Raw genomic sequence first — 144179 nt, forward strand, 5'->3', positions numbered from 1 at the left:
CTTCCGTGGGGTTTCGTCCCGTACATCTGTTCCGCAAAAAGATAGGACATGTTTTATCTTTTTGCAGAACAGCCGGATCACGGACCCATTAAAGTGAATGGGTCCGCGATCCGTTGCGGCTGCCCCACGGACTGTGTTCTTGCATTGCATTCGTGTTCAAGAGACCTAAGCCAGTTCTACCTTACATCAGTTTGATAAATGACCCCAAAAGAGTATGTCCTAGCTGCATTTGGACCAGATTTAGAACAGAACAGGCTCGAGCGTGAAAATCCGAGTTAAAAAAATATAACTATGACCATTAGCAAAATGTTCAACCCATATTTCAACCTTACCTAATAAGAAAAACCACTCCAATACAATTTTAATATAGAGAAAATCTTGCTAAAATATACTAAATATAGAGGTAGCGCGTAATACTTAAAAATTTTTCCTTTTCAAATTCTACTTATTAGGTACAAAGTTCTTACAGCTGAAATCTAACATTTTTGCTATGAAAAAAAGGATATGGAAGAGGAAAATGATGTGAAACTTAACGGAGAACCAAGGATCACTACATGAAGTGGCAGTTTTCAGCACAAACTAGGCTATCTTTCGCATGCATGTCCATGCCAACAGTTGCATGGCAGCCATTATTTTTTTCCGAAAAACCTTGTGTAATGCAAAGTGTGGTTAACTATAGAAAACGTTCTTTTTCTACTGCAGTTTAAAAGAAGAAAAGCAAACCGGCTTGTACACACACCTCCCACAGTTTTTTTTATGAATGTCCGTGATAATGCAGGACAGAGCCCATGGGAAAATAAAAGCAGCAAACCCCTCATCTTTTAAGATTTTCCAAAAGGATAATGAAATGGACAGTACCACGGATCTACGGGGACGATGAGAAAGCGGCGTGCATACTCACAGCGCTTGTGTCCTCCTCTGCAGTACATTGCTCTACAATTGCTCCAGTCATACAGATCTTTATGGTCCGTAAGTGGTTATATTTTCAAAACTTTTAATTTAAAAAAAAATTCAGATAAAAGGCTTGTGACAAATCATCATGCTCAGTCGATTTACAGTAATGCGTTAGAACATTAACAGCCCAACCACCAGAACATTTCTGAAAACAGGGCACATAGCTCAACTATGCTTTTTTAAATTCAAGAGGTGGCAAGGATTTTTATTTTTTTTTAACTTTCTAATATATATTTTTACATATGAAAATCATTATAAAATATAAATGGGGGAAGCAGGCGGTGTTACTATTTTAATAGCAGCAAGGAACATGTATGGTTTTGTAGATTTATTAACTAAACATAAGGTGTAAATTATTTGCAGAGCCTGAAGCCTTAAACCTGCGTGACAAGTAAGGCCTAAAACAAGTCTAAGTGAATGCGATGAAATTTTCGCTCCTCCTCCTATGTTAGAGAGGATCTTCTACCCTCCGGACACGTCTGTTTTAGTAATTCATGCATTTCCCAGGCAATAAAGATTCTGGAGCATCTTTTTACTCTATTTAGTGCCATCCCTCAGTTATTCCTGCTAGAAGCTTATGCATGAATTGCCAACTAGGTGTTACCAACTGGAGAGGTGTCCCTGCATAGTGTGCCACTGGCAGAACTGGCTGGACAACGTCAAACTGTGCAGTGACGCCCCCAACTGGTAACACCTATTTGCCGACTCATTCATAAACGTCTACTGGGGATAAAAAGGAATGGCACAGCACCATTATAAGATTAGATGATTCAGGACTGTTATTACATGGGGGACGCAAGTAGTTACTAAAACAGACATGTCAGAAGAGATGACTGGTCCTCGGTAATGATTAATGTACACAGGTATGGTTGCTATTTTGACGAATTAATATGCCCTTAACACTGGAATCGGACGATCCCCATCACACTGTAACAGTTTATGCAGGTATTCCCAGTTTTCTTTAAAATGATCCCGGTCTAAAGAAAACTTAATGAATGACATATATTTACTAAAGTGGGATACGTAAAAATACAAAAATAGGAAAAAATGAGAAGGGTGGGGTGCTTTGCTCCTATCACAATAGTGCACAACGAAACCATAACAGATTTATGGTCTAAGGAAACCGACACAAATTGTGTCCGCTGTCTGATCTTTATTATTTGTGCCCTTGGGTTTTGGCACAATTATGTCCCAAGTAAGCATTCAGCCACGTCACCATAAAGAAATTTACCTGTAAGCTGGCCTCTCTGAATCAAGTGTGACATCTTTTTATGTGTTGCAGGCATTTTTTATGCCACACATTTATCAGAAGTGTGTACCAAGTCATGCCCATCAACCTATACCTGCGAGGAAACTGAATTACTGTAGACAAAGCAGAAGTAGAGGAACATAAACTACAGACAGGAATAAGGGTGATTTTATGCAGCCATCAGATATTTCTTTGTATGCACCAGACATAAGGTCTCAAAGCCAAGAGCAAACTATTGCTTGATTTAACGTCCTGTGTTCTCTGTATAGGCAAACTGTTCAGAAAAAATAAAAAACACAAACAATACACCGAGGATGGGAAAAATAAAACATGTTGAATGCATATTGACCATCTTCCAAATTTGGTACATTTAAGTTCTCTACGCGTGCTTGTCCGCTGCTTGCGGCCTCCTCTTCAGACGTTGTGAAGAAAGCAGTTTCCAGCACACACAAATTCACCAGATGTGACAAGAATTTTGTCCTCTTTGAGGTGCAATATTTTGCAGGGATTGGTTTTCAATTTTTAATTTTAAATATCTATGTATAGGATTCATTTCAGTTTGGCTGTAGTGGACTGGCCATGGTTAAATGGGACTATAGCAGTACATGGGTCAGGGACAGTCATTTTGGCTATGTACACATTCATAGTCGGTCCATGGCTTCCAACCAGTAGCGCTATTTTCGTAGGTCTAATACACAAACCTGTTAAAAACAATACAATTATATTAGTAAAGGAACAATATGCAAATAAACCGACATGTTAAACAGATTGGCCTGTATTAACAAAAAATAACTAAAAATAAAGCCTGCTTGTCTTAGGTATTCCAACTTGCTGCTGCCTCAGTCAGTGGTGAGGATGTTAGACAACCCATAAACAATTACACCATTTTTTTTAGGGGAAAAACAGCCTAAATCCACATAGCTTAAAAGGGTTCTCCAGGATTAGGGCTCGTTCACACGACAGTTTTTTGTGTTCCGTATACAGGCCGGATATGGAACCATCCATTTCAATGGTTCTGCAAAAAAAAAACTGAATGTACTCTGTATGCATTCTATTTCCATTTTTCGGTTCCGTTGAAAGATAGAACATGTCCTATTATTGCCCGCAAATCACGTTCCATGGCTCCATTCAAGTCAATGGGTCCGGCAAAAAAAAAAAAAAAAAGGAACACATACGGCATTGTACTCCGTATGTCTTCGTATCCCTTCCGTTCTTGCAGAACCATCTATTGAAAATGTTATGCCCATCCCAATTATTTCTATGTAATTACTGTATACTGTATATGCCATACGGAGGAGAGAAAAAAAAAAAAAAAAAAACGGCCCGCAAAACACTGAAAAAGACATACGGTCACGTGAACAAGCCCTTAGAGAAAGTTGGCTGCTTTCTGCAATGAACAGCACCACACCTGTCCACAGGTTCACAGGTTAGGTCTGGTACTACAGTTCAGTCCCACTCACTTCAAAGGAGCTGAGATGCAATACCAAGTCGGTGTGGGGCCATCTTTGAAATAATGCATCCATGTTTTTCTAATATTTGACCCCCCCCCCCCCCCATTAATAATAATAACATTTCTCAGTACAGAGCCTACCATACACCATATCATCCTATATTTACACATGTACTCAGTCGTTACATTTCTGCCAATTTCCTCCCACTCTATTGGAAGGCATCAGTATTTTGACAGATCCTGAGAATACAGTACCAAACAACTGGGACACCTGGATACTTACTGAACCATCTGATGCACTTGCCCCAACTTTGTCTCCTGCTGCATTCCAACATACTTCGAATATACCCCCTGTTCCCCGATAACTGTGAACTAATGCACCCGTCTATTAAAAAGGCAGGAAAAAGAGGAGAAAAAAAACATTTACAATTTTAAAAACATTTTAGATGTTTACTGACAGAACAAATAGATTTAACCTTCTGACAGTCCGACCTGTGTCTGCTGCAACATGTATTGTGTACTGCTTACTACTGGAACACTTAAAGGGGTTCTCCAGAAATGATTTCAAATGGCTGCCATCAACCTGTCCAATATGAGGACTGGTTGCCTCCACTTGCAGAGCTGGCTGGGGAGTGAAGGGACGGGGCCTCACTGCACACTAGGCTTCGGCACCTGCATACACTACATGTTGGTGAATTTTCATATCGTAAGCAGGATCACATCATTACCGTCTATTGTAGTGTGTGTAGTAGGGCCTGTCTGCTTCACCACCCTAGGCAGCTCTGCAAGTAAATGCAACCAGTCCTGCTCTCATTCTAGGCCTGGTTGCTGGCAGCCCTTTTGAGGGGTTCTCTGGGAATTAAGAAAAAAAAAAAAATACTTAAATATTACTTTATTATAAATATATTCCCTGATACCTTTCATTAGTCATAATGGCTCATTTCGTCTAGGAAGCAATCATCAGGGGCCATAATGAATTTCACCTCGGCGGAGCCCGTACATTTGAATACTGCACGGAGACTAATTTCCTTACAGCTTTCAAACAAAGTTTGGACCAAAGCGACTTCGCTCAACACTAATCATAATCCCTGACAAGCAGAGCAGAGAAAAGGATGAGGCAGCTCTTTACCTCAGTGTTGTGAAGTAACTTGTCCTCCTGTGTGGTTAGGACAGGTTTTGTGTGTACTAATAGGACGGCGGCCATCTTATTTCTGCTAATGATTGCTCCCCAGACAAAACAAGCCATTCTAACTAAATGAAAGGTATTTAGGAATATATTAATAATCAAGTAACAGTTCAGTATTTTCATTTTCTTAATTCCTGGAGAACCCCTTTAAGTGGACCACAGATATGTATGTGTAGATCAGTGGAAGATCCAGCTTATCTTAGCTGCTAGTATTAAAGGGTTTGTCTAAAGCAAAAAAAATAATTAATGCGCACTGGGAGAGTGAGGGCCCTCACCTATTGAAAGCCACTGCATTCCAGCAGCGCGGCTCCCCAGTGGACCAGAAGTGTAATACTCAGGCCATTTTTTATTTTTTTCATTACCCCACCACCACGACCAGTGAACAGAAAAATACTTACCTGCTCCCTGCTGTTTTGTGTGGGCTCTGTGGCTCATAGTTAATATGGTTGAAAAAAAAAGACATAAGTCCATCAAGTTCAACCAAGGGAAGGTCGGATGTGAATTTTAGAAAAGGGAGCAAGACCCAGACTTTTACACATTTTTAAAAGGGTTTTCTGAGACTTTATCCAGAGGATAGGTCATAAGTATTAGGGTTTACTGGTGCTCAGTGGTAGGGTAACTTTTGCTATCCGCTGGATAGGCCATCAGTATCTGATCTGTGGGGGTCTGACCCCCGGGAACCCTCGCTGATCAGCTGTTTGAGAAGGTACCGGCATGCAGCCTTCTCCAACGCCGTACATTGTATAGAGGTTGTGCTTGGAATCGCAGCTCAGCCCTATTCACCTCTAGGGAGCTGGGCTGTGCCTAGCCCATGTGACCAATGAATGTGTCATCACTCAACCTAGGGAAAGCAGCAAGAAGGTCGCCTTCTCAAACAGCTGATCGGTGGGGGTCCCGGCGGTCAAACCCCCACTGATCAGATACTGATGACCTATCACAAGGATAGGTCATCCAAGTCTTGGAAAACCCCTTTAATATTATTTAATTTTAAGCCTTAAAACTTTCCACTGTTCCTGCTGTGACCACATCTATGATCTACAAATACACCCAAATCCTTCTCTACAAATGCCTGAATTGGCCAATAGAGGGAGCTTACTCCATACTACATCATTATTGAGTACAATGCATTAACGGGATTTAGACCTCTATATGTGACTATCACTGTACTACATACATTGTATGTGGAAAAAAAAACTGACTACAGAAATCAAGACATTTTCTCAAAAGTAAAAAACCTTTGAGAGGTCAGTGGATGAGTCTTGTAGATCAGCAGTAGAAAACTACATATATTTTAAGTCCTACCTGTGTGTTCCAGATGTGTACACATTTGTCAAAGGAACCACTGGCCAGGTACCGGCCATCCGGACTAAAGGCTACACTGTACACAGGTTCCTGATGTTTAGTTAGGGTGTGAATGCAGATTCCTCTGTCTACATCCCACAACCTAACTGTAGAATCAAATGACGCACTGTAAAAAGGTAGAGAAAGACAGCGTGTTTATAGTGTAAAATATGTATGAAAATCTATAGACCCGCAGGAATAAAATTTTACCTTGCCAACATTAGATTAGCATTTGGGTTGTTTGTTCCGGGCCCAGTGGGGCTCCATTTGATGGTGTAAATCTCTTTGTTGTGTGCTTGTAAGTCATGAACACAGTTGTCTTGCTTCATACTCCAGATCTACAATTTAAAATGATGACAATATAGTTGAATAAAATTGAACGACGTACAGCTCGTCTGAATGAGAATATTCAAGTATACGCAGTCAAGGCTCACAGTCAATGCGAGCAATGAATACTTTCATACTCTGTGGCTGACATAATATATACACACACACACTGTCTGCAGACTTACCTTTAATGTCATGTCATCAGAACAAGATGCCAGAAGATTACCAGTGGGATCCCACTTTATTGCATTCACTTCATTCTAGAAAGTGAAGTCACAATGGAAATAATAAAAAACAATGAGCCAAGCATATTGTGCGCTTAGTAAGCTTTCAGTCTCTGGATGTACACAAGAATGTTCTTATTCACTGACCGCAAGAAGAGATCTTGAAAACATTAAGACGTTTACCCTACAGCAGTGCAGGATTACATACCGGCCATTCAAATCAGCTGAAATGATGGGTCTGCTACAACACACCTATTACTAATAGGCATGGGGGACACTGCTTTTTATTTCCAACTTAAAAGGCTTTATGCCATTTACAAACCTGCACCAGCGGGTTCCACTTTTGTCATATTTGAAGGGGGGAGGGGGGCAGTGCATACTACTGAAAACATACACTTTGGTGGAACTAAACGGACTCCATCATGCAGCGGATGTGTCTGCCATGCGATGGAGCCAGACGAGTTCTGCTATAATACACCCAGACATTTTGTGCCAAGATGGTGGCCATGGTGTAACACTTACTGTGTGTCCCTGGAATGTTTTTATCGGCCTGTCTTGTCCCAGTTTGCAGACATGGATACACATGTCTGTACTGCATGATGCAAATGTATTGTTACTTTGCCAGTCCACATCCAATGCTGGTGCTGTAACACAAAACAGGAGCACTTTCAGTGGTCACAATATCTGCAGAAAGTCATCGCCAACAATTCTAAAGATGACTTCATACACAAGTAGAGAAGTCCTGTCTCATGCACTAGAAGGATCCGCACCGTCAGGCTACAAAGAGCTACTTCTATGGACAGCAGGTAGTTGTACATTTCGTCTTCGTGACCCCCTCTCAAGGCTATAGGATCATCAGGTACTTACCGGAATGGAAAGGGAACTGCTGCTTTGCTTCCCCTGTGTGTGCATCCCAGATTATCGTCGTCTGTGAAGAAAAACACAGGAGCAGGTAAATAGTAACCCTATCATAGAATATTCTTATACTTCACCTTACCAGCAAATCATTTATTTCTCAAGATGCAACTCACACTATTGAACGGACAGAATTGTGACCTAGATAAGCTGAGCACCTTTCTAACCATGCTGAATCATTCATTTTGTGCTGGGCATCATTTCAGGCCAAAGCTGAATTCATAATTATGCCGGAAATTATTGGAGAATGGTTAAGATTTGCAACAAACATCTTAAAGGGTTTCTGTCATCAGAAAAATATGCAAAAGACTCCGTCCTCTCACCGTTTGGCACGCCCTTGTAAAGGGGATTGACATCCTCGGTCTCCTCTGTGCCCCGCAAATCGCGCGCCATCCATTTTAGTATTAGGTGCAGTGAGTGAAGGACGCTCGCCTGCTGCCGTCCTTCACTCACTGCGCCTGATACTAAAATGGACGGCGCAGGCGAGGGATTTGCGGGGCACGGAGGAGAACGAGGATGTCAATCCCCTTTACAAGGGCGTGCCAAACAGTGAGAGGACGGAGCCTCTAGGTGCTGCAGCAAGGCCCCACTAGCATATTACAGAAGTCATTTAGCACTAACGGCGGCAGGCAGGGAGATATGTCATACAGTTATGGTCTGCTGACATTAGCACATCGCTAATGTCAGCCAGATACATAACGATTTTTCTGATGACAGAAACCCTTTACCTGAGCTCCTGTAATGCGGTACGACAGTGAGCCTTCCATACGTCACATTACTGTGTGGTCACCAGGTTATGTTCTGTGCAGACAGCCAACCAGTGGGAATGCTGGCATATAGTGACTGCTATACAGGCTGTAAAATAGAATAATGCCAGACAAGTAATGGATTTACAGCATTACTAAGCTGTCTAATTCTATATGGAAACTGTGGCACGATGTGGTAAGAATCAATGGACTGACCTTACTAGTTCTAGCTTGGAACCGTGCCCTTCATTGCGGACCACTGCAAAGTGTAATGCATCGAGCCTACTGGTCTTTCACAGACTCTCACTCTCTCTTTGGGGCACATTTGCCTGCACTGCACATTAATTTCAATGCTTAAATGGGGTATCTCTGTGTTATGATATTGATGACCTATCCTCAGCATATAAGATAGGTGAGAGTAAACCCTGCCGATCAGCCGTTTGAAGGGGCTAATGTTTACCAGCATGCCATCTAGTGTGTAGCTGTGGTAATTACAGATTCCTCTCCCATTTAAGCTGTAATTACACTACACTGCCGCTACAATATAGACCGCGTGCAGGCAAACACTGAAGAGGATGTAGCCCCTTCAAACAGCTGATCAGCAGGGGTGCCGGGAGGCTGACCCTCGACAATCTGATACTGGATACCTACTTGAGGATAGGACATCAATATCATGAAACTAGAACACCGTTTAACCACTTCCAGACCAGGCCATTTGCCCCCTTCCTGCCCAGGCCAAATTAAGCAAATCCGACATTTGTCACTTTATGTGGTATTAACTTTGGAACGCTTTTATTTATCCAAGCAATTCTGAGATTGTCTTTTCGTGCCACATTGTACTTCATGACAGTCATAAATTTGAGTCAATATATTTCACTTTTATTTATGAAAAAATTTACAAAACATTTAGAAAAATTTGCAATTTTCAAAATTTTCTCTTTTAAAACAAAGTGAAACCTCATAAAATATTTATTACATAACATTCCCCATATGTCTACTTTATGTTGGCATCATTTTGGAAATGTCATTTTATTTTTTTAAGATGTTCGAAAGCTTAGAATTTTAGAAGCAATTCTTAAAAATTTTAAGAAAATTTCCAAAACCCACTTTTTAACCACTTAAGGACCACAGGTTTATACCCCCCTAAAGACCAGGCCCTTTTTTACAAATCGGCACTACACTACTTTCACCGTTTATTGCTCGGTCATGCAACTTACCACCCAAATGAATTTTACCTCCTTTTCTTCTCACTAATAGAGCTTTCATTTGGTGGTATTTCATTGCTGCTGACATTTTTACTTTTTTTGTTATTAATCGAAATTTAACGATTTTTTTTGCAAAAAAATGACATTTTTCACTTTCAGTTGTAAAATTTTGCAAAAAAAAACGAGATCCATATAGAAATTTTGCTCTAAATTTATAGTTCTACATGTCTTTGATAAAAAAAAAATGTTTGGGTAAAAAAAAAAAATGGTTTGGGTAAAAGTTATAGCGTTTACAAACTATGGTACAAAAATGTGAATTTCCGCTTTTTGAAGCAGCTCTGACTTTCTGAGCACCTGTCATGTTTCCTGAGGTTCTACAATGGCCAGACAGTACAAACACCCCACAAATGACCCCATTTCGGAAAGTACACACCCTAAGGTATTCGCTGATGGGCATAGTGAGTTCATAGAACTTTTTATTTTTTGTCACAAGTTAGCGGAAAATGATGATTTTTTTTTTTTTTTTTTTTTTCTTACAAAGTCTCATATTCCACTAACTTGTGACAAAAAATAAAAACTTCTATGAACTCACTATGCCCATCACGAAATACCTTGGGGTCTCTTCTTTCCAAAATGGGGTCACTTGTGGGGTAGTTATACTGCCCTGGCATTCTAGGGGCCCAAATGTGTGGTAAGGAGTTTGAAATCAAATTCTGTAAAAAATGACCTGTGAAATCCGAAAGGTGCTCTTTGGAATATGGGCCCCTTTGCCCACCTAGGCTGCAAAAAAGTGTCACACATCTGGTATCTCTGTATTCAGGAGAAGTTGAGGAATGTGTTTTGGGGTGTCTTTTTACATATACCCATGCTGGGTGGGATAAATATCTTGGTCAAATGCCAACTTTGTATAAAAAAATGGGAAAAGTTGTCTTTTGCCAAGATATTTCTCTCACCCAGCATGGGTATATGTAAAATGACACCCCAAAACACATTCCCCACCTTCTCCTGAGTACGGCAATACCAGATGTGTGACACTTTTTTGCAGCCTAGGTGGGCAAAGGGGCCCATATTCCAAAGAGCACCTTTCGGATTTCACAGGTCATTTGTTACAGAATTTGATTTCAAACTCCTTACCACACATTCGGGCCCCTAGAATGCCAGGGCAGTATAACTACCCCACAAGTGACCCCATTTTGGAAAGAAGACACCCCAAGGTATTCCGTGAGGGGCATGGCAAGTTCCTAGAATTTTTTATTTTTTGTCACAAGTTAGTGGAAAATGATGATTTTTTTTTTTTTTTTTTTTTTCATACAAAGTCTCATATTCCACTAACTTGTGACAAAAAATAAAAACTTCCATGAACTCACTATGCCCATCAGCGAATACCTTGGGGTCTCTTCTTTCCAAAATGGGGTCACTTGTGGGGTAGTTATACTGCCCTGGCATTCTAGGGGCCCGAATGTGTGGTAAGGAGTTTGAAATCAAATTCTGCAAAAAATGACCAGTGAAATCCGAAAGGTGCTCTTTGGAATATGGGCCCCTTTGCCCACCTAGGCTGCAAAAACGTGTCACACATCTGGTATCTCTGTATTCAGGAGAAGTTGAGGAATGTGTTTTGGGGTGTCTTTTTACATATACCCATGCTGGGTGAGATAAATATCTTGGTCAAATGCCAACTTTGTATAAAAAAAATGGGAAAAGTTGTCTTTTGCCAAGATATTTCTCTCACCCAGCATGGGTATATGTAAAATGACACCCCAAAACACATTCCCCACCTTCTCCTGAGTACGGGGATACCAGATGTGTGACACGTTTTTGCAGCCTAGGTGGGCAAAGGGGCCCATATTCCAAAGAGCACCTTTCGGATTTCACAGGTCATTTTTTACAGAATTTGATTTCAAACTCCTTACCACACATTTGGGCCCCTAGAATGCCAGGGCAGTATAACTACCCCACAAGTGACCCCATTTTGGAAAGAAGAGACCCCAAGGTATTCGCTGATGGGCATAGTGAGTTCATGGAAGTTTTTATTTTTTGTCACAAGTTAGTGGAATATGAGACTTTGTATGAAAAAAAAAAAAAAAAAAAAAATCATCATTTTCCACTAACTTGTGACAAAAAATAAAAAATTCTAGGAACTCGCCATGCCCCTCACGGAATACCTTGGGGTGTCTTCTTTCCAAAATGGGGTCACTTGTTGGGTAGTTATACTGCCCTGGCATTTTCCAGGGGCACTAATGTGTGGTAAGTAGGTAAATGACCTGTGAAATCCTAAAGGTGCTCTTTGGAATGTGGGCCCCTTTGCCCACCTAGGCTGCAAAAAAGTGTCACACATGTGGTATCGCCGTATTCAGGAGAAGTTGGGGAATGTGTTTTGGGGTGTCATTTTACATATACCCATGCTGGGTGAGAGAAATATCTTGGCAAAAGACAACTTTTCCCATTTTTTTATACAAAGTTGGCATTTGACCAAGATATTTCTCTCACCCAGCATGGGTATATGTAAAATGACACCCCAAAACACATTCCCCAACTTCTCCTGAGTACGGCGATACCAGATGTGTGACACTTTTTTGCAGCCTAGATGCGCAAAGGTGCCCAAATTCCTTTTAGGAGGGCATTTTTAGACATTTGGATACCAGACTTCTTCTCACGCTTTGGGGCCCCTAGAATGCCAGGGCAGTATAAATACCCCACATGTGACCCCATTTTGGAAAGAAGACACCCCAAGGTATTCAATGAGGGGCATGGCGAGTTCATAGAAATTTTTTTTTTTTGGCACAAGTTAGCGGAAATTGATATTTTTAATTTTTTTCTCACAAAGTCTCCCGTTCCGCTAACTTGGGACAAAAATTTCAATCTTTCATGGACTCAATATGCCCCTCACGGAATACCTGGGGGTGTCTTCTTTCCGAAATGGGGTCACATGTGGGGTATTTATACTGCCCTGGCATTCTAGGGGCCCTAAAGCGTGAGAAGAAGTCTGGAATATAAATGTCTAAAAAATTTTACGCATTTGGTTTCCGTGAGGGGTATGGTGAGTTCATGTGAGATTTTATTTTTTGACACAAGTTAGTGGAATATGAGACTTTGTAAGAAAAAAATAATAATAATTCCGCTAACTTGGGCCAAAAAAATGTCTGAATGGAGCCTTACAGGGGGGTGATCAATGACAGGGGGGTGATCAATGACAGGGGGGTGATCAATGACAGGGGGGTGATCAATGACAGGGGGGGTGATCAATGACAGGGGGGTGATCAGGGAGTCTATATGGGGTGATCACCACAGTCATTGATCACGCCCCTGTAAGGCTTCATTCAGACGTCCGGATGCGTTTTGCGGATCCGATCCATCTATCAGTGCATCCGTAAAAATCATGCGGACGTCTGAATGGAGCTTTACAGGGGGGTAATCAATGACAGGGGGGTAATCAATGACAGGGGGGGTGATCAGGGAGTCTATATGGGGTGATCACCACAGTCATTGATCACGCCCCTGTAAGGCTTCATTCAGACGTCCGGATGCGTTTTGCGGATCCGATCCATCTATCAGTGCATCCGTAAAAATCATGCGGACATCTGAATGGAGCTTTACAGGGGGGTAATCACCACAGTCATTGATCATGCCCCTGTAAGGCTTCATTCAGACGTCCGGATGCGTTTTGCGGATCCGATCCATCTATCAGTGCATCCGTAAAAATCATGCGGACATCTGAATGGAGCTTTACAGGGGGGTGATCAGGGAGTCTATATGGGGTGATCACCACAGTCATTGATCATGCCCCTGTAAGGCTTCATTCAGACGTCCGGATGCGTTTTGCGGATCGGATCCATCTATCAGTGCATCCGTAAAAATCATGCGGACATCTGAATGGAGCTTTACAGGGGGGTGATCAGGGAGTCTATATGGGGTGATCACCACAGTCATTGATCACGCCCCTGTAAGGCTTCATTCAGACGTCCGGATGCGTTTTGCGGATCCGATCCATCTATCAGTGCATCCGTAAAAATCATGCGGACGTCTGAATGGAGCTTTACAGGGGGGTAATCAATGACAGGGGGGTAATCAATGACAGGGGGGGTGATCAGGGAGTCTATATGGGGTGATCACCACAGTCATTGATCACGCCCCTGTAAGGCTTCATTCAGACGTCCGGATGCGTTTTGCGGATCCGATCCATCTATCAGTGCATCCGTAAAAATCATGCGGACATCTGAATGGAGCTTTACAGGGGGGTAATCACCACAGTCATTGATCATGCCCCTGTAAGGCTTCATTCAGACGTCCGGATGCGTTTTGCGGATCCGATCCATCTATCAGTGCATCCGTAAAAATCATGCGGACATCTGAATGGAGCTTTACAGGGGGGTGATCAGGGAGTCTATATGGGGTGATCACCACAGTCATTGATCATGCCCCTGTAAGGCTTCATTCAGACGTCCGGATGCGTTTTGCGGATCGGATCCATCTATCAGTGCATCCGTAAAAATCATGCGGACATCTGAATGGAGCTTTACAGGGGGGTGATCAGGGAGTCTATATGGGGTGATCACCACAGTCATTGATCATGCCCCTGTAAGGCTTCATTCAGACGTCCGGATGCGTTTTGCGGATCGGATCCATCTATCAGTGCATCCGTAAAAATCATGCGGACGTCTGAATGGAGCTTTACAGGGGGGTGATCAATGACAGGGGTGTAATCAATGACAGGGGGGTGATCAGGGAGTCTATATGGGGTGATCACCACAGTCATTGATCACGCCCCTGTAAGGCTTCATTCAGACGTCCGGATGCGTTTTGCGGATCCGATCCATCTATCAGTGGATCCGTAAAAATCATGCGGACGTCTGAATGGAGCTTTACAGGGGGGTAATCAATGACAGGGGGGTAATCAATGACAGGGGGGTAATCAGGGAGTCTATATGGGGTGATCAGGGGCTAATAAGGGGTTAATAAGTGACGGGGGGGGGGGGTGTAGTGTAGTGTAGTGGTGCTTGGTGCTACTTTACTGAGCTACCTGTGTCCTCTGGTGGTCGATCCAAACAAAGGGGACCACCAGAGGACCAGGTAGCAGGTATATTAGACGCTGTTATCAAAACAGCGTCTAATATACCTGTTAGGGGTTAAAAAAAACACATCTCCAGCCTGCCAGCGAACGATCGCCGCTGGCAGGCTGGAGATCAACTCTCTTACCTTCCGTTCCTGTGAGCGCGCGCGCCTGTGTGCGCGCGTTCACAGGAAATCTCGGCTCACGCGAGATGACGCCTATTGGCGTTAGTGTGACCTGGGAGCGCCGCAGAAATGACGCCTTTCGGCGTTAGCGTGGCGGGAAGTGGTTAAGGACCAGTTCAGGTCTGAAGTCACTTTGTGGGGCTTACATAGTGGATACCCCCCATAAATCACCCCGTTGTAGAAATTACACCCCGCAAGTTATTCAAAACTGATTTTGCTAACTTTTTTTTAACCCTTTAGGTGTTCCACAAGAATTAAAGGTAAATGGAGATGAAATTTCTAAATTTTACTTTTTTGGCATATTTTCCATTTGGCTACTTTCACACTCACATTTGGTGCGAATCTGTTATGGATCTGCACAGACAGATCCACACCGATAATACAACTACATGCATCCCTTCAGAACAGATCCATTTCTATTATCTTTAAAGGGGTTATCCCATCTTAGACAATGGGGGCATATCGCTAGGATATGCCCTCATTGTCTGATAGGTGCGGGTCCCACCGCTGGGACCCGCACCTACCAGGAGAACGGAGCGGAGAAAGTGGAGGAGGGCGCACTGCGCAGCCACCCTCCATTCATTTCTATGGAGCCGCCGAAAATAGCCGAGCGCTGGCTCGGCTATTTCCGTCGGCCCCATAGAAATGAATGGGAGCGGTGACCGCGCATGCGCTCCCATTCACTTCAATAGGAGAGGCGGGGAGCTGCGTCTGGTGGTGGACGGACCCCGGGAAACCCAGGGTCCTCCAGCCACAACTCTCCCCAGCTCCGTGCTCCTTGTAGGTGCAGGTCCCAGAGGTGGGACCCGCACCTAGCATATGCCCCCATTGTCTAAGATGGGATAACCCCTTTAACATTGCCAAAATGGATCCGTCTTGACAACCATTGAAAGTCAATTGGGGGTGGGGGGCGGATCCGTTTTGCAACGTGTCAGTGAAAGCAGCGTTTTGGTGTCCGCCTTTTTATGGACGAGGCAAACTGAGGCATTCTGAATGGATCCTTGTCCATTCAGAATGCATTAGGGAAAAACTGGTCCGTTTTGGACCGCTTGCGTGAGCCCTGAACGGATCTCACAAACTGAAACCAAGACGCCAGTGTGAAAGTAGCCCAAATCCATTTTTTTATTTAACACATCGAGGTTTAACAGCCAAACAAAACCTAATATTTATTACCCTGATTCTGCGGTTTACCTAAACACCCCACACGTGGTCGTAAACTGATGTAAGGGCACATGGCAGGGCGCAGAAGAAAAGGATGGTTTTTGGAAGGCAGATTTTGCTGAACTGGTTTTTAGATGCCATGTCCCATTTTTAGCCCCCCTGATGCACCCCTACAGTAGAAACTGCCAAAAGTTGACCCCATTTCGGAAACTAGGGGATAAGGTGCCAGTTTTGTTAGTACTATTTTGGGGGTACATATGATTTTTAAATTGCTCTATATTACATTTTTTGTGAGGCAAGGTAACCAAAAAATGGCTGTTTTGGCACAGTTTTTATTTTTTACAGAGCGGGTTGTTACGGACGCAATGATATCAAATATGTCTACTTTGTTTGTTTCAAAATGCATTTTTATTTATTTTTTATTATGTTTTTGTGTCTCCATTTTCTGAACGCTATATTTTTTTTACATTTTTCTGCCAATCGTCTTGTGCAGGGGATCATTTTTTGCAGGAAGAGTTGATGTTTTTATTGGTAGCATTTTTGGATCATTATTATACTTCATGCAGCAATGTGACCAAAAATTAGTTTTAGCACAGTTTTTATTTATTTATTTTTACAGTGTTCACCTGAGAGGTTAAGTCATGTGATATATTTATATAGCAGGTTGTTACGGACACGGCAATACCAAATATGTCCAATTTATTTATTTTTAGTTTTAAATTATAATTTTTTTATTACTTAATTGGGAAAAATATATATTTTTTTTTTTTACAGGGGAAATCTTTTTTTATTAAAACACGTTATTTTACACTTTGCGTCCCCCATAAGGTCATGCAAGACCTCTGGGGGACATTTAACTTCACTATTTTTTTCCCCACTATTGATTTCTCCTGTAACCAGTTACAGTGGAAATACACCCCCAGAGAGGCTGTACAGCACTATACTATGCTGTACAGCCTCAGTGCAGCCTCAGATCGAGGTCTGTGAAAGACCCAACGGCTCCTGCACTCTCCCGACCCCATCGGTCACATGACCACCGGGCCGGGACAGGAAGCGCTGAGCGCTGTGCATACAGTGATCTAGAAGGCAGGGAGACCTGGGAACTATCCCTGCCTTCTCTCTGGGTTGCCCTGCTCTCACTGATAGCGGGCCCCCCGCTCGGCAGCTTCACAATTAGCGTGCAGCTGCCATCTCTGAATGGACGTTTTAGAACACCCATTTAGAGAGAAACAACCATCCATAGGACGTTTATATCCTATGGGCAGTCAGGAAGTGGTTAAATACCCGTGGTGGCGCTTCTCCAAAGCAGAGAAGACCTGAACTTGAACACAGAACCATGTTTCCCAACACCATCAGGGCCCCCCAAAAAAAAACAGAAACCAAGAATGGCCCTCATGATGCAAGCCATTACTAACTTATGGAAATTGACTTGCCGACAAGTTTCTTTTTTGCATGTGATGTGTATTCCCTCTTAGCCCCATGAACACTGGTTTAATTATTTGATTCATGTCACTATAATACTTACCGCAATTTGTTCAATACATTTTTACTCTACAAAATCTGGTTGGTAAATTTAACACCAATTAGTGATATGGAAACTCTTACCTTGTCAACTCCTGCACTTAAAATAAAATTTCCTTTCTTGTTCCATTTCAATGCAAATATGGGTCCTTTATGTTGCCCCAGGGTGCTTGCGAGGTTTCCTACAAGTTAAAAGTGAATAATACTGGCAACGCCATGCTACAGACAATAGACATAGGGCAGCTCCATGTCTTAGAAAATACATGTTTGAAAACTACTAATCTTAACATTTCAGGATTTAGGCATGTTAACTAATTGAAGTAGACGTTAATGAACAGCTTACCGTCTTTTGTCCATATTCTGGCAAAGCCATCATAAGACCCAGTGGCTAGAAGTGTTCCTTCACTCTATAAGTGAAAACACACAAGTGAATACATAAAGAACTACAGCAAATATATATCCCCTAAAATCAGAGTAAAAAATTATCAATTATCTAGACAATCTGCCAACATGGCATTTGGCTTTGGTGCAGAAAGGCACAGAAATCTGTATGGCTCTTCCCCCACCCCCCTCTCCCGTGGTGCAGGTACCCTTAAAGGGGTTGTCTCACTGCGGCAAATGGTATTTATCATGTAGAGAAAGTTAATACAAGGAACTTACTAATGTATTATGATTATCCATATTGTCTCCTTTGCTGGCTTGATTTATTTTTCCATCACATTATACACTGCTCATATCCAGAGTTATGACTGCCGCTGCAGCAAAGATACGAGGTGGTCGGGATGCGGGTTGCTGTGCATGCGCTCGCTCCGACGGGATTAGCGAATCGACTTTAGATGCGCTCCGTACAGTATTAGAATGTATTGGCTCCGATGAGCCGAAGTTATAACTTCAGAAATTGATTTAGACCGTAAAAAAAAATAATAATAATAATTTCCCAAAATCGAATTTGGTTCCAAGTGGTATCTTGGAACCGAACCAGATTTCAGGAAATGTTTTTTACAGTCTAAATCAATTTCTGAAGTTATTATGCGAAGTCTCGCGAGACTTCGCGAAGTAATCATGTCGGCTCATCGGAGCAAATACATTCTAATACTGTACAGCGTGCTCGCTCTGTACAGTATTAAAATTAAGTTTTATGCGAATTGACTTTGGATGATTCACTCATCCCTAGTCCCTACCACCAGTGCTTTTTCCTATAGTGTGCAAGCACAGCCACTGCTGCTGGGATTGCAGGGTTGTTGTAACCATGGAAACGACCAGTGTGTAAAGTGATGGAAAAATTTATCAAGCCAGCAAAGGACCCGATATGGACAATAACGATACATTAGTAAGTGCCTTGTATTAACTTTCTCTACATGATAAATGTCATTTGCTGAATGATCCACCTCTGGTGTGAATTCTGGTAGGTTGTTCCAGCAGATAACAGCCTGCCGAAATTCCCCGGATCGGACACTGCCAGATGCAGATGGAATGCCGCCAGCCCCATTAAGCATAATTGAGTCAGGCGGAGATCTGGCCTCATTCCAGCAGACAATATGGAGAATCAAACAGACAAAATTGCTGCATGCTGTAGTTTGTGTCCAGCCGATTCCCGGCCTTGTCTGCCCGATCTCATATCGGAGGTATGAAACTAGCCTATGAGGTGATGTACGTTTTATTTTATTTATTTTTGTGGTGGTGGGGGATGAGTTATAGTTTTTATTGTTATTGATTTTTCTCTGGAGGTGAAAGGGGAAAAACAGCGTCACGCTGGCATGGTCTAATGAATATCAAGATGCTCATTTATGTAAAAGTGTCCTAACGAGCTCTGCATTTGGACATGCATGAATATTTAAATGTACAGAGGTGTTAAAATGGTACCACACGGCTACAAATTACCCAAGGCTGCCCAAAAGTGCGTATAACTTCCAAGCCAATTTTTAAAACTTCTGCTATTAAAAAGACTATACTTACATTCCAATCTAAAGAGGTAACATCCTTGTTGCTCGGAACATCTTGTCCCCCTTCTCGTATACAGTGTCTGAGGACCAGCTGTGTTGAACCACTAGAGCTGTTTTCACTAAGATTCCATATCCTAGCTGTTGAATCTCCGGACCTGTGAGGTAACATGGTAAAAAGAAAGATCATTGACTTTCATTCTGCTATTAAAACCATGAAAATGCAGCTCACGCCGACATGTGGGGCTGGTGTCGCACAACTCGAGTTTCACAATCCTGAAACTCACAGAATTGTGAAAATTGAGTCGGACAGGTCCAGCCATGTGTTGACTGTCATCGTAAGCTGCGTTAATATGGCTTTAAAGAGGGACCCCCCCCCCCCCCCCGATGCGGCTACCCTGCCTGATATTTTAAAATATCATTCCTCCTCCTCCCTGTACCGATGCTCAGTATTGGCATATTGAGTGCGAAAACTACGGGGGACATAGGAGCGATATTTTTTTTAAAAAATCAGGCAGGGTGGCAGCATCAGCGGGGGATACCCCGCAAATAAAAGGCATTTATCTCAATTAATAAAAATAAAAAAACATGAAAGATCATCTTTAATGCTTGTCATTTTGAGAGTAAGGTAAAACCCTTAAGTTGAGGATTTCGGCTACTTTCACACTTGTGGCAGAGTGATCCGGCAATCTGCATGCAAACGGACAGCATTTGTAGACTGATACGGATGTGGATCAGTCTTACAAATGAATGCGCATGCACAAACCGGAAGGAAAAATCCGGCATTGATGCCAGATCTGGCATTTCGGCAGCTAAACCGGAATTTGACGGATATAAATTTCCTCCGTCCAAAACGCCGTTCAGTGACTGAACTGAAAACATCCTGATGCATCCTGAACGGATTTCTCTCCATTCAGAATGCATGGGGATGAAACCGATCAGTTCTTTTCCGGTATTGAGCCCCTGGGATGGAACTCCGTGCTGGAAAAGAAAAACACTAGTGTGAAAGTACCCTTCTGCTGCAGCAGTTTCTCACACCTTTCCCCAATATTAAGAGTTTTACAAAAACGTTTAACATCCCTTTCCCTACACAATATTAAAAATAACCCAAACCAAAATGACACTTCTGTACAGAAACACATTTAGAAACATACCCTGAGGCAAGCAGATCACTAACTGGGTTCCAGGCACAAATAAACACTTCTGACTCATGACCCCGTAAAACCACTGCCTTGCTGGATGGGATTTCTACATCTCCATCAACTTCCATCATGTCAGTGTGGTTATCTGCAAGAAAAAGCAGGAAACTGCATTCAAACGCAAGGTGGTTAAGATGCTGCATAACTATCCCATGTCACAAACTTTTACAAGTATAGAAATGTAAAAGACAAAAGGTTGAAGCATCCACGGCTCGCCAATCAAAATGTTAAAAGGGTTGTCTCACTTCAGCAAAAGGCATGTATCATGTAGAGAAAGCTACTACAAGCCACTTACTAATGTATTATGATTCTCCCTATTGCCTCCTTTGCTGGCTCGCAATTTTTCCATCTCCTTACACACTGTTCGTTTCCATGGTTACGACCACCTTGCAATCCAGCTTGGTGGTCATGCTTGGACACTATAGGAAAAAGTGCCAGGCTATGCGCACTCCTGGCCACCAGAATGTGCAAGCACAGCCACCGCTGCTGGTTTACAGGTGATGGTAACCCCTGGATAGGAGCAGTGTATAATGTGATGGAAAATGAATCCAGCCAGCAAAGGAGGCAATATGGACATTCACAATACATTAGTAAATGGCTTGTAATAACTTACATGATAAATGTAATTTGCTGAAGTGAGACAACCCCTTTAATGTTTGTCAAATTTTACGGGAGGAAATCTCTTTAAAGCATGGCGCTAGATTGTGAACCTGGGTATAAGAGACACAAATCAATGAATAGGATTAAAGGGGTTAACCAATTTCAAGAAAACACTCCACATGTGCTGTTCCCCTCACCGGTAATATACAGATGAAAGCATCCAGTGTCAGGGGGAGCAGTCAATGGCAGGCGGGGACAAGCCTTAGCATTGCAGGTGACGCTAGGGAGGCTCGTTCCCGCCTGCCATTGGCTGCTGCCCCACCGACACCATATGTTTTCATCTGTGTACAGGGAGAATCAGCAGCGGCGATGAGGGGGACCAGGAGCGACACTGGGAGGGGAATAAGTATATTACCGGTGAGGGGCCTAGCACATGTGTGTGTGTGTGTGTGTGTGTGTGGGGGGGGGGGGGGGGGGGGTTCTTGAAATTGGATAACCCCTTTAAGATAAAGTTAATCTGCACTGCGTACCCAAAATTGCACAATACTGACATTTTACAGCATGTTAACCAGTAGATGTACAAGCAGAAAGCAGGAGAATGGTGGTGGAGAAAGCTCCATTATTTCATTGCAGTTGATGGAGCACACAAATGCGGCATTCTGCTGCTAGGTGGGCTACAGTCTTGCTTTCTCACCTAATGAAGGACTCAAAGTAACTATATATGCTCTTACACATCTGCTCCTGGGGCTTATGCAAAAAGAAAACAGAAATTCTTCCTTGGGTCTAACTTTTTGTATACTACTTACTTTGTAGTACAGACTGATAAATCACTTCATTATCTGGCCACTAGGTGGCACTGTGCTATCACTATGTCTGCAAGGTACCGATTCGTTTTGCAGACACACAAATGTCTTTCTAGCATCTCAATTGTAAGTGAGTAAACCTCTGCAATAACGCCCCCATAGAGGTGAATATGCCAACATCTTTTGACCACATCAGAATTTATATGAAACCACAGCTCTACCATTAACCCTCCATACCAGTAAAAATCTACTCTTCCACAAAACTCTAGTGGCACTCCTTACCAATACACACTATACATTGATCACGTAAGTGTCTGCTTTGCAGTCCTCAAAATACGGATACCGGCCACATGCATTCCGCCATTAAGGGCCTCGTTCTCATGATCAGTGGGGGACCCAACGGTAGGACCTCCACTAATCTAATAGTTATCCCTATGGGTGATAACTTCTAACATCAGACTACCCCTCCCGCCTAGAATGATAAAGGTAATGCTACAACAGATCTCTGATCTTGTCCCCTTAGCAATGATAAATATCTAGAAGCATCAAACTGGCTTGGCTACGCATCAGCCTGAAAGTTTTGCTTCCAATAGATTTATATGGCAAATGCTCCATTAGGCAGGCTAACTTTGAAGAGACTCGGATAGCTATATGTTTCTCCACAATATTCCTGAAATGCAACTTTCAACATGACGTGAGCGGTGGTCTCGGGGAGTGGAGAGGCACAAGTTGAGGACCAATCCTCAAAAGGATAACCACTACAGGAGTATAGGCGAATACATTAGAGAAACTAAGCACCTTCGAGGAGGTCAAGTACAATGAACATACCGGTGTACAGTCACCTTCACCACTTACCTGGACCACTCAGTCTTCCAATCCCGCATATATCCCAGTGTATCGGGAGGAGTCCCAAATGCGCCTAAAGCTTTCTGTACACCACACTATTACTGGGCGTAGGAACGACGAAAGAGAAGTGAATGACTTCTCTGGAATCCAGGATATGACTCAGGGAAAGGAAGCGGACTGCCTATACTGAATCTACTAAGAGCACTTCGGACACTACTACACAACGCCAGATCACTTACTTTTACTCCTATGTTGTGTAAGGCTGTCATAGAAGACACTACTGCCCATGACACAGATATACAGGTGAACCTCAAAAAATGAGAACATTGTGCAACAGTCCATTTATTTCAGTAATACAAATTAAAAGGAATGCAGCTTAAAATTTGAATTTTGTGAAAAGGTTCAATATTCTAGGCTCAAAGTATCACACTCTAGTCAGCTAATTAATCCATACCCCCTGAGCAAAGGGGACCTCAAAATTGTGACTTTGGGGTTTCATAAGCTGTAAGCCATAATTATCCAAATTATAACAAATAAAGGCTTGAAATATCTCGCTTTGCATGTAATGAGTCTCATATGTTCGTTTCAGATCAGAACGGACTGCGAGTACAATACAATAGACCCCTGAACAGATGGGAACTCACTGTATCAAAAATATTAGGATGCAGTCAGCTCGGGTCTAGGAGATGCGGCCGACACACGGACTACGTTTCCCAGACCGAGCACAGCTGTTAGGGGTAATGCATTCCTATATGTTTGCATAAAAATAAACCACATCATACTTTGAATGCATTTATTGTTCATTTGCTTCCTAAATGCAAAATGAAGAAACTTTCTAAATAGCCTTCATTAAAGATTTCCCGCCATTTTGCCCCCGTAGTGTGTGTAAGGCTACTTTCACACCAGCGTTTTTGCTGGATCAGTCATGAATCAGCAAAAACGCTTCTGTCATGATAATACACCCGTCTGCATCCGTCACGAACTCCATTGAAAGTCAATGGGGAACAGATCCGTTTTCTATTGTGTCAGAGAAAACGGATCCGCCACCATTGACTTGCACTGTGTTTAAGGACGGATCCGTCTTGGTCCGCACCACATCGTGGACAGAAAAACGCTGCTTGCATTGTTATTCTGTCCGTGATGGGGACGCAACCAAACTGAACAGAATGCTTTCTGGTGCATTCAGTTTCGTTCAGTTTTGTCCCCATTGACAATGAATGGGGACAAACCTGAAGCGTTTTCCCCACCTATTGAGACCTATTATGACGGATCTCAATAGCGGTAATGGAAAGCGTAGGCATGAAAGTAGCCTAAATTCATCACCTATTCTGTGAACCTGACAAATCAGCCATAGCACTGCTGCAGTTCTGAGGGCTCTCTCCCTCCTCCATTATCTTGTGCTATGGACAGCAGCAGGAGGTTGTGCATGGACAGCTGTGTGAGAAGAGGGAGGAGGAGATGAAGAGGCAGAATGCAGGGGAAGACCGCAGCATTCTGGACACACAGATCCAGCATGTATTACTGGGAGAGATTCATCTACAGTACATGAGAAAAGTCTGAAATAGATAAAGTGGCAATCAGAACATTAGGTGGTCTGAAAATGAACGACTGAACACAGATTGCAGACTGCAACCTAGTGTAACTGCTTTGTCTCTTTAAATGGGTTGTCTCATCTCAGACATTGGTGGCACATTGCTAGGATGTACCACCAATGTCAGATAGGTGCAGGACAGGATCCTATCTCCAGAATGGAAGGAGTGCGCACCGTGCAAGCACAGCATCCCTCCATTCACTAATACGGGAGTTCCAAAAAAATAAATAAAAAATAGACAAGTGCTGGCTTGGCAATTTCCAGCAGTCCCACAGAGGTGAATGTAAAGGCAGCAGAGGTGGGACTCCCACCTATCTGACATTGGTGGCATATCCTATGCCACCAATACCTGAGAGGACACAACCCTTTTAAAAGCATAGGAAAGTATTCAGTGGCCTGCTAAACAGTCAGTCTTAGGTCTCTAAGTCAGTCAGTCTTAGGTCAAACGTGCCGTGTTTTGTGGTCCGCAAAACACAGATGCCCTTGTGCCTTCCGCAACGGGCGGCCCTTTATAGAAATACTAATTCTTGTCCGCAAAACGGACAAGAATAGGACATGATCTATAGTTTTTGCAGGGCCACGAAAGGGAGCAACGGGGTGCTGTCCGCATCTTTTGCAGCCCCACTGAAGTGAATGGGTCCGCATCCGAGCCGCAAAAAATGCGGATCGGATGTGGAACCAAACCACGTTTGTGTGAATGCACCCTTATATGATAGCAGCTGTCCAGTCATACACAAGTTACAGCAAAATTGTAGTAGGCACAGGACTGCAAACAACTGAACTAAAGTATACACTTCACCAAGAAGCAGTGTAGAAAGCATTCATATAATAGATAATGACCCTTCTCAATTTTCCCCCTCAAAATACACTGTATCCTAGCCTCACATTTTCATGCCATGTCTCAGATTGCTTAGCCAGTTTTCCGCAGCTAACCAATGTTGTTCCTTTAAGACATGAAAGGGCATAATAAAAGACAATATGCATTTGTCGCATGCAGAGAATCAAGGCAGCCATAGCTGCATGACCCATTTTTGGAATACACCTACTTGCCAGTGCATGTCCTCCATTCTCCTCTCCATTCGCTGCATTTTCACCATTCTTCGTAGATGCTTGCTGGTTATTCGCTGTCGCAGCAGCCGCCGCAGCGGCCGCAGCAGCTGCCGCAGCTTGCTGTTGTGCAAGTTTGTCTCTATATGCTTGCTGCCTTGTCTGTACAACATCAGGCATAACCGCGTCAATCAGGGAGAGAGATTCAATTGGCCTGCCATCAAAGAGTGTGCCATCCTGAAGAAGAGAGGAACAGTTATAAGGAGTCGAAAAATATTACACACCGTTTAATTCAACCAAAATAAAATTTTAGTAAGATCCTCTTTTGGCCAGAACTCCGTGCTAGCTCGCATTAATAAGGCATAGCGTTTCTAAAAGGCTGGAAAGTAAAGTTTCTATTCAAAAATGCTGGTTTAGGCCTCCTGCACACAACAGTATGTATTTTGCGGTCCGCAAAAAATACGGATGACATCTGTGTGCATTCCGTATTTCGCAGAACAGAAAAAAAAAATATTTTTTTTTTAAAAAGCGACGGACACTGAAAGAAAATACGTTCGTGTGCAAGAGGCCTTATAAGCATTCAGTTCCTGTGCCTCTGGTATCTGATCAGATGGAGCCAGGAAATCCCAATTCCAAGAGATTTCCTGAATCACAGATTCCAGGAAGCGATCAATGACTCCCAAGTCAGATGATCACTGAAGCCCTGGCTGCCTCTTGATCCCAGCTGCAATGTGTCAGTTTATCTAGCTAAATCCATCTTGTAAAATTAATGGGGTTCTCCAGGACTTAAAGGGGTTGTGCAGCGATTTATATTGATGACCTTTCTTCAGGGTAGGTCATCAATATCAGATTGGCGGGGTATGGCACCCGTCACCCCTGCCGATAGGCAGTTTGAAGAAGAGGCACTCCATGTGCGCGCTACTTCCTCTTCATTACACTGCAGTTCACTTAAATGGATTACACTTGTAATCACACTGGGCCACCGCTTCACAGTCGACGACGCAAAGTGCAAAGACCAGGAAGCAGCGCTTGCAAGGAGCTCCACCTTCTCGCCAAAGAGCTGATAAGCGGGGGCCCCGGGTGAGAGCCCCCCACCGTCAGAGATTGATGAATTATCCTGAGGATAGGTCACCAATATAAATCTCTGCACAACCCCTTTAAACACGGATGACCATTCATTGTTCAGAAAGGCACAGTATTTCAAGGATAGGTATTATGAATAAAAGGGTTATGCAATGATTGATGTATACATGAAAATCTTTCCTAAGGCCTCAAGCACACGACTGACTTTATTGCAGTCCGCAAAACACAGATCTGCAAAATATGGACACCTTCCGTGTATCCACACTTTTCTCACTCCCATTACTATAATTGACTATTCTTGTCTGCAATACAGGTCCCAGTTGTGCACCAATTAAAAAAGGTATCGCTAAATACTCAAAAGTGAAAGGACACAAAAGCATCAACTGAAATTATATTAGATGAGGATTTAAAGAGGTTTTCCGGGATTTTCACACTTATGTGCTTTCCCCAGGTCATCAGTATCTGATTGATGGGGGTCTGACACCTGGGACCCCCACCAATCGGCTGTTTGAGAAAGCACGGGTGCTCCTGTGAGTGCCGTGACCTTCTCCGTGCTTAACAAACCCAGCACCGTACATTGTATAGCTGCTGTGCTTGGTTTTGCAGCTCAGCTTTAATGGGGCTGAGCACGATACCAATCACAGTCGCACAGACAGATCAGCGGGGATTCCAGGTGTCGGACCCTCACCGATCAGATACTGATGACCTATTCTGAGGATAGGTCATCAGTATCAAAATCCCAGAAAACCCCTTTAAAAAGGGGTTGTTCCACGAAAAATATTCTACAGCTTTCAAACCAGCACATGGATCTGAATAATTTTGTCATTACACGTAATTAAAAATTTAGCATAACCACCAAGTTCCTCAATAAAATGTATCTGTATAGCGTAAACTTTTTTTTCTTATTTCTTTGACCTGCTCACTGAGAAGGCCGCACATGCTCCGTTTCCTCCTGAGCTGTGATAGGGAGAGCTGAGACACGCCCCCTGGGCTGCAGCAGAAAAGACACTCCCCTTGAGCGCCATCTTAATATAAATCTAGCAGAGCAATGAATGGGGAGATCTCTGGATCCATGTGAGGTACAGGGTTTTGTTAGATAGAGGTTGTCCTGTACCATATGATGTCTGATTTTCATTTTTTACATTAGTGTTGGGACAACCCTTTTAAAGAAAGCTTACCTCATTAATGCTAACTTCTGCTTCCACATACTGCAATCCTTTCTGAATAATAGAGATTAAAGCAGCAGGTGGCACCAGGGCACCGTTGATATTGGACTGGCTGATATGGCTTTCTATACCAAATGTAAAAGCGGAATGGGAGAATCCTATAAACAATGTAGACAAATATATATTAGCAAAAACACACTATAGACATGAATCATTCCTTGGCTCATGATCCAACCTGCAATGACAGCAGTGGTTCTCACTTTATTTATACTTCAGGCATCATATAATTATGGCTCTGTTCACACTACAGACATGGCTTCTATCAACCTTGACTGATTCCACTGACAATAGGGTCTGTCGAATGGACAGCAATCAATCGATCCAGGATTGCGCCTACCCTCCTGCCACCAATGTGATCCCGCTGATAAAGGTCTAATTCAGACCGAAACGTCCGGGGAATACAATGTGGCTAATACATTTGGTCTACTCCTGGATATGAATAACACTGTATGGAATAATAAGTAATGTGAACACCACTTCCCTTTTGACCGGAGCGCTGTGGATGTTCCTACTCTCAAAATACTTATCTCTCACGAGCACCCCGACCACCACATTGGAGTGGAGATCACATTAGAGAATTGACAGCACTGCAGACTGTATTCAAATAGTCTAACTCAGGGCTCGACAAATCCCAGGCGCCAGGTCGCCATGGCGACCGGGAATTTAGTCCTGGCGCTTGGGTATTTGTCAGCCCGTTTTCAAAGGTGCCCGTGCGATGGGTGCGGAGCTGCCGTTCTGTCCGGAGGCAGCACAGTTTGAAAAACAGCTCCGTCACAGCACACAATAGCAGAGACGCTGGCAGCAGGGAGGGGAGGGACTCGGGAGGAGTGTAATCTGATCCTAGAGTGGAAGCTGCTTCTGCCAGCCCCTCCCCTCCCCGCCCACCAACCAATCAGAGCTGAGGCAAGGACTAGCAGCTCTGAGCCGTCTGAGTAGTGCAGGGAGTTAGAATAGAAATGAATCGAATGAGTCTCAGGTTAAGAATCTAAAGATGCGATTAGTTAGAGACTCATTCGATTATATGAGTTAAAAGAGCAGTCAGTCAGACTCTAGAACAGGTTACACTGAGGCTGTGGCTGATGATTTTGCAGCAGTGATAAGATTAAGGGACAGGAGCAGAGATGAGAGAAGTGACAGATGACACAGTTTAGATTACAGTTTGAATTAACCCTTTAGGATCAAATTGGCTTCTCAAGGAGATCTATATGTTAAAGGCATCCCTTCTTCTGTCTCATTCAGTAGCTATAGAAATAAGGGTACTTTCACACTTGCGGCAGGACGGATCAGGCAGGCTGTTCACCCTGTCGGATCCGTTCTTCCGCTGTTTCGCCGGACCACCGCTCCGTCCCCATTGACTATAATGGGGGCAGAGCTCTGGCGCAGCACGGCAGTGCATGGTGAAAGGCCGCCGGACTAAAAGTACTGCATGTCCAACTTTTTAGTCCGGCGGCCTCTCACCGCAAACTGCGCCGGAGCTCCACCCCCGTCCCCATTATAGTCAAAAGGGTCCGGGGATGGGGCTCTATGGAGAAGTGTGGGGGGGGGGGGCACCTACTAGGGGCTTTATGACGCGGCTCTGCCTGGCTCCTAACTTTTTTAGCTGGCTCCTAGATTTCAAGGAAATTTGTCAAGCCCTGGTCTAACTGCATATTAATATTTCCAAAGCGTGAGGCTTCTATTGGTACAGAAGTATTTCCGTAGTAACTGGACATACTTGTTATACGGAAGAACGGAAAACTAATCAAGAATGACAAGGTTTCACATCTGCAACATTTTTTCAGTTTTTCTTAGTTCTGTTCTGGGAAGACCAAAACAAGTGCAGCCATGCCATTGTTTTCGGTTTTGTAATGGAATCCGTGATGCAGATGTGAACCTAGCCTTACCAAGTTCCTGCAGTAATCCCAATTAGGGCTCATGCACACAAGCATACTGACTCAGTGCTCGCATAGTGGACTGTCCATTTACAGTCCGCAATATGGAAGCACTTCTGTGGGCTGTCGGGTCGGTGCCACCGCACCGCAAAAATACAGAACATGTTCTATCTTTGGCTGTAACTTGCAGACTCCAAACCTATTCAAGTCAAAGGGTCTGCATCCGAAAATAGAGTGCACACGGCCGAAGACATTGCATTGCGGACAGCTATTCGCAGTCCGCAGAATGGGGCCTGAGCCATCACGCTTGTGTGCATGAGCCTTTAGAAAGGGTTTTGGGGATTTTGATATTTATGGCTGATCCTCCGGATAAAATGCTGGTACAATGCAATGGCTCACTCTACCATATACCAAGGTAGGTGCTCTAGTCCAATTGAATCACCCTTCCAATGATAAGTAGTACAATAAAGGAATAATGGATGGATTGGCACTCAACCATAGGTGACTCACATGGATACACGTAGATTTATTATGGTAATAAAAACTATGTATAAAACAGCTGATTGGTGCAGCTAAAATATAACTAAAATATTACACACTAAAAACAAAAAGGATAGAACCATAAAAACACGCATGGATGTACCCGAATATAGAAAAGGTATGTGAACCACAAAGTCACTCCACATATGTTCCGTGTTTTCACAAAAGTCCCATGTATAGGTATTTCAGTAGATCCAGTTGTAGAAAGTTCATATGTAAACCAGGATATTATAGTGGGATCGGTTGTACACAGTTCATGTCAGGCAATTCTGCTATATGGGGCTCATATGTAGAACAAAGCTGTGGCTTAGGCTTTCAATTTGGATATTGATATTTACATATAACTTAAATGGATCACTACCCGCTTGAATGGTTACTTACAGTTCAGTCAGTCAGCCCGTTGTGGCGTCCCACTACTGTGGGCCCACCTGACCCTGTATGTCGCCTTTGCTGGGATCGATCTTGTCGAATTGGAAACTAAAGTTTAGTCTTACCGGTAAACGGTTTTCCAGAAGTCCGACATGACAGTACCCACTGGAGGATGTCCTATTGGATATCTGTAGGGACAGGAAGCGTGAAAAGGTTAAAAGGCCCCTCCCCTACCCTCCCACCAGTGTTCTTTCCAATTACTACACCAGATAGGATCCAAACCATTTATTGAACTTCCATGTTAATCTCACATTGGAAATGTAATTAGGGACCCTGGCAATAATCGAAAAGAAATATGGGGGGGGGGAATAACGGGTACTGTCATGTCGGACTTCTGGAAAACCGTTTACCGGTAAGACTAAACTTTAGTTTCCAGGACGTCCCTCCATGACAGTACCCACTGGAGAACTACCAGCTAAATAACTAGGGGGGGACCACAGCCTGAAGGACCTTACGACCGAACGCTAGGTCCTGGTTGGCCAGAGAATCAAGTCTATAATGCTTAACAAATGTAGAGAAACTGGACCAGGTAGCGGCCCTGCAAATCTACTCCACCGAAGCATCCGCTTTTTCTGCCCATGACGATGCCACTGCTCTGGTGGAGTGGGCTTTTATGGATAAAGGGCAAGTAAGACCTTTTTGTATGTAAACCTCTCGAATCAAGTCTCTGATCCAACGGGCTAGAGTCTGTTTCGAGGCCTTGCTGCCTCTGTTCCTTCCCCCAAACGAAACAAAGAGGCTCTGAGATTTTCTCCATGGCGCCGTCCTCTGAAGGCAAGCGGGAATGGATCTTCTTACGTCCAGGCAGTGGAATCTTTCCTCCTTCGTATTCTTGGGGGAGGCACAAAAGGAGGGAAGGATTATTTCCTGGTTCCTGTGAAATGGAGATACTACTTTTGGTAAAAAGGACTGATCTAATTTTAAAAATGACTGTCATCCAGAATTTTCAAGAATGGTTCCCTAATGGAGAGGGCTTGAATCTCCCCAATTCTACGAGCTGTGGTAATGGCTAGAAGAAAGACAGTTTTTAGGGAAAGTAATTTATCTGATAACTGGTCAATAGGCTCAAAGGGAGAACCACAAAGACCGTCTAAGACTATATTTAAGTCCCATGGGGGGACCGTCTGCCTAATAGTAGGTCTCAACCTGGAGATTGATTTAACAAATCTTCTAATCCACCTGTGGTCTGCCAGAGGGGTATCCAGGAAACTACTCAAAGCCGAAATTTGGACTTTAAGGGTACTGGGTTTCAGACCCAAATCGAACCCTGCCTGTAAGAAGTCCAGGATGCAGCCTATGGATGGGACCGAGATCCCTGGATGAGAATCTGAGAGCCATGATGTAAACCTCCTCCATATCTTTAAGTATATGGCTGAGGTTACAGGTTTGCGGCTCTGCTGCAAGGATGAAATTACCTTATCTGATAGGCCTTTACTTCTGAGGATTTGCCTTTCAGGATGCAGGCTGTTAGTTTCAGTTTCTCGAGGTTCGGGTGTTCCAGGGGCCCCTGTACGAGAAGGTCCTTCCTTCCTGGAAGGGTTATTGGATCGTCTATGAGTAAATCCTTTAGCAGCGGGAACCAGGCTCTCTTCGGCCAGGCCGGGGCTATCAGAATAAGGGTCGCTGAGCAAGCCTTTAGCTTCTTCAGGACCAAAGGAATCAAGGGAAAGGGAGGGAAGGCATATGCCAGGTTTATGTCCCAAACCTGGGATAAGGCGTCTACCCCTAGTGGATTGTCTCTGGGGTTCAGAGAGAAGAACTGATTTACTTGGGTGTTCCTCCTGGAAGCAAATAGGTCTATCTGTGGGAACCCCCACTGGTGGCAGATCTGAAGGAAGACCTCCCGGTTTAGGCACCATTCGCCTGCGTCGAGACAGTGTCTGCTTAGAAAGTCTGCTGCTGAGTTGTCTGCCCCCTTCAGGTGAACGGCCGTCACAGAGAGGATCTTCCTCTCTGCCCAGTGAAAAATCTTTTCTGACAGAACCTGAAGATGAGGGTTCCTGGTTCCCCCTTGCCTCTTCAGGTAACACACCGTAGTCATGTTGTCTGACAGGATTTTGATGTGGTGGTTGGAGAGAATGAAATCGACCGATTCTAGGGTCTTCCATACAGCCTTCAATTCCCTGTAATTTGAGGACCTGTGGCTGTCCAGGCTGGACCATCGACCCTGGAAGACATGACCCTTCAGATGGGCACCCCAGCCCCACTGGCTTGCATCCGTGGTGATGACAATGGAAGGAGACGGGTTCCAGGCTACCCCCTTCCTTAGATTTTCGGGGTTGATCCACCACGAAAGGGATTTTAGACACCGCTTTGTAAGCGCTATCCTTGTGTCTAGGGAATGATGATCCCTGTTCCATGATGACAGGATTGCGGCCTGTAGGATCCTGGAATGAAACGGAGCCCACGGGATTACTGATATACATGATGTCATCAGGCCCAGAATTTTCATAGCCTCTCTTAGAGTATGGACCCTCCTTTTTTGGAACGCCACTATCTTCCCCTTTATGATCTCCTGCTTGGACTCTGGAAGGAAGGAAAATTGATTTCTTGAGTCCAAGAGAACTCCCAGGAATTGTTTTCTGGTGCTTGGTCTTAGGTCGGATTTGGGGTAATTTATTATCCAGCCGAGATCCTTGAAAAGAGCTAGGGTCTGATGGATGCTGCTCTCGAGGTTCAGTTTGGTGTCTGCTATTAGGAGAAAATCGTCGAGGTATGGAACAATCTTTATCTGCTGTACTCTCAGATACGCCACTACCTCTGTGATGATCTTTGTAAAGATGCGAGGGGCCGACGAAATACCAAAGGGGAGACACTGGAATTGGTAATGAAGGAGAGTCCCCTCCTGGATGACTGCAAACCTGAGATATTTCTGGTGTAAAGGATGAATCGGGATGTGATAATACGCATCCTTCAGGTCCATGGTACATAGTAGATCTCCAACTGAAATTAACAGGATTGCTGATCTTATGGATTCCATCTTGAACTTGTGATAGGTTATTGACTTGTTCAAGAATTTCAGGTTGATAATTGTCCTGTAAGAACCATCCGGCTTTTTTATTAGAAAAAGGCTTGAATAGTGTCCCAAGTATTTTTGATCTTCCGGAACCTGGACTATAGCATTTAATCTTAGAAGCTTCTGCAAGTCCAGACCTAACTGATCTTGTTGCTCCCTTGAATGGAATTTGGTGATTAGGAATCTTTCCGGGGGAGGACCGCGAAATTCTAATTTTACCCCTTCTCGGATGGAATTGAGGATCCACTGATTTTGGGTAACCCGAGTCCAGGATTCCCAAAACAGGTGGAGCCTGCCCCCTACTGGCCTGATGTCATTGTTTGCTTGGGCCTGAGTTAGGATTGAAGAGGAACCCTCTACCTCTCCCTCCTTTAGGGTAGCTCCATCTACCCGTTTTACCTTTTCCTCTCTCTGAGGATGTGAAGTGCCTAGAGGTCTTACGAAAGGGCTGTACTGGTTTCTTTGCCTTTTCTTCTGGAAACCCCTTCTTTTTGTCCGCTGCACTTTCCAAGATGGAATCTAGGACCTTGCCAAAAAGGTATGCTCCAGTAAAGGGGATTGCACATAGTTTATTTTTTGATGCAATGTCTCCTGTCCAGGATTTGAGCCAGAGGGCCCGTCTTGCAGTATTTGTAAGGGCGTCATTCCTGGCTGAGAAACGAATCGACTCTGCCGAAGCGTCTGCCATGAAGGATGTTGCAATTTTTAGTAAAGGTAAGGACTCGAGTATTTCCTCCCTGGAAGTTTTCATTTTGAGATGTTCTTCCAGTTGCTCAAGCCATAGGCACATGGCGCGAGCAACCGAAGTTGCTGCAATATTAGCATTAATAGTAGCCGCTGAAGATTCCCAGGCTTTTTTCAGAAGAGCATCCATCTTCCGATCCATGGGGTCCTTTAACTGTGAGGAATCCTCGAATGGTATGGACGTCTTCTTCACCACTTTGGCGACCTGGATGTCGACTTTTGGAACTTCATCCCAAAGTTTTGTTTCCTCCGGGTTAAAAGCCATCCTGCTTTTAAACTCTCTGGGTATATAGAGCTTTTTATCGCCCTCTTCCCACTCATCTTTGATAAGGTCCTGTAAGTACGAATTTACCGGGAAAAGCTTTCTTTTCCTGGCCCTTAAACCGCCGAACATCTCGTCCTGTACAGAACGCTTCGGCTCCTCCTCCTCAACAGCCATGGTTTGCCTCACTGCTGTAAGGAGCGAGTCCAGATGTTCTGAGGAAAACAGATATCTCTTGGGTTCCTCTGACACGGAAGGGGGGATCTCCTCCTCCATTTCGTCCGAAGGATACCCGGTTTCCTCCTCCGACTCCGATACCACATGTACTCTGGCACGCTTGGACGGAGGGGAAGAGGGAACTGGAAGGGAAGGGGGCTGACTCATTCCTGCCGCCTGAACTTCCTCTCTGACAATGGATCTCAGCAATTCCAGAAAAGATGGTTGCTCCTCCTTCAGGATTTTTGCCAAGCAATCCGTGCAGAGGGCCTTCTTATACGACTCAAAGCTTTTTAGTGCACATAGCACATTTCCTAGCTTTTTTCCTGGAGTCTCCATGTGGTTTGTGTCCCGTCTCCTTTTCCACCTTAATAGGGGGAGAAGGAGATATAAAAACTGGTCTAAAGGATTTATTGACCTAACCAGCCGGATACTACTTACAGTAGTCTGGATGAGGGGGTCAGCTACCGCATCTAGCCTGCTCAACCCTTGGGCCTCCATGATGTACCTGCCTGGAGCACACATCACAGCGTTTTTTAAAGGATCTTACCTTACTGGCCCATCCCTCATCGCCGCCGGATCCGCCTCCTCTTCCGGGGGACTCATCCTAAGAGGAGTCGACCCCTCATGTGAAGCCTCCGGCTGAGGCTCCAGCCTGAATGCGCGCCGGTATCCTGGCCACGTCACTTCCGGGTCGCACAGGAAGTGACGTGGAACGCATCATCGGAGGAGGACTGAGCCGCTGCTGTGCGCAGAGCTCCATCGGAGAAGCCGCAACAGCGTCCTGGTACCGCGGCGTCAGAAAAAAAGGTACCCGGAAAGCTAGGGGACCCCTTCCCGGAGGGGTGCTGGCTTTAGGCCGCAAACGGAGGCTGAAGAGGAGAGGCATGAGCCCCCCGACCAGCCTGGCCTAGTACTGATCCCTACAAGTAGCAGAGATCCCTTCTCACAGCTCCTATCCCCGTAGGGACAGGAAGAACACTGGTGGGAGGGTAGGGGAGGGGCCTTTTAACCTTTTCACGCTTCCTGTCCCTACAGATATCCAATAGGACATCCTCCAGTGGGTACTGTCATGGAGGGACGTCCTGGAAAGTCGCGTTTTCAGCACGGAGTTACAGCCTATGGTGCAATGGTGTGCGATCTTGGCCTCTCACGCTATGTTTGTTGTTGGCGGTTCACGTGACTCTCCTCACAGCTCGCGGGAAAATTCAAATTCTCATCAATATTCAATTTTTATGTATCCGATTTTTCGCAATATGCTGAAGCGCTTCCGACTTTTTTTTGCATATATTCAGACATTGAATATAGTCTTCCAGTTCTCAGACGCATTTCGGGGAATACTTTCCCCTTCTTCAGCCACTGAAGGGGGACTGAGCGAATATATGCAAAAATAAGTCTGAAGAGCTTCAGCATATTGCAAAAAATCGGATACATAAAAATCGAATATTGACAAGAATTAGAATTTTCCCGCGAGTTGTGAGGAGAGTCACGTGAACCGCCAACAACAAACATAGCGTGAGACGCCGAGGCACAGCGTGAGAGGCCAAGATCGCACACCATTGCACCATAGGCTGTAACTCCATGCTGAAAACGCGACTTTGTGAAAACACGGAACATATGTGGAGTGACTGTGGTTCACATACCTCTCTATATTCGGGTACATCCATGCGTGTTTTTATGGTTCTATCCGTATGTTTTTAGGGTGTAATATTTTAGCTGCACCAATCAGCTGTTTTATACATAGTTTTTAATACCATAATAAATCTACGTGTATTCATGCGAGTCACCTATGGTTGAGTGCCAATCCATCCATTATTCATTTATTGATCCTCAGGATAGGTCATCAATATAAGCACCCTCACCCATCAGCTGTTTAAAAAGACTGTGGTCCTCTGTGAGCACTTCCTAGGTAAGTGACGCCACCATATATAGGTCATGTGGTCTAGACGCAAGCTCAGTCGCATTCAAGTGAATGGGTCTGAGCTGCGATACCAAGAACAACCACTATCCAATGAATGGCGCTGTGCTTGGTGAGCAGGTCACAGCACTCACCGAAGTTCCTGTGAGCACCGCAGCTTCATTAAACAGCCGATCGGCGGTGGTGCTGGGAATCAGATCCCCTCCTGAGGAGAGGCCATCAATATGAAAATCCCAGATAACCCTTTTAAGTGTGAAGGGTCAGCTTTTCTTTTTTTCTTTTTTAAACTGCAAAATGCAAGAGTTCACAAACTTGCATTCACTAAAACACCATTAGATATAGCCAATGCAGTAAAATAGGAGCTCAATGAGATTGTATGCAAAGGGTCAAATCCATATCAACTTTTATGGTGAACAGTTACTCACCCGATTCTTGCAAGTATCTGTATACCAGGAAATTGACCTCATCACTGCTTATACTCATCTTTATGCCCACTTAAACCATGAGGTCACAGCAAACTGCAGTTACTTCCTAAGAGCAGAAGAAAGGCAAATAGTATTTTCAGTACAAGTTTTACTTGGGACTGCACAGAATAAAATGAACAGAGGCAATGCTATAATCCAGGCATGCTCAACCTGCAGCCCTCCAGCTGTTGCAAAACTACAACTCCCAGCATGCCCGGACAGCCTACAGCGGGGCATTGTGGGAGTTGTAGTTTTACAACAGCTGGAGGGCCGTAGGTTGAGCATGCCTGACATAATCAAACAAACTAGGCTTTATCCTCACATGTGTTAGTGTATCTGTCGGGCTCCCTTTACGTTTTAAAGGGAATGGGTCATCAGAAATTGACCTATTTAAATCACGTTTTTATGTTAAAATTTTCAGCGATTCTTTTTAAGGTCAATATCTATATAACAAAATCCTAAAATCCTGCAATTTTTGTACTGGCCTAAGGTATCACTTCTTGGTCTGTTCAGTTCACTTTACTGTAGTTATCCGCTTATCTTTACCTTCTAATCCTGTCTGTAATAAGACAGGATCCACCATTCCCAATAGGTGAAGTCGCGGCGTATCTACTCTCTGACAGAGGTCACAGAGCATGCCTAGAAAACTCTACCATAGAAGTCAATGAAGTCCCCTCCAGATCACTGTAAAGTCATTCTCTAAACACTGTTACAAACGGCACAGACAAGATGGCAGCCCCTATAATCATGTTCAGGAAGCAAAAAAATAAAATAAAAATCTGTAATCAGAAAATAAAATCACTGGGAAAAAAAATATTGTGTGTTGCTATCTGGATCTGACTGGCAGAAAAAATAATCCTGTGACACATTCCCTTTAATGATCAGAATAGAAGGTTGGACAAAGTGAAAAAAAAATAAAAAAAATCTAGCAATTTAAGCTACTGCACAAACGCTTCCGTTCAGATAAAACAACCGCATGCATCCGTCCAGAACGGATCCGTTTGTATTATGTCTTCTATAGCCATGACGGATCCGTCTTGAACACCATTAAAAGTCAACGGAGGACGGATCAGTTTTCTATTGTGTCAGATTGTGTCATAGAAAACGGATCCGTCCCCATTGACTTACATTATGTGCCAGCACGGATCCGTGTGGCTCAGTTTCGTCAGACGGACACTAAAACGTTGCTAGCAGGTGTCCGCCTCCAAAGCGGAACGGAGCCAAACTGATGCATTCTGAGCGGATCCTTTTCCGTTCAGAATGCATTACGGCAAAACTGATCCGTTTTGGACCACATTTGAGAGCCCTGAACGGATCTCACAAACCGAAACCAAAACGCCAGTGTGAAAGTAGCCTAAAAAGTAATCTACCTGAACCTTCTGACAGATCACAACCATTATGAACCTTGGAGAAACACAGCTATGATTCGCATGTGACCAAAGCCTTACAGACAGTACCAACATCTTTTTTCTCCTTCCCATGAACGGGTGACCACTTCAGTAATGGTCTAATCTCACAAAGTCTGCAGCATGCCGCAAAAACATCCAATGAACTCAACCTGATCTCTGCATTTAGGTCTCATGCACACTGATATTTTTCAGAACACCTACCCAATCCTTTCTATGGGGTCATGCACACATCCATATATTTTGTGGATTTGTGTGACCTTTCCACAAATTAGAATACAAAATATCCTATTCTGGACAGGCTTTTCTATTGATGGGAGTCGGAAAAATAAGGGACCGCACCATTGGGGGGGCAATACCCCAACGATAGCCTCCCAGTGTGATGTTTACCATTATTTTCCATGTTACTGGCTATATTAAACATATCCCTGAAGTCTTCCCTCCATCCACTGGGTCTCATAATAGGCTGACATGTCCTTTTCGGTAGAGATCTCTTGCCAGCAGTCAGCTCATTATCACAGGCAGAATGACAATGACGGAACCAGAAATGTGAAGATAGCCTTAACTGTGAATAAAGATCCATCGACTCACCAGAGAAAACAGGTAATATCCCAATCCTCAATAACAATGGATGTAGAAAGTAAATGAGAGCTACCTGGAAAACACAAAGAAAAAGCTTTATACAACTTAAAAAGTTTCTAATATACAAAGTATATACTGCCATATGTCCCATAAAAGAATGGTCTCGCTAGTGCCAACTTTTGGAAGTGGCTCCCTACAAGTCAATGTCCAACCTTTTAACAATCCTTGTAACATGACAAGGAAGGTAATCAAACCAATTACCCAGTGTTGGAGTGTTTTCCCCTCATCAGTACGGAGCAGGACGCCATCTCGCAGAGTGGGACTCCTGGGATGAAGCTTAAGGCAAGTACTGGCTCTTCTTAAAGGGGTTATCCAACCCCTATAATGCCCCACAAAACTCCCAGGCGCGACATACAGGTTATACTTACCCTACGTCGCTTCTGATGCCTGCACGGCCGCCACTGTAGCTCCCCGTCAGGCAGATCAAAATATCCAGAGACAGGGGTGGGGTATGCAGCCAATAGCAGGCTGCAACGGGGGTTGAGCCTCGTTCCCATCACGGCCTGCTATTGGCTGCCCCCTCCCCTAGATGTTTTGATCCAAATGACTGGGATATGCAGTGGCGGCCATGCGGGGATCAGGAGCGATGTGGGTGTCGTGGAGCAGGGCAAGTATGCTCTAGAGGAGGGGCCTGGTTATTTTGGGGGACATTATAGGCGTTGGATAACACCTTTCAGGAAACCAGCTGTGTATGGAAACTTAGGGCCCACATACGCATTAGCCGAACCTGACCAGAACAGCGGGTTCAGCCGACAGTCTAAAGCAGGGGTCAGCAACCTTTGGAACTCCAGCTGCTGTGAAACTACAACTCCCAACATGATCACTTGCAAAGCTGTTCTTGTAAGTCCGACAGAAGTGAAAAGAGGATTCCGGGAGTTGTAGTTTCAGAACAGCTGGAGTGCCGGAGGTTGCTGACCCCTAGTGTAACGTGTATGCAGTGTTCCTGATTCTGGGGCAAGAAGGATCAGGCAAACTGCATATTACCACTTGATTTATTTGCTCTCACAGGACATAAGTCGCCACCAGATAGATATGTCCTGCAGTGGTTCTCTGTTCTCTCCCCATTACAACACATACATTCGCCTGAACTGGAGGTGTACGAGGAGTCAGGAGAGACAGCTCTCAACCAATCGTTTGGCCGACTACTACTGAATGGGTATGGGAAAAGGTATATCCCGGAAAAAGAAGCATCTCGCTGGTGACATCTTCTGTAAGTGGCTCCCTAGGAGTCAATGTACTCAGTATCATTGCAGAAATAGCTGTGGGGTCTTCCATGCGAGCCGTCCGGCAGTTGACGTTACAGCTCTGTCCAACCCATTCAATCAGTAAAGTGGCAGCATTTTACCAGCATACATACAGTAGTTTTATTTAAAGGGTTTCTGTCACCAGAATTAACCCTATTAAACTGGCTGACATTAGCGATGTGCTAATGTCAGCAGACCCTAACTCTTCTAATTTTAAGCTTATGCATGCCCCCGTTACTGCACAATTTTAACTTTGATATGCTAATTACCCTCTAGAAGTCAGGAGGGGGGCTCCTGCTCCTAGAGGCTCCGTTCGCCCTCCTCAAGTCACGCCCTTCCGTCCTTAATTGACAGGGCCAGTGTTAGTAGTCTCCTGCCAGCCCTGTGTGCTGGATAAATCTTGCGCCTGCGCAGTCCCAGCACACAGGGCCGGCAGGAGGAGACAAACGCTGCCTGGCCCTGTCAATCAAGGACGGCAGCGCATGACTTGAGGAGGGCGAATGGTGCCTCTAGGAGCAGGAGCAACGTGCCCCCCCCCCTCCCCCCCCAGAGGCTAATTAGCTTATCAAAGTTAAAATTGTGCAGTAACGGGGGCATGCATAAGCTTAAAATTAGGAGAGTTAGGGTCTGCTGACATTAGCACATCGCTAATGTCAGCCAGTTTAATAAGGTTAATTCTGGTGACAGAAACCCTTTAAGGTATAATCCCACCATTACAGGTAATTTTAATGATCAGAGCATATTAAGCATATTTGCCATTTACACAGTCGAGTCACATCATTATGACGGCTTCCTACTTTCCTCGTCAGCAGCACTTAGCTCATGAAGGAAGTCACGTGTCGCGGCTTGGTTGGTATATAAGGTATGTGATAGGCTATCTGCGAACATATCCTCATTACTGCCATGAAAAGAGGGGTTTATCAGATTTGCAAAAGGGATGATTATTGGCTTTCAGTATTTCCAAAACGGCTCGGTTTGTGTTCACTCGCCTCTGTGGTGAAAGACCTGTGAGTGGAGAGCTGCCACCATTGTGAATAACAGACATGGAAACTGTGGAGCACCATGTGCCATTGACGTAGGAGGTGGACATCAGCTATGAAGGTGCACACCGATGACGCTATAGTGCGGCAGCTCGCCAACAAAATGAAACAGGGGGCTACCAGACTTTCAGCAAACCCTACTATGTATGGGGCTCTGAAGCAAACGGATGGTCATTGCCCTTCTGCTAACAAGGTTGCATTGGCAGAAAACGCTTTAATTTTTGCAGCAGTATCAAAATTGGACCACCGCTGAGGCTTTTCTTCTGTGCCGAGTCACGTTTTCTGCCTCATCGAACAGATGGACGTTGGAATGTCAGGCAAGAAATATCAGAGAACATCCTGTGACCACTGCTGGAGGAACACAAGCTGGTGGCGGCAGGGTTATGGTCTGTGGCATTCTCTGGGCCCCACTCATCCATGTGGAAGGCACGCTCAACAGACTAGGATGAATCTATCCCTTGCACATCACATACACCCGTCTTCCAGCAAGACAATCTTACATGTCACATGGCTAGAAAAATTCAACATTGGTTTGAAGAACATGACCAAGACTTCCAAGTACTACCCTGGCCCCTAATTCCCCAGACTTGAACACCATTGAGCGTCTGTCTGACCACCTCGATCGCCGGGTTTGCTCTGTGGATCTTCACCTACGCACCCTCCAGCAGCTGTGAGAAGAACTGCAGTCAGCATGGTTTCAGATACCTGTGACACCCTACCAGGACCTTATTGAGTCACTCTCAGCTCGTCTTGCTGCTGTCCGTGCCGTACACGGCAGTTACTCTGGATATTAGCTGGTGATCATAATAATGTGACTCAACTATGCACATGCTGTTGGGAAGAGGGGGAGGGGGAAGCAAAATTGCACCACCTGGTGTTCAATGTGTATTTAGCAATCTACACCAAGCTCAGTCACTCCCGTGATCCCGTGTTCTGTACAGAGCAGCTAACGGACCTAGCTTTCTTCAGGGAAGAGGTCTATTCTCCTGTGTTCGCTACACTGCGGTGATACGAGGATCTCCAGTGATGACAGAATGCATGATGAGCAGCACTCCGGCTGATGGAAATGCAGACTGCAATACACTGAACACCATGTGGGGCCACAATGTGATGACAGACCCTGATGACTATAATAGGGGTCCCATCAGGCTTCTGTAAGTCTGCCACACTGTGCATGCGGTGGTAGATATTTCTTTCAGAATCCACAGTACAGATGCAAAACGGAGCCTCCAGAGCTGATGTCATCCTGTCAACTTTTACTGCCAGGTGCTGCTTCTGCAGTTGTCTGCTTCACAACCCCTCCCCCTCTGCTGTGAGTGACAGCCGTAACAGCCAACCAGAAGGCCACTGCAGCTGCCCTAGAGGGGAGGGGCTGTGAAGAACCACCTGCTGGAGCACAACCTAGCAGAATTACACTTCCTATTCACACTACTCCTGTGCCCCACCATGTACTCTCTCCAGCCCCACCTTGTGCCGTCAGCAGGTTTGCAAGGTCCAAATTCATGCACAGCAGAACAGCCTCGTCACACTAGGTTTCTGGTAGTGATTTTCAATACACAAAAATTGCCATTGATTTGGCTGAAAATTTTAACTATGTGACATTTTAGTCAGACGAGGCCTGTTGTGGATTTCTGGTACTTGTGCACCTGCTTGCCTCCATCCGCCCCATTCAGCACTTCAGGATGAACTCGCTAAGCTCACACGCTTTAAACATCTCAGCCGAGGAGGAAGATTTTCCAATACAGCCATCCTTACATTTAATTCATGGTGCCAATTTAGTCTGACTAGATTTAAATCATACGCTTGATGTGGATACAAATAGAGAAGGTATCTAAAAGGTCGTCTCCAAGTACTGAAGCAATTGCCATGACAACCGTGCAAGCCTCCAGTTCTGCATTCATGCTTCATACTACTCCAGAACCGAAGGAGATCATACAGGAACTGCAGCAACTTCTTGAAAGGAGTCAAACATTTACTAAAAACACAAAATCACACAGGAAACAGGCCCTGGACCGATGGCCACCTCCAACCTAGATACATACCTCCAGAGGAGACACTCTGAACAGAACCAGAATACTATCATGGTACCCAAGTGCTTTCCCACCACGACATTTATGGCGTATCAGTAGGATATGCCATCATCTGATAATTGCGGGTGCCCCCACTGGGACCCATTCCTATCTCAAGAACGAAGAGCAGGCAGCACATGCGCAGCTTTCTCCATTCACTCCAGTTTTCTGAAGTCCCACAGCAGTGAACAGAGAGGACACCACTCATGAACAGTATTGCTCTTCATTCATTGCGTCCCTGAAACAGGAATGGGTCCCAGGGGTAGCACCCACACTTATCAGACATTTATGGCATATCCTATTGATCTAACAAATATCCAGATGGGCCAATCCTTTAAATGGGTTTCACCAGGGTTATGCAAATGCAGCACTAACACTATAAGGGCTCATGCACATGACCATTGGATGTTTTGCGGCCAGCAAAGTGTGGATACGCAAAACATGGATACTGGCTGCGTGCGTTCATTCCGCAAGAACAGAACGGCCAGCCCCTATTAAAATAATTCCATCCTTGTCTATAACACGGACAATAGGACATTTTTTGCAGAACGGCCATGTGGACATACGGACATGGAAAACACACAGAGGTGTACATACATTGTGCACCTCCCACAGAAGAATTGAGAGCGGAAAATGCACAGCGTTTCAGAGGATGAGCATTTAACTAACCTCCTGTACACACAGCAGAAAAGGTCTACAACGAAACCCACACATAACCTGGCATGTGGTGCAGTATTAAAGCGGGAGCATGTCAAGTTATGTGCCATGAACCGCCATGTCCTCCCAACAGCTAAGTGTCTGCTGCCATTGTAAGGAACCTAGACAAGCTCATACGAGCTGACCCCATAGTTTGTTACAGTGTCTCAGTATAGATGAAAGGTTATCCAAGAGGGGAAAAAAAACAACTAAGGGATCACACATCCACGTGCTATGTATATAGGTATGGGTTCTGGGCATAATTCATTGTATAAGACGCAATAATCTATATACGAGCCAAATAGTATATGTTTTAATCAAAATGCATAAACCCACTTACCATGTCAAGTTGGCCTCTTTAGTGGGTACCTACTTCTAATTTGACACCGCACAACATGGCCAGCGCAACACATGACCCACCGGACGCATGACCCAGTAGTCCAACAGCACCCCTGCTGTCAAGCTAACCCCCTGTGGCACTGGGCTCCACCAACCAACAGGCACAGCCTTGCAAAAGCAGCCACGCAGTACTGCACCATGTGGAAGTGGATGTTATTCTCCATCTTGGGACAAACGATCTGGCTTGCAATGAGGTTTCAAAGGTGAAAGAAGCTTTTCATACACTTGGAAAGGATATACGGGAGGTTGCATCAACTGTTTCATTCTCTGCAGTTTTGCCTGTGCATAACCTTCAGCATGACAGGAAGATGCGCATTAAGGAATTCAATGTATGGCTTGGTGAATGGTGTCTGAACCAAGGGTTTGGCTTTGTGTCTCATGATAGCTCTTGTTGGAATGGAAAAGAACTGTACAAGAAAGATGGTTTGCATCTTTCTCTCAAGGGAACGAATGTCCTCGGTGAACAGTTCCAAGTATTTGCTAAGAAGCATTTAAACTAGGAAAGGGGGGGCAAAAGAGTGATAATCCAGCAGTCCGACTACCCCCCGGAACAATGCCAGAAGAGGCCAGTAGCACAAAGGTTAAGAAATGACAAGCTCAGAGTCTTGTCTACAAATGCTCGCAGTCTAGGGAATAAGATCAATGAGCTTGAGGCTATAATGGCATCTGAGAATATAGATGTAGTGGCTGTTACTGAGACGTGGTTCAAGGGGAGTAATGACTGGGATATATCAATACCAGAGTTCTCTCTATACAGGAAAGACAGAGAAGGCAAGAAGGGGGAGGGGTGGCCCTGTATGTGAAAGATAGCATAAAATCTAATTTGATACAAGTTAGCGAGAACAATTTAGAGTCAGTTTGGGTTACCTTGCAGCTTGATAATCATAAGGTAACTCGTGTAGGTGTTATATATAGACCACCTACCCAAGTCAAAGAATTAGATGATCTACTAGTTGAGGAAATAGCTAAAATGACATTGACGGGGGAAGTTATCATTATGGGAGACTTTAATCTTCCAGATGTAAACTGGAAAACCAAAATAGCTAGTTCTGCCAAGAGTACAGATATTCTAAATTCCCTACTGGGATTATCTCTACAGCAAGTAGTGGAGGAGCCAACCCGGAAGGAGGCCATTTTAGATTTAGTATTCACAAATGGGAATTTGGTATCTGATATTACTGTAGGGGAAAGCTTGGGATCTAGTGATCAGTCAGTGTGGTTTACTATAAGTACAGAGACTGAGTCACACCACACAAAAACAAAAGTTTTAGATTTTAGAAAAACTGACTTTTCTAAAATTAGATTAGTGGTATACGAGTCCCTATCAGACTTGAACAGTTTCATTGGAGTCCAGAAGAAATGGGACTACTTAAAAGGTGCATTATTGAAGGCAACAGAAGATTGCATTAGGCTTGTCAGTAAAAGCAAAAAAAGGAAGAAACCACTGTGGTACTCAGCAGAAGTGGCCAAAATCATTAAAAACAAAAAGATAGCATTTAGGAATTATAAAAAAAAAAAAAAAAAAGAGGATGACAGACAAATTTATAAGATTAGGCAGAGAGAGGCCAAACAAGTTATAAGAGCTTCTAAAGCACAGGCAGAAGAGAAATTAGCTCAGTCAGGGAAAAAAGGCGATAAGGCATTCTTCAGATACATAAATGAAAAAAGGAAACTAAACAAGGAATTACCAAATTAAAAACTAAAGGAAGGTATATGGAAGAAGATAAAGAACTAGCTGACTGCCTCAATGAATACTTCTGTTCAGTTTTTACAAAGAAAAATGAAGGAGAAGGACCTCAGTTGGGAAAGAACACTAATGAATCTTTTGACGCATGTGTCTTTACAGAGGAAGAGGTTCTAAGTCAACTGTCTAAAATTAATACAAATAAGTCACAGGGGCCTGATGGGATACACCCAAAGCTATTAAAAGAGCTCAGCGGTGAACTAGCAAAACCATTAACAGATTTATTTAACCAATCACTGGCAACAGGAGTCGTCCCAGAAGATTGGAAATTAGCAAATGTTGTGCCCATTCACAAGAAAGGTAGTAGGGAGGAATCGGGCAACTATAGGCCAGTAAGCCTGACCTCAATAATGGGGAAATTAATGATAACCATACTTAAGGAGAGGATTGTGGAACATCTAAAATCCCATGGATTGAAAGATGAAAAACAGCATGGGTTTACTTCAGGGAGATCATGTCAAACTAATCTTATTGATTTTTTTGATTGGGTGACTAAAATAATAGATGGAGGAGGTGCAGTAGACATCGCTTATCTAGACTTTAGTAAGGCTTTTGATACTGTCCCACATAGAAGGCTTATCAATAAAGTGCAGTCATTGGGCTTGGACTCCCATATTGTTGAATGGATTAGGCAGTGGCTGAGGGACAGGCAACAGAGGGTTGTAGTCAATGGAGTATATTCAGACCAAGGTCTTGTTACCAGTGGGGTACCTCAGGGATCTGTTCTGGGACCTATATTGTTTAATATCTTTGTCAGCGAAATTGCAGAAGGCCTCAATGGTAAGGTGTGTCTTTTTGCTGATGACACAAAGATTTGTAACAGGGTTGATGTTCCTGGAGGAATACACCAAATGGAAAAAGACTTAGGAAAACTAGAGGAATGGTAAAAAATCTGGCAACTAAAATTTAATGTTGATAAGTGCAAGATAATGCACCTGGGACGTAAAAACCCAAGAGCAGAATATAAAATCAGTGATACAGTCCTAACCTCAGTATCTGAGGAAAGGGATTTAGGGATCATTATTTCAGAAGACTTAAAAGGTAGGCAGACAATGTCACAGAGCACCAGGAAATGCTAGCAGAATGCTTGGGTGTATATGGAGAGGAATTACCAGTAGAAAGAGGGAGGTGCTCATGCCGCTCTACAGAGCACTAGTGAGATCTCATTTGGAGTATTGTGCTCAGTACTGGAGACCATATCTCCAGAAGGATATTGATACTTTGGAGAGAGTTCAGAGAAGAGCTACTAAACTGGTACATGGATTGCAGGATAAAACTTACCAGGAAAGATTAAAGGACCTTAACATGTATAGCTTGGAAGAAAGATGAGACAGAGGGGATATGATAGAAACTTTTAAATACATAAAGGGAATCAACAAGGTCAAAGAGGAAAGAATATTTAAAAGAAGAAAAACTGCTACAAGAGGACATAGTTTTAAATTGGAGGGTCAAAGGTTTAAAAGTAATATCAGGAAGTATTACTTTACTGAGAGAGTAGTGGATGCATGGAATAGCCTTCCTGCAGAAGTGGCAGCTGCAAATACAGTGGAGGAGTTTAAGCATGCATGGGATAGGCATAAGGCCATCCTTCATATAAGATAGGGCCAGGGGCTATCCATAGTATTTAGTATATTGGGCAGACTAGATGGGCCAAATGGTTCTTATCTGCCGACACATTCTATGTTTCTATGAACAGATGGTTCTGAGACCACGTGGAAACGACCTTATATCTGTTCTTTATACTTTCTCTCCTTTTACGATCCACTCTGGATTTTGGCTTCCAAAACTGCATGCACAAACCTGACCGTGTGGTTGTACCCAGACAGCAGTGCCAAATTATAAGTAGGGACTCTCTTCAGGGCGGGCTTGTAAATTTTGATCCAGGTGTATACAAGTGTCCTTGTATAAATATTCAATTAATTATTCTGGGAAGCAAAAGATCACTACATGTCAAGTGGAGGTGCAATCCATCTTTTCCTTTTGGAATTTCATAAGTAAAAAAGTATTTACTAGCATGATTTCCCCCCCCCCCCCCCCATTTCCTAGCCAATAGCAGGCCGCGATAGGAACTAGCCTCCCTAGCATCATCCGCAATGCCATGGAGGATCGTCCCTTTCGCGGCCCACATCGCCGTACGGGCATCAGAAGCAACATGGGTGCCGGGCACGTATAACCAGTATGAGGGGTCTAGGCATTTTAGGGGGTCGGATAACCTCGTTAAGGTCCTTTGACACGGGCAGATTAAGGGCTGTTTTACACGAGCGAGTCCATTGCGGGAATCACGCTCCGTGTGCGAGTGTGATCCTCCGCTCTGGACTTGCAGGAGCTCACGACATTATCATGATTTGTAATGCAATGTGTCTCTGCTTGGCCTTTTTCCCACACAATCCTAGTGACATAAAGCTGTCAGTATGATTCTGTAGAAATAAGGTCAAGCAGAGACACACAGCATTATAAATCATGATAATGCCGTGCGCTCCTGCAAGTCCAGAGCGGAGGATCACACTCACACAGGAAGCGTTATTCCCGCAATGGACTCGCTCGTGTGAAACGGGAGTGTTCCGGTTGTCATCCTTTATCCACAGGATAGGGGAATAACTACTAGATTAGTAGGGTCCAACCTCTGGGACCCTTACAGATCAGGAAAACAGGGGCCACATACCCCTCAGAGAACACTAAAATGAATGCAGCAGCGGGTCAGGCAAGCAAACTGATGCTCCATTCATCTTTATGGATGTTAGGGATATAGCAGAGTGCTGTACCTGGCTGTCGCAGGAACTCCCGTAGAGATGAAGGCTCATACTACCGCTCTGCTCCTCTTGGGGTATGCGGTACCTGTTTGCAGAGGCAGGACTCTCACAGATCTAAAAGGTATCCTCTATTCTGTGGATAAGGGATAACTCAACAACTAGAATAGCCCTGTAATTGCCTGCAAGGAGTGGGGATCAATGATATATGAAGTAGGGATCGACAGATTATCGGTTTTACCGATATTATCGGCCGATATTCAGGATTTTGAACGTTATTGGTATCGGCATCTATTTTGCAGATATACCGATAACGTATTGGGAACACAGAACGCGCTGCTGTCCGCGCTCTCTGTGTTCCCTCAGCAGCACAGGGGAGAAGGAAGCAGTGTCTCCCTCCCCCAGTGATGATGCTGCCGCCAATTAGAGGAGAGGGGACAAAAGAAGGGGAGGAGCTGTGGCCACCGCTCCACCAATGAAGATAAGTCTTTCATTAATTCATATACAGGAGGCGGGAGCTGGCTGCAGAATCACATAGCCGGCTCCCGACCTCTATGAGCGGTAGCTGCGATCTGCGGTAGTTAACCCCTTAGGTGCCGCGGATCGCAGCTACCGCTCATATAGGTCGGGAGCCGGCTATGTGATTCTGCAGCCAGCTCCCGCCTCCTGTATATGAATTAATGAAAGATTTATCTTCACTGGTGGCGCAGTGCGCCCCCCCAGTATTAATCATTGGTGGCAGTGGCCACAGGATCCCCTCTCCCCTGCTCCTCCGATCGGAGCCCCAGCAGTGTAAGCCTGGGGCTCCGATCGGTTACCATGGCAGCCAAAAAATAAAAATATATTAAGTATAAATGAAAAAGAAAGATTTACAAAAAAAATAAAAAATACACGTTAACAATAAACATTAATTTTCAGCAGATTTGTGTAGGGAATTTTTTTTTTTTTTTAAATGAAAATTCCCAGAATATTGGTATAAATTATCGGCTATCAGCCTGAAAGTTCACAAATTATCATCGGTATCGGCCCTAAAAAATCTATATCGGTCGATCCCTAATATGAAGTCAATCAGTGCTTATTACTACTATTTTCACTTGGCAATCATCGGGACGAGTCTAAGCGAAAGATCGCTCTTGCGTTTATCTAAACTCTGCCTCAGACAATGTTTTCCCGCCTCAATAAAAGATGTAGAGACAAACAGCGCAACTTTACACTGCGCAACAAGCGGTCTGTGTAAAAGGCCTTTACCCTGCAGATCGGTCCTTTCACATTGACAGGGGAGTACAAGGTGAAGAGAGGAGATTTCCATTGCCATTCGGCTCTGTGCACATTTGCGTCCGAGGCTTCTGTCACGCAAATTACACCAGATGCGATGCATCTCCATGAGTCACACCACGACGGAGGTCAACACACCCCATATTTAGAGTCCAATAAGCAGATCTGTCATTGCACCGGTTACAAATGGAAGCCACGGTGCAGAACTGAAAATATGAACAAAGGAGTGAGAAGAAACTACCAATAAACTACTATTTTAGACACACTGAGGGAAACACGCCCCAGTGGGGGACGGCTCAGAGATTATGGTCTCTCATATGGGGGGTTCTTGCATGATGCAAACATGGAGAGATTATAGGACTCCCATAGTCTACTGTACTTCTATCCTGTGCTGCGTTAGACGCTGTTAATTAACAGCCACGCACAGAACTGGGTTTGCTGGATGTACACTGCCTTCACAGAAAGGTTCCTGTGTTCCTAGAATCGGTTCACTGACCAGCTGGCATTCTCCCCGCAGCATGCAAATGTGTACACAAGGACTACGGCGGGGGAAGCTCATGCTGTACCACGATACAATCACCAACTCTGACTCAGGCTAAGTATAAAAAGATTTTATGTGCCAATATAGTAAAAACCAGAGCTACTGCAACAATAAAAAATAAATAAATTAAAGTCACTTATATTGTGAAGGAGAGATGCCAAGCTAAATGTGTGTGAAAATACCACAATAAAATAGGCAAGGTGGATAGTAAGCTTTAAAGGGAACCTGTCACCTGCAAAACGCATATTAAACCGACCACAGTACCTTACAGTATCCCCCAGTGTGTTGCTAATCATGTTTTTCTTTCCTCTGTGTTTCTTCATACTCGTTAAAAACGCTGTTTTAAAGGGAACCTGTCACTTGGAAAAGACAATTTACACTAATCACAGTACCTTAAAGTATCTCTCATAGTGTGCGCAAAGATGTATTCATATCTCCTTTCTGCGTTGTGCTGACTCATAAAATCGACTTATAAAACTGTGTTTGTCACCTTTTTGAAGTCGTGCTGGAGTCACGGGGGCAGCGGCCTCCTTCACTCAACCGTCGGATAAGCCCGCCCCTATGCCGCTCCTCCGCATATTGATGGATATTTTTCCCTGTAGCCGTGACCACGCTCTTCTCGCGCATTGTGTCTTGCCACAGCATGATCCCGGCTACGGCTCCCTCCCTCCCTGGCATCTTCTTGTTCACTGTACAGCGCGCTCATCACTTCTCCCCTGCGGCGAGAGCGCGATTCACTGTCTGCTTGCACTGCAGCGCAGTGAACATGCAGATGCCAGGGAGCCGTAGCCGGGATCATGCTCTGGCAGGACCCGTACGACGCATGAGCGAGAAGCGCGCGGTCACGGCTACAGGGAAAAATGTCCATCAATATGCAGAGGAGCGGCATAGGGGCGGGCTTATCCGACGGTTGAGTGAAGGAGGCCGCTGCCCCCGTGACTTCAGCACGACTTCAAAAAGGTGACACACACAGTTTTATAAGTCGATTTTATGAGACAGCACAACGCAGAAAGAAGATATGAATACATCTTTGGGCACACTATGAGAGATACTTTAAGATACTGTGATTAGTGTAAATTGTCTTTTCCAGGTGACCGGTTCCCTTTAATGTCGGTTGGCGCTGTCTCCGATTCAGGCTTGAAGTCAAGGGGGTAGCGGCCTCCTTGTTTCAAGTAAAGCTAAGCCCGCCTCATACCCCTCCTCTCTACAATTAGATGGACATGCTGCCGTGATCACGCTCTTCTAGCGCATGCACGGTACGCTGCCTGTTACAGCGTGACGGCCGGGCGTGCGATCGAACTGTCCGCCGCATCCGCAGTCAGCAAAATGCAGGTGGGTGAGTGAGAATCGCGCTGTAACAGGCAGCGTACCGCGCATGCGCTAGAAGAGCGCAATCCCGGCTTCACGGCAGCATGTCCATCTAATTGTAGAGAGGAGGGGTAAGGGGCGGGCTTAGCTTTACTTGAAGCAAGGAGGCCGCTGCCCCCTTGATTTTAAGCCTGGCTCGGAGACAGCGCCAACAGACATTAAAACATTGTTTTTAACAAGTATGAAGAAACACAAAGAGGAAAGAAAAACATGATTAGCAACACACTGGGGAATACTGTAAGGTAGTGTGGTCGGTTTAATATGCGTTTTGCAGGTGACAGGTTCCCTTTAAAGGGGTAATCCAACCCAGGGCCCTCACACAGGATGTACTTACCTTGATTCCTGGCACCCGTGTCACTTCTGACGCACGCACGGCCAACAGTGCATCTTCCCGTCGTAGGGATCAAAACATCCGGCCAAGGGAAGTTAGGGGGCAGCCAATAGCTGGCCGCGACAGGGATGTTGCCAGATGTTTTGATCCGCGCGACGGGGAGATGCAGGGTGCTGGGGAGAAAGGTAAGTACAACCTGTGTGAAGGGCCCAGGCATTAGAGAGGACATTATAGGGTTTGGATAACCCCTTTAAGTGGTAACAAACAATATGCTGTGGTATCTGGAGTCTCTTCGCTGGTCTTTTGCACAGTTATGTCCATTTTACTTTTGCTTAAACCTCTCCAGGGCCAGAAAGATTACAATGACTTACCGGTAATTGGTTTTTCCTCTAGCCTCCAAAGTGGCACGGATTCACAGGAGGATACCCCACCTCCCCTAGGGACAAGAAACAACGTGGAGATCTTTAAATAGCCCCCTCCCCTTACCTGCTCTAGTAAATAACTGAGAAACTCTGAAATGGATGAAGCATAAATGCTATTGATCTATTTTTCAATTAACAAACAAAACACCAGAATACGGCATCAAATTATTACATAAATGTGGGGGGGGGGGGGGGGGATTTCCCGTGCACTGTGAAGGCTAGAGGAAAAACCAATTACCGGTAAGTCATTGTAATTTTTTCAAACGCCTCCACGGCGGCACGGATTCATAGGAGGAATAACAGAAATTAAATATTTTGGGTGGGACCACTGTAGATAACACTCTGCGAGAAAACGATAAGTCCCTATTTTTTAAACACATCTAATTGATAATGTCGAAAAAAAAAGAAGGCGAAGACTAGGTGGCTGCCTGGCATATTTATCCAGAGAGACGTCCGCCTACTCTGCCCAGGAAGCTGCGACTGATCCAGTTGAATGAGCTTATAGTCCCTTTGGAGGAATGACATTTTTGAAGTTGTAGCAAAAAAGGATTGCCAATCTGATCCATCTTTCGATGGTTGTCTTGCTTGCCGCTTGTCCTCTATTTGGCCCAGCAAACTGAATAAAGAGTCTGTCTATCTTCCTGAAAGTGTCTGTTGCTTTAAGGTAAGCTAACACACATCTGCGAACGCCTCTCTTCCGGACAACCTGCTGGAGATCAGAATGATGGAAACAAAACTTCTTGCAGACAGTGAAACTTTGAGACAACAGCCTCCGAAAGACATTTTTTCCTTAACAATTCCCGCTCAGGTTCCAAGCTGCCAGACGTAGTTGTGCCAACGTGGGGTGTAAGACTGGACCCTGATAAAGAAGGTCTGGAAGAGGCGGCAGAATCCAATAATCCCCTGCTGACATGTTCAATAGTAGGGGAAACCAAGATCTTTTTGGCCAATATGGAGCGACTAGGATTAGTTTGGACTTATATTTGTAACACTTTTGACAGAATTTTAGGTATTAGGTCAAACAGGGGGAATGCGTACAGGATCTCGTTCGGCCAAGGAAGGGGGAGTGCGTCCACGAACAAAGGGCGATCTTTGTAGGATAGGGAACAAAATTTCTCCGTTTGTTTGATCTGCTGGGTCACAAACAGGTCTAGGGGTGGTATCGACCACTTCTTTTTATCTGAAGAAAATCCTGTCCATTTAAACTCTATTCTTCTTTCAAGTTATCTCTGCTTAGAAAATCTGTGATCCTGTTGTCTTTTCCCTTTAAATGGACTGCTGTAATACTGTATATTCCTTTCTGCCCACTGAAAGATTTTTCTTGATACCTTTGCTAAGGATGCACTTTTTGTTCAGGTAGGTGACCGTAGTTATGTTGTTTGATAGGATTTTTATATTCTTCCTTTTACTTTCAAATGAAGAGCTTTCAGAGCTTCCCACACTGCTGATAACTCCCTTAGATTTGAGGAGGATAGGCTTAGATTTTGACACCACGTCTCCTGTACTACAGACAGGTCTGAATGAGCCCCTCCAACCGGATCTGCTGGCATCTGTTATTGTTATAGGGTCTATTTGTCGACCTGATACTCCGCCGCATAGATTTCTTTTGTCTAGCCACCATATTAAGAAGTCTTACCTGCTGAGGGACTCTCACTTTCTTTTCTGACAAGAATATGCTTTTGTCCCAGTTTTTTTAACATGAACGGTTGTAGGACCCGAGAGTGTGCTTGTGCCCATCTTACTGCAGGGATTTAAGAGGACATAAGGCCCAGCACCTTCATCACTACCCGATTAGCCACTCTTCTCCTGCTCAGACACACAGAAAATTCCTGGTTGATTTTTGATAGCTTTTCTACTGGTAGGAAAGTCTTCATTAGGCTACTTTCACACTAGCGTTCGGAGCGGATCCGTCTGATGTTTCATCAGACGGATCCGCTCCGATAATGCAGACGTTCGCATCCGTTCAGAACGGATCCGTCTGCAATAAAACTTAGAAAATTTTCTAAGTGTGAAAGTAGCCTGAGCGGATCCGTTCAGACTTTACATTGAAAGTCAATGGGGAACGGATCCGCTTGAAGATTGAGCCACATTGTGTCATCTTCAAGCGGATCCGTCCCCATTGACTTACATTGTAAGTGTGGACGGATCCGCTCGCCTCCGCACGGCCAGGCGGACACCCGAACGCTGCAAGCAGCGTTCAGCTGTCCGCCTGGCCGTGCGGAGGCGAGCGGAGCGGAGGCTGAACGCCGCCAGACTGATGCAGTCTGAGCGGATCCGCATCCATTCAGACTGCATCAGGGCTGGACGGAAGCGTTCTGCTCCGCTCGTGAGCCCCTTCAAACGGAGCTCACGAGCAGACAGCAGAACGCTAGTGTGAAAGTAGCCTAAGATGTAAGTCCAACAACATGCCAAGAAAAACCTTCCTCTTTTCGTGATGAAGAGCTGATTTTTCTAGATTTACAATCCAGCCTAGGTCTTTTAGATCCTGCTGTACTATATTCAAGTGATTCTTCAATTTTTCTTTTCAATCTGCGGCAATGAGGAAATCGTCCAGATAAGGGATAGCAAGTATCCCTTTCTGATGTAGACTTGCTACTACCTCTGGGGGCTGACGTTAGGCCAAAGGGAAGGACCAGGAATTGAAAATAAGTTATGGAATACCTTTTTCCCCAACTGAACCACAAACCTTAGATATTTGTGATGACCGCTGCATATAGGGATATGATAATATGCATCGGTCAGATGCAAGGTTGCCATATAAACGTCTTTCCCCGAGAAGATTTATTGTAGATTTTATTGCTTCCATTTTGAAACGCTTGTACTGGACCTGACGATTTAGACCTTTTAAATTTATAATGGCTCTATGAGAGCCATTTGTTTTTCTCACTAGGAAAATTAGGGAATAAAAGCCCGTCTCTTCTTCTCCAGGTGGAATAGGAACGATTGCTTTTTTCTGAAGCAGAATCAGTTGATTTGAGTACTGACATCTTTTTTTTTAGCTCCTTGGTAATGCAAAAAATATCTTGAGGAGGGGAGGAAAAATCCATTTTTAGACCTGACAATAATCTAATACCCCGGGGATTTTGAGATTTTTTTTCCCAGGATGTAAAAAAAATTATTTAGCCTTCCTCCTACTGTACTAGTCATTGATTGCTAGGTTTTTGAGAGGAAATTGCTGGGTTAAAGATAAAACCTCTACTCCTACCTCTACTTGTCTGCCATCTTCCTAAAAAAAAATCTTTTTTTCCTGGTCCTACCTGCCCCTTGTGGAAGAGACGAAATTTCGTCTTTGCCGAAAATTTTTGGGTTCTGACCTTTTTTCCTATTTGCGGCTTTTTCAAGGATATCATTGAGTACGGACCCGAAGACTGTCTCCTTCACAGGGGATACCGCATAATCTGTTTTTAGAGGCTGAATCCCCTGATCATGACCTCAGCCACAGTGCTCTTCTAGTGGCATTAGAGAGGGCTGCAGATCTGGCCGCCAATTTTACAGCATCTACAAAGGCATCTGCCAGAAAATCTGCTGCCCGTTTAAACATGGGTAAGGAAGCAATAATATCTTCTCTTGGGGTACCTGCCACTAAATGCTCCTCCATCTGGTTAATCCAAATGGCCATGGACCTGGCAGTATAAGTGGCTGCTACACCATAGAAGCTTCCCAAGATCTTTTTAAAATAGCTTCACTTTTTATGTCCACAGGGTCTTTTAGAAGACCTACATCCTCCAAAAGAAGAGCAGATTTTTTTGTTATTTTTGCTACCGGAGCATCAACTTTAGGACATTTATCCCAAAGGGTAGTATCCTCTTCGGAAAACGGATACTTTCTTTTAAAAATCCTGGAGACCCCAGGCTTTTTCTCTGGGTCAGTCCATTCTTCATTAATATGTCTGATAATATTAGAATGCAGGGGGAAAACCCTTTCCCCCCCCCCCCCCCCCCCCAAGCCTCTAAACATAAGGTCCTGTACGAATTTTGGTTGTTTAGAGTCTTCCAGATTTAAAGAGGACCTTTCATCTGGCAAAAAATTGTGAACTAAGTATCATGATATATACAGCGGCGCCCAGGGATCTCACTGCACTTATTATCGCTGGATGCCGCTCCGTTCTCCCGCTATGTCCTCCGGTATGTTCGGTCACTTGGTTATAGTAGGTGGAGACTTAGGGAACTTGGTTATAGTAGGAGGAGACTGCCCTTGTTCTCCTGGGAGTCTCCTTCTCCTAGGCTGTAGCACTGGTCAATCGCAGCGCAGAGCTCACAGCCTGGGAGAAAAAACCTCCCAGGCTGTGAGCTCTGCGCTGCGATTGACCAGCGCTACAGCCTAGGAGAAGGAGACTCCCAGGAGAACAAGGGCAGTCTCCTACTATAACCAAGTTCCCTAAGTCTCCGCCTACTATAACCAAGTGACCGAACATACCGGAGGACATAGCGGGAGAACAGAGCGGCACCCAGGGATAATAGTAAGTACAGATCATGACACTTAGTTCAGAATTTTTTGCCAGATGAAAGGTCCTCTTTAAGGTCGCCCTTATGGTTTTCAAAAGAGAATCTGTCTCTTCAATGGAGCAAATGGGACGACCAGACTCGTCTTCCGAGAAATTAGAGTCAGATCCGGAAAGGAACTGCCTTTCTTCAAAATCTTCCTCCTGCAGATCTATTTCAGAAGGGGCAGACATTGCTGACATGGAAGGTTTTTGAGATGTGGATGCCAATTTACAGTCCACAGCACTGCTCACTTCCTCTTTGATAATGTTTCTAATATTATCCAGAAGGGAAGGAGATTCTTCTGATACAATTTTTTCCACACATTTTCCACAGAGGGGGTTTTTTATGACCGGAAGGCAGTCCCTTTTTGCAAATTGAAAATTTTTTGGTACGCTCAGAAGTTTCAGACGATTTTTGCGCATCCCTGACCTGGGGGAATATATAAAAAAATATTTAGAGAAGGAAGAAGGCTTTAGCCATAAAAGAAATATGTATATCCCCTCACCCGACTTTTAAAACAGAAATTTCCCAACCACTTCCAAGTGAAACACAGCTGAAAAATTCCTCCAGGGAGGAGAGCTTACCGGGCTGAGGGCTTTTGGTCGGGTCTGCAGACCTCCGGACGCTGTCTGAGTCACCTGGAGTAGACATCTTCCAAGTGCTTCTTTCTCTCCGGAAAGACGCTGGGAAATGTTTCTTCCCTCTCTTTTTTTAAAGCGCTCGTTGCCTAGGGAAAGTATGCCATTTACAGCTGCTCCTGAGATCTCGAGCCCACCGAGATCTCGTCTGCGATCACGTGACCCGCCCGTCCTATCGCAATGACGTGCACGGATGCTGCCTCCACCGGAGGACTTATGCCAGAGAAGCAGGAAGGGCCGCACCGCGGCCTGTTCTCCGACCAGCATATTAAGAAACGCTCCTTGGAAACTTCAGCTGGGTGTCTAAGAAAACTCCTGCCGGTGTGTGCCCTTTACAGGAGGATCTCCACACATCCCAGAGGGACAGGAAACAACTGGAGCAGGTAAGAGGGGGAAGGGGGGGGGGGCTATTTAAAGATCTCCACGTTTCCTGTCCCTAGGGGAGGCGGGGTATCCTCCTATGAATCTGTGCCGCTGTGGAGGCATTTGGAAAAATATACTTACACCTGTCATTTCAGTTCACTTTTCAGAATAAGTTGTGGGTGCATGAGGAAAGACACTACATCTAGCCAGAATGTGACTTGTATTCTACATTTACTCCTCTGCGGGCTCTCTCATTAGCAGTTTCCTGCAAGCTGGTGGCTGGAGACTAGCTGCTATGATGTCGCCCATACACAACACACAAATGAGGAGTTCCTGCTCCTCTATCTGTAGCATAACCTCAGAACCAGCAGCATGGAGGACATTACACAGTGAGCAGTGATAGCTGTAAATCCAGAACTGGGGTGAGATGAACAACCCCTGCAATAGCTTAAAATAAAAATTGATCTTATACTCCCCACTTTCTCCAGCACGGTTCTCTGCAGCACTGGTCCAATCCTCTTACTGCTGCGCTGGTATATGACACTTAACCTCTGCATAGCAAAAGAGCCCACTGAATTATATTAAAGGGAACCTGTCACCGGGACAGGACACATCTCAGGTTAATTTGCATCTGCATCAAATCAGTTTTTTTACACTATAAAAGCACAGAGAGCTATGGGGCTGGGTATTGCGGATGTGCTAGGGCAGTGCTCCAGACTAAAAAAAAATACCTAGTAGCCATTGGCTCCTGAACTGAAAAATTTAGGAGCCAAATAAAATTTTTAGTCGCCAAATCGAAGCCGAATCAAAATTTTGGTATCGTGACAAGTACGCTACGCCGATCAGATCGGCTTTTGATTCGCTTTCGTCGCCATTAAAAAAGTATTGCGATATTCAATACCACGCAAAAAAAAAAAAAAAAACACCAAAAAAAGCCGCGTGCATTTCGCATTTTATGAAACGTTCGGCCCATAATAGAACAGTCCTATCCTATTTTTTGGGGTGACAAGGTGACAAAAAAATGGCGAATCGCATGGTTTTTATTTATTTATTTCTGTTACGGCACTCACCGCATAGGAGATATTTGAACTGATCAGGCATATCCCCATGCATTCTGAATGGAGAGCAATCCGTTCAGGATGCATCAGGATGTCTTCAGTTCAGTCATTTTGATTGATCAGGCAAAGATAAAACCGTAGCATGCTATGGTTTTATCTCCGGCGAAAAAAAACTGAAGACTTGCCACTTTTCCCCATAGGAATGTATTAGTGCCAGATCCAGCATTCAAAATACCGGAATGCTGGATCCATATGCGCAGACTGGTAAAAATGTGTAAAAAGATACAAGACGGATCCGTCTGTCCGCATGACAAGCGGAGAGATGGATTCGTTCTTGCAATGCATTTGTGAGATTGATCCGCATCCGGATGCTTTCAGTCACATCCAGATCGGCGGATCCGGCAGGCAGTTCCGACGACAGAACTGCTTGCCGGATCACACTGCCGCAAGTGTGAAAGAAGCCTTAGGCCTTTCACACGAGCGTGTCCGGATAAGGTCCGGATGCGTTGCAGCAAACCCGTGCGAGTAGGTACGCAATTGCAGTCAGTTTTGATTGCGTTCAGTTGTTATCGCGCGGGTGCAATGCGTTTTGCACGCACTTGATAAAAAACTGAATGTGGTACCCAGACCCGAACTTCTTCACAGAAGTTCAGGTTTGGGTTCAAAGTTGTGTAGATTGTATTATTTTCCCTTATAACATGGTTATAAAGGGAAAATAATAGCATTCTGAATACAGAATGCTTAGTACAATAGGGTGATGGATCATGTGACGTCATCAAAGGTCCTATTCCACACAGATGAAGACAGAAGAGATGCCGGCTGTGCGAACAAGTGTATTAAGGGGAGTTAAATTATTATTTTATTTTATTTTTTTAACCCCTCCAGCCCTATTGTACTATGCATGCTGTATTCAGAATGCTATTATTTTCCCTTATAACCATGTTATAAGGGAAAATAATAAAGATCGGGTCCCCCATCCCGATCGTCTCCTAGCAACCGTGCGTGAAAATCGCACCGTATCCGCACTTGCTGTGATTTTCACGCAGACCCATTCACTTCTATGGGGCTTGCGTTGCGTGAAAAACGCACAAAATAGAGCTAGCTGCGATTTTCACGCAACGCACAAGTGATGCGTGAAAATCACCGCTCATGTGCACAGCCCCATAGAAATAAATGCGTTCAACTCACGCATTGCACCCGTGTGGAAAACGCGCCCGTGTGAAAGGGGCCTTAGTGTTTGTGTTTTGTTTCGCTTACTATTAGCCCCCTTAGGGGCTGGAACCCTTGTCCTATTCACCCTTAGGCGGCGGCAGCACAGGGGGGAGGGAGACTCCTTCTCCACTGCGCTGCTGAGAAGAACATCGGCGGCAGGGCAGAGAACTATCATCTCCTGTGCCCTGCTGCTGTATTCAACTGCAGAGCTGCGGCAGCGGGTCTAGTCGCAAATGGCGACAAGACTAAAAAGTCTTGTCGCCATTTGCAAATTCGAAGTCGCATTGGCGACCATTTTGGTCGCCATCTGGAGCCCTGTAGGGGCCATCTAGCAACCCATGTCCTCAGCTATACACAAAATCTCTTTTGCCATTTGGCCTGTGTGGGAAATATACACGCTTCTGAGACATATGTGGATTTCTGTTTAATATACTTGACTTCTGCAGCCATTGTCCTCAGTGTTAGACTGCTTATGGCAGTGATTGACTGCAGCAGTCATGTGCTACATACTAGTATAGCCCCATTCCAGTATGTGAACAAGCAGTGGACTGGACCAGCGACCCAAAGAAGGGAAAGGGCGGCACAGGACAGTGGTCACCTGCAATGTCCTTTGACTGCTTGTGTACTCCAATCATGGCAGGGTCTCACTCTCGCCTTCAAGTACAATGTTCAGTACCGGAGAGCAAGCAGTTACACAGACCATTAGTCTGTAGTCCGCACAGTGCAGGCAGTGCGCAGGACACCTCAGGCTCACAGCAAGGACGCGGGAAATTGGAAACTGCATCTCACAGCCAGTCTATTAGGCAGCCAGAGACACCAGCACAGTGTTCCTCCTCTATTGCTGCCCGTGCCCGAGATGAAGAGCAGAAAACATGCCCTGCCGCAGCCAGAGGAGTGCGGGGTCTGGTTAGACGCGTCTCAGCTTAAGAAGAAATGCCACCAGGTGACTAGTGCGTTCATATATGACAATGTGAATGGGATGTTGCTGTTCATGGCTGGTTAGGTCTGGTTGTAATGTACCAGCGGGGCCACTAGCTGGCATGTATGTGTAGTGAAGGAAGGTGGCACCATCCTGTGGAGGAGACCGGTGCTCAGGCTGATGCGTGGTGTCTGGACCTATGCGCTCTGCTTGCAAGTCACAGGCTGCTAGGCTGGTCTTCTAGAGATGACAAGCAAGATGGCGACCTGTGTGTATGACAAGTACAGCCTTGCATGTGGTACTCTTCACAACTAAAATTCCCCACTGGCATAGAACGCGCTGTCCTTAGTGCCCTATTGTTTCTGGTCAGTAGTTGTAGAGATGCCCAGTATTATGGTGTGCCCTGAGGGCAGCAGACTCTAGTGACCCTGCATCTCTGTTGGCAGCATATAAGGCCAGACAACCACCAGTGAGCGCGTGTCCATGACAGGTCCCGTGCTGACCTCCCCTCCTCTCACAGGATCGCACAGTATTAGGGTACAGTCACACCACTGGATTTATGGGTCCACTAACTGTGGAACAGGTGCGGACCCATTCATTTTAATGGGGCCGTGTGCTGTCCACATCCATAGTTCTGTTACATGGCCCTGACAGAAATATAGAGCATGTCCTATTCTTTTTCGAAATTGCGGACAAGAATAGGCATTTCTATCATAAGACTGACGTGTCCGTTCCGCACAATGCAGAACGGACACAGCCTATATCCCTGTTTGTTTGCGGACCAGTTGTGTTCTTGTGAATGTACCGGTATACTGATGGCACTGGGGGAAACTGATGCACTCGGGCTGATCGCACAGGGGGGAACGAAGGGTGTTGGGGACTGATGGCAGGGGGTCTGATGAGTTTTTAAAAATGAAAACAGTCAATTTTTTCTTATTAGAGTACTCGATTAATCGTAAAAATAATCGATAGAATACTCTATTTCTAAAATAATCGTTTACTGCAGCCCTAATTGGAGGGCTTGTGTAAGATTTTTTTTTATTTTTTTAATAGCCGACAACCATCTAAGGCTACTTTCACATTAGCGTTTTTTGCGGAACAGCATGCATCCATTATAAATGGATCCGGTTGTATTATGTCTTCTATAGCCATAACGGATCTGTCATGAACACCATTGAAAGTTAATCGGGGACGGATACGTTTCTATTGTGTCAGAGAAAACGGATCCGTCCCCATTGACTTACGTTGTGTGTCAGGACGGATCCATTTGGCTCCGCTAAGTCAGGCGGACCGCAAAACGCTGCAGGCAGGTGTCTGCCTCCAGAGCGGAATGGAGACTGATCGGAGGCTTACTGATGCATTCTAAGCGGATCATTTTCCATTCCGAATGCATTAGGGCAAAACTGATCCGTTTTGGACCACGTCTGAGAGCCCTGAACGGATCTCGCAAACGGAAAGCCAAAACGCTAGTGTGAAAGTAGCCCAAGACAGATTTTGGAAGAAAAACATAAGTGAATTATCAGTTAAGGAGGCAGGGGGAGAAGTGGCTCATGAATAAAGACATTTTTCGATAATTAGGTCGGGGTTTTTTTCCGCTTGCACTATTGATTTATGCAAAGTATGTTGAAAGTACAGTGCCTGCTTTATGATCGAGGACACATCTGCCAACTAGTGAGACAAAACGACCAAGAAAAATTAAAGGGAACTGAACTACTAAAATGTATGGACACCTGAAGTGAAACATATTCCAATGTCACTCTCTCTAAACTGCAGTAAGCCAGCAAACGAAATGAATAATCTACAGGGAGTGCAGAATTATTAGGCAAATGAGTATTTTGACCACATCATCCTCTTTATGCATGTTGTCTTACTCCAAGCTGTATAGGCTCGAAAGCCTACTACCAATTAAGCATATTAGGTGATGTGCATCTCTGTAATGAGAAGGGGTGTGGTCTAATGACATCAACACCCTATATTAGGTGTGCATAATTATTAGGCAACTTCCTTTCCTTTGGCAAAATGGGTCAAAAGAAGGACTTGACAGGCTCAGAAAAGTCAAAAATAGTGAGATATCTTGCAGAGGGATGCAGCACTCTTAAAATTGCAAAGCTTCTGAAGCGTGATCATCGAACAATCAAGCGTTTCATTCAAAATAGTCAACAGGGTCGCAAGAAGCGTGTGGAAAAACCAAGGCGCAAAATAACTGCCCATGAACTGAGAAAAGTCAAGCATGCAGCTGCCAAGATGCCACTTGCCACCAGTTTGGCCATATTTCAGAGCTGTAACATCACTGGAGTGCCCAAAAGCACAAGGTGTGCAATACTCAGAGACATGGCCAAGGTAAGAAAGGCTGAAAGACGACCACCACTGAACAAGACACACAAGCTGAAACGTCAAGACTGGGCCAAGAAATATCTCAAGACTGATTTTTCTAAGGTTTTATGGACTGATGAAATGAGAGTGAGTCTTGATGGGCCAGATGGATGGGCCCGTGGTTGGATTGGTAAAGGGCAGAGAGCTCCAGTCCGACTCAGACGCCAGCAAGGTGGAGGTGGAGTACTGGTTTGGGCTGGTATCATCAAAGATGAGCTTGTGGGGCCTTTTCGGGTTGAGGATGGAGTCAAGCTCAACTCCCAGTCCTACTGCCAGTTTCTGGAAGACACCTTCTTCAAGCAGTGGTACAGGAAGAAGTCTGCATCCTTCAAGAAAAACATGATTTTCATGCAGGACAATGCTCCATCACACGCGTCCAAGTACTCCACAGCGTGGCTGGCAAGAAAGGGTATAAAAGAAGAAAATCTAATGACATGGCCTCCTTGTTCACCTGATCTGAACCCCATTGAGAACCTGTGGTCCATCATCAAATGTGAGATTTACAAGGAGGGAAAACAGTACACCTCTCTGAACAGTGTCTGGGAGGCTGTGGTTGCTGCTGCTGCACGCAATGTTGATGGTGAACAGATCAAAACACTGACAGAATCCATGGATGGCAGGCTTTTGAGTGTCCTTGCAAAGAAAGGTGGCTATATTGGTCACTGATTTGTTTTTGTTTTGTTTTTGAATGTCAGAAATGTATATTTGTGAATGTTGAGATGTTATATTGGTTTCACTGGTAAAAATAAATAATTGAAATGGGTATATATTTGTTTTTTGTTAAGTTGCCTAATAATTATGCACAGTAATAGTCACCTGCACACACAGACATCCCCCTAAAATAGCTAAAACTAAAAACAAACTAAAAACTACTTCCAAAAATATTCAGCTTTGATATTAATGAGTTTTTTGGGTTCATTGAGAACATGGTTGTTGTTCAATAATAAAATTAATCCTCAAAAATACAACTTGCCTAATAATTCTGCACTCCCTGTAGAACACCGCCATACTGTTTTAAGAACTTTGGAGCCTTATGGATGCATTACAATACAGAGCATGGGTCGTCTGATGGTTTACTGGAGGGTGGTGGGGTTGTTCCCACAGTATAAAGTTGAAGAATTCTACAAACATCACATTTTGATTTCAGCAGTGTCCTAGCTTGCTCTTATGAATATGATCCCATGGAACATTTTGTAAGCAGTTTTCCCTCTGCTTGAGCCCCTCCCCCCCAAAGCAAATCATGGAAAATAACGAGCTAGTGGACTTAGGCTACATGCACATGACCGTATGTGTTTTGCGGTCTGCAGATTGAGAATCCGCAAAAAATAAATAAAAAATAAATAAATGACATCCGTATGCCATCCGTTTTTGTTTTTTTGCGGATCCATTGTAACAATGTCTAAAACAGACAAGAATAGGACATGTTCTATATTTTTTTTTGCGGTGTGAAATGAATGGGTCCGCATCCGGAACGGACACGGAAACAAAAAACCTTTGTGTGCATGTAGCCTTATGCCGGTTCTCGTATTTCCCGCACCACAAAAAATATTAATCACCAGCACCCATTCCAAATTAGACCTCAGATGAAACAAAATAAGGCTACTTTCACACCTGCTTTTAGGTCGGATCCGTCTGGTATCTGCACAGACGGATCCGCACCTATATGCAAACGCTTAGATACGTTCAGAACGGATCCGTTTGCATTACCATGAACAAAAAAAAAAAAAAAATATTATATATATATATATATATATATATATATATATATATATATATATAATATTTATATTTTTTATTTTTTTTTTGTTCATGGTAATGCAAACGGATCCGTTTTGACTTTGCATTGAAAGTCAATGGGGGACGGATCCGTTTGAAAATTGAGCCATATAGTGTCAAATTCAAACGGATCCGTCCCCATTGACTTACATTGTAAGTCTGGACGGATCCGTTTGCCTCCGGACGGCCAGGCGGACACCCAAACGCTGCAAGCTGCGTTCAGGTGTCCGCCTGCTGAGCGGAGCGGAGGACAAACGGAGCCAGACTGATGCATTCTGAGCGGATCCGCGTCCACTCAGAATGCATTAGGGCTGGATGGATCCGTTCGGGGCCGCTTGTGAGAGCCTTCAAACGGAGCTCACAAGCGGAGCCCCGAACGCTAGTGTGAAAGTAGCCTAACTAAATGAACTTTTAAGCCTCATTCACACGTCGGGAATCTTATGGTTCGGAAAATACAGCAATTTATTTGACAAGCTTCCCATCACAAAAAAAAACCTTGAACAAGTGTTCCCGATGTGTTCCCGAAAGTGAATATGCTGTATCCACCTCAGTAATGTGTAAGTCAGAGTCAAACCGCGAGTTACTCTGCATCTGAGAAGCCATAGCAGTTTCAGAAGTAGCCGGCTCACCACATCAGGGTTCCCTCCACATATCCAAAAGAGCAGACCGAAGCAGCTCTGAGGTGGACACAAATGCTGTCCAACAGAAACAGCAGATGGCGCTATACTAACATTATTCCTTACATCGTTGAGGATGAGGTCTGTATAGTAGATCGGATAAGGGACATCTGTGAAGCGAGGACAGGCAGGAGCACTGCACGTCACTGCGCTCCGCTGCTAGGTCTGGCTTAGCAGTACGAGGTCCGGCAATAGCTGTAGTACACAGAACCCATACACTGCATACCTTACTACGGTGTACAGATTCTGTATACACTGTATTGAGAAGCACTACAGAAAGGCCCCAACCATATGGGCAGGTTGCAATGCAATCTGCAGACAGCATGTGATAAAGCAGGAGGAGCTAAGCAGTTTCATATATAGCTGTGTGGGAAAAGGAGTCTGTAAAACATGTTACATACATTTATACCTCTGCTTTTTCTTAACTTCTCTGTGTACATCAGTGACTGACCGCTATCTCTGTACAATATACATACTGACAGTCAGTGTTCGGTCAGTTATTTCCATCAGTGATTTTGAGCCAAACCCAAGAGTGGGTCCATACACAGAACAGGTGCAGATGTTTCTCTTATACCTTATCTATGTGGGGGCCTCCAAACCTGGTTTTGGCTCACAATCACTGATGGAAATCACTGACCAAACACTGACATGTGAATAAAGCCTGTATTACACTGCCTGATTTTTCCGCAGATAAGCCGCCGATTACCCAATGAACGAGCAAACACTTGATCATCAGGCAACCCAAATCTTTGGACATGTTAAAAAGTTATAATTTGCAGATAGACACCACGATCTGCCGCCGGCAAACCACTATACAGCATGGGGGCGAGCGAGGGCATAACAATCGCTCCTCCCAATACTGCGGAGGAGATCGCTGCATGTAATAGCAGAAGTCTCCTCCACCAGCGAGTAGGCGATTGCAGGGAGGCAACGCTTCTATGACAACAATAGTCTGCCACATAGGGCTAAGTAATACAGCTTTAAGGCTTTACACAGGGAATGAATCACTGGCAACACTTCCTCCTGTACATCTGAGGTCAGAAGGAGCAGAAATATAAATTAATAAGTTACAAGCTTTATTGAATCTTTTCCCACAAAACTACATATCGATCGGCTCCGCCAGCTCTATAACATCATTGCCTCTGTATAGGGATGAACACGTCAAGGGGTCTTAAGGTCTGAACAGGGAAATAATGGCTAAAAACGTGTGTAGATACAGCCCTCAGCTGGCAGTACATCCAAGAAACAGCTGAACAACACAGCCATCCAACGTCGCCAACTCCAAACCCAGTTTAGCAGTGCATGCAAACTCCTTTCAAAAGTGAGAAGAGTGATGAGAGAGGCAGGCGCCTGGCAGTGGTTTATCTCCTGGGAACAAAAGCTCCGGCAAGTTCCAACATGTCCTCCCAGTTCCCTCCATAAACACATCAGATTATCTGCCAAGCCCATCTAAAGGAGACCTTTGTGGTATGTACATGGACAGCTTTAGCTGCACATTCTGAAGGACCTCGAACAAGACACAGGTTGGTACTAAAGGGAATCATTATGTCATTTTTAGGTCCAAAATTCCTTTTGGGGTTTTCAGGGAATATTGTGGTTTATACCATATCTGCACATGTACATCTTCTCCATGCCTTTTCTTTCTCAATTTGGACCCTCCTGACCCATTTTCACCATGTAAACCAATCACTCTGGATTGCTTACATCCTGTAGGTAGCCCTTCCTGTTGTATTCATCCAAACCCATGATGCACCTCTTTCTCTGCCACATCGGCAGCCCCGCCCCTAATGCCTAGCTAGCTTATAGCTCCTCCCATGAGCTAGTTATACAGACATTAACCTATCACTGCCCCGCCCATGGAAACACTACTACAGGAAATACAAAAAAGAGCTGCAAGGACACGGAAGATGTGAGCAAGAAGGGTAAAAGAAATACATCACAAAATGACATCTACCTTCATACAGGATTATGTTCAAGGATGTTGATGTAACCTGGAAAACCCATTTAAAGGGTCCCACCCCATCTCAACATTTGGCAACAAATTGCATTAGTGTGGGTCCTACCTCTAGCTCCTATCTCCAGAACGAGCCCCTAAAGTGAAGGACACCCCACTGCATACTGTTTCCAAAATAGCCTAGCAACTGTGCTCAGCTACTTCTCTGAAATCCCACAGCAGTGAATGGAGAGCAAGCGCGCTCGCCACAAGATTATTTTTATTTTTTATTGCACAGATAAAAACTGGACATTTTAAGTGCCTCCGAAATGCGCTTGTCAGCCATGTTATACACTTCTTAACACTGAACTTGCAACACCAGGAAGGAAAAGTCGCGGAATTATGGAAACAGCAGGATTAATAAACACGTTAATTATACACAAATTATAAAAAAAAAAAAATCTTGATTTTTTTTCCGTATAGAGTATGAACACCACACAGAAATGCGCAATTACACACCGTGGCATGCTCTCAATGAGGTTATTAATGCTTTTAAGAGGAATTTTCTGCCATGTTGAGTGCACTTGAACACACAAACCATCAAGAGCCACAGCTGGCAGCTCCCTTTACAATTGCTAACCAACGACATCCCAGATGCCCTCTACGGGAGACACTGTTGGCTATGGTAGCATGTTTAGGCCATGCAGGCTGATCACAGTAGCACAAGCAAAATCCTGCCTGGCGTTATCCTGGTTAAATAACTCTTCCTGGGCACTGGAGAAATAGCAGTACCACTGGCTCCACCACCAAATCAACGTAATACTGAGCCGTTAGTGTACTTGAAGACTAGGGGAGTCTGGCTACCATACATTATTCAACCCCACATCATAAACTCGGGAGTAGGATTGGTGTGACGTTCCTTTGCGAAGAGCGCTTCATGGCGTTGCCCACGTCGTATCCAGACCAATCTCCTGTTATCACTGCATCGGAGACAAAAGAGAAGATAAACCTCCATTCCAGCTTCCATTGCCTTCTTGCTTTGCACCATGATAGCTTCTGAGAGCGATGGCATCAGATCAGAGGACCATCAGTACCTGGATGTCTGGCTCGTAGCCCAACGTCATGCAGTGGTTAGTGTGGACACTGTTTGCTGCCCTAGGCTTGGGATGCGACGTCCAATTTTACTTGTAGCATAGAATGGGGTCATCACTGTTTTCCCAACCACTAGGACACACGATGATGAACAGTGCAGACAACTCGGCCTAGACATAGTGCTCTGCCGAAGTGATAAACCAAGGCCTGTCGGTTCTAGGATTCTGCTTCATGTGGCAAAAAAACCTTGCTTTCAGTCAGCCTTTTCTGCCCCTCCCACATGTCAGAGATTGGAGCTAGGTGCTTGAATATTTGATCATCTGCAGATCTTAGCAACACATACTACTTCCTTGATTTGCATAACCTTACAGGTAGTCCTTCCTGGTGCTGTAAGGTCAACATTGAGGACTGTATATGTGTTAGTGAAGAGCATGCAACCAAAAACCTCATTGCTAAACTGCAGCAATTTGCAGAAAAAGCTGTGAACACAACCCACAGGCTTTCCCACAAATGGAAAATCTTGAATCGACGCTACAGAACCAAAAGCCATTTCATCAGAAGAAAAAGCAAGACAATTTCCATATGACATACGCAATTTTGAAACTTTAATTGCTCATGAAAGGAGGGGGGGGGGGAGAATTTAAGTTTTTACCTCATGCAGCGGTCTATAGGAAGTGCCAGGATAAAACAGGAGCAGGCCACGAATCCTGTCAAAACACAACAGAAAGATCCACTTTTAGAAATGTCATTATACGAACACTATATGAATATTGAACAATCCTGACAGGGGAAAAACAAAAACCAAGGACCACAATGCTAAAAACAAACTCCCCTCCATCAACGCCATTCTGACAACGCTCCGCTGCTTCTATACTGGCCCGGTCCAGCACACCAAAACAGTCAGGAAAGTCTTGTTCAGCCAGTCACTGGCCTTAATGGGAACCTACCTCAGCTAGACAACAGCCAGGCAGCTCAACCTACGGCCCTCCAGCTGTTGCAAAACTACAACTCCCATCATTTCCAGACAGCCTACAGAAGGCATGCTGGGAGTTGTAGTTCTACAACAGCTGGAGAGCCGCAGGTTGAGCATCCCTGGTATAGCTTTACCCGAATGTCAAGCCAGGACCAAAAAAGCAGCGGGACCAGCAGTGTCAGAATGACAGCGAATTAATGGAGGCGTTACTCTCGACACTACCTGGCAAAATATTTTGTTTCCCAGCTACCCGTCCGTGGTCATGATGGCGGCAGGTGACAAGTGAGCATCTGTGGTCACGTGGTGCTCTGGGACAAGTCACCACTGAGGCCAGTGGATGGCTGCAGCAGTCACTTTTAGTCCTCCAGAGACTGGAACAAAAGGGAAGTGAAGAGCAGCATTCCACAGGTGGATTTTATTTTATTTTTTAAACAGTGTCCAGCCACTCAATGATTAATAAAAAAAAATTGGTGGGGGGGTGCAAAGATAATCCCTTTAAAATGTCAGTTTGACAGATTGCGTGATTTATATATATTGATGGTCTATCTTCCACACAGGCCATCAATCTGCAACTGGCGGGGAAGAGGACCCAACACCCCACTGAACAGCTGAAATGGCTTCAGTGACAGAACTACAAACCTCTGCCCATTGTGTAGTAGATGGAGCTGGATATGGCAGAGCTGAAATAATCAACCCCCCCGACCACCTAGCCTCAGGACAGGCCATCAATATTAAAGGGCTTTTCCAGGATTTTACTACTGATGTCCTATCCTTAGGACTGGTTATCAATATCAGATGGGCAAGGGTTCCCGCACCCGGCAGCACCCCCCCCCCCCAATCAGCTGGTAATTACATCTGCATGCATACAGCTAAGATACCAACAGTCTGCAGGTAAAGGCATCTTGCACACGACCAGTGCTCCAGACTAAAGCTCCATTCAAACGTCCATAATAATGGGTCCGCATCCATTACGCAAATTGAGGAACAGGTGTGGACCTATTCATTCTCTATGGGGACGGAATGGATGCGGACAGCACACAGTGTGCTGTCTGCATCTGCGTTTCCGGAGCGTGCCGCCGATCTTCCGGACCGTGGATCCAGAAAAAAAAATAGAACATGTCCTATTCTTGTACGCAATTGCGGACAAGAATAGGCATTTCTATGGGGTCAATCCGCAATACACTACGGACGTGTGAATGGACCCTAAAATAAATACCTAGGAGCCATTGGCTACTGAACTGAAAAATTTAGTCGCCAAATTTAAATATTATATATATATATATATATATATATATATATATATATATATATATATATTCCATGTAGCCTGCTGCAATACACCGTATACTCCACGTAGCCTGCTGCAATACACCGTATACTCCACGTAGCCTGCTGCAATACACCGTATACTCCACGTAGCATGCTGCAATACACCGTATACTCCACGTAGCCTGCTGCAATACACCGTATACTCCACGTAGGCTGCTGCAATACACCGTATACTCCACGTAGCCTGCTGCAATACACCGTATACTCCATGTAGGCTGCTGCAATACACCGTATACTCCACGTAGCCTGCTGCAATACACCGTATACTCCACGTAGCATGCTGCAATACACCGTATACTCCACGTAGCCTGCTGCAATACACCGTATACTCCATGTAGGCTGCTGCAATACACCGTATACTCCACGTAGCCTGCTGCAATACACCGTATACTCCACGTAGCCTGCTGCAATACACCGTATACTCCATGTAGGCTGCAATACACTGTAATATATATATATATATATATATATATAAATATATATATATATATATATATATATATATATATATATGCACACCGCAGCACATCCGTCTGGTGAAAAAGTGGTGGGATCCTTTATTCACCCAGGTAGCAACGTTTCGGTCCGCTTACTGGGACCATCCTGTAATACATTGTAGATTATATAGGGCACTATATATCTACAGCAGGGAGCTATGGAGCAATCAGATCTTAGGCACTGTACATGCACAGTGCAGCCTATACCGTCCCATTCTTGTGTACAGGGAGGAGCTTCTGTTCATCCTCGGCCTCTCCAGACCCAACCAGAGCCGTCACTACAGTGAACGCGCAGCGTACCCCCAGCACAACACCTACCCGCCCGTCCCACACACATCTACAGCAGCAGGACGCAGGTGATTCTGTCACACAGCCAACTAGGGGTTAACCACGGCCGGTCAAGGTCACATGACTAATACACGCCTCCTTTCACAGTAAGGGTCACGGCCTCTTAAAAGGGCCAGACTCAGCTCGTGCTGATGATACTGCGGCACATCTAAGGAGCCCCGCAACAGCGAACATTGCTGCAGAGCGGCTCCTGATGTGAATGATCCTGTCTCCCATGATTGAACTGCAGTTGCAGCGGTGGGTCTAGTAGTCGCAAATGGCGACCAGATTAAAAAGAGTTCTGTTGCCATTTGTAAATTCTAAGTCGCATTGGAGACCATTTTGGTCGCCATCTGGAGCACTGACGACGGTATGTATTTTGTGGTCTGCAAAAAACATGGATGACGTCCGTGTGCATTCCATACTTTGCGGAAAAGAACAGCTGGCCCCTAATAGAACAGTACTATCCTTGTCCGTAATGCGGACAATAAGAGGACATGTTCTATTTTCTTGCGGAACGGAAATACGGAAACGGAATGCACAAGGAGTAACTTCAGTTTTTTGCGGACCCATTGAAATAATAGTTCGGCATACAGTCTGCACAAAAAAAAAAAAAAAAGTACAGGCACGGAAAGAAAATACGTTTGTGTGCAAGAGGCCAAACAATGAAGAAAAGGCAGCACTTGCACAAGCGCAGCTGATCGGCGGGGTGCCGGACCGCCATCGATCAGATACTGCCGATAGGTCAATAGAAAAATGTCATAAAAACCCTTTAAAATACTGGACAACCTCTCTAAATAGCAAAATGTCAGCAACATACTTCCTTCTAAATTGGTCGGATGCAAAGACCAAGATAATCCAGAAATCCTCCTTCTGGACACACATCAATAGAAGAGATGACGACCGCGTCCACCTGCTTGTATTCATCAGCTACGTTTTGACCCAGGCAGGGGTCTGGCTCAAGCATGTGTTGGGGGTGCTATCGGCATGGACACTGACCGACACTATTAAAGGTCTTCCACACCGACATTCTTTTACCCTGCAGATCTGGCATCAGAAGCTATGTGTACTTTCACATTGGCGTTTTGGTTTCCATTTCTGAGATCCGTTCAGGGCTCTCACAAGCGGTCCAAAACAGATCAGTTTAGCCCCAATGCATTCTGAATGGAAAAGGATCCGCTCAGAATGCATCAGTTTGCCTCCGATCAGTCTCCATTCCGCTCTGGAGGCGGACACCTGCCTGCAGCGTTTTGCTGTCCGTCTGACGGAGCGGAGCCAAACGGATCCATCCTGACACACAACGTAAGTCAATGGGGACGGATCCGTTTTCTGTGAAACAATCTGGCACAATGGAAAACTTGGCTATAGAAGACATAATACAACTGGATCCGCTCATGACGGATGTATGCGGTTGTATTACGGTAACGGAAGTGTTTTTGCAAATCCATGACTGATCCGCAAAAAACGCTAATGTAAAAGTAGCCTTCTGTGCGATTTTGCTGCAGGGGACTTCCTCCTATCCACTGTGAAAATCCATACAGAACTCGTTCTTGTAAGGCCTCCTGTACACGACCGTATGGCTTTTTCAGTGTTTTGCGGCCCGTTTTAAACGGAGCCGTTTTTTTGGTTTCAGTAGTGTTTTTGTTCCATTTGGTTTCCGTTTTTTTGCGGATCGCAAATGGAAACTGAAGCATGGCATAATACAGTATACAGTAATTACATAGAAAAATTGGGCTGGGCATAAAATTTTCAATAGATGGTTCCACAAAAACGGAATGGATACGCATTCCGTATCCGTTCCGTTTATTTTACAGCACCAGTGATTGAATGGAGCCACAAAACGTGATTTGCGGGCAATAATAGGACATGTTCTATCTTTAAAAGGAAATGGAATGCATATGGACTACATTCCTTTTTTTGCGGACCTATTGAAATGAATAGTTCCGTATACGGAATGCAAAAAAACAGAACGTAACCAGTGTGCAGGAGGCCTAACTCCCACAGCAGTGCCAGGAGGATTCTGGGATTTGTAGTTTCAGAACAGCTGGAGTCTACTGATCCGCACTCTATTTCTCTTAGGGTAGGTTCACATTTTCAGTTACTAGATCTGGCAGGCTTTTACCCCGGAAAGCAGCCTGCCGAAATTCACCGATCTGACCTGGATGGGGGGGCGGGGGGGGAATACTACCGTTCACTGGCAGACCCCATTAACTATAACGGGGTACAGCCGCTTTCCGGCCGGACAAAATCTGTTGGGTTTGGTCCAGCCGAAAACTGTCTGTCTCTTATGACGAAAAGCAGACCCCCATTATAGTCAATGGGGTCTGGCAGTATCCAGCAACTTGGCCAGATCTGGAGAAGCTACCCTTAGAAGCTCATGAATACATTACCAAATGGGCGTCACCATTGCCCTTGATAAAGGAGTGTGTCCCAGCAGTCTACAAGCACCGATTAGACACTGTCAGACTGCAGTGACCCCCCCAAGTGGTATCGCCCAGTTGTCAATTTACTGATAAACTTCAAGATGTCCCAGAACAGCCTACAATCAGGAGCGGTGGCGGTTCCTCTCTACGGACGCCTTCACACACGGCAGATATTGTTGCAGACATTTCCGCCAATGAAAACCAGTTTCACTCATCTGAAGGCGGTTTGAAGAAATCCATGTGCCTGCTGTGAATAGACAATGTCTGGGGTGTGTGAGGGCACCTGATAGGCGCCTCTCCCCTACCTTACAAATCCTGTCATGAAAGCTGAGCTCCTCCACAATGAGCCGACATCTCACGTTACACCGCCTAATGGGCAGATCACATGGCTAAGCCTGTCCCTGCGGCTGAGGACGATCACATCACACCTGTAAACAATGACACCTGGACAGGAGGAAACGCCGCCACATCACAATGAACACCACGCTACAGGAGGCACGGCGGCGTCAGCCCCCTGGGAGAAGGAAGAAAGGCCACCCTCCGGGCCCCGGCACGTACTTGGCGCGGTGATGGAGGAACCACGTGGGCGCCACACTCCGGTCACATGCCCCTTTTCACTGCCCCCAAGACAGCAGCAGGCGGTGACCCTGTCATACGGACGCAAACCGGTGAGGAGAGGAAAAAAAAATCAAAGGGGGCTAGGGGGAGGGGTATTCCAACCCCCCCTTAAAGAGTTCAACAACAACCGCCTGTGGGACGCGTCGCACTTCCGGGTTAGGTGGTGTCGCTCCGCGAAGTGACGTCAAAGGGCACTTCCGTTACTTAAAAAAACTGTAACCTGGATCTCGAGGATACCGGAAATGAAGCGCTGACGTAAAGACGCAGCGTGAAGCGCGGGGCAGGGCTGTACGTGAGGGCGGTCGGCGCCTTGACGCATACACACACACACACAATAGTTCTTCCCACGTGACCCCGGCCGGGACAATAGCTCCCCAGTGTACAGCTGTGTGTGGAGGAGGCGGGCAGCAGCTCCACACAGTCATTACACAGTGCCCTCAATGAACCCGCTCAAACCAAGCGCCTGCGTTCTTACAGTGAGCACCTCTCTGAGGAGAGACCACCCCTCCCTCATCCACTAACTATTCTGGATACGGACCATCTTCTCTGAGAAGACCACCCTTTGCCACTATTCAATGCCATTTTTGGGTGGTCACCTCCAAAGAGGTTCACCTGTGGGTGACAGTGCTGGCTCAAAAGAAAAAAATAGATGAAAAACCGCAGCACTCCCAGTCTTGAATCCAATTTTGTGTTTATGAACACCGGAAAAAATAGCTAAAATAGCTTCTTTCTTTTTTTTTGGTGTTAATAAACACAAAATTGGATTCAAGACTGGGAGTGCTGCGGTTTTTCATCTATTTTTGGGGCTACCAAGGGGGCCCTCAGGTCGGGGCCTGGCACTGCGAGCACCACCGCCATTTTACACAGAAATGGACTAACAAGTGGTGCTGTCCTGTCTTCACTTTGACGATGACAATGCTGGCTCTGCGCAATCTCAGGGGCATAGTGTATGGCGATGGAGGAGCAGCCGTCATACTGGAGCAGACCCTCCCTCAAGGCGCTCTGAAAAATGATAACAGTTGATATAGGCAACGGCTTCTATACGTTATGTTTGATAGAAAAAAATATGATTTTCTCTCAATTCTTCTCTCCCCTGACATCTGTAGAGTGGAGAGCTTGCCATACACATTAACCCTTTCCCTTGTCAAGGGCGAATCTCATACGCCCTGGCAGGGTGGCAATTCAGTAGCAAAGGATGTACTTCCTACGTCCTTGCTACTACTGAAGGCTGGTCTCAAGCCAGGTCTTGTTTTAAAGAGAACAATCTCAGCTTTAAAACACGATCAAGGCTCTCACCGTGTGCCCTTAGAGACGGGTCTCATTGAAAGCTGCACATACTCGCACCTTTCATTTCCGACTTGATTTCTAAGTGCTCTAACTCGCGATTTATAATGGCTAGAGCCTTGATCTTGTTTTAAAACTTAAAAGGGGTTTTCGAGACTTTAATACTGATGAAATATCGTCTGGATAGGTCATCAGTAGGGTTGAGTGAATTGAGTTCGGATTGCTGTATCTGATCCGGATTCTTTTAAAAAGGAGGTAAAGAATACGGGCGCCGTCCTAATGTAAACGCATTACCTCCGCGGAGGTCTTTCCGAGGTTTCAGCAAATATCGCAATACTTACTTTGTCACTTCATTTGTTCGCATAAATTACTGCATCAAAATACGAAGCCGAACTCTGCTTTGTTAATGAGGCTCAAAGCAGAGTTCAGCTTAGCATTTTGATAAAGGAATTTCTGTGAATAAACAAATTGACGTGATAGAGGCGAAAAAGTAAGGCTACATGCACAAGACTGTATGTGTTTTGGAGTCTTCAAATTGCGGATCCGCAAAAAAAAAAAAAAGGATGACGTCTGTATGCCTTTTTTTAATTTTTTTGGCGGATCCATTGTATATGCCTATCCTTGTCTGCAAAACGGACAAGAATAGAACGTGCTCTTTTTTCTTTGCGAAATGGAACCACGAACAACGTATGCGGAAAACAAACAGTTGACTATCCACATTTTTTAACAGCTCCATAGAAATGTACGGGTCCGCATCCTATCCGCAAAAAAAACAAAAACGGAACGGACGTGGAAACAAAATACGTTCGTGTGCATGAGGCCTAAGTCTCGCGATACTTGCTGAAACTTCGGAAAGACCTCCGCAAAAGTAATGCATTTTACAGTAGGACGGAGCCCATAATCTTAACTTAGTTTTTAAAAGAATCAGGTTCGGATACAGAAATTTTAACCCAATTCGCTCAACCCTAGTCACCAGTATCTGATCAGTGGGGGTCTGGCACCCAGGACCCCTGCCAATCCGCTGTTTGAGAAGGCAGCAGTGCTCACAGTAGTGCCACAGCCTTCTCTCAGCTTTCCCTAGCCCAGTGATGACACATTCATTGGTCTCGTGGCCTTATAGAAGTGAATGGGGCTGAGCACGATACCAAGCGCTTTGATTGGTGAGCAGAGAGGTGCCTTCCAAAACAGCTGATGTGTCGGACCCCCACTGATCAGATACTGATGACCTATTTTGAGGATAGCAATCAAAACACGGTCACGGCAGCATCTCCGGTTCCACCTTTATCTCATGTACTTAAAAAGGAATGTGTACACAACAGCGGCAGCGTTTCGCCTACATAGTAGCCTTTTTCAAGCTAATCACAAGTGACTCTAACAATCTATATATAGTAAACATGGTCCCTCCCCTGATGGTAGGGAACCAATCCAGTGGGTGTCACAACCCCCAATTACGCCTGCTCATTAATCCCTCATATCAGTTCCCATAGTAGCAATCAAATACATTAAAAGACACCTGTGTCTACCTTAAGAGAAGGCAATGGCGTATCATGGTGTCCACATGGAGAGAGCCGGGCTGCAGACTGGCGTTCTTCTCTTCCAACTGCGCAAGTCTAACAGCTCATCACTGCGCACCGCTCCTCAGCCGCGCACCGTATACATCATGTTGCATCATCGCACAGCGATCACGTGAGGATCACATGATGGCCGAAACGTTGCTACTGCTGTTTTGTACACATTCCTTTTTAAGTACATGAAGTAAAGATGGAACCGGAGATGCTGCCGTGACCGTGTTTTGATTGCTGATCTGTGGACCGCTGAGGATCTGCGGTCGTGGTTGGGCTGGTGCATTCCGGTGTGGTCGCTGAGGTCCGTGGGTGCTGCTCTTCAACTTTTACCTATACTATTTTGAGGATAGGTCATCAGTATAAAACTCCAAGAAAACACCTTTAAAAAATTGGAGTGCTGACACACTATAAGGCTACATGCACACGAACGTTGTTTGTTTCCCTGTCCGTTCCGTTTTTTTTGCGGATAGGGTGCGGACCTATTTATTTCAATGGGTCCGCAAAAAATGCAGACAGCACACCGTGTGCTGTCCGCATCAGTATGTCCGTTGCGTTGCCCTGCAAAAAAAATTGTGCATGTCCTATTTTTTTCTAGTTTGCGGACAAGGATAGGCATTATTACAATGGATCCGCAAAAAAATACGGAACTTCATCCTTTTTTTGCGGACCGCAAAACACATACGGTTGTGTGCATGTAGCCTACTGGGGGACAGAGCTTTCTTTCTCCCTGTGTGACTGTAAATGTCCCCAGGGGAAGAATACCATGGACTTCTGTGAATGTTATCAACACCCCATTCCCCATCAATAAGGCCTCATGCACATGACCGTATGTATTTTGCGGTCCGCAAAAAAAACGGGTGACATCCGTGTGCATTCCATATTTTGCATAACGGAACAGCTGGCCCATAATAGAACAGTCTTATCCTTGTCCATAATGCGGACAAGAATAGGACATGTTCTATTTTTTTTTGCGGAACGAAAATACGGAAACGGAATGTACACGGAGTACCTTCCCTTTTTTTGCGGACCCATTGAAATGAATGATTCCGTATACAGTCCGCAAAAAAACGGAACAGACACGGAAAGAAAATAAGTTTGTGTGCATGAGGCCTAAGGGCTCATGCACATGACCGTGCCGTTTATTGCGGTCCCCAAATTGCGGATCTGCAAAAAACGGATGCCGCCCGTGTGCCTTTCGCAATTTGTGGAACGGAACAGGAGGCCCATTATAGAGATGCCTATTCTTGTCCGCAAAACTGATTTTTGCGGGGTCAAGGAACGGAGCAACGGATGCGCACAGCACACAGAGTGTTGTTCAGATGAGCGATGATTTTCACGCATCACTTGTGCGTTGCGTGAAAATCGCAGCATGTTCTATATTGTGCGTTTTCCAGGCAACGCAGGCCCCATAGAAGTGAATGGGGCTGCGTGAAAATCGCAAGCATCCGCAAGCAAGGGTGGATGCGGTGCGATTTTCACGCACGGTTGCTAAGGAGACGATCGGGATGGAGACCCGATCATTATTATTTTCCCTTATAACATGGTTATAAGGGAAAATAATAGCATTCTGAATACAGAATGCATAGTAAAATAGCGCTGGAGGGGTTAAAAATAAATAAATAATAATTTAACTCACTTTAATCCACTTGCTCGCGCAGCCCGGCATCTCCTTCTGTCTTCATCTGTGCTGTGAGCAAAAGGACCTTTGATGACGTCACTACGCTCATATGTGATGGACCATGTGATGAACGCAGTGACATCATCAAAGGTCCTATTGCTCACAGATGAAGACAGAAGATATGCGGGCTGCGCGAACAAGTGGATTAAGGTGAGTTTAACCCCTCCAGCCCTATTGTACTAAGCATGCTGTATTCAGAATGCTATTATTTTCCCTTATAACCATGCTATAAGGGGAAATAATACAATCTACAGCACACCTAACCCAAACCTGAACTTCTGTGAAGAAGTTCGGGTCTGGGTACCACAGTCGGTTTTTTATCACGCACGTGCAAAACACATTGCACCCGCGCGATAAAAACTGAACATCGGAACGCAATCGCAGTCAAAACTGACTGCAATTGCATTCCTACTCGTGCGGGTTTGCCGCAATGCACCGGGACGCATCCGGACACACTCGTGTTAAAGAGGCCTTAGGGTACTTTCACACTAGCGTTTTTCTTTTCCGGTATAGAGTTCCGTCCTAGGGCCTCAATACCGGAAAAGAACTGATCAGTTTTATCCTAATGCAGGTATGCTCAACCTGCGGCCCTCCAGCTGTTGCAAAACTACAACTCCCAGCATGCCCGAACAGCCTACAGCTATAAGCCTACAGCAGGGCATTGTGGGAGTTGTAGTTTTACAACAGCTTAAGGGCCGCAGGTTGAGCATGCCTGTCCTAATGCATTCTGAATGGAGAGCAAACCGTTTAGAATGCATCAGTTCAGTCACTGTACGGTCTTTGGACTGAGACAATACCACAGCATGCTGCGGTATTTTCTCCGTCCAAAATTCCGGAACACTTGCATTATTTTCTATTGAAATGCATTAATGCTGGATCCGGCCCCAAGTGTTCCAGAAAAACGGATCTGGTTGTGAAGTCTGCGCATGCACAGACCTTTAAAAATGGGAAAAAGATAAATACCGAATCCGTTTTTCCAGATGACATGGATCCGGTATTGCAATGCATTTGTGAGACGGACCAGTCTACAAATGGTGTCCGTTTGCATACAGATTGCCGGATCCGGCAGGCAGTTCCGGCGACGGAACTGCCTGCCGGAATACAACAAATCAAGTGTGAAAGTACCCTAAAGAAAAGTTTTTTGCAAAGGTTTTTATTCTTCTAAAAAGTAATAAAACAAAATAAAATCTATACAAGTTTGGTATCGCTGTAATCTTATGGAGCTAAAAAAGAAGGATGTCATGTAATTTTTAGGCCTTATTCACACGTCAGTGTTTTGCGTCCGTGACTGGCCATGTGCATTTTGCAGATCGGAACATCCTTCTCCATGATAGAAATGCCTATTCTTGTCCGCAATTACGCACATGGCCTGTATCTGTGTTTTTGCGGATCTGCAATTTTAGGACCACAAAAACGGATACGGTCGTGTGAGTGAGTCGTGGGAATATGAGGATAAGTATGTGATCGTTGGGGGTCCAACCCCAAGGGATGACGCGAACACTAATTACTCCATGTGAATAGAGGGGTGATGCAATGGGTTACCACTGCTCTTTGCTCGCTCTGTACTTGGCATGGACATGAATACAGCAGTGGTCATGCTCATGCAATTTGGTATCTCCATTCGCTAGGGGGTACCAGCGGTCGGAACCCTAGTGATCAGATACTTATTGCCTACCCTGTGGATAGAGGATAAATATATTTTTAATGGGATAACCCGCTTCTCTAAATATTAGAGGGCATCTGTCAGCAGTTTTGTACCTATAACACTGGCTGACCTGTTACATGAGTGCTTGGCAGCTGAAGACATCTGTGTTGGTCCCATGTTCATATGTGCCCGCATTGCTGAGAAAATGTTTTAATACATGTGAATGAGCCTGTAGGATCAATGGGGGCGTTGCCGTTATACCTAGAGGCTCTGCTCTCTTTGCAACTGCTGCGCCCTCTGTACTTTGATTGACAGAGCCAGGTGTGATGATATTTACACTGCCTGGTCCTGTCAAAGTGCAGCAGTTGCAGTGAGAGCAGAGACTCTAGGTGTAACAGCAACTCCCCCGTTGCTCCTAGAGCCTTCAGCTGCCAAGTGTACATGCAACAGGTCAGCCAGTTTCATAGGTACAAAACTGCTGACAGATGCCCTTTTAGTTAGAGACACGAGGAGGAACTTTCTGCTGCACTGCAAAGGGTGAAATCCACATTGTAGATCAACGTCTGCTGTGGATGTTCTGCAGTATTTAAATCTCGTGTGCCCTTTACTTTCAGTTCAGCAGCGTGAGGTTGAAATCTTGTGCTCAGCAGTGACCAGGACCTGAGGTGAACAAATCACTTCAGCGTTTTGTCGCCGGTCCATAGAATCCAATGGGAGGATCGTTTCACAATTGTGGTGAATAAATCTGCAAGGCATCCCAGTAGTCAGCTAAACGCAAATCAAGCCAAAGCGAATGGCGTTTACTTCCTACATGATATTATTTATCCGTCAGGTGGTAAGATTTTCCTGTGGATTATGCAGCCCAGCTAAAGGAGGAGGATACAGGGTTAAACCATGTCTCTGACTACATACACAGAGCCAGCGGCAGCCACACCACACTGAGGAGAAAGCCGTGTACGGCTAGTTGCACACTAGCGGCGATTGCACTCAGACATTGCCAGAAGTTTGTAAAGCTCCATCTGGCCCCATTCAGTATAATGGAGACCTGCAGAGATCTGGACGAATTCCAGCTGCCGGATCTCCGCCGGTCCCCATTACAGGGCCTTACCAGCCTCTGGCAACTCACAAGTGCGTAGCGATCCGGCAGGCTGTCAGGGGCTATTCACACATATTATCCGTCGATTTATCCGTATTAGGCTACATGCACACGAATGTTGTTTGTTTCCGTGTCCGTTCCGTTTTTTTTTTGCGGATAGGATGCGGACCCATTCATTTCAATGGGTCTGAAAAAAAATGTCCGTTCCGTAGCCCATCAAAAAAAAATATAGAACATGTCCTATTCTTGTCCGTTTTAGGCATTGTTACAATGGATCCAGGTCTACAATTCCGTTCCCGAAAAAAATAGAACATGTCCTATTCTTGTCCGCAATTGCAGACAAGATTAGGCATTTTCTATTAAGTGCCGGCGATGTGCGGTCCGCAAAATGCGGAACGCACATCGCCGATGTCCGTGTATTGCGGATCCGTGGATCCGCAAAACACACATGGACGTGTGAATGGACCCTTACTGTGTGTCACTGCCTGACTGTGGGTCTAACTGACCCAAACTAACAGCATCATAGGCTACGACCCACACAAGTAATACGGATGGATAATATGGCAAGAATACATGTGTATGAATAGGGTATGGCCACACGTGGCAGAGATGCTATGGATTTCCAGATTTATGTACGGAAAATCCACAATATTTTAAAGAGTCCACACACTCCAGAAAATGTCTGCAATGTATCCACTCAGAGGGGGAGATTTATCAAAACTGGTGCAAAGGAAAACTGGCGTGCTTGCCCACAGCAACCAATCAGATTCCTCCTTTCATATTTCATAGCACCTTTGGAAAATCGAAGGTTCAAGCTGATTGGTTGCTATGGGCAAATAAGCCTGTTTTCCTTTGCACCAGTCTTGATAAATCTCCCCCATTCACTTGACCTGTTGCGGATATTAAATCTGCAACATGTCAGTTTATGCTGATGATTTCCACTGCATTGCAATTGGTGAAATCTGTGGAAAAATCCAACTCCGCCTCCACACAACCTTTTTACAACCTTCTAAGGGCTCACGCACATGAACGTTTGGTTTTTACAGTCTGCAAAAGACGGATACTGGCCGTGTTTTCCGCATTTTGCGGAACGGAATGTCCTGCCCTCTATAGAACTGTCCTTTCCTTGTGCATAAAATGTACAAGAATAGGGCATGTTCTATTTTTTAGCGAATGGGTCCGCATCTGACCTGCAAAAAATGCGAATCGGATGCGGAGCAAAAATACATTTGTGTGCATGAGCCCTTAAAGAGGACCTTTCACTAGTTTAAAAACTAAAAACTAACTATATCAGTGGGCAGAGCGGCGCCCAGGGGTCCCCCTGCACTTACTAGTATGTCTGGGCGCCGCTCCGTTCGCCCGGTATAGGCTCCGGTGTCTGCGCTCCCTCTGTTGTACTGGGCGGAGTTTTTGTATTAAGGTTGTCCCTTGCTGCAGCGCAGGCCAATCGTAGCGCACAGCTCATAGCCTGGGAATGTCATCATCATGTATACTAGCGTTCTAATCCACATTAGTGGGGGGGGATCTGATTTAAAAGGGAAAAAAAGAAAAATAAATGGATAACCCCTTTAAGGGAACTTTCACACTAGCGGTTTTCTTTTCCGGTATTATGTCACAGGGGCTCAATACCGGAAAAAAACTGATCAGTTTTACCCTAATGCATTCTGAATAGAGAGCAACCCGCTCAGGATGCATCAGTTCAGTCCCCCTTACGTTTATTGGCCGGAGAAAATACCGCAGCATGCTGTATTTTTCTCTCCGGCCAAAAATCCTGAACACTTGCCGGAATGCCGGATCCGACATTAATTTCCATTGAAATGTATTAGTGCCGCATTGACGTATCCGTTCTTACAGTCCGCGCATGCGCAGACCTCTAAATCTGTGAAAAAAATTAATACTGGCTCCGTTTTTCCGGATGACACCGGAGAGACGGATCTGGTATTTCAATGCATTTGTCAGATGGATCCGCGTCCGGATCCGTCTGACAAATGCTATCCGTTTGCGTTTGGATGCGAAGGAACTGCCTGCCGGAATCCTCTGCCGCAAGTGTGAAAGTACCCTTAGCGATATATATATTTTTTTTTACATCAAAGCCACCCTGGTGATCCGTTGATTGCTGCAGGTAAAGCTTCAGAAACCACCCTGCAGCTAGCCATACAGGGAAAACTTAGTATTAGGGCCCATTCACACAACGTAGGGCCGTCGTGCCCATGTCACAGACAAGTCCTATCTTTTGCGGTGTGAGTGCACGGATCACAAGCTCACCGAAACACTCGGAAGTCCTTCCTTGGACTTTTGGGTTCATGCCTCCGCATCGCAAAAGATAGGACATGTCCTATCCTTTGCTGTACCTTGCAGGGAGTTCACGCGGCCAGTGCCCGTATAGTGTGGACCGTTATTTGCAGTCTGCAACACAGGCACGGCAGCCATACAATCGTCTGAATGAGCCCTTACAGCGAGCGAGATACACTCTTTGTTATCAATTCTCTTATCTGACCATTAATATATTGCCGTGGCAATAATACCCAAAATGTGGGAGCCTTCAGTCCTTGTCTGCTTATAAAGTCATTGCACTTTCATCCCCTCAACATGAAGCGTATGCTCGGATGGTAATGGAAAAATCAACCCAGCCGCAGTCGGTCCCATTTTTCCCTGAGATTAGCTGCCCCCGGCCTGTAGTGAAATTAAATTATTATATATATATATATATATATATACACGGTATATTGCAAACAAGCTTATTTTTAGTCCATTAAAAGCCAGGTCCGAACACAGCATTCCCAGTACCCAGCTCCGAAACATACTGGATCAAAGGGGAGGCTAATATCTAAGTAATAGGAAGACTCATATAGAAGGGTCATGATACTGCTAAACCCTTTAGTATTAGCCTTGACCTGGTTGGCAAGTGTCCTACACTGCTAATACTTACATAAGGAAGGCATCAGGCTCATAGCTACAGCCCCTGAGCTGTCCACATAGTACTCCACAGGAGTGACATGTCGCACAGTACTTATTAGGCTTATTGCACACGACAGTATATTTTCACGGTCCGCAAAACGGGGTCCCGTTTTTCCGTGATCCGTGACAGTTTTTTCGTCCGTGGGTCTTCCTTGATTTTTGGAGGATCCACGGACATGAAAAAAAAGTCGTTTTGGTGTCCGCCTGGCCGTGCGGAGCCAAACGGATCCGTCCTGAATTACAATGCAAGTCAATGGGGACGGATCAGTTTGACGATGACACAATATGGTGCCATTTCAAACGGATCCGTCCCTATTGACTTTCAATGTAAAGTCTGGAGTCCCTTTTATACCATCGGATCTGAGTTTTCTCCAATCCGATGGTATATTTTAACTTGAAGCGTCCCCATCACCATGGTGATGGGGACGCTTCAAGTTAGAATATACTACAAACTGTGTACATGACTGCCCCCTGCTGCCTAGCAGCATCCGATCTCTTACAGGGGGCTGTGATCAGCACAATTAACCCCTCAGGTGCCGCACCTGAAGGGGTTAATTGTACTATCATATCCCCCTGTAAGAGATCAGGGCTGCCAGGCAGCAGGGGGCAGACCCCCCCCTCCCTCCCCAGTTTGAATATCATTGGTGGCCAGTGCGGCCCCCCCCCCCCTTCCTCCCTCTATTGTAATAATTCGTTGGTGGCACAGTGTGCGCCCCCCCGCCCCCCCCCTTCCTCCCTCTATTGTAATAATTCGTTGGTGGCACAGTGTGCGCCCCCCCCCTTCCTCCCTCTATTGTAATAATTTGTTGGTGGCACAGTGTGCGCCCCCCCCCTTCCTCCCTCTATTGTAATAATTCGTTGGTGGCACAGTGTGTGCCCCCCATCGGCCCCCCCTCCCTCTATAGCATTAACAACATTGGTGGCCAGTGTGCGGCCTCCCATCTCCCCCCCCCCCCCCCCGATCATTGGTGGCAGCGGGTTACTAGCAATAGTACAATAGTAAAAGATTCATACTTACCTGGGAGCTGCGATGTCTGTGTCCGGCCGGGAGCTCCTCCTACTGGTAAGTGACAGTTCATTTAGCAATGCGCCGCACAGACCTGTCACTTACCAGTAGGTGGAGCTCCCGGCCGGACACGAACATCGCAGCAGCCACCAGCAGGTAAGTATGAATCTTCTACTATTGTACTATTGCTAAGTAACCATGGCAACCAGGACTGTAGTAGCGTCCTGGTTGCCATGGTTACCGATCGGAGCCCCAGCGATTAAACTGGGACTCCGATCGGAACTCCGCTGCCACCAATGATGGGAAGGGGGGGGGGGGGGGGAGATGGGAGGCCGCACACTGGCCACCAATGTTGTTAATGCTATAGAGGGACGGGGGGCCGATGGGGGGCGCACACTGTGCCACCAACGAATTATTACAATAGAGGGAGGGAGGAGGGGGGGCGCACACTGCCACCAACGAATAATTACAATAGAGGGAGGGGGGGGGCCGCACTGGCCACCAATGATATTCAAACTGGGGAGGGGGGGAGGGTCTGCCCCCTGCTGCCTGGCAGCCCTGATCTCTTACAGGGGGATATGATAGTACAATTAACCCCTTCAGGTGCCGCACCTGAAGGGGTTAATTGTGCTGATCACGGCCCCCTGTAAGAGATCGGGTGCTGCCAGGCAGCAAGGGGCAGTCTTGTACACAGTTTGTAGTGTATTCTAACTAGAAGCGTCCCCATCACCATGGGGACGCCTCTGTGTTAGAATATACTGTCGGTTCTGAGTTTTCACGAAGTGAAAACTCAGCTATGAAAAAGCTTTTATGCAGACGGATCTTCGGATCCGTCTGTATAAAAAGTAACCTACGGCCACGGATCACGGACACGGATGCCAATCTTGTGTGCATCCGTGTTCTTTCACGGACCCATTGACTTGAATGGGTCCGTGAACCGTTGGCCGTGAAAAAAATAGGACAGGTCATATTTTTTTCACGGCCAGGAAACACGGATCTCGGATGCAAAACGGTGCATTTTCCGTTTTTTCCACGGACCCATTGAAAGTCAATGGTTCCGCGAAAAAAAACTGAAAACGGCACTACGGCCACGGGTGCACACAACAGTCGTGTGAAAGAGGCCTTATATCACCATAGATGCCACAAAGCAGTCAGGGGGAGATCCATCATCTCCTATACACCGCAAAAGTGACGGTTAAAAAGTCGCAAACTATGTGTTTTGTGACTTTAAAAAAAAAATTGTCGCATCTCCCAGCGCCACCCTCGCTACTTTTCAGAAAGGGGGCATGGCCAGCAGCCGCAACAAATTAATCTTCATTCATGACAGTTTTCTGGTGCAAACTAAACAAGAAATCTATGGCAGCTCTGTTTAGGCACAAGGACTGTCAGAGGATACTCCTAATTTATGATGAGGCCTGTGCCTTAAGTCAGGCGCATCCTCCGGCAGTGCAGAGGATATCAAGAGCGGCTCACAAATCTCACACTTAGGGCTCATGCCTAAGACACTGTCTGTGTGCACTCCGCTTGAATGGGTCCGTGATCAACAACATACGGCCAAACACAGAACACGTTTTATCTTTTTGCGGTGTGGAGGCACGGATCAGAAGTCCACGGAAGCGCTTCATAGTGCTCCTGTGGGCTTCCGATCCATGCCTCTGCACTGCATAAAGATAGGTGAAGCCCTATCTTCTGTCGTACTTGGCGGATGCGGACCCATTCAAGTCAATGGGTCTGCATCTGTGATATGGAGTGCGCACGGCCAGTGCCCGTATATTGTGGACCCGGCATTTACCGTTCGCCATATGGGAACTGGGTAAGTACGCTCATGGGCATGACCCTTAACCTCTTAGGGACATTTGACGTATGACATATGACGTACGTCATGATGTCTGGGTACTTAAGAACACATGACGCACCGGTACGTCATGTGTATTTCTGATCACCGCCGCGCGGCGGGCAGTGATCGGAACTGGGTGCCTGCTGAAATCAATCAGCAGGCACCCTGGGACAATGCCGAGAGGGGTTCTGTCAATTCAGACCTGCGGTTTGCGGCGTTTCCGGGTGGTTCGGGGGGGGGGGGGGGGGGGTGAGTGCAGTGGCTATTGGGTCCCTGTGCTGCTGTGACGGGGACCTGATAGCAGGGAAGGCAGCACAATGCCTTCCTTAGGCATCGGGGCTGCCTTACGGTGAAGAGCTTGTGAGATTGTGAGATCCAGCCCCCTGGATCTCACAGGCAGGAAGCTGTATGAGTAATGCACACAGTATTACTCATACCGCCAATGCATTCCAACAGTATTGGAATGCATTGTAAAGGGGATCAGACCCCATAAAGTTGAAGTCCCAAAGTGGGACAAAAAATTAAGTGAAAAAATTAAGTTTTCCCCCCCAAAAAAATAAAAGTTTCAAGTAAAAAACAAAAACGTTATTTTCCCCAAATAAAGTAAAAAAAAAAAATTGGTGAAAAACAGGAAAAAAAAAAAGTTGACATATTAGGTATCGCTGCATCCGTATTGAACGGCTCTATAAACATATAACATGACCTAACCCCTCAGATGAACACCATAAAAAATTTAAACTGTGTTAAATAAACCATTTTTTTGGCACCTTACATCACTAAAAGTACAACAGCAAGCGATCAAAAAGGCGTTTGCCCACCAAAATAGTACCAATCTAACAGTTACCTCATCCCTCAAAAAATTAGCCCCTACCTGAGACAATCGCCAAAAAAAAAAAAAAAACTATGGCTCAGAATATGGAGACACTAAAACATCATTTTTTTTGTTTGAAAAAAGCTGTTATTGTGTAAAACTTAAAGGATAACTGTCGTATTTTTTTTTTGGGGGGGGGGGGGGGGGGGAGTATTGGATTGTGGTGATTAATATCTCCTTGGTGGCCCTATTTCAACTTTTCACTGTGTATTCAATTACCCCTTAATGCCACATTTTTGTTCCCTGTACTGCCTATTTTTACCTGTGCTTAAATTAGGGTTGCTAGGCATGGTCCGTCTATCTGTTGAAGGACGGAGCACGCAACGTGCAAGGTCACATTACTGACAGCCAGGGACTGTAAGTAAATGATTAAAGCCAGGTCCTCCCCAGCAGCTGATAACAGTGCCTGGGCTGTGTGCACTTCTCCCTGTCCCTGCGCTTGGCAGACGCTCCCTCACTCAGCAGAGCTGGAGAATGCAGAGTGGAAGCAGCGCACAACAGGGAAGGGAGATCTGCCATCTGCTCAGTGTATAAATGAAAGCAACATGTGGTAAGAGGAGCCCATTGTGCTGTAAGAGATTAACCCTTTAGGGGGGAGGGCTCTGGTTACTGACACTTTTGGGGGGCTATTGTTACTGGCTAGTGAGGGCAGGCGGGATTAGCCTCAGGGTGAGGGCAGTGGCGGCCATCTTAACTGAATAGTGAAATTGCAGTTTTATGCAGACTGGTTGCTAACGGCTGAATCTTCTTAAATATGGGGTAAGTCAGTCTAATAGTAACTGATTCTGGAATATCATGTTATTAGTAACTACATATATGAAAATTGAAATTAGGGTCTAAATGTGACAGTTATCCTTTAACCTCTTCAGGACACAGGGCGTACAGGTACGCCCTTATGTCCTGGTACTTAAGGACACAGGGTGTACCTGTACGCCCTGTGTATTTCTGATCACCGCCGCGCGGCGGGCGGTGATCGGAAGCCGGTGCCTGCTCAAATCATTGAGCAGGCACCTCGGCTAAATGCCCGGGGGGGTCCCGTGACCCCCCATGTCGGCGATCGCCGCAAACCGCAGGTCAATTCAGACCTGCGGTTTGCGGTTTTTACCTATTGCGGCGGCGGGCGGTGCCATCGGGTCCCCATGTGGCTGTAGGGGAGACCCGATGGCATGGAAGGCAGCGCGATGTCTAAGGAAGGTGAAGAGCCTGTGAGATCCAGCCCCTGGATCTCACAGGCCCCGGAAGCTGTATAAGTAATACACACAGTGCGGCCCCCCTCCCTCCCCAATATTATATTCATTGGTGGCCAGTGCGCCCCCTCCCTCCCCAGTATTATATTCATTGGTGGCCAGTGCGGCCCCCCTCCCTCCCTCCCCAGTATTATATTCATTGATGGCCAGTGCGGCCTCCCCTCTCCCTCCCCCCAATTAAAAACACCCCCCCATCATTGGTGGCAGCGGAGAGTTCCGATCGGAGTCCCAGTTTAAATCGCTGGGGCTCCGATCGGTTACCATGGCAGCCAAGACGCTACTGCAGTCCTGGCTGCCATGGTTACTTAGCAATTTTAGAAGCATTATACTTACCTGCGCTGTCTGTGTCCGGCCGGGCGCTCCTCCTACTGGTAAGTGAAAGGTCTGTGCGGCGCATTGCTTATAGCACAGACCTGTCAGCGATTAAACTGGGACTCCGATCGGAACTCTCCGCTGCCACCAATGATGGGGGAGGGAGTTTAATTAGGGGAGGGAGAGGGGAGGCCGCACTGGCCACCAATGAATATAATACTGGGGAGGGAGGGGGGCCGCACTGGCCACCAATGAATTTAAAACTGGGGAGGGAGGGGGGTCTGGCCCCTGCTACCTGGCAGCCCCTGATCTCTTACAGGGGGCTATGATACGCACAATTAACCCCATCAGGTGCGGCACCTGAGGGGTTAATTGTGCGGATCACAGCCCCCTGTAAGAGATATGGTGCTGCCAGGCAGCAGGGGGCAGTTATGTCCACAGTTCTTAGTATATTCTAACTTGAAGCGTCCCCATCACTATGGGAAAGCCTCTGTGTTAGAATATACTGTCGGATCTGAGTTTTCACGATGTGAAAACGCAGATCTGAAAAAGCTTTTATGCAGACGGATCTGCGGATCCGTCTGTGCGAAAGTAGTCTACAGACACAGATGACAATCTTGTGTGCCTCCGTGTTTTTTCACGGACCCATTGACTTGAATGGGTCCGCGAACCGCTGTCCGTCAATAAAATAAGACAGGTCATATTTTTTTGACGGACAGCGATCACGGACACGGATGATAAACGGTGCATTTTCCGAGTTTTCAACAGACCCATTGAAAGTCAATGGGTCCGCAGAAAATCACAGAAAATGGAAGAAACGGACGCACACAACGGTCGTGTGCATGAGGCCTAACTCATACAGCCAATGCATTCCAATACAGAAGTATTGGAATGCATTGTAAAGGATTAGACCCCCAAAAGTTCAAGTCCCAAAGTGGGCCAAAAAAATTAAGTGAAAAAAAAAAAAGTTTAAAAAAAATAAAGTTTTCCCTCCAAAAAATTAAAAGTTTCAAGTAAAAATAAACAAAAACGTCAAATAAAGTTAAAAAAATTGGTAAAAAATAGGGGGGGGGAAAAGGTATACGTATTAGGCATCGCCGCGTCCGTATTGACCAGCTCTATAAACATATCACATGACCTAACCCCTCAGATGAACACCGTAAAAAATAAAAAATAAAAAGTGTGCTAAATAAACCATTTTTTTGTCACCTTACATCACAAAAAGTACAACAGCAAGCGATCAAAAACGCGTTTGCCACCAAAATAGTGCCAATCAAACCGTCATCTCATCCCGCAAAACTGAAAAAAAAACTATGGCTCTCAGACTATGGAGACACTAAAACATGATTTTTATTTTTTCAAAAATGATATTATTGTGTAAAACTTACATAAATAAAAAAAAAGTATACATATTAGGTATCGCCGCGTCCGTATCGACCGGCTCTATAAAAATATCACATGACCTAACCCCTTCAGATGAACACCATAAAAGATTGAAAATAAAAACTGTGCTAAATAAACCATTTTTGGTCACCTTACATCACAAAAAGTGTAATAGCAAGCGATCAAAAATTCACACGCACCCCAAAATAGTGCCAATAAAACAGTCATCTCATCCCGCAAAAATCATACCCTACCCAAGGTAATCGCCCAAAAACTGAAAAAATTATGGCTCTCAGACTATGGAAACAGTAAAACATGATTATTTTTGCTTCAAAAATGAAATCATTGTGTAAAACTTACATAAATAAAAAAAAAGTATGCATATTAGGTATCGCCGCGTCTGTGACAACCTGGTCTATAAAAATACCACATGATCTAACCTGTCAGATAAATGTTGTAAATAACAAAATATAAAAACGCTGCCAAAACAGCTATTTCTTGTTATCTTGCCTCACAAAAAGTGTAATATAGAGCAACCAAAAATCATATGTACCCTAAACTAGTACCAACAAAACTTCCACCCTATCCCGTAGTTTCTAAAATGGGGTCACTTTTTTGGAGTTTCTACTCTAGGGGTGCATCAGGGGGGCTTCAAATGGGACATGGTGTCAAAAAAAAAAAACAGTCCAGCAAAATCTGCCTTCCAAAAACCATATGGCATTCCTTTCCTTCTGCGCCCTGCCGTGTGCCCGTACAGTAGTTTACGACCACATATGGGGTGTTTCTGTAAACTACAGAATCAGGGCCATAAATATTGAGTTTTCTTTGGGGTGGTTTCTATTATGTAAGCCTCGCAAAGTGACTTCAGACCTGAACTGGTCCCTAAAAATTGGGTTTTTGAAAATTTCAGAAAAATTTCATGTGAACAGCCCCATAGAAATGAATGGGTCGGTATTCAGTGCGGGTGCAATGCGTTCAACTCGCGCATCGCATCCGCGCGGAATACTCGCCCGTGTGAAAGGGGCCTAATAGCAAGCAGTGATGGTCAGTTCGCAGTGTTCGTCAGCGAACACATGCAGGCTGCCATCTTTAGTAAGGTAGACTCACCCGTCCGGCGATGCACAGGTAAGCCCTTACCTGTGCCTGGAGCCGGTCTGAAATCAAATGCAGTCACCGGGAGAAGGCAGTTCCGAGAACAGCCGCCGGGGGCCTTCATCGGACTGTTCTCAGAACTGTCTGCTCCTGGTGACTGCATTTGATTTCAGACCGGCACAGGCACAGGTAAGGGTTTACCTGTGCATCGCCGGATGGGTGAGTCTACCTTACTAAAGATGGCAGCCCACATGTGTTCGCTGGCGAACACTGCGAACTGACCATCACTGATAGCAAGTGATCAAAAAGTCATACGCACCCCAAAATAGTGCCGATCAAACGTCACCTCATCCCCAAAAAATGATACCCTACCTAAGACAATCTCTGAAAAAAAATATGGCTCTCAGAATATGGAGACACTAAAATATGATTTTTTTGTTTGTTTCAAAAAAGATAGTGTAAAACTTAAATAAAAAAAGTATACATATTAGGTATTTCCACATCCGTAACTGTCTGCGCTATAAAAATATCACGTGACCTAACCCCTCAGATGAACACTGTAAAAAAATAAAACGGTGTCAAAAAAGCCATTTTTTTGTCACCTTACATCACAAAAAGTGTAATACCAAGCGATCAAAAAGTCATAAGCACCCCAAAATTGTACCAATCGTTGTCATCTCATCCCGCAAAAAATGAGCCCCTACATAAGACAGTCGCCCAAAAAATAAAAACTATGGCTTTCAGAATATGGAGACACAAAATATATATATTTTTTTAAATGCTTTATTATGGAAAACTGAAATAAACAACCCAAAAAAAAGTCATATTTGGTATTGTCGCGTCTGTTACAACCTGCTCTATAAAAATAGCTCATGATCTAACCTATCAGATGAACGTTGTGAATAACAAAAAATAAAAACAGTGCCAAAACAACAATTTTTTTTGTTACCTTGCTTCACAAAAACTGTAAGGCTGAGTTCACACGGGCGAGATTTCCACGCGGGTGCAATGCGTGAGGTGAACGCATTGCACCCGCACTTAATCCGGACCCATTCATTTCTATGGGGCTGTGTACATGAACGGTGATTTTCACGTATCACTTATGCATTGCGTGAAAATCGCAGCATGCTCTATATTGTGCGTTTATCATGCAACGCAGGCCCCATAGAAGTGAATGGGGCTGAGTGAAAATCGCAAGCAAGTGCGGATGCGGTGCGATTTTCACGCATGGTTGCTAAGATGACAGTCTATTCACTGTATTATTTTCCCTTATAACATGGTTATAAGGGAAAATAATAGCATTCTTTAATACAGAATGCTTAGTAGAAGGTCAATTGAGGGTTAAAAAATAAAAAATAATTAATTCACTTTCTCCTCTTGATCGCGTAGTTGTCGATCTCCTTACTTCTTTAATCATGAGCTGCCGGCTAAAGGACCTGTGGTGACGTCACATCACATGGTCTATCACCACGGTGATGGACCATGTGATGTGACGTCACCACAGGTCCTTTAGCCGGCAGCTCATGATTAAAGAAGTAAGGAGATCGACAACTACGCGATCAAGAGGAGAAGGGGGATCAATTATTTTTTAACCCTCAATTGACCTTCTACTAAGCATTCTGTATTAAAGAATGCTATTATTTTCCCTTATAACCATGTTATAAGGGAAAATAATTACATCTACACAACCTTGAACCCAAACCTGAACTTCAGTGAAGAAGTTCGGGTCTGGGTACCACAGTCAGTTTTTTATCACGCGCGTGCAACACGTATTGCACCCGCGCGATAAAAACTGAACAGTTTTTAATACCTTGAGGGGTGTAGTTTCTAAAATGGGGTAATTTTTGGGTGGTTTCTATTATGTAAGCCTCACAAAGCGACTTCAGACCTGAACTGGTCCTTAAAAAGTGGGTTTTAGAAATTTTCTGAAATATTTCAAGATTTGCTTCTAAACTTCAAAGCCTTCTAACGTCTCCAAAAAATAAAATGGCATTCCCAAAATGATCCAAACATGAAGTAGACATATGGGAAATGTAAAGTAATAACTATTATATGAGGTATCACTATCTGTTTTACAGGGAAGCTGTCATCAAACTTTATGTTGACCTCACTGAGGGCAGCATAAAATAGTGACAAAAATGCTGATTTCAGAGGTGTGTCCCTCATGAGCTAACAGTCAGTGGTTGCTGAGAACCAGCATCTTCATCATTGCAGCCCAGGTCCTGAAAAGAGTCAAATCTACCTGAGAAGAGTCCTGGTTATTCATAATCTCCTTCACTCTCGCCCATCTGCTGATGATTGGCAGTTCTCTCCTAGAGACAAAGGGAGAAAACTAGGTAGAAGACTGTCAGTCATCAGCAGGTGGGCAGGAGAGCAGGAATTTATGAATAAGGCCTCATGCACACGACCGTTTTTTGAGGTTTGCAAATTGCGTATCCGCAAAACACGGTAGCTGCCCGTGTGCCTTCTGCAATTTGCAGAATGAAACAGGCGGCCTATTGTAGAAATACCTATTCTTGTCCGCAAAACGGACAAAAATAGGACATGTTATATTTTTTTTCGGGGCCACAGAACGGAGCAACGGATGCAGACAGCACTCAGTGTGCTGTCCGCATCTTTTGCGGCCCCATTGAAGTGAATGAGTCCGTACCCGAGCCGCAAAAACTGTGGCTCGGATGCGGACCAGAACAACGGTCGTGTGCATGAGGCCTAAACATGACACTTCTCAGGTGGCTGTGACTCTTTTCCAGGCCCAGTCTGCAATGATTGTGATGTTGGTTCTCGGCAACCACTTACTTTTAACTTTTAAATGCCAGACCGCTGGAAACAACTCACCTGTCTCTACTTTATTCTGCCATCAGTATGGGCAACATAAAGTTGATGACAGGTTCCCTTTAAAAGCAGAGAAATTGAAATTTGGAAAGTTGCTAATTTTTCTATTTTTTTTTTTATAAATTTCGTATTTTTTATAAATAAAAATGAAATATTTTTATTAAAATGTACCACTGTCATGAAGTACAATATGTGACGAGAAAACAATCTCAGAATGGCCTGGATAAGTAAAAGCATTTTAAAGTTATCACCACATAAAGTGACACTGGTCAGATTTGCACAAATCAGTCTGGTCCTTAAGGTGAAAAATGGCCTGGTCCTTAAAGGGAACCTGTCACCAGGATTTTGTGTATAGAGCTGAGGACATGGGTCGCTAGATGGCCGCTAGCACATCCACAATACCCAGTCCCCATAGCTCTGTGTGCTTTTATTGTGTAAAAAAAACGATTTGATACATATGCAAATTAACATAAGAGTCATATCTTACTTGTGTGACCGGAGAAGTCATATTTTCAAGCTCTGACTCATCTCAGGTTAATTTGCATATGTATCAAATCGGTTTTTTTACACAATAAAAGCACACAGAGCTATGGGGACTGGCTATTGCGGATGTGCTAGCGGCCATCTAACAACCCATGTCCTCAGCGCTATACCAAAAATCCTGGTGACAGGTTCCCTTTAAGGGGTTAAAAGCTACAACTCATCTGAGGTTGACCTCCTCAGCTTGCTTGTACATTTGGCTCTGGACTAACCTTCTCAGAAGCTTATTGGAGATTGACGCAGAACTTTTCAGAGTGTAATGAAAAATAACAAATCTGCAATATCGAGTAATATATTTCAGAAAATGCCCTTTTAAAAAGGAGCTATCCAGTCCTATTAAATCAATAGTGTGGAGCAAGACGGATCCGTCATGACACACAATGTAAGTCAATCCGTCCCGCATTGACTTACAATGGTTTTAGAGAAGGATCCGTCATGGCTATTTTAGAGATAATACAACCGGATCCGTTCATAACGGATGCAGACGGTTGTATTATCGTGACGGAAGCATTTTTTTGCTGATCCATGACGGATCCAGCAAAAACGCTGGTGTGAAAGTAGCCTTATATGCAAAAGCCAACACTGCAACTTAAGGGTCCATTCACACATCCGTGTGTTTTGCGGACCCCACATCGCTGGCACTTAATAGAAAATGCCTAATCTTGTTCACAATTGCAGACAAGAATAAGACATGTTCTATTTTTTTTCGGGAACGGAAATGCGTACCCGGAAGTGCGGGTCCGCATTTCCGGATCCGGGCAGCACATCGTGCGGCCCTATAGAAATGAATGGGTCCGCAATTCCGTTCCGCAAAATGCGGAACAGAATTGCAGACGTGTGAATGGACCCTAAAAGGGGTTGTGCGGGCAGTATGGATAGGTCATCAATATCGGATCTCCATGCGAGCACTGCTTCCTCTTCATTATACTACACATCATCTCGGAAATGCAGTGTGGTCTGCAGCACCACAGTCATGTGAATGGAGCCTAAGGGTCGATTCACACGTCCGTGGTGTATTGCGGATCCGCAATACACCCGGCCGGCACCACCATAGATCTGCCTATTCTTGTCCGCAATTGCACTTGCATTGACTTGAATGGAGCCACGGATTTTATTTGCGGGCAAGAATAGGACAAGTTCTATCTTTCAGCAGAACAGAAATACGGAAACGGAATACATTCATTTTTTTTTGCGGAACCATTGAAATGAATGGTTCCACATACGGACCGCAAACAGAATCCGCAAAAATGGAACGGAAAAAAAATGCACATGGAAGTATTTTCTTTCCGTGTCCGTTCCATTTTTTTTGCGGCCCGTATACAGGACCATTCATTTCAATTGGCCCGCAAAGAAAACAGAAGGTGCTCTGTGCTTTCCGTATGTCCGTTTTTCCGTTCTGCAAAAAAATAGAACATGTCCTAATATTGTCCGCATTACGGACAAGGATAGTACTGTTCTATTAGGGGCCAGCTGTTCCGTTCCGCAAAATATGGAATGCGGACCGCAAAATACATACGGTCGTGTGCATGAGGCCTCAGGGGTAGGTTTATCAGCACTGGTGTAAATTAAAACTGGCTTAGTTGCCCATAGCAACCAGTCAGATTCCACCTTTCATTTTTCAGGATCAAACTGATTGGTTGCACACGACCGTATGGCTTTTTCAGTATTTTGCGGTCCGTAAAAACCGGATCCGCAAAAAATACGGATGACGTCAGTGTGCATTCCGTTTTTTGCTGAACGGAACAGCTGGCCCCTGATAGAACAGTACTATCCTTGTCCGTTATGTGGACAATAGGACCTGTTCTATCTTCGAACGGAACAGAAAAACGGAAATACGGAAACGAAATGCATACGGAGTAGATTCAATTTTTTTTGCGGACCTACTGAAATGAATGGTTCCGTATACGGAATGCAAAAAACGGAACGTAAACAAAGGCCTAAGGATCTCTAAAGGTGCCCATTCACTGTCAGCAACTGACCGCCGTCTCACCTGACTCCACCAAACATGACCTCCATCACAGGGAAAGAGGAGAAAGTCGCTGCCAGAAACCTCAGGCACCTGCTGATCTTTGAGAGGAAATGCTGCAATGTACCCGATACTTGTCTCTCCCGATGTCAGGAGACAGTCCTCAGAGGTTAGAATGATGCCAGCAATACTAATATGTATGGACGCCTTAAAGGGGTTATCAGAGTTAAAAGCTAGCGCCACCTGCAAGGAGGCTGTGAAAATAATAATAACAAAAAGTTAAAATCACCTTCCTGAGTGTCCTAAGATCCAGCGCCCTTACCAAGGGAAAGCTTTAAATAAATAAATTACCCCTTTTAATTCCCACAGGTCCAGTGGTCTATGCCAGTCTCTGTAAACTTAATGGGGTTGCCTGAGTTTTTTTTATTTTACTAAAAGTGCCATAAGCCTGGCAAAATAATAAAAAAGTATCATTCCTTCCAACACCTGCTCCCATTCAGTGCTGCCGCTATATCATCTTCCCCCTACTGCAGCGGTGACATTTCATATTCCGGGATAACCAATCATTGGTGTACGGCGTGTGACAGCGGAGGCCAGTGATTGGCTGCAGCAGTGAATGGAATGTCACCACTGCAGCCTTAGAAGATGAAATAGCAGCGTCGGAGATCAGAGTGAGCGAAGGAAGGAAAGGTTTCTGCCAGGCTCACTCTTTCAATGCAGCTGATAGTAGGCTATTAAGACTGGACAGACTCTAGTGACCCCTGATGAATTAGTTAGGCTTCACTAGTGCACTGGAGCATGGCTTCGAGGAGGAAAATTGGTATTATTCACAATCGGTTGCCTGGTGGACAGACTTGTAACCTAGTAGCTGTAAGGCCTCTTTCACACAACCGTTCTTTTTTTTTCCGTTTGCGAGCCCGTTTTTTTCTTGCCGTATACGGAACCATTCATTTCAATGGTTCCGCAAAAAGAAACGGAATGTACTCCGTATGCATTCCGTTTCCGTATTTCCGTTTAGTTGAAAGATAGAACATGTCCTATTGTTGCCTCCTTTCATTCGATCCTCCCGCTTTAATAACTTGTCCCACATTTCAGCCATTGACCTCCCTTCGATGTGGTATCCCTTTCTCACTCTCCCTCTCCGGCATGGAACCCTGATTCCCCGTTACCCGTGATCACCATGGTAGGCGCATAAAAGAACATCGAAAGTTGATAGGGAAGATATCCAATTGGATCATGGACATCACGGGGACATGAGACATGGTGGAGCAGTATGTGTGCACACGCCTACATGTACTGACTGATGGGTCTGCCCCCTTCAACTTCTAGGTCTCCAAATTGGGCACATGGCCTGAGCTTGCCCTGTATGCCTTGGAGGTGCTGGCCTGCCCTGTGTATTGTTGAACGTTTGTTTAGCACGGCAGGAGGGTGTTATCACAGACAAGTACAGCCGCCTGTCCACAGCCAATGTGGACAAGCTCACGTTCATTAAAATGAACCAGGCATGGATCCCACAGGACTTGTCCGTACCTTGTGCAGAATAGACATGTATACCGGCCTCACCCAGCCATTGTTGTACTCCAGAGCACTTTCTCTTTGTTTTATTTTTTATATTTCCCAATGTTTTGGGGTCTACCCAAATTTGAACCAAAAAAATAAAAATAAAAAAGACAGAACCAAAAACCAGTGATGGCTACCTCCTCCACCGCCGCTTCCACCTACACCGCCACATCCACCGCCTCCTCGACCTCCCACTCCATATGGACCTCCTCCTCCTAGATCAAGATTATTATTTTATATTTTTACATATTTTATGTTATTTTAAGTCATTTCCATATCCACACTTGCCATGCTCTTAACCACATTTTGCTGCCGTTTGCAGCCCTCTAGACCTTTTCATGACTTTTTTAGAGCCATTTTAGTGCTTCAAAGTTCGGGTCCCCATTGACTTTAATGGGGTTCGGGGTCAAGTTCGGGTCCCGAACTCAAACTTTTTTGTGAAGTTCGGCCGAATCCGAACATCCAGGTGTCCGCTCAACTCTATTCAGGAACATAACCCCTGACAAGCAGAGCAGAGAGGAGGATGAGGCGGCTCTTTAGCTCAGTGCTCGGAAGAAACTTGGCCTGCTGTGTGATTAGGACAGGTTTTGTGTGTACTAATAGGACAGCGGACATTTTATTTCTCCTAATAATTGCTCCCCAGAAAAAATTAGGCATTATAACTAATGAAAGGTGTCAGGGAATATATTTATAATAAAGTAATATTTACGTATTTTCATTTTCTTAATTCCTGGAGAACCCCTTTAAGTGGACATTCCAAGGGCCGAGGTTTTGAAAGTCTCGATTATACCAACCTAAACGTTGGTAAGTATGGTATGACAGAACAGCATTACACTTAGTTTAATGTGTGATGCTCTGAGTGTCACTCATCCCCCTTCCCTTCTGGCCACAGTGAATGGTCTGAGAGAGTCAAATAAGGCTGTCCGCCATGCTAAAAGTCTACACAAAGGTGAGAGTTAAAGGGGCCGTCCAGCCATATATAGATGACCTATCGTCAGGATAGGTCATCAATATCTGATTGGTGGGAGTCCAACACCCGGCACCCCTGCCGATCAGTTGTTTGACGAGGAGGCGGAGCTCCATGCGAGTGCTGCTTCCTGTCATTACACTTTGCGTCTTCTCCTGTGGAGCGGTTGAATATTGTAATCCAAGTACTCATCATTACACTGGGCATCCGAGACGACTGGCAGTGAAATTAAGAGAAAGCATTGCTCACATGGAGCGCCACCTACTCTTCAAACTGCTGATCGGCAGAGGAGCCGGGTGTCGGACTCCCGCTGATCAGATATTGATGCCCTACCTGGGGATAGCAATCCAAAGAATAGCCGGCACTTGGACCCAGAGCGCACCTGCACAGGGAGGACACAAGACCACAACGTGAGTAAAGTAAATCCCAGCAAGTGCTTATAATGATCTTCAAGGCTTTATTGCTTCATATTATATCCAATTCATACATGGACGCGTTTTAGCACATCCAGCTTTCATCAGCATGCTGATGTATGATTTGGCACAACAGAGACATTACCAAGAAATGGATGTCCCTCCAAAATTGATGAAAACTGGTCTGGGAGGCTACCAAGAGGCCTACAGCAACATTAAAGGAGCTGCAGGAATATCTGGCAAGTACTGGCTGTGTGGTACATGTGACAACAATCTCCCGTATTCTTCATATGTCTGGGATATGGGGTAGAGTGGCAAGACGAAAGCCTTTTCTTACTGAGGAAAACATCCAAGCCAGGCTACATTTTGCAAAAACACATCTAAAGTCTCCCAAAAGCATGTGGGAAAAGGTGTTATGGTCTGATGAAACCAAGGTTGAACTTTTTGGCCATAATTCCAAAAGATATGTTTGGCGCAAAAACAACACGGCACATCACCAAAAGAACACCATACCCACAGTGAAGCTTGGTGGTGGCAGCATCATGCCAAGGGGCTGTTTTTCTTCAGATGGAACTGGGGCCTTAGTTAAGCTAGAGGGAATTATGAACAGTTCCAAATACCAGTCAATATTGGCACAAAACCTTCAGGCTTCTGCTAGAAAGCTGAACATGAAGAGGAACTTCATCTTTCAGCATGGCATATACCCAAAGCATACATCCAAATCAACAAAGGAATGGCTTCACCAGAAGAAGATTAAAGTTTTGGAATGGCCCAGCCAGAGCCCAGACCTGAATCGGAATGAAAATCTGTGGGGTGATCTAAAGAGGGCTGTGCACAGGAGATGCCCTCACAATCTGACAGATTTGGAGTGTTTTTGCAAAGAAGAGTGGGCAAATCTTGCCAAGTCAAAATGTGCCATGCTGATAGACTCATACCCAAAAAGACTGAGTGCTGTAATAAAATCAAAAGGTGCTTCAACAAAGTATAAGGCCTCTTTCACACGGGCGTTGCGGAAAAATGTGCGGGTGCGTTGCGGGAACACCCGCGATTTTTCCGCACGAGTGCAAAACATTGTAATGCGTTTTGCACTCGCGTGAGAAAAATTGTGCGTGTTTAGTACCCAAACCCGAACTTCTTCACAGAAGTTCGGGCTTGGGATCGGTGTTCTGTGGATTGTATTATTTTCCCTTATAACATGGTTATAAGGGAAAATAATAGCATTCTGAATACAGAATGCAAAGTAAAATAGCGCTGGAGGGGTTAAAAAAAAAAAAAAATGTAACTCACCTTAATCCACTTGCTCGCGTAGCCCGGCATCTCCTTGTGTCTCCTTTGTTGAAGGACCTGTGGTGAGCATTAATTATAGTTCAAGGACCTGACATCACTCCGGTCATCACATGGTACGTCACATGATCTTTTACCATGGTGAATCACCACAGGTCCTTCAACAAAGGAGACACAAGGAGATGCCGGGCCACGCGAGCAAGTGGATTAAGGTGAGTTAAAAATTTTTTTATTTTTTTTTAACCCCTCCAGTGCTATTTTACTTTGCATTCTGTATTCAGAGTGCTATTATTTTCCCTTATAACCATGTTATAAGGGAAAATAATAATGATCGGGTCTCCATCCCGATCGTCTCCTAGCAACCGTGCGTGAAAATCGCACCGCATCCGCACTTGCTTGCGGATGCTTGCAATTTTTCACGCAACCCCATTCACTTTTATGGGGCCTGCGTTGCGTGAAAAACGCAGAATATAGAACATGCTGCGATTTTCACGCAACGCATAAGTGATGCGTGAAAATCACCGCTCATGTGAACAGTCCCATAGAAATGAATGGGTCGGGATTCAGTGTGGGTGCAATGCGTTCACCTCCCGCATCGCATCCGCGCGGAATACACGCTCGTGTGAAAGGGGCCTTAGTTTAAGGGCTCGTTCACACAAACGTTTTTTGCGTTCCGTATACGGAACCATTCATTTCAATGGGTCCGCAATAAAACGGAATGTACTCGTGAGCATTCCGTTTCCGTGTGTCCGCATTTCGAGTCTTGTCCTATTATTGTCCGCAAATCCCGTTCCGTGGCTCCATTCAAGTCAATGGGTCCGCAAAAAAAACGGAACACATACGGAAATGCATCCGTATGTCTTCCGTATCCGTTCCGTTTTTGCGGAACCATCTATTGAAAATGTTATGCCCAGCCCAATTTTTTCTATGTAATTACTGTATACTGTATATGCCGTACGGAAAAACGGAACGGTGAAATGGAAACAAAAAACGGATCCGGAAAAAACGGCCCACAAAACACTGAAAAAGGCATATGGTCGTGTGAAAGAGGCCTAAGGGTGTGTACACTTGTGCAACCATATTATTTTTATTTTTTTTCTTCCCTCCACCTAAAAGATTTCAGTTTGTTTTTCAATTGAGTGGTACAGTTTATAGGTCACATTGCGTGCGGATTTTCCGCGCGGATTTGCGTGCGGAAAATCCGCACCGTAGGTCATGTCCATTGTATTCTATGAGAATTTCAAATTCTCAATGCACACGATGCAGATTTTTTCCGCGCGGATTTTGACCTGCGGTGTGGATTTTAAAATCCGCGACATGTCAATTAATTTTTTTTTTCCTGACCGGATTTTCTTCATTCACTTAGTGAAATCCGCATGCGGAAAATCCGCACCGAATCCGCACGCAAATCCGTATGCAAATCCGCACCAATTAATGCGGATTGACCGCACAGATTTGCCTGCGAACACCTGCGGATTTCAGTGCGGATTCTCCGCACATGAATCCTGGACGTGTGCATGTACCCTTAAGGTGGAAAAAGTTCTGAAATGATTTAGCTTTGTCTCATTTTAACAGGGGTGTGTAGACTTTTTATATCCACTGTATATGGGCATTACAATCCCTTTAAAGAACCAGGAGAGCAAGCAGGATACATGGAGTGACCTCAAAATATTATATCCAGAAAACCATCTACTAACCCGTTTTGTTTTTTTTAATAAAAATTACCGGTACATACAATATTCCCAAGAGTCCCTTTAAAGAAGTTTGTGCTTTTCTTTAGTTGATAGCAACCAGAAAGAAACACTGGACAGAATTCATTGTTTTAGTGACAAGCACACCCATCATTTCCAGTATGGGCACTGTGCACACGGCTTTGTAAATTTTCGTTTTCTCTTTGAGGCAGGAATGAGACAAACTTCTCAAGTATAGTAAAAAAGCTAAACAAATCTATTCCGACTAATCCCATGAATCCTTGTCTTAATCCTAGAAAAACAAGCACTCCGTTAAAGATTTTCAACTGGATAAAAAAAAAAGAAGTAATTCCTATGATCTGGACATGACAGTAATCTGGGTGCCGCTCCTGCAGCCATACATGTATACTGGATCTACATTTATAGTACTTCACATCTACACCACCTCTGAGCTCCGCTCTTATATATGCCCCATTGTGATAAACTATGGTAAATCAGTTGGGCAGCTGGAAGCCACACCCCCTAAGCTCCAAACTCCACCCACTTGTTAAAAGAGTGCCACGAGCGCTGTAAAAACCCAAAGTCCCCATTTAATTTTTTTTCCTGAGATTATGCTTGCAACTTTTCAAGCAGTGGCTTATGATAAATTCTACCCTTAAAGGGGTTGTGCCAAGTATGAAAGTTACCCCCTATTCCATTATGCATCAGGTGCCATTTGGATCTATAATATGGCTTCTAGGAGGCCGCAATGCAGATGTGAAAAGAGCTTTATCATGATGATACTTTTAGGCCTCATGCACACGACCGTTGTTTTGGTCCGCATCCGAGCCGCAGTTTTTGCGGCTCGGATGCAGACCCATTCACTTCAATCGGGCTGCAAAAGATGCGGACAGCACTCCGTGTGCTGTCCGCATCCGTTGCTCCGTTACGTAGCCCCGCAAAAAAAATAGAACATGTCCTATTCTTGTCCGTTTTGCCGACAAGAATAGGCATTTCTACAATGGGCCGCCCGTTCCGTAAATTGCGGAAGGCACACGGACTGCTTCCGTTTTTTGCGGATCCGCAGTTTGCGGACCGGAAAAAAATAAAACTGAAGGGTCGTGTGCATGAGGCCTTACAGAGATTTTAAACCTGAAACAAGAATGATACATTTCCAACAGAAGACATAAGAGTTATACCACACACCTGTGCGGGTTCTCACCAGCAAAAACATACAAGTAAGGCCTCATGCACACAAACGTTGTTCGTGGGTCCGCAAAAAAGGCGGACAGCACACGGTGTGCTGTCCACATCAGTATGTCCGTAGCTCCACCAAAAAAATTGTGCATGCCTAAGGCTACATGCACACGACCGTATGTGTTTTGCGGTCCACAAAAAAAAACGGATGACGTTCCGTATGGCATCCAGTTTTTTAGCGGATCCGTTTTTTTTTAGCGGATCCATTGTAATAATGCCTATCCTTGTCTGCAAAATAGAAAATTATAGGACATGCACTATTTTTTTTGCGGGGCAACGGAACGGACATACTGATGCGGAGTGCTGTCCGCGTTTTTTGCGGACCCATTGAAATGAATAAGTCCGCATCCTATCCGCAAAAAAAACTGAACAAACAAGGAAACAAACGTTTGTGTGCATGTAGCCTAATACAGTGATACAACTTTCTCTACAAGGGCGGAAAAAATACGGTGCCGCTTTTTACTAATTTCATTAAAGGGGTTCTCCGGGTTTTTAATATTGATAACCTATCCTCAGAATAGGTCATCAATATCAGATCAGAAGGGGTCCGACACCTGGCACCCCGCAGATCCTGAGGATAGGTCCTCAATATTAAAAGCCCAGAGAACCTCTTTAAGTAGAAACAATAATTTGAACTGAAGAAAATTCAGGGAAGTAGCTGTGACTTAATGGCCACCAGAGGAGAGGAATAAGTCTATCCAAGGAGGTTAGTGCGGGCTAGTTCTTGAGGACATCTGTAGCTGGCCTAGATTTTATGTACTGGAATCCGCTGCCGATATTAATGAATAGAGCTGAACACATGGGCCTATCATTTCCACCAGTATTTTAAATCCGCTGCATGTCCGAGTTTTGTGCGGATTTGTTTCCCAATACGCCCATTACAGTCTGTGGGACAGATCCTCTTCTGTGCATGCGCTGAATAAACATGTGCAATGCTAGTGCAAAAGAGGATCCGTCGTGGCCGCCAGCTCTCGCCTTACAGATGCAGCGGCCTAGGATCGTAGGTGTATTCATAGCACATGGATGGGGACCTGGGGGTCAGTTATGTGACATACAGTAAAACCACAGCTGTACTGAAACGGTCTTTGGATCCCGATGATCATGGCATGGGGGAAGGAAGGGGGGGGGGTTTAAAAAGTGGATTTCATGATCGTATAACCTGCATAACCATGGCCCCATGCTCGTGCTACGTCTCGCTCTACTGGGTGCCACTGGTGCAGAGGATGCAGCCCCCTCATCTACTGTCAAACAGGAGAGGACTGTCCAAGCTAAGGGGGGCTTGTGATCAGGAGAGATTCCATCTGAGAACATACTTCAGCCCGCCTAAACCACGTTTCTCCTCACAAAAATCGATTCAATGCCCTTCAAACTCCCTAATGCAGTCTCCTCAAACACTGGCTTTACAGTCACGTCTCATTTGGGTCTAGATTATGACTATTATGAGCTGTGCATATTAATACATAAGTGTCAACGTGTTACCGAAACTTGTCACCAGGATGTCACTGCATAGCCGAAACTAACCACCAGGGTCAGAACAAGAGGACTGAAATGACATCAGGCTGACATCCAGAATACTGTAGCTTCTGGGTCAGGTTCATATAGTTTCCTTTAGGGCTCATGCACACGACCGTATGTATTTTGCAGAACGGAACAGCTGGCCCTTCATAGAACAGTATTATCCTTCTCCGTAATACGGACAATACTAGGACATGTTCTATTTTTTTTGCGGAATGGAAATGCGGACATACGGAAACGGAATGCACACGGAGTAAATTCCGTTTTTTTTGCAGACCGTTTGAAATGAATGGTTCTGCATACGGTCCGCAAAAAACAAAAAACAGAACGGACACGGGAAGGAAATACGTTTGTGTGCATGAGCCCTTATTCTTATTAGGAACTACTGATACATGTTTAGATCTACAGCATGTGAAGGCACCCCCCTAAGGGTGAAGGATGGTGTGCAGATAGGGTCCAGTCACACGTCCGTGAATGTGTGCGGAACGGGTGCAGACCCATTTATTCTCTATATGGAATGGATGTGGACAGCACACAGTGTGCTGTCCGCATTTCCGGAGCACGCCCTCGATCTTCCGGTCCGCGGCTCCGGAAAAAAAAAAAAAAGAACATGTCCTATTCTTGTCCGCAATTGCGGACAAGAATAGGCAGTTCTATGGGGGTGCCGGCCGGGTGTATTGCGGATCCGCAATACACTACGGACGTGTGAATGGACCCTAAATGTCACACCATTTCCATGCAGAGGTCATTTCACCCTTTGTAATCGGAGAGCGAGATCTGTGGCCACATTGCCTCAAATCTGCAAGTAACACATTTCCGCAAGTCTGCAGGTCTACAAACTGAAAAGCCACACAAATTTCCATGTGGATTCCTGTGCGTTTCCGCACCTAAATCTGGATGTGCTACTTGTGGATTTCATCTCAGATTTGATGCAGTGTTGCTACAGATCTCACCCTTCCACAGCACTGGTACGGTATTACGCGGTGACCGTTCCACACAAGAATCCACAACGTGTGCAGGTAGCCTTATAGCGGTTCAAACTGGAGAAGAAGAATTCTTCAAATAAGACAAAAAGAAAAAAATATATATTCAGGAGCTCACATAAAATCTGGAGATCTAAGTCCACTTTGTTCATTTTATTCTAAGGCTAGGTTCACTTCTGGGTTCAGTAAATCCGGTAGTCCGTTCCAGCGATTACCGCAATCACCATATTCAGAGAGCTTCCGTCAGAAAGCCGGCATTCTTGCTGGGCACCCGACAGATCCCATTATAGCGGATAGGGATGAGGCAGGCCACACCTGTGTCCGGCTGCGCCAAATACGGTAATTCCAGTGGTAACAGACTACCAGATTTACCGAATGCAGGTGTGGACGTAGCCCAATGATGTCTGCCCAAATGTTTAGCAATAGATGCCCCCATTCCTGGACTGGTCTCGCTATGCTGCAAGTCCCCAGCACTGGGAGGGGTGTCATGTATAAAAGGAAGGATTGTATCGTATGGAGCATCATATCACAGAATATAAATGGATGGGGTTATGAGAACCTGATCCACAAGCATTCCAAACTGTCTGCACGTATATCAGAGCATTTTACGGAATCTCAAATCTGCAGCATGCTTGTGCGGTAACGCTGTGGATTTCACCCTTTCCTGTGCAGTTTGGGGAAACGAGTGGGGAATCCACAGCCAGATTTGAGACAAGATCTGCATGTAACACATACAGTTGTGTTCAAAATAATAGCAGTGTGTTTAAAAAAGTGAATAAAGCTCAAAATCCTTCTAATAGCTTTTAGTTCCATACACACAAATGCATTGGGAACACTGCACATTCTATTCCAAATCAAAACATGAAGACAAATATATCAAACTTGAGTTGTTCCTCTAAAGAAGACTGTTCAAAAAATAGCAGCGTTAGCATTCTTCTTTACAAACTCAAACATTCACTACACTGCGTGCAGAATTATTAGGCAAATGAGTATTTTGACCACATCATCCTCTTTATGCATGTTGTCTTACTCCAAGCTGTATAGGCTCGAAAGCCTACTACCAATTAAGCATATTAGGTGATGTGCATCTCTGTAATGAGAAGGGGTGTGGTCTAATGGGCCCGTGGTTGGATTGGTAAAGGGCAGAGAGCTCCAGTCCGACTCAGACGCCAGCAAGGTGGAGGTGGAGTACTGGTTTGGGCTGGTATCATCAAAGATGAGCTTGTGGGGCCTTTTCGGGTTGAGGATGGAGTCAAGCTCAACTCCCAGTCCTACTGCCAGTTTCTGGAAGACACCTTCTTCAAGCAGTGGTACAGGAAGAAGTCTGCATCCTTCAAGAAAAACATGATTTTCATGCAGGACAATGCTCCATCACACGCGTCCAAGTACTCCACAGCGTGGCTGGCAAGAAAGGGTATAAAAGAAGAAAATCTAATGACATGGCCTCCTTGTTCACCTGATCTGAACCCCATTGAGAACCTGTGGTCCATCATCAAATGTGAGATTTACAAGGAGGGAAAACAGTACACCTCTCTGAACAGTGTCTGGGAGGCTGTGGTTGCTGCTGCTGCACGCAATGTTGATGGTGAACAGATCAAAACACTGACAGAATCCATGGATGGCAGGCTTTTGAGTGTCCTTGCAAAGAAAGGTGGCTATATTGGTCACTGATTTGTTTTTGTTTTGTTTTTGAATGTCAGAAATGTATATTTGTGAATGTTGAGATGTTATATTGGTTTCACTGGTAAAAATAAATAATTGAAATGGGTATATATTTGTTTTTTGTTAAGTTGCCTAATAATTATGCACAGTAATAGTCACCTGCACACACAGATATCCCCCTAAAATAACTAAAACTAAAAACAAACTAAAAACTACTTCCAAAAATATTCAGCTTTGATATTAATGAGTTTTTTGGGTTCATTGAGAACATGGTTGTTGTTCAATAATAAAATTAATCCTCAAAAATACAACTTGCCTAATAATTCTGCACTCCCTGTATATAAACTGAAAAATGTTTGAAGATTTTGCTTTCCTTTGAATCATTTCACTATTATTTCGTTATATAACCTCTGTTTCTGAGAACTGCTGTACATCTGTGTTGCATGGAGTCAACCAACTTCTGGCCTCTGTGAACAGGTACTCCAGCCCAGGATGATTGGACTACATTCCACAGTTTTTCTCTATTTCTTGGTTTTGCCTCAGAAACTACATTTTTTAGGTCACCCCACAAGTTTTCTATTGGCTTAAGATCCGAGGATTGGGCTGGCCACTCCATAACGTCAATCTTGTTGGTCTGGAACCAAGATGTTGCACATTTACTTGTGTGTTTGGGGTCGTTGTCTTGTTGGAACACCCATTTCAAGGGCATTTCCTCTTCAGCATAAGACAGCATGACCTCTTCAAGTATTCTGATGTATTTAGGCTACATTCACACGTCAGTATTTTTCTATATCCTGATTTTCGGTCCGTTTTTTGCGGATCCGTTGTTCCTGAAAATGTTTCCGTATGTCATCCGTATGTCATCCGTTTTTTGCGGATCCGCAAAAAACGAAAACATGTATAAATTTCAATAAGCAAATAAAGTTGTTTGGATTTCTTTGGGAAAAAAATAAAAAATAAAAATGTAGTTTCCAGGAACGGAATCCGCATAAAACGGATGACATACGTAATGACATCCGAATGTCTTCCGTTTTTTGCGGATCCATTGACTTTGTATTGTACCAGGATCCGAATTTTGCGGAAAAGAATAGGACATGTTTTATATTTAAATGGACATGCGGAATGGAACAACGGAAACGGACAGCACACATTGTGCTGTCCGATTTTTTCCAGGACCCATTGAAAATGAATGGGTCCAGATCTGTTCCAGATCTGTTCCGCAAAAAATGGAACAGATCAGGAAAGAAAAAACGGACGTGTGAATGGACCCTTAAACTGATCCCTGGTATGCGATAAATAGGCCCAACACCGTAGTATGAGAAACATCCCCATATCATGATGCTTGTGCCACCATGCTTCACTGTCTTCACAGTGAACTGTGGCTAGAATTTAGTGTTCGGGGGTCGTCTGACAAACTGTCTCCGGCCACTAGACCCAAAAAGAACAATCTTACTTTTATCAGATTACAAAATGTCTCTTTAGGCCAGTCAATGTGCTCTTTGGCAAATTGTAACCTCCTCAGCACGTCTTATTTTCAACAGTGAGACTTTGCGGGGGCTTCTTGCAGATTGCTTGGCTTCACATAGGCGTCTTCTAATTGTAACAGTACTCACAGGTGACTTTAAACATTTCTTCCACGTCTTTCAGGTTTTGGTTTCCATTTTAAAGCATTTGCGATCATTTTAGCTGAGCAGCCTATCATTTTCTGCACTTCTTTATATGTTTTCCCCTCTCCAATCAACTTTTTAATCAAGGTACGCTGTTCTTCTGAAGAATGTCTGGAACGACCCCTTCTTCCTCAGAATTTCAGAGAGAAATGCACTGTAACCAGCATGTACAACATTTGTTGCCTTCCTTCCTTAAATAAGGGCAATAATTGCCACCTGTTTTTCAAAGAATGAATGACCTCACTCATTGAACTCCACACTGCTATTATTTTGACCATGCCCCTTTCAATTAGTGATTGAATTACACAGAATCATGCAGGTCATGACTGTTGGATTTCTATTACTCTACTACACCTGCTAGTAAATTATTTGCCATGTAGAAATATCATTTCTACCAAAAACAGTGATTGCTCAGGTAAGTGATGTCTAACTGCTATTATTTTTAACACAACTGTATTCATGGTCAAATCTGCCAAGGGAAATTATCTGCCATGTGAAAACGCAGTCTAATACGCTACAGATTTTAGCACCGCCAATCCACGACAACTTACAGTACAATACAAGTGGATGCAAATTTCAAAACCCTGCTAAAAAAAAAGATTCCAAAACAAAAATCAGAGCATGCTGCGGATTATAAAATGTGCGCCATGGAAAGGTTATAATTGGAGATGAACAAAGTTATCATGTTCTAGATTCTACGCAGCCCTGGCCCCATAGAAGTAAATGGGGCTTCAGTGAAAAACGCATCAAAACGCATTGCACCCGCGCGGAAAAAACTGAACAACATTGCAGACAAAACTGACTGAACTTGCTTGCAAAATGACGCGAGTTTCACTGAACGCATCCTGAACTAATCCGGACCTAATCCGTCACGCTCATGTGAAAGAGGCCTAAAGGTCCTTTTACACAGACCAATGATCAGACCAATTATTGGGGATGTACCGTATTTTCCAGCGTATAAGACGACCCCTCCAACGCTATTTACTTTGGCATCAAGTAATTGTTGTGCAATTTTCGTCTTTTGCCTCAGTACCATATTATGCCTTTCCAAGAATCGAGTACACCAGGATACAGTGGCCTTAAATCTGTTGCTGTGATCTGGGTTAGATTTGGCCACTGAAGTGCAAACAAACGTATTTTATTTTGTGTCACTACATAACTGTTTTCGCGATGCTCATTCACCATGTCTGCTACATGTTTTTCGAGTTCTGGCCAATGTGGGGTGCCTCTTAGTGCACACTTACCCCTTGGCATATTCTCTAATGCTTTTTCATTTGCTTTCCAGTCCCGAACCAGCTTTTCTGTTACTCCATATTGTCTTGCAGCAGCGCAGTTATTATGTTCCCTGGTATAGTTTACAACTTTAAGTTTGAAACTGGCTTCATATTTCTTTCTTCTTGCTGGTAGAGCCATGATGGGGTCTTGACTGTTAGCCATTTGTATACTGTACTGTATGTACTGGTGCTGTACTGTATGTAAAGATACTGGTGCTGTAATGTATGTAAAGATACTGGTGCTGTACTGTATGTAAAGATACTGGTGCTGTACTGTATGAACCGATACTGGTGCTGTACTGTATGAACCGATACTGGTGCTGTACTGTATGAACCGATACTGGTGCTGTACTGTATGAACCGATACTGGTGCTGTACTGTCTTCACCACCACATGTATATGCTCCCCAGATAGACTCTGTTTTTTCACCACAGATAAGATGCACACTAGGGCTGCACGATATGGGAATTTTGTGCGAATGCGATTAGGGCCCTAAAAATAACGATATGTGATGCGATATTTTAAGGGAATTGTGCTAGAGGTCTATTTGCTTGGATTTTCCCATATGAGCCGCTGACGTGGCTGGGTATGACGCCGTTACGTGGGGGATCTGTGGAGGACGCCGTTACGTGGGGGATCTGTGGAGGACGCTGTTACGTGGGGGATCTGTGGAGGACGCCGTTACGTGGGGGATCTGTGGAGGACGCCGTTACGTGGGGGATCTGTGGAGGACGCCGTTACGTGGGGGATCTGTGGAGGACGCCGTTACGTGGGGGATCTGTGGAGGACGCCGTTACGTGGGGGATCTGTGGAGGACGCCGTTACGTGGGGGATCTGTGGAGGACGCCGTTACGTGGGGGATCTGTGGAGGACGCCGTTACGTGGGATGTGTGCTATGACACATAGGGCCATGAGGGGGGCCAGCATAAGACACACATATAGCATCTTATGCTGGTCCCCCTCATGGCCCTATGTGTCCCCTCATGTGTCCTAAACTGTGCACATAACTCTCCTATTGATAAAATGGCCAGCCTCTGTACTCCCTTTCACTATGAATGCACGGTAGCGAGCGGGCCGGCCGGCGCGTGACTGACGTCACTGTCACGCTCCTCCCACTTAATTCAGAAAGCAGGAGCGTGACTAAGTGACGTCAGTCACGCGCCGGCCGGCCGGCTCGCTGCCGTGCATTCATAGTGAAAGTGAGTACAGAGGCTGGCCATTTTATTAATAGGGGCCCCTTCATATATAATCGCGGCATTTTCGGGTCGGCCGAATCGCCATATCGCATTTGCCGATTATTGCGATTCGATTATTTTTGCAATATATCGTGCAGCCCTAATGCACACCAAACTTCATTAGAGGTCTGCCGTTCCAACATTAGAATTGGCTGAAGTGCAGATGCTCCTGCTTCCCCCTGCCTTCCCTCAGAATCGCCAATCCAACCCAGTATACAACAACCAGACAATCACGGCAAGCGATGTACCGGTATTTTCTGTGCACACTGCATACAAAGCCTGCTTGGATTAGGTGGGTCAGCTCTCCCTGCCTGCCCAGCCCTTCCTATTTCCAAGACGATCGTACGCAATGTGATACTGCCGGCATGAGAAAACCACTGAGAGCAGGGAGAGGGGCTGATTCGGGAGAGGCTGGCCGGGATGTAGCGCCCGGTGGCTCTGCTAGAGGGCGCCTGTCCCTGAAGCTGGAAAAGGACAGCTTCTCCAGGCCGGCTAGGAAGTAAATTTCAGCACACTATATACACCGGTATATAAGACGACACCCAGCGTATAAGACGACCCCCGACTTTTGAGAAGATTTTCATGTGTTAAAAAGTCTTATACGCAGGAAAATACAGTACATTTGTAGAAATGCTGGTTAATGGCTGCGCAGCCACTACCAATGCAACGTTTTTTTGTCTGTCCGACAGACTGCATTTGTGCCGATCAGGCAGCCGGATCTCCTTGATGAAGATGTGAATGAGGCCTAAACGCAACTTTTTGTTTTAGAATCCACTCCTGCGTTTAGCTTCAAAAACTCCATTAAAAAACCTGAACGTGTGCCAGCGCGATCGCCAGATCTATGAGGAAACGCTCGTTCTTTCGGCCTGCCCTAAAATCAGTTTCCAGAAACTACGATTTTCTATGGGAACAAGAAATTGCTCGTCACCTAACAGCAGAGGTGATTGCTGCATGTAAATGTACCCTCATCTCTGCGGACTATCAGGCAATTATCGGAAATGTTTGGTTCCTTCCCGATAATCTCCTGAAACGCTGGTCTACATAAAAAGACATTAAGGTTAGGTTTACATGTGACGGAATAGCTGAGGATTTGCAACGTAAAGTGACCTGCGGATGTAGTTTTTGCAAACAGCACTGCCCACTTTTCCGCTACGTTTGGCACGTGCGGACGTACCCAGAGGAGGAGCCATTAAAACCACATCGGAAAAACTCAATTCTTCCGTTATAACCGCAACTCAACAGCTGCGTGTGAATATACTCTAGTGCAGTGGTGGTGAACCTATGGCACGGGTGGCACTCAGAGCCCTCTCGGTGGGTAAATTAGAGGGGCAAAGGTTTAAAAGTAATATAAGGAAGTATTACTTTACTGAGAGAGTAGTGGATGCATGGAATAGCCTTCCTGCAGAAGTGGCAGCTGCAAATACAGTGGAGGATTTTAAGCATGCATGGGATAGGGATAAGGCTATCCTTCATATAAGATAGGGCCAGCGGCTATCCATAGTATTCAGTATATTGGGCAGACTAGATGGGCCAAATGGTTCTTATCTGCCGACACATTCTATGTTTCTATGTTTCTATGTTACTCGCGCCCTGGAAAAAGTCTATGGTGTACCAACGTGGCTTAGACTGTTCCTGCCACTATGAATGGCACAGGCAGCGCATTGAATGTATGCAGGAAGATATACTATATTATAGGACTGTAGTATTCCAGTTACATTGCCATGTTGGCACCTTGCGATAAATAAGTGGGTTTTGGGTTGCAGTTTGGGCACTCAGTCTCTAGAAGGATCGCCATCACTGTTCTAGTGGTAAAAAAGAAATAAATGTGAATGTTAAAGGGGTTTCCCAGTAAACACTGACTGGTGGGGGGGTCCAACCACTGGGGTACACTATCCTCTCCACAGCTCCCATTCATTTCCCGATAGAGACAGGGTACGTATGGCCTGTTCGCCACAGACGGGGGTGGGAGGGGGTTAATGATGCCCTTTAACACGTCATAAAACCACTTTAATAAGGCTGGGGCTGCACGATGACAAGTCAGTGGCTGTTGTGACTGTGGCTGTCATGTGATCACAGAAAAACCGCAGGCAAGTCGCAGACGGACGCAACCTGTATTGTCTATGACAGCAGTCACATGCAAATTGTGACAAATAAATAAAAATACAACAGCTTTGAATTTTCTGCGATTGTCATGTCCCTGCAAAATACGCTGCCGCTATATAAAAATTATTAACCCCTTATTGGTATGAGCCTTACGTGTTGTCCAATCTGCAGAAGGGCCTGGCTGTTGCTGACTATCGATAGTATCGGCGGAACACCGATGCCGGCAGATTAAATGGGTTTTCTTTTAAGATTTTTGTTTTGCTGATGACCTATCCTGTAGATGCCATCAGTATCTGTGCTTGGTATCGCACTGAGCCCCCTCACCTCTATGGGGCTGAGCTGCTCCTGGGCCACGTGACATATGAGCGTATCGTCACTGGCCTTGGAAAAATAAAGAGAAGGCCCCTTTAACCTCTTAGATGACGTGCTCAATGCTGACCTCTCCATCTAAGGCTTCCTGAAACGACCATATCCATTTTGTGGTCCGCAAACCGCGGATCCGCAAAATACTGATGCTGTCTGTGTGTAATCTGCACTTTTCAATAGACCCACTGTCAAAAAGCTTATTCTTGTCTGCCAAACTGACAATTCTATCATTTGCGGCCCAGCTGCGGACTCATAGAAGTGAATGGGACATGTATGATCTGCAAAAAATGCAGATTAGACGCGGACCTAAAATACGGTCGTGTCCACGAGGCCTAAGGGGTTTATAGAGGAAGGGAGCTCCCTCCCTTTGCAGCCCAAGGCCTTACACAAGTCTCGGGGCCTGCCAGCTACAGAAGCCTATGAGGCTCAACCCCCAGGCTGGGTAAGTGCTCATGCACCGGCCGTGTGCACCCCACATCACGGATGCGGACCCACGAGATGCGGTGCAGAACGGAGGCACGGATCGGAAGCACAATAGAGTGCTTCCATGGGTTTTCTGTCCGTGCCTCCGCACCACAAAAAAGTAGTGTATGCACTACTTTTTTGCGGCCCGGACAGTCGGATGCGGATCGCAGACCTCATTCAAGTGAACAGGTCCGCGATCCACATGCGGCGGCCCCGCGGTCGGTGCCCATGCATAGGCCCGGCCGGCACACGGTCATTTGCATAAGCCCTAAAACTAATACTGAAGGATAAGCAGCACTCCAGATCCCAATGTGGGAAAAACGTACCAACAGTGAAGGTAATGGTGCCCGCGGATGGGGATCCTGGCTGAGGGTCCCGTCACGTATCAAAAATATATAGAAATGCGCAGCACTCTACAATTGGTGAATAATCGGCTTTTTATTAAACCAGCAGCATAACAAAGCGACGTTTCGACCAACTCTGGTCTTTATCAAAAGCATGTTTTCGTATTTTTTTTGCTAAATGCTTTTATTATGTAAAACTGAAAAAAAATAAATGTATACACCAGGGCTGTGGAGTCGGTAGATAAATGGTCCGACTCCTCAGTTTTTGGTAACTCCGACTCCTCTGTATTTAATATGCAAATGTATTTTATACACATTAGGTATTGCTGCGGCTGTATTAACCTGCTCTATAAAAAATATCACATGATCTATCCCATCAGGTGAATGCTGTAAAAAAAAAAAATTGGCGTTTCCATACAGAAGTTTACGGCCACTTATGGGGTGTTGTCGCATTTAATAGAAAATATGTAACAAATTGTGGGGTCCCTTTTCTCCTGTTACATTTCTAGAGGGTTACAGTTACCAAAATTGGGTCACTTTTTGTGGATTTCCACTGTAGGAGTACCTCAGGGTCTCTTCAAATGTGACATGGTTCCTGAAAACCATTCCAGCTTAATCTGACCTCTAAAAACTATATAGAACTCCTTTCCTTCTGTGCCCTGCCGAGTGCCCATACAGCAGTTTACAGGGGCTCATTTATGGGTTGTTTCTAGTATGTAAGCCCCGCAAAGTGACTTTTTAACTGAACTAGTCTTTAAAAAAGTGAGTTTTGGAAATGTTCTTGAAAATGTAAAAAATTTCTTATAAAATCTAAGTCTTCTAACGTCCTAAAAAATAAAATTACAAAACGATGACAACATAAAGTAGACATATGGTGACTGTTAACTATTTTATGACGCATCACTACCAGTCTTAGGCCTCATGTACGAAATCCTATCTGTTTTGGAGTCCACAAATCGCTGATCTGCAAAATACGGATATGGCCTGTGTGCCGTCCGTATTTTTTTGCGGCCCCATTGACTTCAGGGGGTCTGGGGTCTGCACTTTGTGGACATATTCTACTTTTTTTTACCGATGCAGAAAGCACACGGATGAAGTCAGTTGGTCTGCGGAAAAAACACAGATGCAGCATGGAGGGTCTCTGTATTTTGTGGACTGCAAAATACATATGGGTGTGTGCACGAGGCCTTAAAAGCAGAAAAGTTAGAAAGTAGGGAATTTTTCCAAATTTTCTGTAAATTTTGGATTTTTTTTAATAAAGGTCAAACATATCGCCTCAAACTTACCACTAACATTAAGTATGATGTGTACTCAGAATCGGTTGGCTAAGTAAAACATTTCAAAGTTATTGGGGACCATTTACTATAATGTTTGCGCCTGTTTTTAGTAAAAAAAAAAAAAAAAAAAAAAAAAAAAAAAGAAGTTTTTTTTTTTGTTGCATTTACTATTATAATTGCACCTGTTTTGGAGACTTTTGCACTTCCTTCAGCCATTTAAATTTTTTTGACTAATTCAGAAGTTTTCTAACTATTGCAACTTTTTCCCCGACCTATTTATGTAGAAGCCCCTTTTTGTGCCCGAATTTGTCACTAAAACAGTCCAATTTCTATTCAACTCTAGGGCTGGCGTACTTTTCTTCGTCTGCTTTCAAAATGCGATTTATTTATTTTTATTAAAAGTCACACTTTCCGGGACACATGTGACTTTTTTCATAAGCAAATAAATTAGACCAGTCTAAGCGAATATGAACCTGTCGTACTGAAAAACAACCACCAGAGGCCAGACTAACAATTCATCAACTGCTGTGCGACTTAATAAATACTCAAAAGACCGACAAATTAAATACGCCCGTCCAATTTTACGCCTAAAAGCAGGCGAGCTTGATAAATGTGCCTCATTCTCGCATAAAGTGCAAAATTTGGCTGTGTCAGGAAGGTGAAAAAATGGCTGTGCCTCGAAGGGATTAAAGGGGATCTCCGGGCATTATGAAAAATGCAAGCATTCCGCGGATCTTCAGAAGACAGACGGTTTCATTAATACCCGTCCGCGCTGCGCTCGCGTCCCAACCGGACGTGTGCACTTCTTTCCTCGCTTGGCTCGCATTTACGACTATGCAGAAAAGCGCACACCTCCGGTTGGGGCCCGAGCGTCAGATGGGTGTTAACAAAACCATCTTTCGTCAGAAGCTCAAAGGAAAGCTTGTATTTTTCCCAAAATCCGGAGGACCCCTTTAAGTCCACGATCTTAGATTTATGCCACCAAGTGGTCCACGGACCGCGACGACCTCGAGTCTCCGACACAGGAACGGTCAGGCGCAGTCGGGTCAGCAATCGCCATGTTATCCTCCAAGAAACCAGGAAAATGACAGAGTCAGAGCCTTGAAGTGAGCAGCTCCCCTCCCCCACACGTGTTTCCTGCTTGTGTAGGAGCACACACAATGTAACACACAGCACGGGGCCCTCACTGGGGGAAAGGGCACCGGACCGGTCACTGCGGGGAGTGGGGGAAGGGCGGCTCAGCACCAGCCTATCACGTGCCGTAAAGGCCCGAGGGGTGGGGGATGGGCGGCAGGACCTCTCCGGCAACGAAGCGGTTAAGGCGGATAAACAGAAACACCCCTCCCCCACTCCTCAGTCAGGGATTCCCCGCAGCTCCCCCACCCCGCCGGGGCCACGTACAGCACCAGGGACCCTGGCAGCGCCATGTCCTGACCGAGCTGTCACTGCCCATCCCCCCCTCCAGCTAGTCTGTGGAGCGACGTGCCCGGAGCACCCCGGCCCCTGGATACAAGACAAGGGCACTTACCTTGATAGTGTTGCAAAATAAGCGGCTCCCTCCCCAAGCAGATACAGCGCCAGGCAGCCCGGTAATATGCGGTTATTACCCTGGTGAGAGCAGGACGGGGGGAGGGGGTAAATCCAGCAGATACCGGGTGGGGGAGGGGGCAGTTACCAGTGATTAGGCTGGAGAGGAATTGAGGCAGAATGTAAAAAGCTGTTACTAAGAGAAAGAGCCAAACGTTTCAGTGCAGCCAACGGCTCATAGACACTCAACGCTCGGGAGGTGACCGGCCGGGCGAAAGTGGCGGCGCCCAGGCCTCCTCTCCCTGCAACTCCCAGCGACACAACACACACAGCAATGCCACACTGCCAGGGACACAACACACACAGCTCCACAACACTGCCAGGGACACAGCACTACCACACTGACAGGGACACAACACACACAGCACTACCACACTGACAGGGACACAACACACAGGGACACAGCTCCACAACACTGCCAGGGACACAACACACACAGCTCCACAACACTGCCAGGGACACAACACACACAGCTCCACAACACTGCCAGGGACACAGCACTACCACACTGACAGGGACACAACACACACAGCACTACCACACTGACAGGGACACAACACACAGGGACACAGCTCCACAACACTGCCAGGGACACAACACACACAGCTCCACAACACTGCCAGGGACACAACACACACAGCACTACCACACTGCCAGGGACACAACACACACAGCTCCACCACACTGCCAGGGACACAACACACACAGCACTACCACACTGCCAGGGACACAACACACACAGCTCCACAACACTGCCAGGGACACAACACACACAGCTCCACCACACTGCCAGGGACACAACACACACAGCTCCACCACACTGCCAGGGACACAGCACTACCACACTGACAGGGACACAACACACACAGCACTACCACACTGACAGGGACACAACACACAGGGACACAGCTCCACAACACTGCCAAGGACACAACACACACAGCTCCACCACACTGCCAGGGACACAACACACACAGCTCCACCACACTGCCAGGGACACAGCACTACCACACTGACAGGGACACAACACACACAGCACTACCACACTGACAGGGACACAACACACAGGGACACAGCTCCACAACACTGCCAGGGACACAACACACACAGCTCCACCACACTGCCAGGGACACAACACACACAGCTCCACCACACTGCCAGGGACACAACACACACAGCTCCACCACACTGCCAGGGACACAACACACACAGCTCCACAACACTGCCAGGGACACAACACACACAGCTCCACCACACTGCCAGGGACACAACACACACAGCTCCACCACACTGCCAGGGACACAGCACTACCACACTGACAGGGACACAACACACACAGCACTACCACACTGACAGGGACACAACACACAGGGACACAGCTCCACAACACTGCCAAGGACACAACACACACAGCTCCACCACACTGCCAGGGACACAACACACACAGCTCCACCACACTGCCAGGGACACAGCACTACCACACTGACAGGGACACAACACACACAGCACTACCACACTGACAGGGACACAACACACAGGGACACAGCTCCACAACACTGCCAGGGACACAACACACACAGCTCCACCACACTGCCAGGGACACAACACACACAGCTCCACCACACTGCCAGGGACACAACACACACAGCTCCACCACACTGCCAGGGACACAACACACACAGCTCCACCACACTGCCAGGGACACAACACACACAGCTCCACCACACTGACAGGGACACAACACACACAGCACTACCACACTGACAGGGACACAACACACACAGCACTACCACACTGACAGGGACACAACACACACAGCACTACCACACTGCCAAGGACACAGCACTACCACACTGACAGGGACACAACACCCACACTGCCAGAGACACAACACTCACAGCTCCACAGCACTGCCAGGGACACAACACACACAGCTCTACCACACTGACAGGGACGCAACACACACACAGCCCTACCACATGGAAGCAACACACACACAGCTCTACCGCACTGCCAGGAACACAATACACACAGCTCTACCGCACTGCCAGGAACACAATACACACACAGCTCTACCGCACTGCCAGGGACACACCACACACACAAGGGACGCAACACACACACAGCCCTACCACACTGACAGGGACGCAACACACACACAGCTCTACAGCACTGCCAGTCGCACACCACACATGAGCACCATTAGACACACACCACAAACGGCTGTACAACGCCTACAACAGCACAGCAGGGTTGCCAACTGTTCAGATAATTTTGGACAGTCCGTAAAAATAGGTGACTTTTTCGGTGTCCATGAAAAAAATAAAAAAAATCTGTCCATTATTTTTCTGAGGCTATTGGTACTTGAGTATAATTTTTTGGGTGGTAATTCTCATAATTTTACAGCTCACAGTAAATGCCGGTAATGAGTTATCAGCAGTGATGGCCAGTTCGCAGTGTTCGCCCGCCATCTTAACTCACAAGTCCGGCAATGCACAGGTAAGCCCTTACCTGTGCCTGTGCCACGAGCGGGTCTGAAACAAATGCGGTCACCGGGAGCAGGCAGTTCCGAGAACAGCCCGATGAAGGCCCCCGGCGGCTGTTCTCTGAACTGCCTGCTCCTGGTGACCGCATTTGTTTCAGACCGGCGCAGGCACAGGTAAGGGCTTACCTGTGCATCGCCAGACTTGTGAGTTAAGATGGCAGCCCGCATGTGTTTGCGGGCGAACTGGCCATCACTGCTTATCAGTATACTGAGCTATAGACCTGTATTTATCATTCATCGTAGTTTTTCAATTTGTCCTTAGAAAATGTTGTCTGTCTGCGATATTGGGATGAGTTGTCCAGAAAAAAGGAAAACGTTGGTATCCCTGCAGCACAGCTGTACAACATAGCTAGAGATACAACACACAGCTGCACCAGCACTGTCACACCTCCCACAAACAGCTGTACAGCACAGTACGCACAGTACGCACAGTACGCACAGTACGCACAGCTACACAAGTACAGCCATAGACACAGGACGCACAGCTACACAAGTACAGCCATAGACACAGGACACACAGCTACACAAGTACAGCCATAGACACAGGACGCACAGCTACACAGACAGCCAGAGACACAGGACACACAGCTACACAAGTACAGCCATAGACACAGGACACACAGCTACACAAGTACAGCCATAGACACAGGACGCACAGCTACACAGACAGCCAGAGACACAGGACACACAGCTACACAAGTACAGCCATAGACACAGGACACACAGCTACACAAGTACAGCCATAGACACAGGACACACAGCTACACAAGTACAGCCATAGACACAGGACGCACAGCTACACAGACAGCCATAGACACAGGACGCACAGCTACACAAGTACAGCCATAGACACAGGACACACAGCTACACAAGTACAGCCATAGACACAGGACACACAGCTACACAAGTACAGCCATAGACACAGGACACACAGCTACACAAGTACAGCCATAGACACAGGACGCACAGCTACACAAGTACAGCCATAGACACAGGACACACAGCTACACAAGTACAGCCATAGACACAGGACGCACAGCTACACAAGTACAGCCATAGACACAGGACGCACAGCTACACAAGTACAGCCATAGACACAGGACGCACAGCTACACAAGTACAGCCATAGACACAGGACACACAGCTACACAAGTACAGCCAGAGACACAGGACGCACGGCTACACAAGTACAGCCAGAGACACAGGACGCACAGCTACACAAATACAGCCATAGACACACGGCTACACAAGTACAGCCAGAGACACATGGCTACACAAGTACAGCCAGAGACACAGGACACACAGCTACACAAGTACACCCAGAGACACAGGACACACGGCTACACAAGTACAGCCAGAGACACAGGACGCACAGCTACACAAGTATAGACACAGGACACACAAGTACAGCCAGAGACACAGGACTCACAGCTACACAAGTATAGCCAGAGATACAGGACACATGGCTACACAAGTATAGCCAGAGATACAGGACACATGGCTACACAAGTAAAGACACAGGACACACAAGTACAGCCAGAGACACAGGACACACAAGTACAGCCAGAGACACAGGACACACATCTACACAAGTACAGCCAGAGACACAGGACGCACAGCTACACAAGTACAGCCATAGAAACAGGACACACGGCTACACAAGTACAGCCAGAGACACAGGACACACAAGTACAGCCAGAGACACAGGACGCACAGCTACACAGACAGCCAGAGACACAGGGCGCACAGCTACACAAGTACAGCCATAGACACAGGACCCACGGCTACACAAGTACAGCCAGAGACACAGGACGCACAGCTACACAGACAAGCCAGACACAGGGCGCACAGCTACACAAGTACAGCCATAGACACAAAAACACACGGCTACACAAGTACAGCCAGAGACACAGGACACACAGCTACACAAGTACAGCCAGAGACACAGGACGCACAGCTACACAAGTATAGACACAGGACTCACAGCTACACAAGTATAGCCAGAGATACAGGACACATGGCTACACAAGTAAAGACACACAGCTACACAAGTACAGCCAGAGACACAGGACACACGGCTACAAAAGTACAGCCAGAGACACAGGACGCACGGCTACACAAGTACAGCCAGAGACACAGGACGCACAGCTACACAAGTACAGCCATAGACACAGGACACACGGCTACACAAGTACAGCCAGAGACACAGGACACACGGCTACACAAATACAGCCAGAGACACAGGACGCACAGCTACACAAGTATAGACACAGGACACACAAGTACAGCCAGAGACACAGGACTCACAGCTACACAAGTATAGCCAGAGATACAGGACACATGGCTACACAAGTAAAGACACAGGACACATAGCTACACAAGTACAACCAGAGACACAGGACGCACAGCTACACAAGTACAGCCATAGACACAGGACACACAGCTACAAAAGTACAGCCAGAGACACAGGACGCACAGCTACACAAGTACAGCCATAGACACAGGACACACGGCTACACAAGTACAGCCAGAGACACAGGACGCACAGCTACACAAGTACAGCCATAGACACAGGACACACGGCTGCACAAGTACAGCCAGAGACACAGGACGCACAGCTACACAAGTACAGCCATAGACACAGGACACACGGCTGCACAAGTACAGCCAGAGACACAGGACACACGGCTACACAAGTACAGCCAGAGACACAGGACACACAGCTACACAAGTACAGGCAGAGACACAGGACACACAGCTACACAAGTACAGCTAGAGACACAGGACACACGGCTACACAAGTACAGCCATAGACACAGGACACATAGCTACACAAGTACAGCCATAGACACAGGACACACGGCTACACAAGTACAGCCAGAGATGCAGGACACACAGCTACACAAGTACAGCCATAGACACAGGACACACAGCTACACAAGTACAACCAGAGACACAGGACACACAGCTACACAAGTACAGCCATAGACACAGGACACACGGCTACACAAGTACAGCCATAGACACAGGACACACAGCTACACAAGTACAGCCAGAGACACAGGACGCACAGCTACACAAGTACAGCCAGAGACACAGGACACACGGCTACACAAGTACAGCCATAGACACAGGACACACAGCTACACAAGTACAGCCAGAGATACAGGACACACGGCTACACAAGTACAGCCATAGACACAGGACACACAGCTACACAAGTACAGCCAGAGACACAGGACGCACAGCTACACAAGTACAGCCAGAGACACAGGACGCACAGCTACACAAGTACAGGCAGAGACACAGGACACACAGCTACACAAGTACAGCCAGAGACACAGGACACACGGCTGCACAAGTACAGCCAGAGACACAGGACACACAGCTACACAAGTACAGCCAGAGATGCAGGACACACGGCTACACAAGTACAGCCAGAGACACAGGACACACAGCTACACATATACAGGCACAGTCATAACACAGAGCTAGAAAAGTCACCCAGAAATATAATGTACACAGTTACACAAGTGTTCACAAGCCAGAGAAACAAATCCAAATCCAGTGTGGATTCCACCCCGAAAATATTTGCCAGTTCCTAGTGTGATTCTGGAGGATAAGGTTTTCTTGACTCCATCCACATGTAGCACCAACAATCCAGGCAGAATTCCTCGCATGCTGGGGATATTTAAGGCTGATACCAATGTTTGCAATTCATGGAGTAAAATACTAAATTGGTATGCAACACTTTACTGTATTAGGGCTCTTTCACACCTGCGTTATTGTCTTCCGGCATAGAGTTCCGTCGTCGGGGCTCTATGCCGGAAGAATCCTGATCAGGATTATCCTAATGCATTCTGAATGGAGAGTAATCCGTTCAGGATGTCTTCAGTTCCGGTACGGAACGTTTGTTGGCCGGAGAAAATACCGCAGCATGCTGCGCTTTTTGCTCCGGCCAAAAATCCGGAACACTTGCCGCAAGGCCGGATCCGGAATTAATGCCCATTGGAAGGCATTGATCCGGATCCGGCCTTAAGCTAAACGTCGTTTCGGCGCATTGCCGGAGCCGACATTTAGCTTTTTCAGAGTGGTTACCATGGCTGCCGGGACGCTAAAGTCCTGACAGCCATGGTAAGTGTAGCGGGGAGCGGGGGAGCAGTGTACTTACCGTCCGTGCGGCTCCCCGGGCGCTCCAGAGTGACGTCAGGGCGCCCCAAGCGCATGGATCACGTGATCGCATGGATCACGTCATCCATGCGCATGGGGCGCTCTGACGTCATTCTGGAGCGCCCCGGGAGCCGCACGGACTGTAAGTATACCGCTCCCCCGCCGCTCCCCGCTCCTACTATGGCAACCAGGACTTTAATAGCGTCCTGGGTGCCATAGTAACACTGAAAGCATTTGGAAGACGGTTCCGTCTTCAAATGCTTTCAGTACACTTGCGTTTTTCCGGATCCGGAGTGTAATTCCGGCAAGTGGAGTACACGCCGGATCCGGACAACGCAAGTGTGAAAGAGGCCTTAAAAAGTTTTTGAAGCAAAATATTCACCACACCTAGCCAGCTGTTCCCTGTTCCGTGTCCACATATTGTAAGTCGTTTTTTTTTAATTACCGAATTAGATATATTTTTGGCTTAAAAAACAAACAAAACGTTTGTAATAGTGCACATTTTTGATTGAAATCTATTTCCTTCTGTAGCTTCTGTGTTTCACAGTTCAAAGCAGCTGCAGAAAGCCATCAGAGTGCCAGTCTGACAGCTCATTCTCCTGCCCCATTCTGTGCCCTCCTGACCGTATTTAGGGCTTGTTCACACCTGCGTTTAAGGTTCTGTTCAGGGCCTCCCTCAAAAGCAGCAGAGAGAAAATACTTTTTTCTCCGCTAAAAAAGCAGGACCCTTAGATGAGTTGAATTTTGAGAGGGACAGGAACGAGCTGCAAAGGTGTCCTTTAATTCCTGCAAACTGAACTGCGAGCGATTCCGCCATCTCTGGTTCAGTATGAAGATGAATAATTTACAGACGTTGCTCTTCTGGTTCAGGGACTTGAATTATATCCAGTCAGTTCTTAGATCTTTCTTTGTAGATTCATTTATTTGCATCATCTCAGCAGATAAGCTCACTTCTCTACATTAGGCCTCATGTACATGGCCGTATCCTTTTTGCGGTCCCCAAATCGCAGATCTGCAAAATACAGACGCCGTCCATGTCTGCTTCTTTTGGAGGGACCCATTGACTACCATGGATCTGTGGTTTGTATTAAACAGACATATGGTTTGCAGAAAGCACACGGATGATCTGCGTGTCCCCCGCATCCGTATGTCCGTTCTGCAAAATGATAGAACATGTCCTACACTTTAAATTACCGCATGGTGGCTGCTGCTGTGACACACATTGCACGGCCATAGATTGCAGTGCATACATTCCAAGTTAGGATCCTTTCACATCACCGGTTTTCCTTTCCGATATTGAGATCCGTCATAGAATCTCAATACCGGAGGAAAACGCTTCCATTTTGTCCCCATTCATTATCCATGAGGACAAAACTAAACGGAATGTACCAAAATGCATTCCGTTCCATTTGGTTGCGTTCCCATGGCAAGCAGCATTTTTGAGTGCATCATGGGATGCGGAGCAAGACGGATCCGGCATGAAACACAGTGTAAGTCAACGGTGCCGGTTCCGTTTCCTCGGACACAAAAAAAAAACCAGATCCGTCCCTCATTGACTTACAATGGTTTTAGTAACGGATCCGTCTTGGCTATTTTAGAGATAATACAACCGGATCCGTTCATGACGGATGCAGGCAGTTGTATTATTATGACAGAAGCGTTTTTACTGATCCATGACGGTTCCAGCAAAATGCAGATGTGAACGTAGCCTAATCGCAAAGTGAATGGAGTCGCATTGCGACCTACAAGTTGCCACAACCCACAAGAAATCCAGCGGCAGTTGTCACAACACAACCCTATTAACTTACATTATTTGCGATTTCTTATCCTGTGTAGCCTCAGCCTTATTGGATCTATTAAAGGATCTATTAAAGGATTTTTTAACTGATGCCCTATCCTCCGGTCTGCCGCCAATCAGCTGTGTGAGCGCCTCAGCCTTCTCCGTGCTCACCAAGCACAGCGCCCCCTACATTGTATTGTATAGCGGCTGTGCTTGGTATTGCGGCTCAGCCTCATTCACTTCAATAAGGGGTTGAGCTGCTCCTAAGCTACGTGACACATAAACCTGACGTCACAAAGACTAGGCCAGTGGTGGTGAACCTATGGCACGGGTGCCAGAGGCGGCACTCAGAGCCCTCTCTGTGGACACCCGCACCCTGGAAAAACCCTATGGTGTACAAATATGCCTTAATCTGTTTCTGCCACTCATCAGCACAGGGCACACTATGAACAGCACAGGCAGAGCATTGAATGCAGGCTGTTGTAGCTAAATGATAAGCTATATGGAAGATATACTATATTATAGGATTGTAGTATTCAGGCCGTGTTGGCACTCTGCGATAAATAAGAGGGTTTTGGGTTGCAGTTTGGACACTCGGTCTGTAAAAGGTTCGCCATCACTGGACTAGGCAAAGCTGTGAGAAGGCTGCAGCGCTACTGGCGTCGGACACCCAACGATCAGATACTGATGACTACACAGATCCATCCATTTTGCAGTGGATGGAGCTTGTAAATGCAGTGCTGTTCCCATTCACTTCAGTGGGGGCAGTGCTGCTGTTACTAACTCGGTCTACTAGTTGCAGCATTGGAGCTACTCCTAAACAAATGAGAAGGATGTCAGACCACTGCTGATCTCATGTTGATGGACCATCATAAGGATAGACCATCAATAATAAACTCCTGTAATACCCCTTTAAGGGTATGTCCACTGGGGGCATATACGTTGAGGATTTTCTCCTTTGGAATTGCAAGTAGGTTTTACAATAGCTGCAAAGCTTATTCCCCGGCAACCATTGAAATAACTTGGTCCTAATGCAAGATCTGAAACAGGGCCCCCTATTACTCATCATTCATAATACTGGCCTAGTATCTTTTGAGCCTGTAATGATGCCAGTTGTGAGTAAGACCGCAGTAGTGGATTTCACCTTTCCCAAGTCCTATCAGTGGCTCTTGGTACTCAGACACACCAGGACTTCCAGTAGGGCCGAACTGCACAATAACCATACAGTCACAAAAACAACATAGATGAAACACGTATTACCTCTGGCAGCAAGCAGTGGAGTGGATGGCAGTGAACAGAATGGAGCAATACTAAAGGTAACATCTGAATTTAAAGGGGTTCTGCAGTTTGTTTGAACTCATGATCATCAGCATCTGATCGGCGGGGGTCCGGGACCCGGGCCGATCAGCTGTTTGAGAAGTCAGCGGCTCTCCAGCAGCGCCGCGGCCTTCTCACTGTTTACCGCAGGCCCAGTGACGTCACGACTAGTATCCCTGGCCTGGGCGGAGCTAAGCTCCATTAAAGTGAACAGAGCTTAGCCGCGCCCAGGCCATTGATACTAGCCGTGACGTCACTGCTGATCGACGGGGGTCACGGGTCAAACAGCTGATCGACGGGGGTCCCGGGTGTCGGATCCCGGCCGATCAGATGCTGATAATCAATCCAGAGGATAGATCATCAGTTTAAACAAATTGCAGATCCCCTTTAAGTCAACAAATCAGCCAGGACTATACAACAGCACCTCAAGAAAGACTGTGGAACTACAAATCCCGGAATTCACAGAAAACGCACTAGACTAGAACAAGATGCAATTGTGGAACTACAAACCCCAGAATATAGAACAAAGTACAAACTATATAAAACAGAATGCACCCAGAAAACGCTTTACCAGACAGCTGGTATAAAGACTAGACCAGGAATGGCCAACCTGCGGCTCTCCAGCTGTTGCAAAACTACAACTCCCAGCATGCCTAGACTGCTTACAGCTATCAGCCTACAGCAGGGCCCTGTGGAAATTGTAGTTTTACAACAGCTGGAGGGCCGCAGGTTGGCCAAACCTGTACTAGACAATCAGCAACTCCACCTAATCCACCAGACAAACAGAGCTTCTTCAGGACCCTGGTGGAACTGCAAGTTCTACAGCAGCTATTGTTATCACTATTGCTATATGTCGGACTCCAAAAATCGGACAAATGGTTAGAAAAGATAGGACTTTCTATGTAACCCTAAATGTGTTGTTTTTGTATAAAGGAGCGATTATTTGTCAGTGGAGGAACTTACTTGATATGTGTAAGGACAGCAATTAAGCCAAGAACCTCCTGGAAAAGAATCTATAAATAACAATGAATAGGCTACAGCACGCCTTCTGTTCTTCATTCAATACATGGTGTTTTGGGGTTTTTTGTTTGTTTTTTTAAGGCCATTAACTATGTTTTCACGTGCAATTTTTAGGTTTTATTTACTCATGGCTGATATATGCTAATTTACTGCAGTAATTTTTTTTTCTATTAGGCCTCTTTCACACGAGCGTGACGGATTAGGTCCGGGTGCGTTCAGTGAAACTCGCACCGTTTTGCAAGCAAGTTCAGTCAGTTTTGTCTGCAATTGCGTTCAGTTGTTCAGGTTTTTTTATGCGTTTTTCATGCGTGTAATAAAAAACTGAAGGTTTACAAACAACATCTCCTAGCAACCATCAGTGAAAAACGCATCGCACCCGCTTCCGGATGCAATGCGTTTTTCACTGAAGCCCCATTCACTTCTATGGGGCCAGGGCTGCGTGAAAAACGCTGAATATAGAACATGCTGCGTTTTTCATGCAGCGCAGAACTGATGCGTGAGAAAAAAAACCCGCTCATGTACAGAGAAACATTAGAATGAATGGGTCCGGATTCCATGCGGGTGCTATGCGCTCACGTCACGCACTGCACCCGCGTGAAAGGGGCCTAAGGCTTTGTTATCTAATCTTCATAGGGTGCATTCAAGGTTGGATATAACAGGTACATTTATTTCAGCTGCACAATTATTAACCTGGTCTCAGTGAATTCTATTATGTGAAGGTTGATTTTTAATATGTACCGTAGAGGAATTTACCAGTAAATATATGAAATTATATAAAAACGTACATTTCTGTTTACATATGTGGTGTAATAAGAGCAGGCTATACACATTGGGGAGGTCTCCTGACTCTTCCCTGCCCAATTCTTTCAGCTGGCCGCGGTTTAGGACCCCATCCCATTGAAAAGCATGCGCAGACACGTTTGTATGTACTGGCAGAAGAGCTGAAGGTCCTGAACACCACAAACCGGCATAAATACATTGCTATACCTGCCCTGCGTAGGCAAAACTTGTAGAGAGCGGATTGATGGAGTAGCGCAATGGATCATTGTCAGCTGATCGGATCTTTTATACAGGCCTCAAAATTATTGTTGTCTCTTCATGTGACAGTATGTAAAAAGCCTGCAGATCAACTCGTCATTTCAGCAATCGGTGACCCTTAAAGGTCTAAAGTGATGACCTATCTCCCTCCATTCAGCTATTTGAAGAGGAGGCAGAGCTCCAGGCAAGCACTGCTTCCCCTTTACTACACTGTGCATCGTCTCCCTTGCAGTGGTGGTGCACTGTAATCCATTCAAGTGACCGCTGCGAGTCCTCATAATTACACTGCACCTCCGAGACGGCAGGCAGTAGCGCTCATATTAGCGCCGCCTCCTTTTAAAACAGCGGTGTCGGACCCCCGCCAATTAGATATTGATGGCCTATCCTGAGGATAGGTCATCAATATGTACTGCGTATCGGGAATGTGTATGGGGAATTCCTAACTCTCCCCGAGAGATGAATGGAGCGGCAGTCATGTCTGTGTCCGCTGCTCAATTCACCCCTATGGGACTGTCGGAGATAGCGGGGTACATGCACTCGACTATCTCCAACAGTCCCATAGAGCTGATTGGGGTGTCAGAGAACATGTCTGACCCCCTAGTCCACCTTGTGATTGGCAGGGGCCCCAGCAGGCAAGTCCACGTTGGGACACTTAACCCCTATCCTATGAAACAACTCCTTTAAAGTTCTCCTTTAAGCTTAGGGCTGAAACTATATTGGTAATCTCTCAAGACGATCTCATCAGGGGATAAAGATTTAACATGACATGTTCATGGGTAGGTTCACAAAGAGCTTTCTGGAGGAAGTCTTGAGGCAGATTTTCCTGCAGGGATCAGAAACGTAAAGGAAGGACTTCTCCTCCCTGCTGGACCCACTTCTGGCTTTGGCTGAAAATCCTTCAGGAAAATCTGCCACAAAACCTTCTCCAAAAAAGCCTGTGTGAACTTTACCCTTATGTTATGTTTTTTTGTTTTTTTTACTCTTGGTTCTCCCGCCATGAACTAAAGCCAGATGCAGATGAGCCATTCATGGCTGAATTTTACACATTGTATATTCCTAAGGTTTGATAAATGTCCCCCATTAGTTTTCTTATGCAGTTTTTGAGGCCAAAACCAGGAGTGGATTCAAAAAGACAGAAAAGTTGTATCTGTCCTTTTGGCCTCATGCACACGACCGTTGTGTGCATCCGCGTCTGTTCCGTCATTTTTCCCAGTTTAGCGGAGGTCCCATTCATTTCTATGGAGCTGTGAAAAAAAACTGATAGTCCTCCGTTTTTTCTCCGCGTCCGTGATTCCAGTCCGTCAAAAAAATATAACCTGTCCTATTCTTGTCAGTGGAAAACGGAGGACGGACCCATTCAAGTCAATGGGTCCGTCAAAAAAAACTGATGCACAACTGGTATGTCATCCGTGACCGCGTCCGTGTCCGTTTTATTCTACAAGACCTTGGTGCAATAAAATTGCACTTTTCATTAACCTTCCTTTTTTTTTCCCCCTGTCAGACAAAAAAAAAGGAAGACACAAGGAAACACAACTGAAGCAAAATCGGACACGGACCACTGAAGCCAAATCACTGACAGTGAAAAAACACTGTCGTGTGCATGAGGCCTAATACTTTCTCCCCTTTTATGATCAAGACCTGATCATGTTGCATAAAAACCTCCATGTGATCCAGCAAATCGCCTCCATGTGATGTCTCCTCCTTTCAAACACACTGTACCTGCACTAAAGATGGCAGTGTATTAGTAAGGAGGAGACATCACATGGAGGTGATCTGCCTGGTCACATGACCCTCCATCAGAGGCCATTTTATGGACAGGACCTCTGTGTGGACATTGTAGGCATGGGAGCATACCTTATTAAATCTAGAAAACGGTGCAGAATTTTAAAGGATATATTAGCAAGTGCCATATAATCATCTCACAAAGACATTGGTCAACACTAACCAGAAAGCAGAGGTGTGATACGGCCATCTGAATGAGGCCTATTCATCGGCACTTCTGTAAGTTTGCTACCATTATGGAGCCACTGTTAATGGCTGTGCAGTGGGGACACAGGCAGATTTTTCACCCATTAACAGCATGTCCAACGATGGAGCATGTTGAGTGACGCTCGTTAAGTACCATTTACATGCAGCAATTATGGTTAGCAGGGGGATGACCAATCTGTACATACAGCGGGGCACATTTACACGTTTCCCCTTTCCCAGAGGATTAGACTAATTTATGACAAGGCCTCGTCATAAATTTGGCTGATCTAAGGCTACTTTCACACTAGCGTTTTAGTTTTCCGGTATTGAGATCCGTCATAGGGGCTCAATACCGGAACAAAACGCTTCAGTTTTGTCCCTATTCATTGTCAATGAGGACAAAACTGAACAGAACGGAACGCTCCAAAATGCATTTCATTCCGTTTAGTTGCGTTCCCATACCGGAGAGCAGACCGCAACATGTTGTAGTTTGCTTTCTGTCATGGGATGCGGAGCAAGATGGATCTGGCATTACCCCCAATGCAAGTCAATGGGGACGGATCCGTTTTCTCTGACTCAATAAAAAACTGATCCGTCCCTGACAAACGAGTGTTACGCACAGCAACGATCAGGTGCAAGAAAGTTCATAGATGCGTCCAGTCCTGATCATCGGCCCATGAGGACTACTAGACTCATTAGGGGTCATTTATGAAAGGGCCCATGGCCAGGCCCCCGTCATGCCCAAGCCTAGCTTAACAATACCCATGCAACAAAATATTGTCCCGCTGACGTTCCAGAAGTCACAAAACGGGGTCTTGTGACTCTTTACTCCAAAGACCAGTGCACCACAGTTAGTAAATGACCCCCATTATGTTAGGGCGCGCTGTACTGTGGCTATGTTATGAGTACAGATGTGGCGGATGTATAATGGGAGCGCTGTGGCTGGCGGGATTAAGGGGCCGTTCGGTATTGTTGTGTAATTGTGGCACATGAAAAATGCGCAGCTTCAGTCACCTGTCCCTGATTCTCAAAAAAATCTCTTTGCCTGCAGGACTCTTTCTCTTGTCTAAAATAACGGACCTCTGACGGAACTGACAAAATGGGATGCAAAATGAAAAATAAAAAAATTCTGTTTTGATTACGAATCAGAAAAACGGAAAGCAAAAACGGTGATGTGAACCCGGCCTAAACTGTGCGTCTTCTCATCAGATTTCAGTGAGGCTACTACATGTTCTACATGAGGAAATGCTTATTCTCCTTTTATATGCCATCACGTCGTGACCGGTCGGGACCCCATGGATCGAGAGAACGAAGGGGCCACAGCGATTGTGTACGGCTGCATCTCCTTCACAGTTTTCGCTTAAAATAGCAGCACCCCTACGGGTGCGTGTGACGGCACATAAGATTTCTGCAGCATATCCGCAGTGTCTAAAGCCACCTGCGCACCTTGTGGAATAGGTGCGGTTTTTCATGCAGAAAAAACCGCAGTGTATTACAGCACCAGCAAAGTGGATGGGATTACACAAATCTCACGTACACTTTGCGGAATTGTCTGTGTGGAAATTGACCTGCCGTGCGGATTTGAAAATAAATGGCGTGTTAATTATGTTTGCCGGTTTAGCTTCAATAGAAGGGTGGGCTCTGCGGGAAAACCGCGTCAAATCCGCAACTAGACATTGCAGATTTTGGTGCGGATTTGCTGCGGATCCTATGTGCGCTCACCAGCACCCGTATGCAGGTGGCCTAACAGCGGTTTTTGGTGCGGATTTCCCCTTCCATTGAAAAGGGTGAACTCTGCCTATAATGGACATGCTGCAGATTATGAAATCCGCGCAAAAATCTGCAAAGTGTCCATGAGATTTATGTAACCTCATAGGCTTTGCTGATACTGCGGCTGCGGTTTTTCTGCGCTGGAATCCTTGCAGAAAAAAAAGGACGTATTCCGCAAACGTGTGCGGGTGGCCTCAAATGATCAGGACTGGCGCCATCGCCGGGAGAGCCGCTATGGAGGAAAAACGGAGAAGGCAAAGCACGGCTACGCCAGCACCGTGACCCCTTCATTCTTTCGGATCGGTGGGGATCCCAGAGGTCACATCATAAACTGATGGCCTACCTTAGGCACTATTGCACACCACCGTAGGTGTCCTGTGCCCATGCTGCGGATCCGCAATACACGGGCGCCGTTCTCCGTGGCCATTTCGCATCAATCCAGAGATGCGGAACGGAAGCGCTACGGAGTGCTTCCGTGGGGTTTCGTCCCGCAAAAAGATAGAACATGTCCTATCTTTTTGCCGAACGGGCGGATCGCGGACCCATTCAAGTGAAAGGGTCCGCGATCCGCTGCGGCTGCCCCACGGACGGGTGTTCGTGCATTGCGGGCCGTAGCACGTTCGTGTGCAGGAGTCCTTAGTGATAAGCCATCACTTAATAGGATGGGAATACCCCTTTAACATTGTCAGAAAATAATAATCATTAAAGGGGTTGTGCCACGTAATCCACGGGATTGGTGGGGTCTGTCCCATAGAGAATGAATGGAGCCATTCTGCCGCTCCATTTCCCGGAATAGGTGGGGGGCCCAGTGATCTGTGTTTGGGGGATAACTGCAAATCTTGGCACAACCCTTTTAAAATCTAGATCTATTCGAGGAAGCCAGCGGAGAAGTGTATATGGTTGGAGCTGGTGTTTTCCCTGTGAGGAAAGAGTTAATGGCTGCCAAATGACTCCACTCCTTCCCCTAAATCAGCTGTGCCTCCCTCCTAGACTGTAGGAATCCAGGAACCAGCTCTGTAGGCCTCTGTGGAGAGCGGGTGCTTTGAGAAGCCTCTTTAACATGCAGGCTCGGTGTCTCCCATCCCCCTCCACAACCTTGAAGCTCATTTTTGCACGGCTGGTCACCCAGCCTGCAATAGATTGATTTCACCCCACCCCCTCTCCTTTGCTCAGTCATTCAGACTTGGAAAGTCAATAACAAGCTGACATCATCAGTGGTTTGTGTATTACACTGCTACTTTTAAAAATACCAAGCAGTCTGTAGTAGAGGAGCACTCCGCTGCTAAAAGAGGGGCACTCCTGCGGTGTGTTTACCAGGGCGGTATAGTAGCTCTGCTCCGCGCACTGTCGCTTTTTTCTTTATTTCTCAGGCGAAATGCAATCTACAACGTTGAGACATAAAATCCCTTTTTTCAGTGATATCACGACCGCGATTATCATTCTTTGTGTTCGTAGTCCGATATCGATGGTTTTCGCCGCTAATGTTGACCAATAAAGTAAGGTCGTGAAAACGCATATTTACCATAAAGTGAGCAAGAAACCGCTAGTAGACATGTGCCTTCTTGCCAGAGGTTCGCCCATATCACACATTGGGGGGATAGCGCTAGGATGCATTTATTTCTATGGGGCTGCGTTCTAGAGATAGGACCGGCACCTATCAGACGTTGGGGGCATATCCTACCGATATTTAGGAGATGGGCGGTAAAGAAAGATATTAATGACCTAGGCCAGAAGAGGCGGTGATGGTGAACTGAGCCCCAGAGAGGCCCGGATGGAGCGTAATAATATTACAGATTACTAGAGAGGGGTCGTTGATCCAGGGAGTTATTCTGATTGCCTTCCTCTGGATCAACCTGCAGGATAACAGGCCGAACTGGATGGACAAATGTCTTATAAACTATGTTACTATGACATTGGTGGAGGTAACTCGCGGATCATCTGAAGGGTTATCGTGCCAGCACTGCTTCCATTCCCAAATGACCTGCGTGTCGCCCCCTTGTAGAGGTGTCCCAATGTGAAGGGGTCTACACTACACGACCCCCTTTAACATTGGGGACAATGCCACATTGTAAGCAGAGTGGAACCCCCGTCGTCTTCCCGGCTATTGATAAATTGGCAGCGGTTTATCAGTCTGGGGCAAGAGGTGTTCTGCGTAATCTGGCCTTGAAGGGAACCTGTCACCCGGATTTTGGGTATAGAGCTGAGGACATGGGTTGCTAGATGGCCGCTAGCACATCCGCAATAGCCAGTCCCCATAGCTCTGTGTGCTTTTATTGTGTATAAAAACGATTTGATACATATGCAAATTAACCTGAGATGAGTCAGAGCTTGAAAATATGACTTCTCCGGTCACACAAGTAAGATATGACTCTGATGTTAATTTGCATATGTATCAAATCGTTTTTTTTACACAATAAAAGCACACAGAGCTATGGGGACTGGGTATTGTGGATGTGCTAGCAGCCATCTAGCAACCCATGTCCTCAGCTCTATACCCAAAATCCCGGTGACAGGTTCCCTTTAAGGCAGGTCTTTATTATTCTATTGCGTACTTGTGACACACCTAGTCACGGCTGCTTGCTTTCTTGCTCACCGTGCTCACTGTTAGTTATATTTGGGTGTCCTCTGGAGAAAGAGTTTACATAGGGTTGTGAGCTACAGACGAGGCGGTGACCTTTATCAAGGATTTAGAAGGATTGGTGTAGAATGGAGCAGTTCTACCTATTGTATGTTTATGTGGTAATCCACAAAGGGTAACATTGGGCACGCACGTTAGATAAATGGCTGACGCCTGCGATTGTCACGGCAATGTGCCACCTTCTGATGTGTATGGGCTAAGGGAGAAACCCAATTATCAAAAGATCGGGCATGTTGGATTTCAGCCCTATGAGATGCAGTCACTTACACCCCTCTCTGTTGAAATAAACATGCTGTTTCGGCTAATCCAAACCTGCATGTGTCACCTGTGTAAAGCGGGAGCATTGGAGATCAGTAAGGTGGGTATGAGTACTAGGCTGTTTTCTGGACAATCCCTTTAAGGTGGGCCAGCAGAGAGGTCAGCATGTGGCTCACTGCCCATTGCTAGAAAACACTTGCCGGCCCATGGCTATACTTGCTATTTGAAGCAAATAGGGTATACAGGAGTGGCACGGAAAGTACAGGTCTGGCCTGGCAATTAATGGTGATCCACATACTGACCCAACTGTTGGATCTCATCCTGTAAGGGTAGCCTAAACCATCTGAATCCATTGGGCAGCACAAAAGTTGGTCTTCTGCTATTTTCCACCGGAGACAGCTCTCCTAACCCTGGTTACTTCACCTTCTCACCTGCCATCCAAAAACCCCTTGTAAATCGGATTAATATCTGTATCTATGTATTCTACGATCTCCTTTAACTTGCTGCTCTGGAACTCTTGGTCAGGTTGCAACAAATCCACCTTAAAGGGGTTGTCTCACTTAATACAAGGCCCTTACTAATGTATTGGGATTGTCCATATTTCCTCCTTTTCTGGCTGGATTCATTTTTCATCACAATATACACTTCCATGGTTACAGACCACCCTGCAATCCAGCAGCGGGGGCAGTGCTTGCCCACTATTAGAAAATGTGCCAGCCTCTCTGGTGGCCAGGACTGTGGAAGTACACTTAGGTTGGCCCTTTTTCCTATAGCATGAAAGCATGGCCACCGCTGCAGGAATCCACGGTGGTCCTAACCGTGGAAATGAGCAGAGTGTAATGTGATGGAAAGATGAATCAAACCAGCAAAGGAGGCCATATGGACAGTCACAATACATTAGTAAGTACCTTGTATTCACTTTCTCTACATGATAAATGTAATTTGCGGAAGTGAGACAATCTCTTTAATTCATGTTGTATTCCTTTCAAATTCCCTCAACCTGCTGGCTTTGACAGAAACATGGCTACAGCTTCCACTGCTGCTCTAACTGATCCACGTTTTCCTCATGCTCCCATATCCACGAACAGGCAGGTCCACACCTTCAGACTCTTTCACCCATATTCCCTCCGAGCGGCAGTTGTCTACCACCCCCGGCTCACCCTTCTAGTTCCTTCCTTTGTCTGCTGCCTAACTTCCTCATTTTCTTTCTTGAGAAATACTGACTTCCATTATCAGATTCTATAGTCATCTTCCTCCTTAGGCTTTTATTACTCGCCTAACTCAAATATTTAACCTCTCTCTTTTTTCTCTTTATGACCCCATTATTGAAAAAAAAAAAAAAAAACCCTCTCTTGACACCTTTCTGGTACCCTTCATCTGGAGCAATTGGTCTACTGTCAACCGTGTCTCTGCTTTCCCTAAATCTAGTTCTACACCATACTTGCTAGAAACTAGAAACTGTTCTTATTAAAGTCTTAAATGTTATCCTAAGGGTCCACACGTCCGTAGTGTATTGCACATTCGCAAATTGCGGATCCGCAATACACCCGGCCGGCACCCCCTTAGAACTGCCTATTCTTGTCCGCAATTGCGGACAAGAATAGGACATGTTCTATTTTTTTTCCGGAGCCGCGGACCGGAAGTTCGGGGCCACGCTCCGGAAATGCGGATGCGGACAGCACACTGTGTGCTGTCCGCATCCATTCCTGCCCCATAGAGAATGAATGGGTCAGCACCCGTTCCGCAGAATTGCAGAACGGGTTCGGACACATTCACGGACGTGTGAATGGACCCTAAATGTAGCTATTCGTTATTGATTCTTCTGGATCTCTTTGCAGCACTTAAAAGGGTTCTCTAAGAATGAGGATTTTATCTAATACCAGCAGTCTGCCCCCTGAATCAGAAGATTCTTACACTGACCAAAAATATAAACACAACACTTTCGGTTTTGCTCCCATTTTCCATGAGCTGAACTCAAAGATCTGAAACATTTTCTACATACACAAAAGACCAATTACTCTCAAATATTGTTCACAAATCTGTCTAAATCTGTGTTATTGAGCACTTCTCTTTTGCCGAGATAATCCATCCCACCTCACAGGTGTGGCATATCAAGGTGCTGATTAGACATCATGAATATTGCACAGGTGTGCCTTAGACCAGTGGTCCCTAACCTTTTTTGCACCAAGGACCGGTTTCATGCAAGACAATTTTCCCAGGGACCGGTTGGGGGGGGGAAGGGGGCGGAGTTCTGGGGCGGGGCTTAGGGGTGGGCGGGACCGACTGATTCACGCGCATAACAAAACACAAAAGGTGCATATTAAAATATATAACACTATATAATGACTATATAAACTGACTATGGTCTCTGCTGCACTGGTCTCTGCTGCACTGGTCTCTGCTGGACTGGTCTCTGCTGCACTGGTCTCTGCTGCACTGTACCGTATTTTTCGCCCTATAAGATGCACCTAGGTTTTAGAGGAGAACAATAAGAAAAAAAAAATTTTCATTACACCTCAGGTCAGACCAGCAATCAGACCTCAGATTAGACCCCCAATGGCTCAGATCAACCACCAAACCTTTAGCCATCTATCAGCCCCCAATGTCAGCCATACACCCCCCCCCAATGTCAGCCATAAACCCCCCCCATGTCAGCCATAAGCCCCCCATTAGCCTCTCATGTCAGCCATAAGCCCCCCATGTCAGCCATAAGCCCCCCATTAGCCCCTCATGTCAGCCATAAGCCCCCATTAGCCCCTCATGTCAGCCATAAGCCCCCATTAGCCCTTCATGTCAGCCATAAGCCCCCCATTAGCCCTTCATGTCAGCCATAAGCCCCCCATTAGCCCCTCATGTCAGCCATAAGCCCCCATTAGCCCTTCATGTCAGCCATAAGCCCCCCATTAGCCCCTCATGTCAGCCATAAGCCCCCCATTAGCCCCTCATGTCAGCCATAAGCCCCCATTAGCCCTTCATGTCAGCCATAAGCCCCCATTAGCCCCTCATGTCAGCCATAAGCCCCCCATTAGCCCTTCATGTCAGCCATAAGCCCCCCATTAGCCCTTCATGTCAGCCATAAGCCCCCCATTAGCCCTTCATGTCAGCCATTAGCCCCTCATGTCAGCCATAAGCCCCCATTAGCCCTTCATGTCAGCCATAAGCCACCATTAGCTCCTCATGTCAGCCATAAGCCCCCATTAGCCCCTCATGTCAGCCATAAGCCCCCATTAGCCCTTCATGTCAGCCATTAGCCCTTCATGTCAGCCATAAGCCCCCATTAGCCCTTCATGTCAGCCATAAGCCCCCCATTAGCCCCTCATGTCAGCCATAAGCCCCCCATTAGCCCCTCATGTCAGCCATAAGCCCCCATTAGCCCTTCATGTCAGCCATAAGCCACCCATTAGCCCTTCATGTCAGCCATAAGCCCCCATTAGCCCCTCATGTCAGCCATAAGCCACCCATTAGCCCTTCATGTCAGCCATAAGCCACCCATTAGCCCTTCATGTCAGCCATAAGCCCCCCATTAGCCCCTCATGTCAGCCATAAGCCCCCCATTAGCCTCTCATGTCAGCCATAAGCCCCCATTAGCCCTCATGTCAGCCATAAGCCCCCCATTAGCCCTTCATGTCAGCCATAAGCCACCCATTAGCCCTTCATGTCAGCCATAAGCCCCCCATTAGCCCTTCATGTCAGCCATTAGCCCCTCATGTCAGCCATAAGCCCCCATTAGCCCCTCATGTCAGCCATAAGCCCCTATTAGCTCCTCATGTCAGCCATAAGCCCCCATTAGCCCTATAAGATGCACCTAGGTTTTAGAGGAGAACAATAAGAAAAAAAAAATTTCATTACACCTCAAGTCAGATCAGCAATCAGACCCCCAATGTTAATCAGACCTCAGATTAGACCCCCAATGGCTCAGATCAACCACTAAACCTTTAGCCATCTATCAGCCCCCAATGTCAGCCATACCCCCCCCCCCAATGTCAGCCATAAACCCCCCCATGTCAGCCATAAGCCCCCCATTAGCCTCTCATGTCAGCCATAAGCCCCCCATGTCAGCCATAAGCCCCCCATTAGCCCCTCATGTCAGCCATAAGCCCCCATTAGCCCCTCATGTCAGCCATAAGCCCCCATTAGCCCTTCATGTCAGCCATAAGCCCCCATTAGCCCTTCATGTCAGCCATAAGCCCCCCATTAGCCCCTCATGTCAGCCATAAGCCCCCCATTAGCCCCTCATGTCAGCCATAAGCCCCCATTAGCCCTTCATGTCAGCCATAAGCCCCCCATTAGCCCTTCATGTCAGCCATAAGCCACCCATTAGCCCTTCATGTCAGCCATAAGCCCCCCATTAGCCCTTCATGTCAGCCATAAGCCCCCATTAGCCCCTCATGTCAGCCATAAGCCACCCATTAGCCCCTCATGTCAGCCATAAGCCCCCCATTAGCCCTTCATGTCAGCCATAAGCCCCCCATTAGCCCTTCATGTCAGCCATTAGCCCCTCATGTCAGCCATAAGCCCCCATTAGCCCCTCATGTCAGCCATAAGCCCCCCATTAGCCCTTCATGTCAGCCATAAGCCACCCATTAGCCCTTCATGTCAGCCATAAGCCCCCCATTAGCCCTTCATGTCAGCCATTAGCCCCCCATTAGCCCTTCATGTCAGCCATTAGCCACCATTAGCTCCTCATGTCAGCCATAAGCCCCCATTAGCCCTTCATGTCAGCCATAAGCCACCCATTAGCCCTTCATATCAGCCATAAGCCCCCATTAGCCCCTCATGTCAGCCATAAGCCACCCATTAGCCCTTCATGTC

General features: G+C 45.6%; 1 protein-coding gene and 1 long non-coding RNA gene across 5 annotated transcripts; one reads left to right on the forward strand and one right to left on the reverse strand.

Annotated features, from left to right (window-relative positions):
- Positions 1-643: 643 nt before the first annotated feature.
- Positions 644-121050, reverse strand: TBL1XR1 (TBL1X receptor 1). Of its 4 annotated transcripts, none has more exons than XM_040428252.1 (17): positions 120805-121050; positions 70408-70462; positions 39304-39367; positions 37268-37373; positions 27799-27944; positions 25537-25774; positions 20606-20738; positions 19468-19609; positions 17855-17918; positions 17596-17693; positions 7599-7659; positions 7254-7375; positions 6693-6767; positions 6391-6518; positions 6142-6307; positions 3937-4038; positions 644-2904 (listed from the first exon to the last, which is right to left on the reverse strand). In XM_040428252.1, the coding sequence occupies exons 4-17, from the start codon at positions 37323-37325 to the stop codon at positions 2878-2880; spliced, it is 1560 nt and encodes a 519-aa protein (XP_040284186.1). In that variant the 5' UTR covers positions 37326-37373; positions 39304-39367; positions 70408-70462; positions 120805-121050; the 3' UTR covers positions 644-2877. The 4 variants fall into 4 exon arrangements, with proteins under 4 accessions (XP_040284186.1, XP_040284188.1, XP_040284189.1 ...); XM_040428254.1 differs by lacking the exon at positions 120805-121050 and adding an exon at positions 75863-76101; XM_040428255.1 differs by lacking the exon at positions 120805-121050 and adding an exon at positions 75733-75792.
- On the forward strand, positions 4876-24798 carry LOC120997900. Its single transcript, XR_005778254.1, has 3 exons — positions 4876-5431; positions 12859-12861; positions 24787-24798. It is a non-coding gene; the product is annotated as an uncharacterized LOC120997900 (long non-coding RNA).
- Positions 121051-144179: the final 23129 nt, after the last annotated feature.

Source organism: Bufo bufo, chromosome 4 (assembly GCF_905171765.1).
Source record: "Bufo bufo chromosome 4, aBufBuf1.1, whole genome shotgun sequence".
Taxonomy (NCBI): Eukaryota; Metazoa; Chordata; class Amphibia; order Anura; family Bufonidae; genus Bufo; species Bufo bufo.

Excerpts from the sequence above, each read along its gene's own strand:
- TBL1XR1 (XM_040428252.1), bottom strand. The coding sequence starts at position 37,325 with ATGAGTATAAGCAGTGATGAGGTCAATTTCCTGGTATACAGATACTTG. Across the intron at positions 27,945-37,267 it reads CAGATACTTGCAAGAATCGG|GATTCTCCCATTCCGCTTTT; the intron begins GTGAGTAACTGT and ends CATTGTTTATAG. Across the intron at positions 17,919-19,467 it reads TTACCTCTTTAGATTGGAAT|AGTGAAGGAACACTTCTAGC; the intron begins GTAAGTATAGTC and ends TTTCACTTATAG.